This window comes from Crinia signifera, chromosome 2 (assembly GCF_055691185.1).
Source record: "Crinia signifera chromosome 2, ASM5569118v1, whole genome shotgun sequence".
In the NCBI taxonomy this organism is placed as follows: Eukaryota; Metazoa; Chordata; class Amphibia; order Anura; family Myobatrachidae; genus Crinia; species Crinia signifera.
The window spans coordinates 144,599,420-144,743,598 of record NC_139218.1 but is presented as its reverse complement, the minus strand read 5'-3'; the positions used below and the strand labels follow the sequence as shown (position 1 = coordinate 144,743,598).

Below are 144,179 nucleotides of genomic sequence, written 5' to 3'. Positions count from 1 at the left end.
TGTTTTATGGGAAGAGATACGGGGCTATGTAGTACAGAGGAAGTGGTCTTATACAGGCTGCATTAGTAGCACCGTGTTAGGGGAAGAGATACAGGGCTATACGGTACAGAGAAAGTGGTTTTATCCAGGCTGCATTAGTAGCACCATGTTATGGGAAGGGATATGGGGTAGGTGGTACAGAGGAATTTGTCTTATACAGGCTGCATTAATAGTACCGTGTTATGGGAAGGGATATGGGGCTATGCGGTACAGAGGAAGTGGTCTTATACAGGCTGCATTAGTAGTACCTTGTTATGGGAAGGGATATGGGGCTAGGCAGTACAAAGGAAATGGTCTTATACAGGCTGCATTAGTAGCACCATGATATGGGACTAGGCGTTACAGAGGAAGTGGCCTTTATACAGGCTGCATTAGTAGTACCATGTCATTGGAAGGGATACGGGGTAGATGGTACAGAGGAGGTGGCCTTATACAGGCTGCATTAGTAGTACTGTGTTATGGGAAGAGATACGGGGCTATGCGGTACAGAGGAAGTGGTCTTATACAGGCTGCATTAGTAGTACCGTGTTATAGGAAGGGATAAGGGGCTAAGCAGTACAGAGGAAGTGGTCTTATACAGGCTGCATTAGTAGCACCGTATTATGGGAAGAGATACGGGGCTATGCGGTACAGAGGAAGTGGTCTAATACAGGCTGCATTAGTAGTACCATGTTATGGGAAGGGATAGAGGGCTAGGCGGTACAGAGGAAGTGGTCTTACATAGGCAGGATTAGTAGCACCATGATATGGGGCTAGCTGTTACAGAGGAAGTGGCCTTTATACAGGCTGCATTAGTAGTACCATGTTATGGGAAGGGATATGGGGTTATGTGGTACAGAGGAAGTGGTCTTATACAGGCTGCATTAGTAGTACCATGTTATGGGAAGGGATACGGGGCAGGTGGTACAGAGGAGGTGGCCTTATACAGGCTGCATTAGTAGCACAGTGTTATGGGAAGGAATACAGGGCTATGCGGTACAGAGGAAGTGGTCTTATACAGGCTGCATTAGTAGCACCATGTTATGGGAAGGGATATGAGGCTAGGCGGTACAGAGAAAGTGGTCGTATACAGGCTGCATTAGTAACACCATGTCATGGAAAGGGATATGGGGTTGGGTGGTACAGAGGAAGTGGCCTTATACAGACTGCATTAGTAGAGCCATGTTATGGAAAGGGATATGGGGCTGTGCGGAACAGAAAAAGTGGTCTTATACAGGCTGCATTAGTAGCACCGTGTTATGGGAAGAGATATGGGGCTATGCGGTGCAGAGGAAGTGGTCTAATACAGGCTGCATTAGTAGTACCATGTTATGGGAAGGGATAGAGGGCTAGGCGGTACAGAGGAAGTGGAAAGAGAACTGATAACAAGAAGATATCAGGTAGGGGGACAATTACTAGACCTGGTTTGCAAAAGAGAAGCTGCAGTACAAAAAAGGGGGTTGTCACTCCCCTACAAGAAGATACAAAAGAGAAATACAGTAGACTGCGCTAGCTTTAAATTGATGGTATTAAAGAAATGCAAGTAACCTAAAAGTGGAACATGATTTAATGTAAATATAGAACAAGTATAGCAGCTCAGGTTAAAAACAACGTTCTTACATATATTATGCACATATAGAAATAAAAAATAAATAAAAAATGAAATAATGGGGGGATTTAAGATTCCTAAAGTGACTGAGAATAGCAAGAATTTATGTCCATACGGTACCGTATATTTGCAAAGAGTCCAGCTGGATGGGGGGGAAATAATGCGCCCGCTTGGATCCGTTCCTATTTTGCCTCAAGTGAAGAGGGACCTGGATGGCTGGGGGAGGGATTAGCAGCTTGACTTTATGGATTAAATGAACCTCCTGCTGTTCCTTAGATGCCAGGGAAGTGACCTGGTTGTAGGTAATCTCCCAGAATAAATGCCAAAACAAGGTCTGGAGGCTGGTCCGGTCTCTTGGGGTTGGTATAGGCTGTTATGGTCGTGTAGCAAAAAGTCAGTCACTTTAGTAGAATACCAACGCGTTTCGCTCTATGGTAGAGCTTTTTCAAGGTACAGAGGAAGTGGTCTTATATAGACTGCAATAGTAGCACCATGTTATGGGAAGAGATATGGGGCTATGCGGTGAAGAGGAAGTGGTCTTATACAGGCTGCATTAGTAGTACCATGTTATGGGAAGGGATACAGGGCTAGGTGGTACAGAGGAAGTGGTGTTATACAGGCTGCATTAGTAGTACCATGTTATGGGAAGGGATACAGGGCTAGGCGGTACAGAGGAAGTGGTGTTATACAGGCTGCATTAGTAGCACCGTGTTATGGGGAGAGATATGTGGCTATGCGGTACAGAGGAAGTGGTCTTATACAGGCTGCATTAGTAGTACCTTGTTATGGGAAGGGATAGGGGGCTATGCAGTACAGAGGAAGGGGTCTTATACAGGCTGCATTAGTAGCACCATGATATGGGGCTAGGCGTTACACCAGGGTTGCCTACCCTCCCGCATTTAGCGGGAGGCTCCCTATTTTTACCGGAGCCTCCCGCTGCCTAGCAAAGCTCCCTTAGCCTCCCGGTTTTTGCTGACGCCGCACCCAAAAATGCTAACTGCGCATGTGATAATTAAAAGCCGGCCACCGCGGGGTTATAATGGGTAGCGTAGAGGTGGCCATTCTCACTAAACAGTAAACACCTGCTAGGATTTGATAGGACGGAGAGCGGAGGTTTGGGCAGCTGGTGTGCTGGGCAAGGTCAGCAGACACCAGCAGAGGCACTTCAAAGCTGCTCTTCCGTTCTGCGGCACCACCTGTCACACTGACGGGCAGCAGCAGAACATCAGTGTGAACGCGCCTCTCCCCCCTGCCCATCCCCAGTGCTGCTACTGCCAGTACTGCTGTGTAGACAAAGCAGAAGCACATCTACATACAGCAGACATCGTTCAGCCTAGGCTCCGCCCCCTCAGCGGGCCCCGCCCCTCTTGCAGTCCGTGGCTCCTACTGCACGAAGTGGGTAAGTTACTGAAAGTTTTCTAATCAAACTTATACAGTAGCTTATTTTACTTATCTCCTCCTTCTAAAATCTCTGCACCCTTCTGTGCCTGTCTCTTTCTTTTTCCTACTGTGGGCATTATGTGTCTAAGGGGCAGTATGTATATATTTTTATTATTGTATGTGGGCATTGTGGGTGTAAGTTAAACTACTACTGTGGGCATGGTGGGCGTAAGCGACACTAATACTATGGGTATGGTGGGCGTAAGTGACACTACTACTGTGGGCATGGTGGGCGTAAGTGACACTTCTACTATGGGTATGGTGGGCGTAAGTGACACTACTGCGGGCATGGTGGGTGTAAGTGAAACTACTACTGTGGGCATGGTGGGCGTAAGCGACACTACAACTATGGGTATGATGGGCGTAAGTGACACTACTACTGCAGGCATGGTGGGCGTAAGCGACACTACTACTGAGGGCATGGTGGGTGTAACACAGTGGGAATTGTGGGTGTAAGCGAAAACCAATACTGCAGGCATTGTGTGGGTGTAAGCGACACGAGTACTGCTGGCATTGTGGGTGTAAGCGACACTAGTAATGCGGGCATTGTGGGTGTAAGCGACACTTGTACTGCCAGCATTGTGTAGGTAAGCAAACATTCTAATGCGGGCATTGTGTGGGTAAGCGTCACTAGCACTGCAGGTATTGTGGGCCTAAGTGACCTAAGTACTGCCGGCATTGTGTGGGTAAGCGACCATACTACTGCCGGCATTGTGTGGGTAAGCGACCATACTACTGCCGGCATTGTGTGGGTAAGCGACCATACTGCTGCCGGCATTGTGTGGGTAAACGATACTACTGCTACAGGTATTGTGTGTGTAAGCAACATTAATACTGGGGGCATTGTGTGGGTAAGAGGCACTAGTACTGTGTGCATAAGCAACCGGATTACTGCGAGAATTGTGTGCATAAGCGACCCTTGTACTTTGTGGGCATAATAATACTGCAGGCATTGTGGGCACAGGCATTACTAGTACTGCAGTCACACTCTTTAGGCCCCCATACATTGAGGCCATTCGGTCCAATCGGCCCATTAAATCGGACCAAATCGCTTCTCCCTGACATGCCGTTGGGTCCGATGCACGGTCCTGTGCGCATTGGACCTGACCTCAATTGGACGCTGAGCAGTACATTAGAATGTGAGCTATAATCTCCCTGAAACTACTTTTCAAAAGTAGGCAAGTATGCGTTACACAGGAAGTGACCTTTATACAGGCTGCATTAGTAGTACCATGTTATGGGAAGGGATATGGGGTAGGTGGTACAGAGAAATTGGCCTTATACCAGCTGCATTAGTAGCACCATGTTATGAAGATTGATACAGGGAAGGTGGAACAGAGGAGGTGGCCTTATACAGGCTGCATTAGTAGCACCATGTTATGGGAAGAGATACAGGGCTAGGCGGTACAGAGGCGGTGGCCTTATACAGGCTGCATTAGTAACACCATGTTATGAGAAGGGATACAGGGCTAGACGGTACAGAGAAAGTGGTCTTAGACAGGCTGCATTAGTAGCACAGTGTTATGGGAAGGGATACGGGCATATGTGGTACAGACAGGGCCGGTGCAAGGCACCGGAGCGCCCCAGGCGAGTCGGGGTGGGGGCGCCCCGGTGCCGGGGGGAGGGGGGGGTGGTACCTGTGTAAAAAACTTGCGGCCCCGGCGTCCCTGCAGTGCTGGGGCGGTCAGGGGTGTCCGTGCCGTAGGGGTACCTGCGGCGCCGTCATGTGTATAAAGCTGGCTGCGGCCGGCGGGGTCCCTGTAGTGAATAGAAAATAACTAGCGCTTCCCGCGCCGCCGCGCGCATAGCGCTAGTTATTTTCTATTCACTACAGGGACCCCGCCGGCCGCAGCCAGCTTTACACACATGACGGCGCCGCAGGTACCCCTACGGCACGGACACCCCTGACCGCCCCAGCACTGCAGGGATGCCGGGGCCGCAAGTTTTTTACACAGTTCGCTGGGGGTGAGGGGCGAACTGCCTCCCTCCAGGTGCCGGCGCCCTAGGCAAATGCCTAGAGCTGCCTAGTGGTGGCGCCGGCCCTGGGTACAGAGGAAGTCATCTTATACAGGCTTCATTAGTAGTACCGTGTTATGGGAAGGGATACAGCGATAGGCAGTACAGAGGAAGTGGTCTTATACAGGCTGCATTAGTAGCACCATGATCTGAGGCTAGGCGTTACAGAGGAAGTGGCCTTTATACAGGCTGCATTAGCAGTACTGTGGTATGAGAAGGGATACAGGGCTATGCGGTACAGATGAAGTGGTCTTATACAGGCTGCATTAGTAGTACCGTGTTATGGGAAGGGATATGGGGTTATGTGGTACAGAGGAAGTGGTCTTATACAGGCTGCATTAGTAGTACCATGTTATGGGAAGGGATATGGGGTAGGTGGTACAGAGGAGGTGGCCTTATAGAGGCTGCATTAGTAGTACCGTGTTATGGGAAGGGATACGGGGTAGGCGGTGCAGAGGAAGAGGTCTTATACAGGCTGCATTAGTAGCACCGTGTTATGGGACGGGATACGGGGTAGGTGGTACAGAGGAGGTGGCCTTATAGAGGCTGCATTAGTAGTACCGTGTTATGGGAAGGGATATGGGGCTATGTGGTACAGAGGAAGTGGTCTTATGCAGGCTGCATTGTTTATGGTATTTTAGATCTACAGGGGGACATTTACCAAAATGGATTCGTAGAAAAAAGGTGTATTCGTAGGCAGAAATACACCTTTTTTTTACGAATTTGTATTTTTGGGATTTACAATCCCAAAAATACAACAATTCGTAGTCCTAAAGATGAAACATTCGTATTTGTATTTACAAATACGAATGTCTACACCATCGATAGGATACGACAGAAATCACCATTCAAAAGAATGGTGGTTTCTAAATTTACTAAGCAGCCGTACTGACAATACGGCTGCTTAGTGGTGTAAAACACCCACGCAAATACGACAGGAAAATAGAACACCATTTTCCTGTTCTATTTGCGTTTTAGCCTGCACGGATCAGTCAGATCCGTGCAGGCTTCAGTGTAAAAAAATAGAAAAATAAATAAATAAAAAAAAAAACGGCGTGGGGTCCCCCCCACAGCTATAACCAGCACCAGGCTGAAGGAGCCGGGGCCGGTAATTAAAAATCAGGGAGCCCGACAAATAGGGGTTCCCCGATTTTTAACAACCAGCCCCAGGCTCCAGGTCCGGGGCTGGTTCCCAAAATACGGGGGACAAAATGAGTAGGGGTCCCCCGTATTTTAAGAACCAGCCCCAGGCACAACCAGCCGGCAGGGTAATGTCACAGCCGGGGGACACTTATAATATAAGGTCCCGCGGCCAAAACATTCTCCCTACCGACCAGTCAGCCTGGCCAGGGGCCCTGGGGGAGTGGGGACCCCCCCAATGAAGGGGTCCCCCCCCTCCAGGACTTACCTGGCCAGGCTGACTGGTCGGTAGGGAGAATGTTTTGGCCGCGGGACCTTATATTATAAGTGTCCCCCGGCTGTGACATTACCCTGCCGGCTGGTTGTGCCTGGGGCTGGTTCTTAAAATACGGGGGACCCCTACTCATTTTGTCCCCCGTATTTTGGGAACCAGCCCCGGACCTGGAGCCTGGGGCTGGTTGTTAAAAATCGGGGAACCCCTATTTGTCGGGCTCCCTGATTTTTAATTACCGGCCCCGGCTCCTTCAGCCTGGTGCTGGTTTCGGCTGTGGGGGGGACCCCACGCCGTTTTTTTTATTATTTATTTATTTTTTCTATTTTTTTTTACACCTTGCAGCCTGCACGGATCTGACTGATCCGTGCAGACTGCTAGAAATAATTCGTATTAGCAGCCGTATATACGGCCGCTAATACGAATCATTACACCATCGGAGGGTTACAAAGCAGTCGTATATGACTGCTTTGTAACTGATCCTCCGGAACACGACTTTGCATACGACTTAAACAGTCGTATGCAGTCGTAGGGAAAATACCAATACGAAAAACTAGGTTTTTCATATTGGTAAATTTCCCCCACAATGTCTAGTTCTACAGTCATAAGTTCGACCACTATAGGTCGACAGTCAAAAGGTCGACAGGGTGAAAAGGTGGACATGAGTTTTTCAAGGTTTCTTTGGTGTCTATATCGACATAGGTTGGTATGGACACCATCTAAGTGTACCACATCCGCTCGCCATGCTTCGGGCATGAGGCCTCGCTGTGCTCGGCCCACTATTATATTCTACCTTCAAGTCGTAGTGGTAGGTAGGGCACGAAATACTGCCTGTCGGCACATGTTTTAAAAACTCATGTCGACCTTTTTGATCCTGTTGACCTTTTGACCCTGTCAACCTTTTGACCCTGTCAACCTTTTTACCGTGTTGACCTTTTGACTGTCGACCAGAGTCAGTTCATCACGAGTCCAGACACCGGCTGCATTATGCTTTGTAGTGTTGTTATTTCTGATATTTTATATTTCGTTTTTAAGATATTCAAAAGCTCCAGCTTCAGAAATTCAAAAGCAGCTACAGATCATGCATTAGGCTCATACGGTCATAAAAATGGTTCACACATGCTTAAAGTTCCTAAAACAGAACTGTCCCCACCCGTAGCCTTGCACATGTGCAGACCCCGGGAGCGGACGACATCGGCGATTTTCACATTCGCTGAACGTTTGCTCTGGAAAGGATGGCCAGGATTGGTAGAAGAGGATGCCCAGTGTTTTATGGCAAAGGCGTAACTCTGGGAGGCAATGGAGTCATCTGCTGCCGGGCTCCTGCTCCTAAGGGGGCACCTCTCCTCCCCTGTATGTTTGAAGCAGATAACTGAAAGCCGTCAATATCGCTTCTGTGGCTGACTCCTCTTCCTAGCAGGACCATAGATCACTTCTACTGAATGTTTTACACATCACCAACACACAACTACAAGAAATTTTCTCAGATACTTTTGTATATTGGTTTCTTAAGTAATTTTGTCCTTAATAACATATCATTATTGTCTGTGCTGATCCTTCTATATTCACCACGCACCTACATCCTGGTAAACTAATAATTCAGGTAGGACTGTACATGTATAGGCCAGGTTTTTGTTTGTCATTTTGCCAGGATATTGTGGGTGTAATATATATATATACATATTTATGCTTTCCATTGCGTTGTTTGTGTGGGGTGTGGTATAGGGTTCCGACAGTCGGGATCCCAACAGTTATTAGCCCGATGTTGGGATCCCCACTGGCCGGACTCAGACAGCATGGCAAGCGCAACAAAGCCCCTTGCGGGCTCGGTGGCTTGCTACGCTCGCCACCTATTCTATTCTCCCTCTATGGGGGTTGTGGACCCCCACGAGGGAGAATAGCCGGTGGCCGTCGGGAACCCGTCTGTCGGTGTTTTAACAGTCGGGATCCCGACGTCGGGTAAATGACTGTCGGGACCCCGTCCGGCATCCGTTTGTGTGCTTGTGTGCGCTGATAAAAAGCATGTTGTATGCAGTTATTAATAGCAGATACACAAGAAAGTTATGGCTTCTATCCCCCGTGCCATTCCCCACAGTTTCCACATATATATATATATTTGGCTTTTAAGTGGTTGCTGGGGAAATTGCCGTTTTTGTTAATAGCAAAATAATAAGATTTCATAAAATATTAATGCTTGGTTGAGTGCACTGCATTACATTTTGTGTGCAGTCCAATATGACAATAAATATTAGTGAAAAAGATTATCAATCAGTAAGTCTAAAGACCATTTTACATTCATTAGAAATTCAACTCATAAGTGCTCCCAGCACTACACACAGTATGGATACAGAAGGATTCGAGCATTTGCTGGGATTTAGTGTCGCTGTTGCTTGTTACATCACAAAACAGTTTATGGTGCCATTAACAAATGCACATATTGGATAAAGTGCTCCCTATTACAAATTTAAATGACCTAATGGGTCGAAGAAGCTACTTACTGTAGTTTGTAAAAGCTTAATACAATGAGGTTAAAATCTGTGTAGATAAATGGCATTCAGTACTTGCCTATTTATATTTTCTTCCATCCAGGATTTCCAACATTCAAATCAAAATTGCAGGAAATCTTGTTGCGCAATTCATGAAATTCACTACTCATACCGGGGAATCGCAGAGTGGGTGCCAAAGCTATAGATTATTACTCTATGCTAAAAAAGATTAAAGTTTTGCAGGGGTACACATGTGTACACACGTACCTTGCTAAATACTGATAAGGGGCACAAATATTTCCACTTTTTCAGGTAGGAGGTTGTTTTGCAGTATAGGATTATAGGAGAAATATTAGGAGGCATTCACAAGAGGGTGCACAGAATCTATCTCCCTGATCAATGGTGGTGTTAAGGTGCCCATACACGGTATAATTATTATATGCAAATTGGACTAGATTGTAGTGCATCGCATATGTTTTGCTATGCGATGCGATCTAGTCCGCATTACATGCAATAATTGTATTGTGTATGGGCACCTTAAACCAGACCTCATCATATCATATACTGAGACACATTTACATTTGCAAGTCTATCAATGTACTGAAACATTCAAATGTGGAAATAATAGACCGGGTACTCAATGTACAGTTGGAGTACAGTGCGGTGTGTAGCTCATAGGCTACAATGGTCTACTGACATCTCAGAATGTCGGTAACCCACCCAGAGATGCAAAGCAATGCTGCGCGATCTTGATACATTGGGTAGTTTTGCATCCCCCCATAGTAACCTATGGGGGATGAGGCCGGCGGTGGTGCAGGAGGGATCAGAGATCCAGCCCTTTCACCAGATCGGGTCTGAGCATGTTGATGTGCGCATATGTGTATGCGCAGACCCCGGGAGCGAACGGCTTCAGCGAGTATCACTCTCCCCAAGCTGTTTGCTCCATAGTGGTAGAAGGGAAAGCCTAGCATTTTATGGGCATCCCTATAAAAACACTGGCCATTCCCCTTGGAACGTAAGCATGTTGATGCCTGTGTGGGGCAGGCGCTGACATCACATGATGTCTGCGTCCACCATGAATTTGGCAATCTGTGGTCATCTGAAGTATTGACTGACATTTACCTGTTCGCTGGGCTGCGAACATATGCAGTCTAGCAAACAGGTCTGAATTAGGAGAGAGGAGTGCAGAGAAAGAGAGAGGAGAGCAGAGAGAGAGAAGGAAAGCAGAGAGAGAAGGAGAGCAGAGAGAGAAGGAGAGCAGAGAGAGATATGGAGAGCAGAGAGATAGAGAGGAGAGCAGAGAGAGAGCAAACAGAGAGAGAAGGAGAGCAGAGAGTGAAGGAGAGAGAAAGAGAGAGAGAGAAGGAGAGCAGAGGGGGAGAGAAGGAGAGCAGGGAGAGAGGAGAGCAGAGAGAGAGGAGAGCAGAAAGAGAGGAGAGCAGAGAGAGAGAAGGAGAGCAGAGATAGAGAGAGGAGAACAGAGAGAGAAGAAGAGAAGAGAGAGAGAAGGAGAGAAAAGAGAGAGAGAGAGAAGGAGAGCAGAGAGAGAGAGAAGGAGAGCAGAGAGAGGGCAGAGGGAGAGTGGAGCGAGAGAAGTGAGTGGAGAGAGTGAGTAGAAGAGTAGAGAGAGGGAGAGAAGAATGGAGAGAGAGAGGATGGGAGGGAGGGTGTGTGAAGGTGTGCAGAGGGGGAGAAAACAGAGAGAGAGAGAGAGGGGGGGCTGCAACAGGCATCACTGTGTATCTCTCCCTAACCCCCAGCAGAGGTATTCATGTGCTGTACCAAACCTTTCTACCCCCTCACAATACAGGTGGTGTACCCTTGTCACTAATGCCTTCAACTGTGGGGGTACCTGTAATTAGCATCGACAGCCGTGGCTACCATCATCAGCGCAGCAACAGCAGAGGGTCCCTTTTATTAGCACCGGCGGTAGGAGAGGTTCATTAATAAGCACTGGTGGCAGGGAGTACCTGTCACAAGCTCAACCAGCAGCGGGTCCCATTATTAATGCTGGCAGCAGTGGGTCCTATCATTAGCGCTGCAGCATCGGGTCATTAGCGGCAGCGGGGTTGCCTGTCATTAGTGCTAGTGGCAGTAGGATCCTTCCATCAGCGCCAGCGGAAGTGTCAGAAATGACATGGGGAGTACGTGCCCCCCCCCCCCTCCCCCCAAATCCGCCACTGGCAACAATTACAGGAATCAACTAGAGCTGAAACAGAAGCTAGTCTGCTAGCGAGGTTGCTCAAGGCAATCTCAGATTCCTTGAGAAGAGAATTCGGTACTTGTGTAGTTTCACGGCGCCGCCGCGCGCACACTCTGTCTCTGAAACTTGGCAGCCTGCCAGAGGCTCTGTTTACCTGTGCGCGTGGCGCTCTAGCTCTGTCTGACTGTGCGCGTGCCGCTCTAGCTGTAAGCTACGTATTGTCAGCTTACATTATCAGCGTAGCGCCGGGCTGCAGCAGCATTGTGCTGCCCAGGCGCTGACAGGTCACTGTGGTACTTGTTGTTCCACAGTGAAATAGGCAGCCCTGTGCACCGCTGACAATTGGGCATGTAAAAGTGGACACCCCGGGCACACCCCGGCACACCGCTATCAAAGGGATAGTCCCCCATGCAGACGCTAAATTTAGACGCAAAAGCATCTAAAACCCGGACTATCTGCAAGCCGCTAAGAAGTGGGAGTCAGGATTCAGACGATAAAGCGTCTGAAACCCGACTACCTGCTAGCCGCTACGAAGGGGTCGTGTCCCCCATGCAGACGCTAAAACTTAGACGCTTTAGCGTCTGAAAACCGGACTACCTGCTATCCGCTAACAAGCCGGGGTTTCTGGACTTAGGCGCTAAAGCGCCTGAAACCCGACTACCTGCTAGCCTCTAAGAAGCCGGGGTTGCAGGACTTAGACGCTAAAGCCTCTGAATTTAGTTGGGTCTAGGGGTACATCTAAATTTAGCCGCTAAAGCATCTAAATTTAGTTGGGTCTAGGGGTACACTATTGAAACCTGTCCACAGTGGCACTAGTCGATGCAACAGCTGTCAACCTTGTAAATGCCACTATCCACGCAAACCCAAAGCGTGGCGAGCGCAGCGAGCCCCGCGAGGGGTGGCGTTATGCGTCCTACGACCTTTTCATACCCCCACTATCCACGTCGGCGGGGAGTTGATTTTATAAAGTGTGGCGAGCGCAGCGAGCCACCGAGCCCGAAGTGTGGCAAGCGGACGCGGACACCTTCACAGCTATCCGCATCCCCTCGCGGGCTTCACAGGTGTCCGCGTCCCCTCGCGGAGCACGCTGCGCTTGCCACGCTTCAGGCTTGGTGGCTCGCTGCGCTCGCCACACTTTATAAAGTCAACTCCACGCCGACGTGGATAGTGGGGGTATGAAAAGGTCGTAGGACGCGTACCCCGCCGCTCGCCACGCTTCGGGTTGGCGTGGATAGTGGTGCTGTTTCAGGAACACATTCACACCTGCACACTCATACACCTGAGACATTAATGACGAAATTTTTGGTAACTGTTAACTGGTTTTTAGTTAAAATTTAACTTGTGAGAACTGAGGATAAAAATGATTCAAAGAACATGTAGGTAATCAACGTAAAGAACAGTCCAATATTAGGTAAAAAGTCATGATTGGTGAGAGGAACAGGAAGGAGCTTGTGCGTCGTCACCGCCACCACTTGCAGAGGAGTCGGCCGGCTCGGCGCTGTCATCATCCTTCTCGATCAGGGGGAGCAGGGTCAGAGCATGAAGGATGCGTTTGAAGGGGTCCTGGGCGCCTAAACTCTGCCTCCACATGAACTCCTGGAGGTACGAGTCCAGGTGATGGCGCGCGGTCCCCCTTTGGCACTTATTGCGCCACTTACAGCTGCCCCACAGGCGCTCTATGTTTTGGGTGTGCCCCCCAGTGTCCGGGTCAACAAAATTGTACTTGTGGTTGACCTTGCCATGCAGGTAACCGGCCTGCTCGAGCTGCTGGGTGTTGTACGCCCTCCAACAGTCTGTGTAGACGGTGGTGCCCGGTTCAACATGGGCCTCAATGGCAGCCATCAGGGTGGCCGCATCCTGCCGCTCCACCACTTTCATGAATCACTGCCCGGTCTCCCTGGAGATGCCCCCAAACACCCACTGCTGGGGCAGGAGCCGTCCCACGTTACTCTTCCTCTTCACATAGAGGCTCTCGTCCACCTCCACGATGTGACCCGGGCCTCCGATCCGCTGCTGAGGCTGCGCCAGCAGGTCCACTGTGCATGCGTCCCTCATGAGGTTGTCGTACTGGACGGCAGTTTTTTGGGAAATGTTGAGCTGGCGATCACAAAATTTGATGCTGGTCAGCTCTTCTGCCCAGCAATAGAGGAACCACATCAGGGTCACGAAGCTGAGGTGAGACCCCCGGAACCACTGCGCGGACCTCATGCTCACCTTCTTGCGGCAGCTGCAAAGGTGGCAGCGCCACATGCGCTCTTTGACGCTCAGCCTCATGGGGTGGCCATTGGGGCAGGTCTGGGTCTGCGGCAGGAACTGGCGGGCTTGCAGGAAAGCAACCGCCTCCTCTTCCGTCTGCGGCAGACTAAACAGCGTCAGATGCTCCATCGCCATAGTCAGGTTCGCCACTGCCATCATACACCTCCGTCTCTCACACAGTACTACTACTGACTGACTGACTGACTACGCTAACTGCGTAGCGTTCTGACAGACTACGTTACGCTGTCCGCGCGGGGCTAAGTAGCAGACTGTGCGCGTGAAGTGCCGGGAGTGTGAATTCAGATGCTAAAAGCGTCTAAAAGAGCCTAAAATGTTAGCGTCTACATTGGGGACACCTCCTTTGGTAGCGGTGTGATGGGGTGTGTAGTTTAGAAGCCCCGTTTGTGTCCTGTTTACACGCTACATTTCATTACATTACAGCTAGAGTGGCACGCGCAGCGCTATGTTACATTACATTATAGCTAGAGTGGCACGCGAGCCTCTGGCAGGCTGCCAAGTTTCAGAGACAGAAAGTGCGCGCGGCGGCGCCGTGAAACTACGCAAGTACCGAGAATTCAAATTCCCTGTCTTGTACAGATAATGGTGGGCAATGATGGGTAATAGCAAACCAGGAATGGATTCAAGAGGCTTCAATCAGTGCTCAACAGGAGAACAGGCAACTGAGGAATTACAGTCTGTAGTCTTGCAGTGGACTAGATCTTTCAGGTGTGCAATCAGAGCAGCAGTAGACTCACACTGAAGATATAGCAAAGCAGGCTGTCAAAATATCCCGAGTAGAGACTGGCATACTTGTCTACTTTATGAGTCTCCTCTCTGGGAAAAGCTTGGAGAGGAGACTCTCTGCAGCTTTTCTGGGTGGTTGGGGCGGAGCTTACTGTCATTAAGCCCCACCCCCATTCCTGTAAATGCCGCTATCCACGGCTCTTCAGGGAGGGGGTGGTACTAAATTACTTTGCCAGGGGCAGAGCCGCTGGCCATGCCCCCACAGCAGCAAAAATGGGGAATAACCTTGCAGGAGCCTCGTAAGTATAGGCCACACCCCTTATCACTAGGCCATTCCCTGCAACATTTTGGGAGAGCATACTTGGGAGAAGTCCCTCTTCTGAAAATCCTGATGTTGAGAGGTATGATAACTTCAAACTGGTTTGAGGGAGTCAGAATCAAGTGAGGGTTTATTAGAGTTGGGTGTAGCAAGTTTTTGAGGCAGGAAAGACCATTAATGTTTACTTTTCTTTACAGTGTTGATCCTATTTACTCTTACCTCCCAACATTCAATCTTTTACAATAATGTGCAAAATGGGACACAAATCCCAACCATCGGAAATACTGTGCGTTGAATCAGTTCTTGTGTCTCAAGCAGTGAAGTCTCCCTGTCTTGTGCAGATGCTCTCTTATTTATTTCTGTTAATATTCCATGTTATGACAATGTTCAAAGTAAAGTTTATGCCATGGTTTTTCTTCAGGTGTTATGTTTGAATGGTGAAGCATATTCTACAACTCTAATGCGGAATTGCAAAATATCAATAAAATAAAGATGTACAGTATAACAAAAATAAAAAATGTAGACAAACTACTTAGACTAAATATTTAGCTGGTAAATAAAAAATGTTCATAAACCGTGGGGTGGAATAAATGGACTGTATAAGTTTCATATGAATACAATTCTGATACATATATTTCCGGTACTCAATGACTCATTTTTCTAAATCAGTTAATCTGCACTTACCTACTCTCCTGGATCTTGCGGGGGACTCCCATTTACCGGGATAGTCCCCTGCACCCCCAAAAGAGTGGTCATCCTTCTTGCATTCTGCCTACTTCCATGCTAGCCTGTGATCTGATAGAGGGGGGGTGGAGCCTATAGACGCAATTCTATGCCAATTGCATAATTTATCCTTGCCTCTATGCAAATTTGCCCCAGGACAGCATCTAACGATGCAATTAGCCTAACTCTGTACCTATTGTCTCCCACCTGTTCCTCCTATCCATTCATCTCTCGGTAAGGGAATGCTTGAAATGTATAAATATGAGTTAATCCCATATTTGATTACTCTATTATTGCTGCACAACCAAAAGGTCGGCATGAAAATGTAAACACAGTTTTTCAAGTTTTTAAGGCGAGCTCAGTGATGAAAGAAACCCGAGCTTCGCCTACCATGCTTTGGTCCAGTTGCCACGTTCCACTACCTCTACGCTTGCCACACTTTACCATTCCCAATTGGAGTAAACCTTGTGGTGTTGATCAATTGATGGTTGACCAATTATCCAGATTGCACCCTATTTGATCCTTAGTTGTTTCTAAGGACATTTATATGCCTGGAAATTGTCTTGGTTGTAAAGAGGGGTAAATCCAGTCATTAAATAGATCTGTATCTTCTTACAATATTCTCAGGATTGTACAGTACTAGGTTCAGCTAATCCTCTGTTAGAATAAGCTTTATTTTAAACTGCAACATGACTACATGCTGGAAATGATGATGTCCTTAACAGTTTGAGAAATACTGCCCTCTTGTGTCTACTGGTATTTTTTAAACAGTTGAGTATGAAAAATTAATAAACTCCTTAACAATTGATGTCCATGTGTATACCACAAGACTATTTAATGAAAAACATTAATATAATTAAAACCGGCATTATATGTTTGTATAAAGATTGTAAAATTTTAATAATTAATCTAAATTGACTTATATACTTTTGAACGCAGGAGAAGCCTAAAACATGATTCAACAACCAAAAACACCAAAAAAAGGAGCTGTAACACTGCAACTTGGTCTGAAATGGAGGAACTCAACCCACAAACTACTTTTGACTCTCAAAAATAAATTCCCTTGAGGGTGGCATCCATTACCTCAATTTGGTTGATATGAGTATTGCTGCATTGTAAATGAACCTAACAAACTCTTGTTTACAGCTCTGGTGAGCTTTACTGATTCAACTAGTATGCTGAAAGTGACAACCAGAAAAATATAAACAGCCAATTAAGCAAGAAAACAAATGTGGGAGATCCAAAAGGACCACAAAAAAAGACACCAGTACAGATAGTAACCAATATCTCTGAATTCTATTATCATGTAGTGTTCAAGATTGGTTACTAATACTATTCAGTGTGCTGGGGGAACCAATGTCTTGTTACTTATTCAGTATTAACCCCTCCCTTGCATGCACCTGAAAAGTATTACTGAACTAATTTTGAGCATCTACCACTATCTGTATGTATACCAGTACAGATAGTCCCTTTGTTAAGAAAACTGTCTTTAGGGGGGATACGGTCATTTGGTCTACAGCATGATGGTTGACAAGCATTGGGTCGATACCATTAGGTCGACATGGGGATAGGTTCACATGGTTCTAGGTTAACATGGGTCAAGGTCAACATGGGTCTAGGTCGACATGGGTTTAGGTCGACACAAGCATTGAGTCGACAGTCAAAAGGACGACATGGGGATTTTCACTTTTTTTAGCGGACATGTTCCGACGGGTGGTAATTCATGCCCTACCATCTGCTAGGGCATGGTGGGAGAATAAAATAGTGTGTCGAGCGCAGCGAGGCACCGTGACCGAAGCAATATGAGCGATGCGAGTGGATGCGGTGCACTTGAAACTGTGTCCATGCCGACTGTGTCGACAGTCGGGTAATAAAACAGTGAAAAAACCCATGTCGACCTTTTGACTGTCGACCTAGACACTGTCGACCTAATGCTTGTGTCGACCTAATGACCTGTTGACCTAAACCCATGTCGACATAGAACTATGCCGACCTTGTCCCATGTCGACCTAAAACCATGTTGACCTAGTGGTGTCGACCTAGTGCTTGTCGACCAACGTGCTGTAGACAAAACGATCCCAACCCCTTTAGGAAATAACTTCCCTCCCTCACACTAAATTAACTCCTAAATCCCCACAGAGGTCAGCTCCAAACTTCCATTCCTCCATCACCTATGCCAAACAAATGGACATGGTTTGGGGATTAAATCCCTCTTATTCTATTGCTGTCACTGTCATTACCAAAAAGTTTCTGGCATTTTTGTTAATTAATGCTTATACATCTGTGTGTCCTAAACTACTCTTCAAAGAAATTGGTAAATTTGCTTGTCTTGCTATATAAAAGTTATCCTTCCTGTCGATCAAAGGCCCACCATCGGCCACGTTCGCACGGGGACTGATTGTGGCGCTGTGCGCATTTCTGTGCATGTGCATATGCTGGGTGCGTTCACCCAGGCCATGGTGAACACTTTCTGCATTGGCAAAGAGGTGAAGGTAACAACAGACACAATAACAACAGGGTTCTTCAATATTCTTAGTTTCTTTAACAGCTACTTGTGGTCCTTGGAGGATTAAATGATCCAAGGTTGTTTGATGCCTCCAAATGTAGCAAGGTAAGTAAGACAACTCTACTAATTACCATAAGATTTTCAGCATAAATGTCAACATATTCTACTATGCCCTTATATATAGTGGGTTTTAGCTACTACGGTATGTTCTTTTAATTAATACTTCTGTAGTAGCAATGTAATGTATTATTAAAACCTATAGAGGGGAATTTCCTGAGATGAGAGATCTATTTCATATGGGATTTTGCTATGAGCAACCAATCAGAATATACTTCTTATTGATTTAGTACCTCCTAGAAGATAATAGATAGTATATGATTGGTTGCCCAAAGCAACATCCCATGGGAAAAAGAACTCCCATCTTGCAATCTGGTTGCCAATCAACCTGATATGCAAACAATTCAAAATAATACATAACTTCAAATGTGAGGCACTAACGCTGCCTACACACTATCCGCCTCCCCACCGTACACGATATTGGTGGTGGCAGGGACCTGACAGAGTGCCAGTATCGACAAGTGCATATGCATTTTGTGATGCTGGCGGCAATGATAGCGACAGTGGGGGGAGTAATGGACCTCTCTCATCTGAACATGCAGGAAGAGGAAGTGGGGTCATTAACGATGCAAAGGAGCATGCATCGTTAACGATATTGAGTGTACACACTTGAACCCTTCCTGAATGATATTTTTCACAATATCGCCTAGTGTGTATGGGACTGTACTCTAGTCCCTTTTTGATTTATACATTATCTCTTGCTGTACAATATACAGTTGTGCTTATAAGGTCACATACCCTAGCAGAATATGTGATTCTCTGGCCATTTGTCAGAGAATATGAATGATAACTCACAAACTTTTCTTTCACTCATGGTTAGTTGTTGTGTGAAACCAATTATTGTCATTCAACTGTGTTTACGCTTTTTAAATCATAATGACAACAGAAACTACCCAACTCTTTTTGAAAATATAGTCTTCACAGTTAATGTACAAACTTGAAACAGGCTGATTTGATGTATTTATATACAGCAAGCTTAGCCGAATTCTGGTTTATGAATGAATACACCATCGAAAGAACAGGGTCATATATGGCCATGATTTCCATGGTGTTGTGCTAATTTACTATCTTTCGTAAGGCAGAATTTGGTCAGTAATTCAGCCAAAAATACGACTGAAAAATACTCTTTTTCCAGGCGTATCTGGCTGAAGTCTGCACGGATCCTAATGATGGCTTCTCTGTGTAAAAAAAAGTAGAAAAATAAATAATTGAAAAAAACAACCTGGGTTTTCCCCACCCAGGCTAATTGAGCCAGTCCTGGTTGCAGAAATAAAGGGGGAAAAAGCTGGGGTCCCCCTGTATTTCTTAACATCAATAGTTTTTATTTTTTACAGAAATAAAGAGGGAGGGGAGACAAGGAGCCATCGAATAAATGCATATAAAAAAAAAAGAACATACAGTATGTGCATACAGTAGTTATCGCAAAAACTAGGTATCATTGGTAAACAGAAGTAACAGGCTGAATTAAGTAGAGGTTGACAGACAGCTAGGAATTCTCCAATAAAAGAAAAACAAAATTCAGTGCTCCGTATCAAGCAGGATATCAGCTGTTTCATGAGAGGGGAAATAGGTATGCCAGCTATACCACTTGACTAACTGGGATTTTGCAGCAAATTAATAGGGTAAACCTTGAGTCTCCATAACAAAAGCTAGGTGAGTTTTGCATATAACTTTAAACAATGGAGAAGAGTCCTTCCAATGCTGAGCTATTGTAGCCCTAGTGGCTATGCAAATATGTCCCAATACATAGCAATCTGCTTGTGACATACTTGGGGGGGATATGTGAAGAAGAGCCACAAAGGAGACTCTTGGAGAGTAGTTTTGAGCACTGTAGAGGCAAATGCAGACAGCATTCCAAAGGGGGTGTATCCTGGGACACAACCAAAATATGGACAATATCATCCACCCAGGGACGGTGCTAGGGTGTCTGGCGCCTCCCTGCAATCTGAAATTTTGCACCTTCCCTTCCATAGCCCATAAAGTGATAGCTTATGCTACAAAAAAGGTATCTTTAGCGTACCTTTTGCCTGTTTGCTGGCAGAGTAGCGTAGCGCTGTGAAGTAGCGCTGTGAAGTAGCGGTAGCGGGTGTCGGGGGTCAGGACAGCAGCAGAATTTGAATTTATTTTTTTTTAAACACTGGCCTGCCCTCTGATTGACTGGCTGAGAGAGCTCAGCCAATCACAGGGCCACCCAGTGTTTTAAAACAGTTTTTTTTTTAAATTTGCTGCTGCTGACCCCCACCGCCTGCTAGTGCTACTTAACAGCCCAACACCACTCTAGTGCTCCCTCTTGCCCCCTCTCCCCAAACCGATGCCGCCGAAAGAGCTCCCTCCATCCCCGATTGCATTCTGGTGTTCGCATGTGGATAAAAACCACATGTGATCGCTCATGCAATTCAGTATTATGTGCAGCACATATCTATCAACACGACATACAACCGGCGGGCCCAAGTATCGTGTCAGGGGACCTATTCAATGTGCATACAATCCTTGGATTTTCCGTACAGATGAGGTCGAAATCAAAGGACGGTATGCAATATCGACCTAGTGTATGGGCAGCATAAGCACTGTGGCTTTGCCTGGCTCGTCTGTAGTCCACTGTTATGACTGCAGCAATTTTCATGCAGCGATGGTGACACTGGCAGAGAGACTGTCCCTTGACCTGACTTTTTCTTCCCTGAGCACATCACATGGCCAGCAGCTGTTACTGACAGCAGCCTATTCATTTCCTTTAGACCAACCCTTTTAAGCCCAGAGTGAGCCTTATGTCCCCAGCACTGATTGTGAATAGCCCACTGACCTCTTAGAACCCCATATCTGGCACAGGTGAGTTTACATAGTGTGAAGTGTTGCGGAAGATTGTGTTCGCACCATTACCCGTGACATCTGTTTAACCTGTCTAATGGTCCAGCCAGCCCCGGGCATCAGCCAACGACCGCAGACCGCCCCCTCAGGTCCGGTGCCCATAGGCAGCTGCCTAAACCTGCCTAATGGAAGCACCGGCCCTGGAGGCAGCGCAGAGAACCAGGCAGGAGAATACACTGCCGGGCAGCGGCGCAGCGCCAGCGGCTGGAGCAGAGCACTTAAAAAAAAGCCCATACAAATGAATAGTAAGCCATTCAGCGATTGGCTCAATAAAGGGGTTCCCCCTCCAGGAGAACCCTGGCCCGGGCTTCAGACCGGGGCTGTCCCCGCCATCTCTGGCTGTTGGTGGCTGATCCATAAAAGTGTAAAAAATAGAATAAAAGTATTGCGTTCTGTTGTGGAACAAAAAGTCCCAGCAAGACTTGGAGAACCACAAGTCTCAGCATGCAGGGCATTAATGGGCCCGTTGGTTCTTGTAGTTCCACAACAGAACCAATAGGTAAATAAAACACACATACAACATAATAAAGTATACAGTAAGTTTAATACATACTACATATATTCTTACCTACAGGGTCTACTGTAGGCCTGTCCTCTTCTCCAGTACAAGGGTACCTGTGAAAAAAAAATCATACTCACCATCCCATCTGGCATAGATCACGTCCTCTCCGTTCATTGTAGCATCCAGGATTTTACAAAATAAACCATTGTCATTTATTTTTTTAAATCCTGGATGCTACATGGAAGAAGAGGACATAGGTATGTATGTATGTATGTATATATATAAGAAAAATTATTTAGGTTGGACTACTAGTATAAAAATGAGATTTAGAGAACATAGATTAAATATCCTAAAAAGATATAAAAAGCACTTTGCTATATCACATAATGGGGGTCGAACTTACCACGAACATCAGAAGAGGAGGTGACAGATTCAGTTGCCTCTGCCTGAATGAATCAGCGTGGAAGTTATCTCCATGTGGTCTAAACAAAGCTCTAGACTATATATGTTTAGATTAACTATATATATTTCAGATATGTCCAATTTTAGGATAAATACCTATGGACAACCAGTGGCATCACTAGGGGGTGTGGCCAGCACCGGGTGTCACCAAAAATAGCCACACCTCACTGATGCTGACTGCATCCAGTCACCCCTACTAGCGGCATCTGCTCACGCCCTCTGGCCACATCCGCCACACCTCTCACACGCTGAAGCCACTCCAAACCCCCGGAAGTCAGTAGCCCTGCATGGAATCCTAACAGCGCGACTTCAGGCATGATGGGGTGGTGGAGCTTGATAGCGGGCAACGAACAACAGCTCCACAGCACAGCAGAGGCCGCAATCACTGAGGTCCTGCTACCAGTGCAGGAGACCACATGGTAGCGACAGCAGCAGCAGATCCCTCCTCTGCCCTAACCTCAGCACATTGAAAGCTGGGTGAAGTAGTCCCTGGTGTTGAAGACATTGGTCCTTGACCTGGTGATGTGCAGGTGTATGTTGAAGCCCTTCTTGAGCTCAGACACGGTCTCCACCCTGACTGTGGCCCTTCTGCAGCCACATCTGCAGCTGCTGGGATGGGAGAGGGAACACAAGAGTTGCGCAGGGCTGGAGGGCTGTACTATATAACTATCCCAATGCATATAAATAGGGATCTAGGGCTGGGAATCAGGCTGGTCAATGGTATAGGTGGCCCCACAGGAGTCATTATGAGTATAAGCAGCACTACAGGGAGCATTTTGAGTATAGGCAGCACCACTGGGGGCATTATATGTATAAGCGGTACCACAGGGGGCATTAAATGTATAAGTGGCGCCACAGAGTGCAATATACATATAAGTGGACCTAACTCTCTTTCTAACTACCGTCCTATCTCTCAGCTGCCATGTCTCTCCAAGCTACTTGAGAGACTTGTCTGCTCTCGCCTCACACACTTTCTGAACTCTAACACCCTATTAGACCCACTTCAGTCAGGCTTTCGTTCCCAACACTCCACTGAGACACACTGACTTAACTGATGAATGATCTGGTAACTACCAAGTCTAAATGCCATTACTCACTACTTATTATTCTAGATTTTTCTGCTGCATTTGCCACTGTAGATCACACTCTTCTCATACAAACACTGCACTCTCTAGGTCTTAATGATACAGCCCTTTCATCTGTTCTCATCTTACCTATCTGATTGCTCTTTCAGTGTTTGCTTCTCTGACTCTACCTCCTCTTCACTACCTCTGTCAGTCGGAGTTCCGTAAGGCTCAGTTTTAGGTCATCTGCTTTTCTCAATCTATACCTCATCTCTTGGCAAACTAATCAGCTCTTTCGGATTTCAGTATCACTTGCATGTGGACGATACTCAAATCTATCTATCAACTCCAGAGTTGTCACCAGTGGTCTTGGACCAAGTCTCTGAATGTCTCTCTGCCATCTCATCCTGGATGTCTTCTTGCCACCTCAAACTCAATATTTCCAAAACAGAATTACTTATATTCCCACCAGCCAAGAACAATTACCATCCTGATATCTCCATAACTGTTGACAACTCGACAATCTACCCTACCCCACAAGCTTGTTGCCCACGGGTCATCCTCGACTCTGAACTGTCCTTTGTACAGCACATTTAATCTGTCTCCAAATCATGTTACATGTATCTAAAAAACACATCCAAGATACATCACCCATCTTGATCACTAGGCTCTGCACAAGATCTGCGTCTCTCTTCTGAACGGATCACTAGCTCCCATTCACTATTACAGGACTTTCATTGGGCTGCTCCCAACCTTTGAAATGCCCTCCCATGCACAATAAGACTTTCTACTAGCCTCTAAACTTTCAAGCGTTCCCTGCAAACTCACCTCTTCAGGAAAGCCTATCATATTTAAGTACCACGCTCATAACCATCTGAGGCGCTTATGTATTATATAGCTTCCCTTCTGGACTTGCATCTTGGTGGGACTGTTATGCTATTACTGGTGCCTGTCCTTGTGTTTCCCTCCTATGTCCCTATAGATTGTAAGCTTGCAGCAGGGCCCTCTTACCTCCAAGTCTGTCTGTTGTTACCCAGTTTGTTTTATCACTGTCTACAATTGTAAAGTACAACGGAATCTGCTGCGCTATATAAAAAACTGTGAATAAATAATAAATAAATAAGTAACACCACAGGGGGTAACAAGCAAGTAATTTAAAAGTAATATGAAGCTTTACGGTAGGGCATAAATTGAAGGGGGCATTTTTGTTTGTAGGACATAAAATGGTGTCAGTGGCATAATATGTAAAATGCTTTACTGTGTTTGGCATAATATGTAAGGGGCATTACAGTGTGTGGGGTATACGGCCGTTAGTTTGACACACAGAATGTCAACATTTATTGGGTCGACCACTGAAGGTCGACATGGGCTTAGGTCGACGTCTGAAAATGTCGACATGGGATTAGATCAACATTGTCATTAGGCTGACATGGGCATGGTTGACATGAGGGTTTTCACATTTTTTTGGAGCCGACATGTGCCGATAGGCAGTATTTCATTCCCTTCCATCCACTAGGGCGTGAAGAGAAAATAAAATAGCATGGCGAGCGTAGCTGTTGATCGTGTCGACATTCAGGACAAAAAAATGTGAAAACCCATGTTGAACTTTTGACCTAAGCCCATGTCGGTCTTCAGTGGTGTGTCGACCTTAGGACCCATACCCGGGAGAGGCATAATGGGCAATGGACAATATGGTGTGCATAATGTGTAATAGTCATTATGGTGTGTAGCATAATGTGTACGGGACATTACAGTGTGTGGCATAATGTGGTTTGTTGCATAATGTGTAAAGAAGGTAAAACGTCAATTAATGTATGCGGTTTAGACTGCAGAAGGCTGTGCATCATACTTGCCTACCTGACCCTCTCCATGAGGGAGAAAATGCTCTGTTCCTGGACTCCCAACAATTGCATTTGTCTGGGATTTATGTGTACTGCTAATATTCTTAGATGAAGCAAACAAGCGTGCTTGTAGATATAATTGCAACATTATACCAATTAATTGCTAGTTGGAAGAATAGTTCAACAATAATCAGCAAGAAAATGAACAAATACTCACAAATGTTTAGAGTACATTGGGCCTTATTCTAGTTCACTCTTTCTGACAATCCTTCTTAGATGGACAAAACCATGTGCACTGCAGGGGGGGAGCTGTAAAATGTGCAGAGAGAATTAGATTTGGGCGAGTTATTTTGTTTCTGTGCAGGGTAAATTCTGGCTGCTTTATTTTTACACTGCAATATAGATCTCACTTTGAAGTAAAACCCCAACCCAGGGGGCGTGGCTTCACGCGGCATGGAGTAGATCACTTAGCCGAGCTCTCCGTCCCTGATATCCTAATATAATATCCTGCCTGCACATATCTAAAATCGAGACCCACCAGCAATTGTGGGAACATACCCTGACTTGCGGGAGGGGTGAAATGCTGGAGCCAGACTGCCTCGGCTGCTGCGGTGACCCGAGACGCCGGTGAGGCCCACGCAGGAGACTGCCGGCGCCATTTTGGGAGCCGGAGAGAGCGCGCCCGGCATTAGACCAGAGGACAACGAGGTCACACAGAGCCGCGGGAAGACGGGCTGCGGTGGCGGGCTGAGTGAGAACATCCCTGCTGCCCCAACGCGCCGTCCGGTAGACACGGTCAGATCGGGGACGCAGCGGGACCTGTGACGCGGGTTGCAGGCGCCATCTTCCCCCTGCCCGGCACCGCCGCGTGCTAGCAGGGACTGGAGACGCTGTGACGGGCGTGCAGGCTGACGGTGAGCCAAAGCGTCCAACATCGCTCCCGCAGCTAGCCGCCCAGCATCCTCCGCCGGCAGAAGACACCGGGATCCGGAGACCGGGTGAAGTGGGAGCTTCTCTCCCGCCCTGCGTGCCTGCCGGGGCCCTCCTGTCGCCCTGAGATCCCCTGATTGCTACAGTGCAACGTCCTCTCCCATTCTGTCGGCTGACAGCGGACGGCTGGTAAGGACATATACCTACCCGGATCCTACATAGGGGCCCCCATACCGCCCAGCTAACGTACATATTCTGCTGGACTGCTCTTACAAATTAGCCTTGGGAGGCACAGCTGGCTGGGGGGAGGCTGTGGTGTGACACCTGGGGAGAGCTGCCCGCTGGGGAACCCTGCAGCAGCACTGCAGATTACTGTGCAGCTGTGGCACTGTGCCCCTTCATACTCTGCTTGAGCCCACACATCTGGAGGCTAACAAAAAATAAAAATAAAATAATAATTAAAAAAAAAAATAACTTTTCTTCATATTCCGGTGCCTCGGCTGATCTGCAGACCTGTGAACCCCATCTTCTACTACTGCATCCCACCTCTAACAGTGCCAGCCCTGCAGTTGACCCGCAGCTCCTCCCTTGGTCTCATAGTTGAATAAATAGCTGGAGGTAGTGGAGGGACGGTGAGACACAGCTGCTGTTACATTTGGCCTGCTGATCCCCTACATATAATCACTGAGGGTGTCGCGGACTCCTCTGTGGTCTGACTTTCGCCTGCTGGTGTGCATCAGAACATCTTAACTCCCCCTGCTTAAAACCAGTGACCGCACCTTTGCTATACTATTGACACAGGTACTCAGCATGGGTAAAACTCAGAATGCAAATGCTGCCGCCAAACATGAACGATATGCCAGATCATCTACCCCCAGAGGCCGGTCCCCAGAACGCGACTCAGACTCTAATGCCTCCTCATCGCAGGAACCTCCTTCCGCCGACACCCACACTGATGACGCTTTACAAAGGGTGCTTGAGGCTGTCGTCGCATGTGAGACCAGGCTGACGGAGAGGATAGGACATGTCCAGTCTGACCTTTCCATTATTCATCAGGACCTGCAAAAGGTTAGAGAACGAGTTGGCGAGGTGGAGACGCGAACCTCCACCCTAGAGGACAAACTCGATCCTCTCAGTAACAAAGTACAGACCATGGCCACCCAGCTGTCTGCTGTTCAAGATAAGATACTCGACATGGAGAAGCGCCTGAGGCGCTGCAACATACGTCTTGTGGGACTGCCTGAGAAGGAGGAGGGGCAAAACCCTGAGAAGTTCCTGGAAAAACTCCTGCTGGACACCTATGGAGCCAACTCCTTCTCTCCGTTCTTTGCCGTAGAACGAGCCCATCGTGTGCCAACTAGACCCCTACCTCCTGGCGCTCCACCACGCACGTTCATCGCTAAAATCCTCAATTACAGAGACAGAGACGCCATCCTTAGATTGAACCGCACCCAGGGCCCATTGTCATGGAATGGCACCAGACTATCCTTGTTCCCTGACTTCGCCGTGGAGGTACAAAAACATCGGGCAGAGTTCCTTCCGGTGAAGAGAAGACTGCGCGAGCTGAACATCACCTACGCCATGCTGTTTCCATCTCGCCTCAAGGTCATTGTAGATGGGGACACAAAATTCTTCTCCACTCCTAAGGAAGCGGCCTGCTGGCTGGACACTAATAGGCCTGCTCGGAGACCACTGGCTGCGGATCCGTAATGTATACTGTGATATCTGCTGAGTTTGTTTACATTTCTACTCCTATTTACATCTTTTAATTTCTCTATCCAGATTGTGCGGACTACCCCATTGAATATATGCCAGACATAATTATTATTGAAAATATGTCTTAAGATATATCTGCTATATTCTTAACTTTACCTAATATACCTGTCATAACCCCCAAGATAATATAAACTGTACCATGTCATATATTTGGGGATGTATATGTGTGGCTGTGATCAATGGCATATGTGGGGGGCACGTGGGTGGGGTCCTGGGCGGTTGGGGGTGACTGCGGTGGGGCTGCGCACTACCACCTTAATGCTAATGGTGGAATTCCGCCACCTCCCAACCTAAGCAATTGCGGGGGGGTTGGTCCCGCTGGGCAGCCCCCAGGATTCTAAACCATACTTTAATATCTGTAATAGCTACAGTCACATATGATATCAAACCAACACATAGAATGTAGAATGGGTCTATAACATCAGTTGAAACGCATAACAGATCCTAAATATGTGCAAAAACAGAGGACGGATGGCTTGGTTCCGTGCACATGCACAGAAGCCATTCAATCTTTTGCCTCACATAGATATTAACCACTAGGGTTAATTTTTCTTTTGGTTCTGTTCTTGGTTCTGGTTTTAGGGACGAGGTGTACTTAGTTAAGGAAGTATACAGGGAGGGGGGTATGGGTTTTTCTAAACGGTTAGTGTTAGATAGTTGGCTACTTATGGCCACGTTTAAATATTGCTGAAAATGTTGTACATGCATGCTATGTGTCCTATAGATACTGTCCTACTGTCTCGCTTGCACTCCTATGGCCCTGTGCTCACATCACACTACACAATAGCTAATGGCCTCGAATAAAATTAAGCTTCTCTCATGGAATGTTAGGGGCCTTAATGATAGAATAAAGCGGGCACTAGTATTACGACAACTAAAATTATATGACCCAGACATTGTCTGTTTACAGGAAACTCACCTGGAGGGTGCCAAAATATTGGCCCTCAAAAAACCTTGGGTGGGCTGGTCCTATCACTCCACTCACACATCCGCGTCAAGGGGAGTGTCCATACTCATACGTAAAACTATCCCATTTCAGCTAGAACAGGTACAAATTGACCCATGGGGTAGATCGGTTTTTCTGAAATGTAGAGTGCAATCCATGTCGATGCTGCTGATGGCGGTATATATCCCACCCCCATATTCACATGACGTGCTTAAAAAGGCAGCGGAACTAATGGCTATCTATCCCGACGCCCCCGCTATCATTATGGGAGATTTTAATAACATAATGGACTGTGCACTGGACAGACGCACGACCTCTGGGGACACGCATAGAAGGGGAAACGGACAATTCCGTGCCCTGGTGGAGGGAATGGGACTGGATGATGCGTGGAGACGTAAACACCTGAGCGTGGTCCAGTTCTCGTGCTTCTCAGCGACCCATACTGCCTTCTCAAGGATAGACCTGGCCCTGGTCACGCCCGATCTCTTGCCCAGGATCCAATCAATAAAATACGAAACCAGAGGCATTTCGGATCACTCCCCTCTGTCTCTCACGCTGGACGTGGGCGGCCTGAGGGGACAGGTTCATTGGAAGCTCAATCCGTTCTGGCTTACCAGATTGGGAACCGGGCTGGACCTGGAGGGGGTCTGGAGGGAATTCTTCGAAATTAATATAGGTTCAGCATCGCCCCCGGTGGTGTGGGACGCGTTTAAATCATTCCTGAGGGGAACCATGATAAAGTCCATATCCACCCTTAAGAAGTCATATAAACAGCAAGAACTGGCCCTAGAAGCCTCCTGCAGATCACTTGAACTTGCCTATCTAGATGATGGCCTTGACATGTCCAGGGAAAATTGGATGGGGGCCCAAAGAGAATGGACAGCGTGCCTAAAAGATAAAACCTGCATTAGATTGATGTTCAACAAAAATAATCAATATCTTACGGGGGATAGACCTGGAAGCTATATGGCGAGATTGGCTAGGGCTGACAACCTGAATAATACTATATCTGAACTGATAGATAATAGTGGAATTAAATACGACAATACACCGGATATAGCACACCAATTCCAGATATACTATAAACAACTATACAACACTAAATTACAACACACAGATAGGGAAATTGAGGAATACCTGGCCAACATACCTATGCCCACACTGTCACCTGAGGCGAGGGACGCCCTTGACTCACCCCTCCGAGCGGAGGAAATAGAAGCGGCGGTAAAGTCATTCCCGAACAATAAGGCCCCGGGCTTGGATGGCATCCCCTTGGAGCTATACAAAAAATATATCACTTTTTATACACCCAAGCTGCTAGAAACTTTTAATGGAATGTTTGATTTGGGTTCCCTTCCGGGCTCTATTTCAGAGGCACTCATTATAGTACTATTGAAGCCTGATAAAGACCCACGGAAAGTTGAGTCGTACAGGCCCATTTCCCTTCTCACCACAGACATTAAGATATTGGCTAAAGTCCTTGCTATGAGGCTCAATGCGGTCATAAGCCAGCTTGTACACAGCGACCAAACCGGATTCATGCCGGGCAAATCTACACTCATAAATCTGCGTAGGCTATACACCCTCCTGCAACTTCCCCGTGGGGACGCCCCGACATCCATTGTAGTATCTCTTGATGCTGCAAAAGCATTCGACTCGGTGGAGTGGGCGTTCCTATGGGGAACTATGTCTAGACTTGGCATTGGGCCGGGGTTCATCAAATGGGTACAACTACTATACTCCTCACCAAGCGCTAGGGTATCGGCCAATGGGTATATATCCCCATCATTCCCCCTATATAGAGGCACCAGGCAGGGATGCCCCCTCTCCCCTGCACTGTTCGCTCTGGCGGTGGAGCCATTGGCCTGCCTCCTGAGGCACAACCAGGCGGTGAGGGGTTTTGAAACGGGCTCCCGGACAGATAAAATAGCGCTGTACGCGGACGACATACTTTTATTCATCTCGGACTATACAAATACTATGCCCATAGTACTTGACATTGTGGACACATTCGGTAATTATTCAGGCCTACTAATAAACTGGGACAAATCGTGCATCATGCCCCATACTGGCACATGCCCGGTGGACACGCTCATCCCCCTCCCGCTCAGGTGGGTGGATAAATTTAAATACCTGGGGATATGGATATCCAACAATCCCTCAAACTACATACCATATAATATTCAGCCCCAGGTAGATTATTTGCAATCTAGGATAGCCGTGTGGGGAAAACTACCCCTTACGGTTACGGGCAGGATCGGTCTCATCAAAATGGTCGCACAGCCTAAAATACTATATACCCTACAGCACTCCCCAATATATATCCCTCAGCATATTTTTAAAAAAATTGACGGAATCCTATCATCCATAATATGGTCCGCAAAGAGGGTTAGGATCAGTCTCAACACACTTACCCGCACAAGAGACATGGGGGGTATGGCGGTGCCAAACTTTCGGTTCTATTACCTGGCATCTCAGCTCTCCCACATACACTCTTGGGTGGGGGAGGCGGCGGCGGAGTCCCTGCCCACACAAATAATATCCACCATAGTTCCAGGACTCACTCCGTTACAACTCCTTCTATCAAACAATAGTGCACTGGTTAAGTTGCCTCTGGTTAAACAAGCAATATTGGTCTGGAAAAGGGCGAATAGTGTTATGGGAGCAGCAGGTTGGGACCCTGACACCCCATTGGATGGCACAAAGGGCTTCAAAGAATTAAACGGAAAACAATTTGGGAAGGTCTGGGGGCGCTACAACATAACATCCATAGGGCAATTGTATACTAACGACATATTTAATTCCTTCCAGCAGCTACAAATAGCCAATGAAATACCCCACACATACTTCTTCCGGTATCTACAATTGAGGCACGCCTGCAACGCGCAGTTCCCTCAGGGCCAACCCAATATTCGCATGGCCCCTATCAAGTCCCTACTACAAACCTTAGGAGACTCACGATTAATATCCAATATGTATTCCTCACTACTTACCGCATACCACAATACTGAGCTCCCGACACTTCGGGCGAGATGGGAAGAGGATTTGGGTCCTTTATCCATGGAGACCTGGGGACGTGCTCTGGCCAGCCCACGAGCTGCGACCTCATGTGCAAGATACCAACAAATTCAATTGTACATCCTACATAGAGTGTACCTTACCCCGACGCGCCTCTTCAAGATGGGAGGGAGGACTGACACCAGATGCCCCAAGTGTGAACAGCTGGAGGCCAATTATTGGCATTTAATATGGACCTGTCCGGTGGTAGAGGCCTTCTGGCAACAGGTTATTCATGCTATAGCATCCACTGGGGTACCCTTGGATGCATTCACGCCGGGGGCGTGCCTTCTGGCCATAATTGGGGATGACACACTTGATAAAGATACCCTGGGTTACATAAACACCCTATGTACACTGGCCAAGGTCTGCATAGCGCGGGCATGGCTGGCACCCAGCGGGCCCTTCTTGGAGTCGTGGGTAACGCTCACTAATGAGACGGCATGCCATGAGAAATTTGTATACATGTCTAGACACTCTGAATCCAAATATATGAGACTATGGGAGAGATGGCTGTCTTCCCCCCGCTATGTTAGACCATAGATGGACCAGGTCCTAATCTCTTTCCGTCGCTTGAGTGGGCGGGAGGGGCAGATGGGCGTGGCCTCGTGGTGTGATACAGGCATAAGATGGACTACACTCAGTGTACAAATCCACCAAGTGCTCAGGGATATATCTGATTGTGCCCCTGGCCCGGCAGGGCACGAGGGGAATTAAACTTAAAACAGTAGGACAGTACAAAATGTGTTCACGTTGACTAGCGTAGCATCTTTATTACATATATACAATTACTGACGAGTTTTATTATAATGCATGTTGAATATATTGAAAATTCATTGTAACAGAAACAGCAATAATGTTATAGCAGGAATGTTGACTGCTTGTTAGAACGCGAGTCCACATGAACTCGCCAATGTCTTTATTTGCTCTCAATTTTCTTGTTTTTATTTTCTGTTTTTTCTTTTCTTGTCTTGCTTGTATGTAAAACAAAAATTGTCAATAAAAAAACTATTGAATTTAAAAAAAAAAACCCAACCCAAATCTAATTCTATCTGCACAAGTTACATCTGCCACACCTGCAGTGCACATGGTGTTGTCCATCTAAGAAGGAATTTGTCAGAAAGAGTGAACATAAGGCCCATTGTTATATCAAACAGGATAATGGTAACAGGCCAGCAATGAGGATGGTTAGATATGGTCAGTCTTTCACAAGTTAGAAAATACCAGCAATGGTTTGCTAATAAGGGTGAAATTTACTAAGATGTGAAATACACTTCACATGTCATGTTGCTATGGGCAACCAATCAGAAGCTACTTCTTATTTATTTACCACCCTGAGTCTAGAAGATAGTAGACAGGATGGGATTGGTTGCCAATAGCAACATGCCCTGTGAAGTGTATTTCATATCTTAGTAAATTTCACCCTAAATGACTTCTTTTATGTGCACCCTGCCAGGGCAGAACTTGGCTACACCAGGTACATAAGCAAAATTTGGAGGGCAGGTTCCAGCAATTACAACCCTGCTTCCCAATGTCCCATATGTGGTCATTTGAAAAAGGTCATAGGAAAATGTAATAACTAATACTTTACTTTAGTTTGATAGGGCCAAAGTGTGTAGGTCGACACCTTATTTTTGACATGTATAAAGTCAACACAGACAAAAAATCGACGCAAGCAGAAGGTCAATACGGCAATGTTTGACACATGAAAATAGTGACATTAGTGTTTGGGAATTGTTTTCATTTTTTTGGACTGAACGGGAACGGTAAAGTGTGCCAAGTACAGCTATAATGGAGTGAGGCACCTGGCTCAAAGAACGTGAGTCAAGCGTGGCCAGGCAGTAATTGTGGGTCCACGTGATGAAATCTACAAATTGACACATCCCCCAAAAAATCTGAAAAACTCCGACCTTTTTCATGTCAACCGTTTACATAGACCTTTTACTTGTGTCAACCTATTGTCTATGTCGAACATTTGGTGTTGACCTATTGACTGTTGACCTAGACACTGTCGACTCTTTATACCAACAATGACCAAACCACCAGCTTTTACTCAAGATAGTGGAACAGCCACCAATTTAATATATGAATAAACACAATTTCTCTCCACATTTTAACTTAGTAATGTTGTTATATAGTGATATGGTCACTAGATCTACAAGCATTAGGTGGACAAGCATTAGGTCGACGTGCATGAATGTTGACATGACTGAATGTCGACATGGGGTTAGGTTGACAGGGTCATTAGGTTGACAAAAGCATTAGGTCGACATGGGGAAGGTGGAAAGTCAAAAGGTTGACATGGGGTTTTTCACTTTTTTGAGCCAACAGGTGGTATTTCATGCCCTACCATCCATTAGGGTGTGAGGAGAATTGTGTATTCAGCATAGCGAGGCACCATGCCTGAAGCATGGCGAGTGCAGTAAGCCATGCGAGCGTACTCCGTGCACTTTTTAAGTGTCCATGTCAACATGCGGGTCAAAAAAATAATGACTGTCGACCTCCCCCATGTCAACCGAAACACATGTCGAACTTGTCATGTCAATATTCATGCATGTTGACCTAGTGGTGTCAACCTAATGCTTGTTGTCGTCTATCCAATGATCCATACCCGTTATATATATCAAAACATTTTTGTGATGACTAAACTCTTTCGGAAAGCTGCACTATAGACGGTCCTTAGAAAAACCCCAGCATTGATAAAACAGATACATCGATTATTACATAAGCTTTCTGAACATTTTCATGAATATGTCATTTTAGATTACAAATAAACAAAATCATAAAATAAATACAATGAAATTCATTCTTGTAAGAACTGAGTTTATTCATGTACATTGTACACATGTACTATCTGATCAGTTACACACCTTATGTTATATACAGTACCAAACAGAGCACTGGAGAGAATACTTATGGAAGTAGAAGATAGTTATTACACACAAAGAGATGAGCACAATTTCAAAAGTGTCCTGTAGAATATTTATTCCGCATATGGGAGCAGAATTTCACACATTTCTTCAGCAGAATTGAACCTTAAGTGTTCTGCAAGAAATTCTTTGCTCTACATGAACCGCACCACAGAACAGAATGAGGTGAAACTATTGTTGTCCCACTTATATCTATAGACTATACATTTCTCATAATGCGGAATTTACAAAAACATTTTGGCATTTTCCATAATGGCAAACCAAAAGATGTAAGTGAAGATTGCCCCGTCATAACTCAGCTCTGCTGTGAAATACGATTTGTGCGAAATTCCCCTGCAACTCCGCTCATCTCTTTGGGCAGTATTCAATGAAAAAGTTCTCCGTGCATGGAGAGCGTTTTATTTAGCTCTCCATGCACTCTCCGTGTTCCGGAGGGCTCGCTGCCACTCCTGCTCCCTCTATTCAATGTGGTTAAGACTCGCCGCCACTCGCGGCGAGTCTTAACCCCTGCAGGGAGCAGGGAGCTTTCAGGGAGCCGGAAGCAGCCAGAGAGATTAAAGTCTCCCTGGCTGCTCCAGAGGACTGTGGAGGGGAGGGGGGCTCTCCAGGACCCAGGCTGCACCCCTCTATAGCCAGCGGGGGACCCAGTATTCACTGCACCGTTCGTGCATAGTTACGTTCGGGTGCAGTGAATATATGAATATCTAATGAGCGGCTCGAGCGCTCGGGCCCCCTGCTGGCTGCACTGTGTAAAAAAAAAAAAAAAAAAATTTAAAAAAATATTTTTTTTAAAATTAAATATATATTCATGTGCTATAAGCACATGAATAAAAATAACATGCCCCTTCACAGGAAAAAAAACCTGATTTTTTTACACCAAAATTTAAAAAAAAAACCTTTACGTTCAAAAGTTCACATTCCAGCTCTCCATCAAAAGATGGAGAATTGCTACACGGAGAGAGACGGAGAAAATCACTTAAAAAGACGGAGAATATTTCACATTGAATAGGGTTGCTCGCTTTTGGAGAGCAAAATGCTCCATCCAAGGCGAACAAAGCACAAATTCTCCACAAAACACGGAGAACTTTTCTCATTGAATACTGCCCTCTGACAATAAGCAGAAATTGTATAGGACAACATATACATGGAGAGTGCTGCATAAGGAAGTGACACTCAGAACACTGCTCAACAATGGCCTTACTGTATGTCACGACCACAAGCTGGAGCTGTTTATCAGTGTAAGAGATATGGTACTATACACTCAGCACACACCAGATGTCCAATATCAACATGATTTACACTAATTAATTACTTTCTGTCTCTGGGATTTTGTAATATTGACAACAGTGGCATATTTTCCCATGTCACATTTATTATATTAACATTTTGTATTCTGTTATTACCATCTACTACCATAAGTCCTGTTACAAGAAGATTCTCAAACTTGTTTTAATGTTGGGATCTGGAAATTGCAAAGTTACAGTAGTTACAGTACAGTAAAACTCCCATTAATAGTGGTAGGTAGCCAGTGAACAAGACAATGAACATACAGTAGCTAGAGTTCCCCTTAGTATATTTTCACACAGTAATTTATATTTTTACATCTATAAGTGCTTTTTTCTACTTAATTTAAGTAACAAAATTGGCCCCTAATTTTGCTAAGTATTAAATTGTTTTGACATTTTCTTTAGAATACGTACAGTAATTATTTGCTTGTGTGTTACCTGCTCTCTATAAGAACACTAAAATTATTGCTAAAGTTCCACTTCAGTCTAAACAGTCTAAAGTTACCATTTTGCATCAATTGTTTCACTATGGCTGGATGTACAGTCAGGTAGGGAGATTTGGTTGTGCCTTAAATCCATATTGCAGATCCTGCAGCACAAGGATGGTTAGAATCATTCCTTTTTACCCTCCTCTGAAAGTTTTCTGGCACTTGAAATGACAGTACAGACATCCCCACACTGTAAGACAGAAATGTCAACTACGGAACTACAGAATGCTTAACAAATTGTAGGATGATGCTCCGGTAAAGTACCCGAGAGGCGGTATATTTGGGGGGCAGACCCAGATTTGTAGAAAATACACACTATGCTGGGTACCACAGTCTATCAAATTTTTCACTTTTTGTATTTATTTTTTTAGGTTTGGGGACCCAAAGTGCCTTGCCTGAGAATAGTAAATATTAGTGTATTCAAATTCAAGTTTGTTGCAGATAATTTACACACTTATTTATACAATGGAAATAAGACAACAGTTCAGGTGCATCTAATAGCTAATGCTGGCCATACACTAATCCAACTTTCATCCAACCATCTAACTAAATTGAATTTGCTCCCAAAATCTGGAACTGGCAAACACTGTAGCTCAGACAAGGTTCTGTAGTTGATTCTATTTAATTTAAACAATTTGACTGAATGTTTTTGTTCATTTTCCTGGGTTTGAGAACAAATTGCTGATTGTCCATTTCTCCCATACAGTACCAGATTTTCAGTCCAACCAACTAGTTGGATGGTTGAATGAAAGTTGGTCTAGTATATAGCCAGCATTACTGTAGCTGTAGGGTATGGAACAGCCTTATCAAGGTCCAGAGCAGTATTCCTGAGGACTGCAGGAGTTTCATATATAGATGTTGTAAAGTCTCTAAGGCACCATGCATGGAACCACATAAATGATTGGGCTACTATGCCAGATCATGCCAGCAGATGAGGCAACAAAGGCAGACAGGCAGACAGGAGAAAGACATGGAGTACAAAATGAAACATTTACTAGACAATTTGGATATATAGGAGATGTATGTAGCAGAAAGCTAGTAAAGAAATGAGGATAAATGGACAGATGTGAGACGAGTAGACAAGAGTGTCCATAATAGAGAAAACATCATGTATCTGAAAGGAGAGCAATGGAAGAGAGGTGCCACATTGGGGACAACTGCCACATTCAGGCTCATGAAGTAATGCAACAGAGAACATAGAGCAATGTCTTTTCACTACGGTCAGCCAACTACATTAGTGTGTTAGGAGTATACAAATGAATGGCAGCAACATGAAGAATGTAAAGGGATTGGAACTGCTCTAAATTGCATACTGTACAGTCTCAATTTCACTGCAGTATCAGGAAAACTCTGTAACATTTGTTACTGATACTTGCGATACTTTTTACTAATATACTATATTTATGCACCCATTTGAAACTCTGCCTATAGTGCTGGTGAATATATATATATATATATATATATATATATATATATATATATAAAAATATATGTTTTTACTACATAATTACTACCACCACTCACACACAGTACAGCTACTCTGAATACACCCATTTTGCTTATTGCTGGGTTTCCTTGTGCTCTTTTCTTATTACTATTCTTATTTTTTTAGCCCACTATTTCATCTCCTGTTCCCTATTACAATGCTGTGCTATATATCTGATATATCACATATATCACTTATCATCTGTTGATCAGCAATGTGCTTTTATACCACGAGAGAGCTTGGCTCATTCTGTGTCCTTTGTGCTTCTCACTTTTATTGTGTGCTATTTTAAACCTCTGTATTTTTAGGGCAGACTAAATATCATCAGGCGCTGCCCTCAGAGACTGATGAGGCAATACATTGTGCTCTGGAAATGTGTTAAATTGGTCCATTACATAGCATTGGCTCCCTCTCAGGCCATTAATTGCATTTGTGTGCAGAGGATCAGGTGGCAAAAGCAGTATCCCGTTATAAGGTATAGAGCAGGGGAAATGTAATAGGGTGTGAGCATCACATTTTTTTAAAGTGGCAATTAATCACATGGCAAAATCAAGCTGGTTTTGCAGTGCAAATAATTGACGCTTTAAAAAAACCACAAACCTCTCACAAAATCTCAATTTTTTTTGACTCTCACACCCTATTACATTCCACCCTGTTTGTGCACACTGCTTCTCTTCTGCTTCCACAGAGGAGTACATTCTATATGGCTCTAAAGTATATGGCCAACACACAGATTATTCTAACATAACACACAGTGTTAACTAGCCCTAGTGTTAACTTAGAACTGTTAGCACACAAGAAAATGACACAAAGCACCTAGCTACAGTATACTCAAATACAAGAAACCTGAAAAAGAAAGTTATTTTACAGTATGCAGCAATATATACAAAATGAAACATCAAGTAGTTCACGTTCTCAGAGGGACATAATTTACACGGACATATACAATTGAATATACAATATAACAATATATAATTATACATAGAATTCAGTGTATATAGCTCTACTATTGTGTTCTAATGGCTTAATTGTATCAATTCTAATAGGAAAATAATCTGTTTAAACATATTAACATTTTGGTACCAATCTCAAGTGGTTGAAGATGAGATGCCTGACAGTGAAATAACAAAAAAAGACATTGAGTGCACACTTTGTAAACTGACAGTAAATACAGACACTAGGTGAGCTTCACAAAACACTCTTGTCAGGGTATATAAACCTGAACCGGTGATGCATGCAAATATCACAAGGTCGAGCTTCACCACAAAACAGCAACACAAAATTAATGTCACAAATGTCTACATTGCTTTGCAAAAAGACTTGAAAGAATAACAAAAGCACTGCAAATACTGATTTTGCACAGTGTGTACATTATATGGGCTACCACGAAATATAGAGACCCTGAGTAGTCAATTTTAAAACTCCTTTAAAGTGCATACATAATAAAATAGGAGAAAGGAAACTGGGAATTGAGCTTCATTAAAAAGCTTATTAGAACACAGCAAACTGTCAATCAATGTTATTTTCTGTCGTGTGCAACTGTTGCTTTATAATTCCAATTAATCTGAGTAATTAGCAGTCTATTATCACAGCACAACAATCAACTTCACGATAACCTGGTATTTTGATCTGGCCCTGTAGTGGTCAGCAAAACAGTAACATTTTATCATGTGTTTCAGTAAACTGGAAGCAAAGAATTGTATATATGCAATATAATTGTCAGAACTACTAGATTATGCAATTTTGCCAATCCAGGGAAGGGATGTATCAAGCAATACATTTTGAATGTACCTGCCACATATGCATTAAGACGTGCACATAAAACTGCAAAGATCAGCTCTGAATCAGATATGAGCTGTAATTTGCAATGTGAGTACTTGTCCTACTGAGCATGAGCGGCCATTAGCCAGCACATGTGCAAGCCACTGGGAAGTATCCAATTGAATCTCTCTTTGGGAATTATGCAGAAATTAAAGATACCTATACATTTCTATGGCAATGTCATCTATAGATGATGTTGCCTATTGGGTACAAGCTCTGAAAGTTTTACATTTTCACTTTCCAGAGCTTGATACAAATGGGGACTGTGGCCAAACTTCCACCATTGATACATTCCACCCAGGCATGTTCAAATTGAATTGCTGGTTAAAACAGAACAGTGTTCTGTGCTCATATCCTTCCATAGTGTAGTTTTAAGAAACATTTCTTTATTATCTACAAATGAGAGGACTGCAAGAACCAAAATACGTCCACAACTCTGCACAGGATAATATCAGTGTAACAGAAATCCTTGTTTCATATTTTGTAAGTAAAAATATTAAATAAGAAAATTACTATGTCAAAGATCATTTGATAGTATTAGAATTTATTTTGATTTGTCATAAGCCTTTAAGTGCTGTAAGCATCTTGCCACTTTAGATATGGTGATGCAAGTAGAATTTGTAATTTTCCATGTATAAATGGTGTCAATTTTGGAGAAATGCAGACTGCACTGTTCCTATGACAACAGTGAAGCAAGAAATTGACTGTCAATTCATGAGCAGGACATGGAAAAATGAACTACATAATATATACTTTAAGTTAACATAACCTAAAATATAAATTGTGCATCTGAGAAAAAATATTCTTCAAATGTTCACCAATTGTAAAATAGAAGTTGAAATATACAAAGCAGTTACTAATAACAGTCACAGATCACCTTTTACAACATACTGTACTACAGATAATGATCTTGATATACTTGTTAATGATCAAATCGGTGGCTCTCAACTGCATTATTATTATTTTTAGAAATCACATTAATTTTTGGAGCATCACAGCAGCGGCGTAACCTTGTACCAACCGTAAGTCAGCTGTGCTTAGACATATATATGTTATAGTTGTATCAACTATAATAATAGCACCACATGATACTTGTTCTATGCTCGTACTAGCTAGCTTAGCCCCTCCCACACACATCCTAGCACTGGCCACATTACAGTTCCCCCCGTTCATATTGTGCCACAACACAGTCGCCCAGTTCATATCAGGTAACATTCTGATGCCCATTTTAACACATTATGGAGGTCATTCTGATTGATTTGGTCCCCTGTGTGTTTGCACATGGGACCGATGTTTCTGTTGTGTGCATGCGCATAATGTTTTATGTGCAGGGTCCCTGGGCAAACGGCTTCGGTGACTTGCATAGTCGCTGAGCTGCTCGCACGGAGCGATGCGGGCCGGGGGCTTGGGGCAGCAGAGTCGCCCATGGGAACACCAAACGTTTCATGGCATCTCCATGAAAACACTGGGTGTTCCCATGGATTGCGGATGGGACGAGGTGTGCCTGGGGAGGGTGGCTGACGTCACATGGCGTCAGCCAACTGCCCTGTCTTCGGCCAGAAGCCCGCAAATATAAGTCACTCTACACTGACTAATATTTGCAAGCCCTGGAGAAACATTCGATGGTCACAGACCATCGAATGATTTCTCTAGCTGTGGGCACATGCGAGGGGATGTGTCTGCGTGACACATCTCCTTGCATGGTTGTGAAGGTGGCAGGGGGGGGGGGGGGGGGGAATTAGCCGGGGCTACATTACAAGGACTTGGTAAGCTTCGAGCTTCGCAGCTTACTGAGTCAGTTAGAATCAGGGCCTATATTCAGATCCTGTTGTAGAAGCAGTGAATGCCACAAAGTACAGATGCTTGTGTTTGTGCATGAGCCAGACCACTGCAGGTCTGTCATATCAATCGCACATTAGACTGTCAGTAATTGATAGTCTGATGCTATTTTTGTGCTGCAACGTCCTCCTTTTCCCAAAACAGAGGCTTGTCACCACAGTTGCACGGTAGGACAATGTCAATGTCAGGATCTTTTCCGAAGCTTGAGATTTCCTAAACTCTATGTTGTTGCTGTGGCATTTTTGTGCTATAACTGCTACTTGCATGTAAGCAGCAGCTATAGAAACTCCAACCACATCTCAATCAAGCCCAATAAGCAGGTTCAGGGATGTAGTTAAACATATTGAAGGCCAAAAGGCAAAAGTTTGTAAGGACCACTGGCAGTTTTTACCTATGGGCTGCAGGACTGCAGCCTCCAGGTAAAATCCGAAACTGTGCTCAGCCCAAGTGGAGCCAGATGCAGTCTGTGAGACTGCATTTGCTTCACTGTAACTGGCAGTGACTGCCTATTGGAAGTCCGACCTGTCAGTCACACAAGGCAGTCCCATTGGGAGGTATTCCTCCTTTAAGGGGCTGCCTCTTTGGCTGCAGCTAAAACGGCCCATAGAACCAGGGGCATGCGCAGTGTATAGCTCGGTACTACGCATGCGCAGATCATGGTGCCTGTTATCTGCATTGTACAGGCGCAGTTACCATGATTTATCTTCTATGGGTTACTGCCGAACAGCCCATAGAAGCTGATGGCATGAGCAGTACCAGTATTTCAGTGCCTGTCATCACTGTACAGGTGCCGGGACCTCAGACGAAGCAGTGAGGGGGGGAGGGGTGAATCGCAACCTGCGGCAGCCCCCCTCCTACTATGAGGTAGGAGCCGCCACTGGTTAGGTCTTTACCCAATGGTGACACATTTGTTAGGGATGATGGGCCCCTCTGACCTCTGGACCCCATAGTAAATGCACTTCAAGAACATATGATACGTAAACCTTTACATCAGTGGCTGGGTGTTATGGAGGATGACCCTGCTTAGAGCATCCCCTGGATCTGCCACTGCTTCCCAGTACATTATACAGTATATTACTACTTTTTGCAGAAATTGTCTGAAGACAGACATCAATAATTGCATTGCGCAACAATTCTAAACACAATGGGGTGTATTGAATCCCAGACAATATTTACGACAAATATCGGCGGTTTCTGACAATAATAGTTCAAATTGACAATCGGCCGATTCAATGTCAGGTTCATTTTTCTAACTGTCAGAATAGATTGACAGTCGTAAAGTCCGTGGATCGTCAAAAACACATGTGGATTGGACAAATTAGCATCTGTTTTCGACAATGCAAACAAAGTTGAATCTGCACAGGTGAGTCCTGACCAATAACAACTGAGATTGAATACTGATGGCCGATATTTCCACATGTCATGCATCTCTAAGTCTTGGAATTAGAACACACACACACACACACACACACACAGACACACACACACACACACACACACAGAATGTTATTAGTAACTGTTTTTTCTGAGGCAATATGTGATTTAGAACTAGTGTCCCTTTACAATGGGACAGTGCATTAAAAAAATATATGATTTGTATATGTGAACAAATATATATATTTTTTTAATCTAAACACATTTAAAGCTAAATTAGGACAGGACTATTTTGATGCATAAGGTCAAAGTGTGTAGACACAAAATAGATTTGTGCATGCTGCAGCCTGCTCTACATCGCATAATACAACAGTTACTTACAGCATAGGAAACAATTGCGATAACTTCTCCTATTTTTAAAAGCACACAAACACTTTTTACCAGGCAGATTCAGTTAGCTGCAGGGTTTACCCTGCGGTTAAATCTCAGCCCTGAGCTATTCAAGTGTTGCTCCAATGCATGGCAAGCCTCGAAGGGTGCGCATAATGCAGATTTTGTTTGTGCAGTCACAGGGGCTTTAAGAAAAAAAAGATGCATTGAATCAGGGCTTAGCATGTGGGGTAACCCAGAAGCTTGCCCTTTACTTCATGGGAAACTTGCAGATTAAACACAGTAGCTCTGGGTGTTAATCTCTGAGGTTTTGGGGCACGGTAAGCACAGCAGCTAATATCCATTATATCATATATTATTTCTTGTGCTAAAAAGGTTTCTTAAATATGTTTCTTTCGAACTAAATACATTTTCTATCCTTGATTTTTGCTCATGTTCCAAGAAAACCTGAAAAAACAAATTATAGGCTCTCAACTGCAGCTTTTCAACAAAAATAAAAGAACCAACAGAGGAAAAACGGATTAGAAAATGTCCATGTGCTTTAACAACCCATAGGCGTACTTTTACAGTATGCAGTCTTGTTGTATCTACTATACATTTACTTTCCTCTGCTTTCCGCCAGCAGTGTCCCGCGTGGGGGTGTGTGTGTGTGTGTTGTTCAGTTGGGCGTCCCCGCTGCCACACACTGGGCAGCAGTGAATAGACGCGTGTATTCCCCGCAGACAAAGGGGCAGCAGCGGAAAAGCGGAGGCGTGGCCTGTGGCACACGCAAATGTCCCTCTTCCTCAATGTTGAATTTAGGGAGGTATGTAGACACAGAAAGGACATCTATGTGCAGTACACAGGCCCGTAGCCGTACTATTTTCTCACTGCTATGATTGCTTAGCATGACAATTTCTACAATGCTGCAGACATTATATATTACATGTTAATATGTTTATCATTAATTTAGTTAAGGTCTCATAGATTTTGCCTTGGGTGTGATGTTACTACTCTTGTTTATGTGCTAATATTTAAAATATTTCAATAAAAGAAAAGCATAAAATATAAAATATCATACATGTTGTAAACCATATATGCAATGCTATATAGCAGCAAGCTTTTCAATTCTAAGCATGAACATACATAGAGGGGGATGAATAACCTTACAAAGCAGAAGAAGCACGCCAACTGATGCCCATGATTGGAGGAACACTGTGGCAGGATGACCTTTCCGATGTGCCAAAGACCAGTTGTGCTATGTTGGAACATTGGTTTCTTCTTGTACACATAAACCTTCCATTGTTTTTATCATAAGCTGCAAGGTTTTGGAAAGGGCTTTTAGTTGTAAAACATAAAGTTAATTGCATTTGACAGTGTTATGAGATAAACCATAGGGCGAGATCAAAGTTCTGACTCAGGAGTGATTGCCATTACATATCCACTCCCGTACTGCCCATTTGCTGATCCACCTAAATCCAAAGGAGAGGCATTTTCAGGACCGAGATATTGACGATGAGATGGCATTGGAGATGGGGTCTCACTAGGCACTTTACTCAAGATAAAGCGTGTCTCATCATTATCTTCCAAGTTGGAAATATCCTTCATCATACGGCCTTTCTTGTATGACACAGACAGTCTATTGGAGCCATCCGGCAATAATTGCAATTGAGCAAGAATCAAGATCACTGGCACGGGAAGGATTGCTAATACTATCAGGCAAATAAGTAATGACAGAGCCCACGTAGGATACAGCAGAAATTGTTCTGTAGCCTGAAACAGAATAAAGGTTGTAGTGATTAAAGAAAAGGACTGAATCAATTGAATGTACTGTATAGGAAACCAGATAATGATCAGAAAAACTAGAGAAATGACAATTCATACAATACGTAATTCATACAAAGTTATGTAATCATGGCAGGGTATGGAGACTTATTCAACCTGTGCACTTCTTGCAGGAGGTATAGTAAGGAATGAAAGAAATAAACAAAAGGGAAGACAAACTCACCAGGGCTGCGAAATCACAGCGAAGGCAACTATCGGAAGATGTGCATCTGCATGGTCTGCAGTGCGCGGCGAGCCATTCAGTAGTTGTGTGACAGGAGTCAGGCATTTGGGGGTGGCACGTTGGAATTTTGGGAGTGCCTTGGAAAGTGCAGGCATTGCCTGGTCATTGGGAGGGAGGGCTGCTGGCATCAGCAGTGGCCTCCTCCCCACAGCCATCGCAGTGCTGAATAAGTCTAGACTTACTCTGCAGCTGTAAACAGGGGGAAAACTATCTGATGGTGAGTGGTTGTGAATGGGTTTCCCCATGTGCACGGCTGCAAATGTAATTGCAGACGTGTACAGGGGCTGAGAGCCACTCTAGCGGGCGGCCTTTACCTGATCGCTGGGCTTCAAAGATTCACAGCCCAGCAATCAGGTCCTAAGTCTTGATTACAGGAGCAGATTGTTTGGTAGTTTATCTATCTTCACTTTATCTCTCCACTAAATCTGCACAAAATTTTCAATCATGCAGTTCCTAACTGCCATTTTAAACACAATCTGTGAAATAACAGATCATGATTGGTTGATTGGTACTTTTCTCTCTCTCCACTTTATCTCTATCTCCAAGCTTTGATAAATCTCCCGCTTAGACTGTAAGCTCTAGTTGAGAAGATGATATAAATGATGGAACATTATCTGTAAAGAGCTGTGTAATATGCTGCCCCGTTATACACAGGGTAAAAATAATAAAACCACTAGTAAGGTCCAAGTAACAGAGTATACAGTAAGCAGAACTGCAAAGTATGTCCTCCTGTAAATCAAGGGAGGGAGAGAGAAAGGGGGGAGAGAGAGAAAGGGAGGGAAAGCGAGAGAAAGGGAGGGAGAGAAAGAAAGAGAGAGAGAGAGAAAGAAAGGGAGGGAGAGAAAAGGAGAGCAGAGACAGAGGGTGCACATAGAGAGAGGGACTGCAGAGAGGAAGGGAGTGCTCCCTCTCCTGTGATTCAAGGTCAGGGTTGAAGCAAATACACACTAATTATCATAATAAAGGTCGCTGGCACTAGCTGGTCACTTCTGACTGCTTATTAACCTTTATCATTGATTCTGTCTATAGTGTATCACTATGTGGGTATATTTATTAAATACATTTTTGCTACTTTCATTCATAAACGAGAAGGAAGAGGATCCCTTATAAAGGGGGCATTTTTATTTAAATGCCACCTAATAGTGAAATAATGATTTACTAATAAAAATAAGTAAATATGAAAAAGTGTTTCTTGTGCTAGTTGGCTATATGTTTTTCTTGATGTAAGAATGATGTAAGCCTGGCACACCAGCTACTGGTGCAGAGCTTTCGTAGCTGCAGATGCCTCCTGCTCATCATATGAACCTAAATATGATTTTCGTAGCATGCCTTCATGCATTCTGTATATAATGTGACAACTTTGGTAAGGTTTAGGTGATAAAGAGCCAAGGTACATATTTGCTACCTGCAGTAAGACTGATGGAATGATTCATTTGTAGATCCTATAGGCCCACCCAATAGGGGGTTTCCAGTTGCTGTGAAAATTACCTTCCCCACATCCTGGCCAGCACCCACAACATGGAGTACAAATGGCTAAATGGAGCTGCTGTACAAGCCCAGTGTCAGATTTTCCTACCAAGGTGTGTCTGTGCTTCTGAGTGTTCAATCATCAGAGATTATGAGGTATAGTATATTTGATAAAGTGCAGGCCCCAGTAGTGAAGATGTTACCCACAGCAACCAAGAAGAGCCTACTCATCACCCATCTAGAAGATAAAGGAAATAATATTTCCCTCAGGATTTTTAGAACCATATCCAGCTTCAAGAAGCCCAGTGCTGTTATCCTTTGGGGGTGGGGGGAGAGATGGGGGAACCTTGCAGTTTCACATGTACCAATAAGGATTCTTAGACATGGGGTAAAATATAATAGGGTGAGGCAGGGGCATAAGCACATCATTATTATTATACTTTATTTATATGGTGCCACAAGGGTTCCGCAGTGTGCCCACGGACGGGAGGTACACAGGACCTCGATGACAAGATGTGAAAGAGGATAATGCCACAGGCTTAAAGATCATTAGATCCACCTCGGGGGTCCCCCATTTTTGCCCCTGTTATATGAGGATATTTCAGTCAGCAGCACCCCTTCCCCTTAAATTAATTTACCTGGTGGGTGTCCGTGTCGCTCCTCCGCTTCTCCTTGTGCTCAGCCTCGGAGCAGACAGGAATCACTTCCTGTCTGACTCCAAGTCTCAGAGCTGCAACAGGCAGCCTTGTTATTGGCTGCCTGTTGCTATAGCTACTGGAGGAGACCAATCCCCAGGTGGAATGGATGCTGACGCAGCATGTCTGCATCCTTTCCATGTTCGACGCACACGATGCCTGGCCCGGCCACCGGCTTACCCCCGCTGCCCACATAGGCCCCACCGCGCGCATCCGCACCTGAACAGGGCCCATATGCCATATAAGGAGACACATGATAATCGCCAATAGAGCGGCCCGGGGGGGGGGGCACATGGCACCCCGCCATCTGGCCCAGCCCGCCACTGGGGTGAGGGAATCAGAAAGTGAGAGATTTGGTAAGAGATCTCCAGTTTTTTTTAAAGCGGCAATCATTTAGTAAGTAAGTATGTAAGTTTAATTTATACTTTCTCCAACAGGACTCAAGGCGCTTTACAGACATTATAACAATGCACACAATACAGAGGATGTAGGTAGTACAGTCACAGAAAAGAAACCCTTGAGCACACAGTAAGCATAATGCAGGAGTGGTGCAGTATTTTGGATAATAATGGGTTGTGTACTCTACCATGACAAGGTACCAGGTGCGGCAGCCATTTTAGGCCAACTGCGTTGGATTACCCTGGGTGGAATAGATTACCGCTAAAAGAAATTACCCAAAATGGATGATTTCAGTGTATATTCAGGTCAATGTATTTTTCATCCTATCCACAAGTGCAGCAGACGAGGCAGCCATGGTGGGCGCACTACCAAGGTAACACTGTAGGAGGCGAGCCATACAAGGACACAATGCATATATTGGAAAGCAAATACTTGTTTAGTAATATGATAAACCCTGCACAGAAACATCCGCGTGATCCACATCCTGCCCGCAGAGATACCATCTGAGGTAACCATCTGGGTGCACTGCATAGGTCAGCGCTGGCAGGGTGTGCAATCTGTGGAGGAACACATTACAGGAAAAGCACACTACAAAATCAAACTGGTTTTGCAGTGTAAATGATTGGCGATTTAAAAATACTCAAGATTTCTTACCAAATCTCTCATTTTCTGATTCTCTCTCCCTATTACATGTAACCCACGATCTTAAATTTCACAAAGCTACTGAATTTCTACCACTTAAACTAAAAAAAACAATGAAATTACAATCATTAATGCTAATAACTTAATGTGTTCCTTGCACAATACAGATATGATGGGGTAGAAGAGAAGAAATCGGTTGCGGAGTTGGAGCACACCTATTATTTCTTTAATCAATATTGAACAATAAATCTTTATTTTAAAAATGACCCTTGTGTTTTACTTTTATTGTGATGAAACTCAAGGCCACACAACAAGGGTTAGACACGGTGGAAATAAGGGGTTAAAAACACATATACTTTTGACAGAACAACATATAGGCCCTTATTCTGGTTGGTGCGGCCAGAGCCGCACACGGGGCTCCGGCCGCACAAACCAATCCCCGCCCACCCTACGGATCGCCATGGCCGTCCGTACACGGACGGCTGGCGATCCGCATAAAAATGGTGGAGGCGTACGCCTCCACCATGGTGGGAGCTGCCCCCTGCATTCGATGGTCGTCGACCATCGAAGGCAGGTCCGCACGCCCCGGCAGCTCCCGCAAGCTGAGACCACACGGACAATCGTCCGTGTGGTAGCTTGTATGGGGGCTGAAAGCTGACATCCGGCGACGTCAGCTTTCCGCCCCCATGAGTTGCGTCATGCCCTCATTACCATGCATACGCCCCGCGTTTGCATGGGAACGCCCATGAAACGCGGGGCGTACACATAGGGAAATGAGGGCATGAAGCCTCTCACGCCCCTATACGCCCCCTTTGCGGCGGACGAAATACGTCTGCGGCGAAGGGGGCTGCACATGCGCAGATTGACCTCTGCGCATGTGCAGAGTAAAAACATCGGCGGTACGGCCGCACGCGGGCCGTACCGCACGAAGCAGAATAAGGGCCATAGTGTGTGTAGGAATAAAGGGGTTTATTCTGTTTGGTACGGTGGGACCGTATACGGGCGGATCGGGTTTTTTTTTCATCTGCGCATGCATAGCTTTCCCAATGCGCTTGTGCGGCGACCTCACCCCGCTCACGGACGGGTCTCTCCGTGCGAAAAAACCTGTCCGCAAGAGCACGGTCATTGTGGGCGGCATGTGGGCATTTTTACGGGAGTGGCCGGAATAATGAGGTAAACTGGGCGTAAACATGGGCGTACACTGGGGTGTGCACACAAAATGCACGGTGCCACAACTGCCTCGATCAACGAAAGCACCGTGCATTTTGGACAAAAAACAGGCGGACACCAAAGATAGCTCCAGACCACCCCTAGAGATACCGTATGAGAGTGGACGCCTGGGTCTGCTAATTAACGCTGATTACTACTCAAACACATACACCTGAATGTAATAAGCAATGCTGCAGCCTATTAAGTGAAAACCATTATTTCACTACCTGCCAGTCACACACAGCCCTCAAACACATTGGAACCTTATCTTTCTACACTTCTCAACATGTAAAGGTTGGTTTAATTTTAGGTAATATTCATTCTAAGACCTGCTTATATATGTCAAGGTAGTTATTTTATAACCACCTACACCCAATCAGAAAGTGTTTTTGTATACTTTAAAAAACAGGACACTCAATTCACAGAAGTCACTGTAACAAACATACAAGTTTTTTATTATGAAAAAGACACATAAACCACGTCTAAGAGCAACAATGATGTTTTTGGACTCAATTTCTACCTGCAATGTGGCGTACGCTCAGATATACGGAAGGTGTCGGTGGGAAAACGGACAAGATCCGTCCGTGCACTTTGGCGTACGCTCTGGTGTATGCCAGGTATCGGTGGCTAAGAGGGAGATCTGTCCGTACACGGTGGCGTACGCTAAAGTGTACACCACTCCCCATTGTCGGTGTTTGTGACCGTCCGTGTGCGGCTGTTCTGTGGGTGGACTTACGCTCACCGTGAGTGTATGGAAAACGTACGGTGTGACGGACCGTACGTACGTTTCACCGTACCAAACAGAATAACCCCCAAAGTTAGGAAAATGGTACACAGAATAGCATTTAAAAGTACAGAGCTATTCATTGTAGCTCCTTGATAAAGCCTGCTTAGACAGGAGGAAACACGTGTCGGCCTGTTCAGAGCTAGCGTTAATTCCGCCAGATGCAAAATTTTGCCTAAATTTTTCCCCCCCATAATTCACACATGTAATAGGGTGCGAATTTTTAAACAAAGTCAGAAATTACATTCAATTTCTTGCGATTTTTTGTCACAAAAATGTGCCCTTTTTTTTTAGACCTGTGCTGTTTTTAGTAACGAGAATTTTTTAGACATGGGAGTGTGTGGATTTGTGTAAATTTAAAAGAAAATACAGCATAGAGTCCCCCCTGAGCATAACCAGCCCCAGGCTCATTAAGCCAGTCCTGGTTTCCCAAATATGGCAGAAAAAAAACATGGGGATCCCCTCGTATTTAAGAAACCAGCACCGGGCTCTTGGACCCTGGTTCAAAAATATGGGGACAAATAAACTGGGGGTCCCTTGTATTTTTGCAACCAGCCAGAAATGTCATGCCACAGCCGGGGGACACTTTTTATGCAAGGTCCCATGATCACCATGGCTGGTCAGTCCTGGATGGGATACATGGGGGAGTCCCCCTCCAGGCTTTACCATGCCGAGGGGCTTTTGTGTGTAAGAAAAAAAGTGTAAAAATACATTGGTTGTGACAGTCCCCCAAATTTTTGGAACCAGGATCAGTCCAAGAGCCCGGGGATGGATTATTAAATACGGGGGGAATCCAACAATTTTTCCTACTGCATTTGGGGAAACAGGACCAGCTCAATGAGTTAATTTTAACTTTAGAACACTTTTTTGGACAGAACCATGCACAGATCTCACTGACCTGTGCATGGTTCTGCCAAACTCACCAGCCTGGACCTGGTCTATTTGTTTTGTAATTTTTGGTCACTTTAAGGGTGCGAATTTTACTGCAATTCGCACGGTACTACATGTGCGATTTTTGGAAAAAGTGCAATTTCAACCATTTTTTTTTAACCAAAAATCGCACCCTATTACATCTCGCCCTTGGTATGCCATCACACCCTGTGATTAACTACAGATCCAGCACAATGGTGGAGCTGCTTATTCACAGAATTGTGAGCTGATTGGAATACACACATACAGTAGATCCTCTCCTGTCATACTCCAGTATACAGATGGAGCAGCTCTCATTTGATGGCGCAGCTCTCATTTGAGCTGCTCCATTTGCTGCCATTCGCCATCCGTCAGAAGATGGAGCAGCTCTCATTTGAGCTGCTCCATTTGCCGCCATTCGCCATCCGTCAGAAGGGGGCACGCGCACAAGATGCTCGCACTCCCCATTCTGTCAGAGCCAGGGCAGCCAAGAGGGGGGGGGGGAGCGGGTACAGTTTACCAAGGCCCAGGCCTGTCAGGGGGGCAAGGTCCGGGGACACACAGTTTTCTTTTATTTGGTGGCGAGTGGGCCGGATTTGAGTGCGCCGGAGCTGTGTAATCACGAACTTGGGCAGGCCAGGGGAACGGCAGCATCACAGAGGTCTTCTGAGCGCCGTTCTGTTCTCTGGCTCCAGGGCCTGCTGAGATCCCGCCATGCGCCCAAGCGTTTACCATGGCTTGGCGACAGGAGGATACTTGAATACTTTGGGTATGTAATATGTAGTCCCCGGGTGCCGGGAGGAGCTGGGACAGAGAGAGGCCACCTCCCATGGGAGTTCCGCCCACTCCATAACATCCGGCCTGCCCCGCCCCGGTCCCCTCATTCCCATCCCAGCTGCAGCCATTTACATCAGGTGCTGGTGCCATGTCTCCAGCACAGCAGTCCCAGATCTAGTTACCCACCCATGTCCAGGTCACTGTGTTCCAAGGTGGTCTGTGTCTGCTGCCTCCCTGCATGTTTACCTGGGCCCAGGATTTCTCTTGGTGGCCCTGGTCGGAGCTCGCCACCGCCCTACGCAGGCTCCCCGCTGCTCCCCAGTCGCCGCCCGCAGCACCAATGGCAGTCCCATCTCTGAATAGCATACAATATCAGTATTGCGCAAGGAACACATCCATTAAGGTGTCAGCCATAATAATCGTCATTTTACTGTTTTGTTTTTTTCTAGTTTGAGCGGTAGATATTCAGTACTTTTTTTCTGCATAGAACAGTGTAATTTACTCACCAGTTCTCTGATCCATGCATTGTATCCTGGTGGACTGATAACTAGTTGGATTACACTAGCTGACAGCAGAATTGCCATGATGATTGGTGACACATACTTCCACGTGTAGAAGTAATAGACATACGGGCGGAATCCCAGCATCTCTGTGAGCTCCTGCATGAATCTGAAAACACAGAGACAGAACTATTGTTAATAAATGTCCACAAAAACACACTAATAAGACGAATATCCCTAACTGCTCATTTGCAGAATGGGGTGAAGTGTTAGAGATTATCTTCATGGTAATGAATGGGATTCTTTGTAATAATTAGTATAAAAAGTTTATGAATAAATAGGCATTTGTGCTTTTTTGATTGTAATTAAGTCAGTAAATATTATGTATAATATATGTTTGCACTTAGGCTAATTGTACAGCAGATGGCCATTTGTAACTTATCATTGCAAAAATCGCACAAAAGCAATACATCCCCAATTCTAAAGATATAGGGGCATTCAATGTGTACCAATATTTCCGACAACAGCCCATGCAGATTCCACTTTGTTTGTTGCATTGTCATAAATGGTAACAAAATTGTCGAATCTGCGGACGTTTTCCATCAAGTAGTTTTTTGCTGATCCAGATGTTTTCCGACTGTCAGAGAATTTCCAACAGTTGTGCAGATTGAATAGGTCCAATTGCCGGCACACATTGAATACCCCCCCCCCTCCCCCATAGGGGTCAATTTACTAAGATGGGAGTTCTATTGAAGATGGGATGTTGCCCATAGCAACCAAAGAGATTCTACTTATTTATTTAGCACATTCTAGAATATAATAGATAGAATCTGATTGGTTGCTATGACCAACATTCAATCTCCAATATAACTACCACCTTAGTAAATTTACCCCATACGTTTTATATAGTATATAATGGGTGACATTTAATAGGATGAGAGTTTCAGAAAGTGAGAGATTTGGTAAGAAATCACCAGTTTTTTTTTAAAGCGGCAATCATTTACACTGCAAAACCAGTTTCATTTTTTAAATGATTGCCGCTTTAACAAAACTGGAGATTTCTTACCAAGTCTCTCATTTTCTGAATCTCTCATCCTATTAAATTTCACCCAATATGTACAAGGTTTGGTAGGATGACTTGGGTGAGTTATCAAATCTTGGAAAGATTTAGTGACAAACCAATAGGCCCTGTCATTTTAGCATAGACTATTAATTAGTTAGAAGCTGATTGGACAGATACAAATATTATGCACCCAAAAAGCCCGTTCTGTTTAGATAAAGAGCAAAATTCAAATAAATCCTTAAGAACAAATAAAAAAAAAATTATAGTTACATCTTTAAATTTATAACATGGGCAGAGGGCTTTATTTATGCTTATGACATCATTTTTATTTTGCTGCTTTTTATATGTAGTCTGTAAATGAAACACAAGACAGAAAGACAACACTGGAAGGGAGGACGTTCAGAGAGAAGGCGTTGACAGACACGGAGCTGAAGAGTTCTTACTTCTTTGTGCCATACACCCAAGCTACTGCAATGTTTTCCAGGATGACCACAATGGTGAGTGGTAGTGTGGCTGAGTAATCATCAAACATGGTGACGAAATAATTCCCAGAACGCTGAACAAAGATCAAGCCCAGCAGGAAGGCAAGGATGCAACAGCTGACTACAATTATTAGCAGAAAGAAAAAATATAGAGTGAAATGATGTGCATGGAACATGAATGTAACAGTATTAACATGCGAGTTACACATGCAATCCAGAATGGATCGGGACAGTTCAGCTACCAGCAGAACTTCCTCATTCAGGATCCACTTGAATTTGCTATTACAGTGAAATTAGTTAAGTCATCATATCCATAAACATGCTGAGCCAAAGTTCTCCAAAGTGATGCATACACATAAAACTGTATATAGCAGATATAGCAGGGCAGCTAGTTATTATGACGGTGCAGATGCATTTCAGTTCTGGATCATAAGCTGCAAATATCCTTTATCAATATGAAAAAAAAAACATCAGTCTTTCAGTTAAAATAGTTTTTGTCAGCAGTCATAAATCTGTCATGAGACGGTACATACTGTACATACTGTATATGGGATGTTAGGGGAACAACTATCACACATACAGTTATACTGTAGCTCGAAGAGGGAAATATGGTTACACATCGGGTTTTCTATAAGATTCAGTTGTTGATATCATGCTCCCATTACTACTGGCGGTACTTGTTTCCTAGCATGGCGGCCATCGTGGGTCATCGCATACCTTAAGGTAAGGTATGCGATGGACGCGACCGACGTGATTTCAGGGATATTTTTAGCCTTTTCCCCGACAATTAAAAAATCGCGTCCATCACGCCACCGAGCCCGAAGCGTGGCGAGCACAGCGAGCCCCGCGAGGGGCTGCGTAATACCTGTGAAGTAATGCGCGTTTTCGCACATTTCGGACGCGATTTCGGGGGGTCCCGATGGACACAATCTTTATCGCTGGCGCCATGCTAGGAAACAAGTACCCTACTGGCTAATCTATATTGCCTGATTTGTGGCAAAGCCATTACAGAACATTAGTCAGAATTTGTTGTACAGGAATTAACATAATTGTCAAAAAAATAGAGCTAATTTCTCAATACTGTATTATAAGTTAGACTAAGTGTAATTTAATTGAAAATCATCACGTAAATATATGATTGTATGGGTTTTAGTGTTCATTTTTTTTTTGGGGGGGGGGATTTTGTATTTAATATTCTTGGATTTTTTCAGTTTAATATACAGTACTGCCAAAAAAAGAGCAGCCTGCTCCCAGTTTAAAGTGTCCAGAACTATTCAATTAGAGGCCTGTAATCAGCACACAACCAGCCAGTGATTAGCCCTGAAGCAGAACTTATCACAGATTCTTGCTTGAATCTTGGTAAGCTGCATTAAGTTCTACAAATAATCATACAGAAAAGAGAGCGCAATTGCCACAATTTAGATTTATTTATTAATATCACACTAAAAATGGTAAATATTATAAAAATAAAACATTAATATTGACACACGTGGGACAGAGATTTCAAACAAACATATATGAAAACATTGTTTCAAATTGTGCTTCTTATTAGAATATTAAATGCCACTAGTATAGACAGTTCTCACCAAGAGTGATCACTCCAATAGTCTATGTACCTCTGTTGCTACAGATCTTTTGTATGCAATTTCAATTTATTACGGATAACAACACTGATCCTCCAGATGAAAAAGGGTTAACTCCAGAAGGTACTTGTTTAGTTTCACGGCGGCAGCATAGCCACCGTGAACTTCTGGGTACGGCACTCACCAAACTATCTAAAATAAACTAAATTAACTCTATGCCAACGTAGATAGTTCATACCCCTACTATCCACGTTGGCATACAGTTGATTTTAGATAGCGTGGCGAGCGCAGCGAGCCACCGAGCCCGTAGCATGGGCGAGCGAAGCGAGCCCCGCAAGGGGACTCAGACGCATGGCCGCGGTGAAACTAAACAAGTACCCTCCAAAATTGTGTGTATACACATGGGGCAATCTACTAAGTTTTGTTGTTTGTCCGTAGCAATTGAATATTCTTGTGTATCAGACACAGATAGCTACCATTTCGTAGTTCCCAGTTACATCAACAAGATCGGTTACCTGTGGGTAGTGTAGTACTCCGTTAATTGGAGCTGTAGCACCAGAGCTCTTACCGTATCTATCGGTACCGGCGGCAAGGGAAACCGCACTGCAAGGGACCAGCGGTTGTGAGTGACAGAGATGACAGAATCGCTGGCCCCCACACACACAGCGATGTAGGGTCATTTTTTAAGCAATCTGGTCAGATCGCTTAGAAAATGGAAAATGGCAAAAAAAAAATCACCACAGTATGTGTGAGGGCCCCATAAGGTAGTTGGCAAAATCTCTATGTAGAATCTATCGGAAGTATAGGTGCACTTACACAAAATAAGGTGGACTGCATTGCTAAATGTGATTTGGTCGAGAATCTTGGATGTTTAGACTTATGTACAAATTGAACACCTAAGCAGTGCATTTTGTAAATGTCTGCTACTGCATTTAGAACTGCGATCCTGTATGCCGATAAAGGGGGTTATTATGGTTGACATGCAGTGCTGTGAAGTTTGTATTGCAGCGTGTCAATTTTCGCCCCCCCGCTGCTCGCAAATGCTAGGCCGAATTCGGTTGCATGGCTGCAAATGGATGTTTTACATTAACATCCATTCGCAGCTTATGGGGAAATACCCACATCATTCGATGGTCGCCGACCATCGAATGATGTGGAGGGTACACGCAAAACGAAGAAATGGGAACACCTATGAAACACTGGGCATTCCCATTGGCGCGACAACTCCCCACCGCCCCACGTACTCCGGCCACAATGGTGAGTGTGTGCGCCCGTCTCACTCTGTTTGTTGTAGCTGCTCGCACCCTGCACAAGCACATGTGCAGGGTGATAAACATTGCTCAGATAATAAACATAGTGCTTGCATGCGAATTCGAATGCGAGCGAACAAACCAGAATAACCCCCAAAGTGTGAAAATATGCTATGCTGTAGTCACCGGCAATGAAATGAGTCACCCACAGAAAGTCTTGCAGGTATCAGCATCCTCCAATAATCAACCCTCTAAATGACTCTATGGTCACGCAGAATGGCCCCAGGAATGGTGGAGCTTAGCCATGTTTTCTGCATATGAGAATCAGAAAACATGGCTAAAGAAGACTAAGACACTCCCCAAAAATCGTTGCAACATGCAATTGTGTTTTTGTGGCCACTCCTTGAACCGCCCCCAAATGTCAATCACTGTGGGTGGTATTAAGGTATCCGTGCGTGTGAATGCAATCGTGACACATGTGCAGTGCAGTCAGATAAGAATTTTTGGAATGAGGTCTAATGTTGCAAAAGGAATTGGCTGAGGAATGTCCTCTGTGCACACCTGAGCTGCAGAATAAGTTCCATTTGTGCCTTCATCATTCACGCGATACCTGTCCCATTTTTTCTCACCTAGTTCTGAAATTAATTAGTGCAAATTTTTATTAATGTACCAAAATCTTTTTAGCGGCAATGGAGAATTAAGACATTCTGCAGGCTGTATGTGTTCGCCGTCGTGCCTATGTGACACACCAATTAGCGAACATCAATGAATAATGAAATTAATCATGTCAAAAATCAGCAACTCCACAATGCCTTGATGAAGGCTAGCTGTATAGGACCTTTAACAGTTATCAGTATTAATACATTTTAAAATATCCATAAAATAAGATAAGCAATTTTACATCCAAATGGTATTCTGTCAATAGGTCAGTACCATATAGTAGACATGCACATTGTAAATACTGTCAGTCAACATGTTAACTGGTCGATGGGACAATGGTCAACATGAAAAGGTCGAAAAAAATGTTTTTATTTAAAAAAAAATGAATTTGCATACTTCACCATCGATGTGACTGGAAACATAAATCTGAAGCATGGCGAGTAAGTGAGTAAATGTGGGGTCCATGTATGGAAGTCTCCATATTGACATAAAAAAACATAAAAAAAAATCATGTTGACCTTTTTCATGTTTTGACCATTTCCACGTCAACCTTTTTGCATGTTTCAACCATTTTTCTATGTCATCTTTTGCCTCTAGACATTATGGGTTCGACATAGACACTCTTCATCTTTTACAAAAACGTAAACATAAAACACAAGGACTGGTAAACCACTGTAGGTTAAGAACGTAGCATTAAAGATCTGAAAAGATGATTAAAAACAACAACAACAATAAACACATCCAGAAAGCAAGGCGCTAAACATGTAAAATTTCCGTCTGGATATAATTTAGATCCATTTAAATACAATTAAATTTCTGTACACCATTTGTAAGAGATACTTACCAGTCAAGACTTCCTTTCGTACTTTAAATGTGTCAATGAGAGGAGTAATAATACCAGACATGGTGCCAATCATACTTCCTAGCCCAAGATTAATCAGCATGAAGAAAAACATAACGGACCAAAAGGGAGAGGCTGGGAAGTGAGTCAGGGCCTCAGTAAATGCAATAAATGCCAATCCTGTTCCTTGTACTGCCTGTGATACATGAAATCAGAATTAACATTTACTAAGTGCATATTCTGGTCTATACTAACACTGCACATAAATGAGTAATCACTTTCCTGCCAGAACAAAAGGAATGTACATTTGAAATATTCACAGGAGAACAATTTTCAGGGGGATAAATGCACCAGCACCAGCAGCAGGCCTCCACATATCATTTAAGCACTAATCTGGCACTAGATGTCTCAAAAAGAGAAAAGCAATATAATTATTTTGTCATATATGATTGACAATGCAAGGCCATGAGAAAGTGGATATATACTGTATGTACAGTATAACTCACGAAGCACCCCTGTGTTACAGGTACCTAAATAACCTTTAATGTAGAAATTGGCATTTTAAAGAGCAGATCAGAAAATCTGCATTATGAATCACGGTCATATCAATATGTAAGCTTTTTATTTAGTGATTAAAGCCCCCTCATTTAGCGCAGTTAAATGCAGTAAATGCTTTTATGAACATTTTGTAACGTTATTAAAACATATGATTCAAATACCCCCACAACCACGAGAGAGAGAGAGAGAGAGAGAGAGAGAGAGAGAGAGGGAGAGAGAGTGAGAGATTCTAAAAGCATTGGACGTATATGTTTAGTCATTTGATTGAGATGGTGGTCACAGTCTGAGAGTGCTGATGTGCACCTACAGTACAGCGTGTCCAAAAAATTGATTTGGACTTCTCAGTGTTGTCTTGTCATGTAAAATTAGCTGGTCGCTGGAAAAAAACATGGCTCTGTGTTATATGGTCACTGAGCGATAATAAGCCAAAATTGCTCAGCAACTGAATCACACAAGGTGTACACACCTTAAGCTGCAGTGCATGAGCCAAAACAAGTACCTAAGGGAGGAGGGAGAGGACTTCCTTGTTCCGCTCTTTCTACCTGATCTCATTGGACCATCTTTTTTGATGATCTACGACTCTGCTAGCCATTTGGGTATGTCAAATCTACTGATGAGTCCATTTCCATCTCTTCTCCTATGTAAAAATTGTGTATTTTTTCCTCCCTTCCCCTGTCACCTGCTCCTCTTTATGATTTGCTCCTCGTATAAATATGTTTTTAAGATTGTAAATATTTACAGATATGTATTATTATTTTCAGTGTAAATCTCTCAATCAAACTGATTTATTTCTGCCCCTGATGAAGTCACGCTATTGACGAAACGTGTCGGGATGCCTACACCAACTTGATGATCACCACTGTCAATATACTGAAAGGATCCCTTGTACCTTTTGATTTTATTGAAAATTGTATACACAATTTGTTATTAAATTCTTTTTACTACAGTTGTTTTTTCAACTACTTCATAGCGCCCTCTGAACCTTTCTTTCAGTCATTTCTATTGTTGGATTCCGCCTAACAGGGGATCCTCAGAGGTGCTGGTTAATTTGTATAGAGTGCGGATTGGGGTCTCTTCTCTTTCTCTCTCTCTCTCTCTCTCTCTCTCTCTCTCTATATATATATTACTACCAAAGAAAACTCACCTCATGATAAATAGACCCCTGTATATTTTAAGCTCTACTGAGTCTGGGTCAGATGTATATTTATAAATATTTTGTGAAAAAAAACTTTATTTTTTGTAGGTGCTATTTATAGAACTGTTGTTATATAAATAAATATGTATTTTAAAAATGTAATTATCATGTGGAGGTTCCAAAAGTACAGTTCATAAACTGTCTAATGAGCAAGTCAGTGGTCTATTAAATAGTTATGCCCCTGGATTAAGAAGTGCATACAATGAAGGTTCCAAATCAGAATACAGTACATCAGTTGTCTTTTCAGAGCCAGTAATACCCCTTTCACACCAGCCAAAATTCCCGGGTTGGTTCCAAAAACAACCCGCGACTAGCGCTGGTGTGCAAGGTTCCTGGGCCAAATTCCTGGGAAAATTTGTCCGGATTTCAACCCTGCTACCTAGCAGGGTTGCTCCCGTGACCAGCCGGGGTTACTGGCTGGTTTGAAGGGTACTTTCCCGGGTCCGGGCAGCGGGCGGAGATCCGAGCAGCGGCGCCTGGGCGCTTGTAGCACTATTTGCCGGGCAGCGGGCTGAAAAGTGCTGGATTTGAAAACATTTTGAATAGACTGGCCGGATGCTCTCAGCCAATCAGCGTCCAGCCAGCCTTTTTAATATGTTTTCAAATCCAGCATTTCCCGTCCCGATGCCCAACAAATAGCACTACAAGAGCCCAGCCGCCGCTGCCTGGATCCCCGCTGTCTGGACCCTGCTGCCCGCCACCAGCTGCCCGGACCCTGGACACCACTGCCCCCTTCACACCAGAAAATGCAGGGACAAGGGTGGTGTGAAAGGGGAATGTCCCTGCTTGATCCAAGGGCCATTTTCCTGGATTTTCTGGTGTGGAAGGGGGTATAAGTGGTCTACTATTTGTGCCTGCAAATAGGATCTAGGCAGTATTGAATGGAACAATCATGATCTTTAGATATGTAATGATCAGCAAGGTCAATGTAGAAATAATGAATTGGTGGTTCTGGTTCCTCCAAAACCACTGCCCAATCTCCCTGTTGTTATAGTCTCTCTGAATATAACAAGCCCTGCTTACTGCTCAGTTTTGCTTGTTTCATTTTGTTATGAGTTATCTGCAGAGGGAAAAGTGATAAATATAGCAATTCCACAAGGCTAATCAATAAAATGTAATGTATAAGATTTAAACACCTTATCCAATTCATCCGATAGCAGACAGGCATCGAGATGGAGATCTTGAAATTGATTTTCTTTCACAGTTTTAATGACTTCATACATTTCCGCATAATCCGCTGTTGTTAAGTGAGAAAAGTTTACATGTGGTGGGATAAGATCGAAGCTCAGAACATGGGAGTTCAAATAGCCAAGGATTTTCTCTGCATTTCTATAAAGAGGGGAAAAAAAGCAAACCTTACAACAAGGAACTGAACACAAAATCACATCATTTATCACAGTACTATACAACTGTGGGAACCCCCCCCCCCCCCCCTCCTCCACCTGCTTATGTTACCACTCTTCCATGAACTGGCATCAGATGATATTGGAGGCTGGGTAGTGTTATGGAAAAAAAAAACTTAGGGGGGGTATTCAATGTCGGCCGCTATTTCTGACGACATTGAAAGCGGATTACTACAAAACAGATCTGACTTTAAAACAAGTTGCATCTATTGTGTCGGAAACGGATGCAGATTGTCAAATTCACGTCTGTTCTTCGCCGATCTGCGGCTATTTTTGCTTACAAGCCCACTTTCCGACACTCGACAGCCGGAACATAGAATTCTGGCTGACGAGTTTCAGTTAAGCTGGGCGAAAACGGCCCGGGGTTTCAACTACAGGTCGAGTATCCCGTATCCGAATATCCGTTATCCGAATTATTCCGAAATACGGACATTCCAGAAAGTGAAATTTTTTTTTTTTTTTTGCTAAAAACTCACTGGGGACATATGTAACAGCATCACTGGGGACATGATATGTAACTGGCACTATATATGTGCAAGACAATGATTGCTTGGCATTCAAATTCAGTGCTGAGATAGTACACACATTTTGTTTCACGTTTTGAAACCTTGTTTTTTTGAACAATTAAAATATGTTTGTGTGTATTTTATGTGGTAATAAAATATATTTGTGTGTATATTATGTGTTTATACAGCATAAATGCAAGATACTTCAAAATACATCATTGAAATATTAAAATATTCCGAAATACGGAATAATCCGTTATCCAAAATTCTCCTGGTCCCGAGCATTTTGGATACGGGATACTCAACCTGTATAAGAATATCCTCCCAATAGAATGACCTCTATCCTTTATATCTCCCCAGTACAGGAGACAGGCATGGAGAACTCCTCATATGATTATAATGTGGATCTTCTACTGCCAGTCAGGCGGAAAGAGAAAAAGTTAATCAAGCAGACCATGAAGTATGTTTTAAAAACCACTTTCAGATTCAGCAGTATAACCAGGAATGGCCATGAACAAAAGCTAGCACTTTTCTATTTTACATTTATCCCAGGAAATCTTAGTATTACCTTATCCACAATATTTTCTATTCTTATCTTCTTTAGACAATGGAGGCCTATACAGAAGTTTCTTTAAGTAATCAAATATAGTTAATATAAAGTGTACCTGACTCCCTAATTGAATAAAGAATTAGAAAACTGCTCTGATACTATTAATTAATTACTTTTTATCGGTGAAGTTTAATGAACCAATGGCCTTCATAGATGTAACCTAGGTCATACAGTACATCATGAACCGCAAGAGGCATGTACACACACACACACACACACACACACACAAATCATATCAGTTGCATTTGCTGGTTGGTATGGCATTAAACAGGGATATAGTAATTTTTTGACCTAGAGCTTGAACCTTTATTTTCCAGAGAAATTATTTTAATATTATCAAGGAAGCTATTTGTTTTTATATATTTGTTATCAGCAGAAAAATGAACACGACTTTCTGTATAACTATGACATTAATCTCACATGTTTTAGCTTAGCAATTTACTTTTCTTACACTGATTCTGCACCATACAACACACTATTGTTTTTATTTTATATACATATAGCAGTGGCTTGCAGTCCGCGAGTACAGTGGGGCTGCATGCAGGTTGTGGAGGTGCGGCCCCCATTCATAGTTTGCCATGGCACGCGACTCTGCGAGCGGTGCAGTCCCATGGTACAATGGGGCTGATGCGCTACAGGTTGTGCATCTCAGTCATGTGCCAAGTGTAAGCCAGTCAGCTGCCTGTCATAACAGCGACAGAAGGGTCATGCTTGTAAATATAAGGATGGTGGTCTGTGCTCACATGGCAGTGACCGGGTGCGAAGGTGCATTTTGTTGGGGCACTGTGTATATACAGTATAGTGGTAACACAGATGGAAACCTGTTCTCTGAGTAGCTTTATCATATTTAGGATAAAGCTACTTATAAGCAGTAGCGAAACGCGTTGGTGTCTACTTGGGACAATTTATTGTTTGGATACTCACCTGCTCATTGATCTGGACTCAGTCACAATCCCTAATTCGGAAGATTCCACCTGGATAAAAGCCATACTTCTAGAGAGGAACTTTCCATATCAAACAAGCACTTATTGGATTACAAAACCTCCAGCGGCACCCAGCATCTCCATTGTTTGGACTCCATCTTGTGGGAACTCTGACATGCTGTTCCAGTGCAGGTTTAACCATACCGATATTTTATGATGGTCCCAATTTATTTTATGATTTATGTATAACTCATTTTTTATATAATTTTTATTGGTATTTATTTGTTATTAGATTTGTCACATTTTATTCCATTTGCTTGTTGATGAAGTTTTTATAGAGAGCTGCTAATTGTGTATCTACTTTTCCCTATATTACAGGTCTCTGCCAGGCAGCACTTGTCTCATATTGGTTGGTCAGTCACCTGGACATTAGAACAGGGTGCTCCCATGTAACACCATAGTAATCACAAGGTCCTCCATGTGTGATCCCTGCTTGCCCTACGGTCTAAAGCCTCCCCATCCTGTCAGTCATGTCCCTCATCCATACATATTATACATGTTACCTGCAGGTACGCTCAGCCCCTATAGTGACAACACTTCTGAATGTCATACTAGAGGACAAGCATCCTGAAATGGTCCTTGAGGACTTGAGGAGAGGAGTTGTTTGTGCCATGAGCAAGAAACTAATGGTTGCCATTACAGTTTCCTGCACATGGCACAAGCAAATCCTCTCTTCAACTCCTCAGGGACCATGGGTAAAATGTAATAAGAAGAAAGTGAGAGATTTGGTAAGAAATCTCCAGTTTTTTTAAAGCGGCAATCATTTACACTGCAAAACCTGTTTGATTTTGCAGTGTAAATGATTGGCACTTTAAAAAAAACTAGAGATTTCTTACTAAATCTCTCGTCCTATAAAATCTCACCCCATGTTAGGATGCTTGTTTAAGACTTTAGGAGGAGAGTGACATAGTACAAATACAGTGGCGTAACAATAGCTCCGCAGCCCCCGCAGTAGCGGGGATGCTCTGAATAATTGCGGGCGCCGGGGGGCTGCGGGGCTATTGTAATGCCGCCACCACCACAGACCTGCAGATTTCATTGTATTTGCTAAGGTCTTAGCTCCCCTCCTGGCTTGTTCTGATGCTATGGAGATGGACCATCATAAAATGTCCGCCCCCGTATAGCAGACTGTTCTCTGAAACTGTCTGCTGTATGGGGGCGGACATTTTGTGATGGTCAATTTTTCATTGGGGAGCCCGGACTGCACCGATGAAAAGTTCTGCGGGTCAATGCTGCACGGAGAGGTAAGGCACAGGGAGGCATGGGGGGCACGGGGAGGCATTGGCGGCCGGTGGGCATGGACGGATGGGGGGGGGGCTGCCAAAATATCAGCGGGGGGGGGGGGCGCAAAGAATATAGTTACGTCACTGCACAAATAGGAACAGTGAGGTTGTGGGCTGACAATGGGGGTTAAGGGATGTACACATTGGCTGCAGTTGGGTGACTTTGATTTGCTTAGTCAAAATCTCCCAGTTGCTGCCAGAGATAAGCTCCCATCATATTAAATTCCCCCCTCTAAATTCATGTCTTGTTATATTGTCCAAACATTTATGTGGATTAATTTCTAAAGTACAACATATTTTTTTAATGTTTAAACACTGATTTTGCTGCAGGTTCCTATAATTATAAGCTGATTTACATTTTTCAAAGTTGTTGTATAGGTTGGGGCCCCACTGCACTGCTTTGCCCGGGGGCCCATAATGCTGTTAAGATGGCCATGGCTAAATGTTTCTCCGTCCATAAAAACCCGGTTCTGAGCCGATTGAACCATCAAAACTGGAGAAATTAAGCTTTAATCCCATTTTAATTTATCCATAGGGTTAAACTATAGCAATTCTATAGCAGCATACTTTCACACCTACGCTGCTGACACTGTAACACATGCTGTACTATATAATTAGAGAAGGGCAGATTATTGCTCACAAAACTTTCTTATTGTCCGTGTTTTAGCTAGTGTAATGAGACGCTGATTAATGCTGGCTGGTCACCATCACCTCTCCCCTCCCACTTCCCCCTCCCCTGGGAGACTGCTCTTTTTCCAGTCAAGGAAGCCAAAGCTGTTCACGCTACTTAGTAAGCAAATAGGAAATACTGTACAGAGATGCTAAGCACAGTGTTATGGCCATGAACTTAGGGAGGAGCTTTTATCGCTGCATATATTATAAAGATATCACTTATAGCTGTGAACCGGAGCTGCGGGTTGATCATTGCAACGTCTGTGCCTTTGTCAGCAGCCCCTGTGTGTTTTAACTAACATAATGAAACGCACCTTCAGCATTCCCCCTAGACATGTAACAGCTATGCAATGGGAACCCCATCGTCTCACAAGCAAGCGAGTACCATTCTCTGCAAATGGCGTGGCACCATCTGTATATCCATCTGCTGCTGGATTAGTGCAGCATTATCCACACAGTGGTGATGTGTATTGCATGCATATGTATGTCATGCCTCAATGCAGTGACCCGCCAAAACCCTCGTCTCAGTACGCTGTCAGTATGAATAAGTGTGGCTTCATCTGTATAATATAGGAAGTAAAATACATTTATTACAGTACAATTAATATATTATTTAGTTTTACTTTGTTAAATATCCTTGTTAGGATACAATAGGATTCTCCCAAATTATTGACGTCACTTGTTTTCGTGCATGCAAAACTGCAATAAAATAATCTATGGCTGCACAGCCTACAGCCCCTAGGAGCACATTATAGGCAGAGATTAACACAGCAGAGGCTTCTTCCTGGAGGCTCTTACTGCTGATCACACTCCAAACTGGCAGTTCAACAATTTCATACAGAAATGAACATGCAGAGCAGTACAGCTTGCTCCTCCTCACACATGGCAGGCCTACACGGCATAGATCAAATCTGATATTTGATTGTATAAGCACTCCTGTGCACTTTATATGGACATCGCATCGCACGCATCGAATGCTACTATAACGCGGCATGCAATGCGATTTCACTACGGAGAATAGCCCGGTACGCTAAATGTGTACTGGGCACCCCGCTAGGTAACAAGTACCAACATTTTCAATAGAAAACTATTGATGGGAAAAAAAATACTGTAGCCCAATTTATAAAAAATCTGTTTACCACAACTTTCTGTTCCCTAGCCAGTTTATCAACTGTGTACACATTTTAGTTCCAAGACCCAACTCCCCCATTTTGTGGATCAAACTCTTGTAAGGCACTGTATAAAAGGCCTTAGCAAAGTCTAAGTAAACCATGCAGGCTTCACTCAAATACGAATGAAAAAGATGTTCTATTTGACCTTCGTATTTACTGATGAATTCGTAATCACCAGTATGATTGATAGTAAATTTGTTAAAATTAATGAGGACTTACGGCCGTAATATATCGCTGGTGTATTTATTCATATTTTTCAGAATTTTTTTAATTTCTAAAAAATACGAATCGTTTACATTTCTTGTTCAGTAAATTATTCAATGTGTTAAATACGTAGTATTTTACATCATATGGGTATGAATAAGACCATTCGTACCCATTCGATCTTAGTAAATGTCCCTCTAAGTAATCCTGAATGCAAGTCCCTAATATACCCTTCAGTAGATTCCCCATTATTGATATAAGGCTTACTGGTATAGTATAGTATTTCCCAATCTGCTTTATTTCCTTTTAAAATATTGGTACTACTTCTACTATTTGCCAATTCCTTGGTACTAAGCCAGATTAAACTAAATTTACAAAAGTATAGTTGCCTAGCTATTTCTGAGCTCAGTTCCATTAGAATCCTTGGGTGAATTCCATCCGGTTCTGATTTACTCACTTTAATTTTGTCACTTACGGGTATCTTCCACCTTAAAGGCTGACGTGGGTTTTTTCACTTTTTTTTGCTGAAATGCTCCTACAGGCGGTATTTAATGCCCTACCATCCACTAGGGCATGGTGGAAGAATAAAAGTGTGCCAAGCGTAGCGAGGCACCGTGTCTGAAGCATGGCGAGTGCAGCAACCATGTACTTTTTTAGTGTCTAATTCGACTGTTTCGACATTAGGGCAAAAAAAAAGTGAAAAACCCCATGTCAACCTTTTGACTGTAGACCTAGCCAATGTCGACCTAATGACCCTGTCGACCCAACCCCATGTCGACATTCAGACATGTCCACCTTGATGCATGTTGACCTATAGTGGTCGACCCAATGTATGTCGACCTGTGTGCTGTCGACCCTATGACCCATACCCAGTGGAATGACTCCTCCATTAGATTTAAAAAGTTTAAAAGCACACCTCTTTCTTTCCATCACTTACCTTACCTTCTTATTTAACCCCATTGGTTTTAACTTTATACTCTTTTCCTTTTTATCCATGGGAATAAACTTGTGTAAATGTTCCCAGGGTGAAAAAGATTGATGTCCAGCCAATCAGCCAATCAGACACCAACTGTCATTTTAGGAGCTGATTGGCTGGATGTTTATCACTCTTCATCACCCTTGCATTTATTTCTTGTGAAAGTGTAATACCTGTACATTTACCCTTATGCCCTTTGGAGACTGCCTGAGCAACATAAAGGTAATGTAAGGGTACTCTGACTTCTAGGAAATGGCCAGATCTGCATCAGTTATAGGGCTAGATTCTCTAAACTTCAAAAGTGATAAAATGGAGAGTGATAAAAAGCCAGCCAATCAGCTCCTACTTGCCATGTCACAGACTGTGTTTGAAAAGTGTCAGGCAGGAGCTGATTTTCTGGCTGTTTATCAATCTCCATTTTATCACTTTTGAAGCTTAGGGAATCTGGCCCATAATCTGATTTTGTGAGTCACTGTGAACTAGGTTAGACTTCTCGTGGCAAGGCAACGTGATGAAAGGGGCATGAAAGTGAGAGGCCGACAGATGGAACATTGCATTTCCAAAGCTGTGTGGACATTCAACATTCCTCAATCTTCAGTGTAACATGTGTACCGGAAATACCTCATGGAAGCCATTCCCACCTTCCATGGGGTGCTCAATGATTGTGACAAGCGGCATATGGACCGATTTGTATGTGGTAAAAGACAAGCAATACTGGCTTGACTGCTACGAGGAGCATTCTGGAGAGGTCGGATGAATGCAGTGGACACCACGTTTGCTCAATAAGAAATCAAATCAAGTATTTCTGAGACATTGTGGAGAGTTCCATTCACATCCAAGATCCTGCACCTACAAATGGCAGGGAGCTGTGGAAAGACAGCATGGGTCATCATTTCTCCAGATGTTTCCGTTCACTTGGAATGAATTCCACATTGAGTTGTGGCTCTTGGCTAGGCTAGAGTGGGTCCTACACTATACTAAGCACCCATCCCATGACTTTAGGCACTTCAGTGTATGATTGCTATTACAAACGGCTGCATTTATAAGTACAGGCAGTCTGCAGCCCATGTGACACGAGATCTGAATTTGTGCTTGGCACAGATACAAACAGATTAGCAAGCATTGCAGGGGAAATACTATTCCAAATCTATTTCATCATAACTCTCTTAAACAAATCAGATGTACATTTAAAATGCATTATTAAGTGACTAGTTTCTCTTAAAAAAAAAAACACAAACTAAAGACAGTGAAGAATGAATGAAGCAGAGTATACACAACAGTACTAGATAACACAGGGAGGCCTTAACAAACAGGTATGGGGTATCGAGTGAAGATGTGTCATTTCTTGTGACTGAAGTGCTTACATGGGTTTCTGGGGATGAAACAGATATTTTCTGTGTTTTATTAATTTCATAATGTAAGAATCACAGATAAAAGTTTCTAGAAAAGTTAGTTTGTGTCTTATTTCGAGTATGTAAGAAAATACATGCAATATACCACTTTTAGCATAATAAAATGGGTTTACTTACTGTACTACACATTTCTCATTCATCATATTGGCTTTGAATCCAAGTACAGCAAATACCACCAGAGTGGCCAGCACGGAGGTGAAGAAGTTGATAAAAGAGACAAGAGCTGCATCAAACTGGCAGTTATTATCCTGCTTGTTATAGCTGGAAAAGGCAATGACACCACCAAAGCCCAGTCCCAAAGCAAAAAACACTTGTGTTGCTGCCTCCCTCCACACCTGTGGGTCCATCATCTTCTCCATCTAAAACAGACATTGAACAAATTAAACACTTTGTCATCATAGGAAGAGTGACAAAAGTGATCAACTCAAATGCATTACCTTTGGAGTTAACATATGAAGAATTCCATCAACAGATCCTCTTAGCAGTAATCCACGGACAAGAAAGCATATCAGTACCACATATGGGAAGAGGGAGCTGAAGTACATGACCTGCAATATGGAAGCACTGTATTCAGTTACATTTGCATAAATTATACTATATCTAGCTGTTATTTTAAGATGTACCAGAAGTTTATAAACAGGCGCATGATCAGATAGTGACTCAGTTAAACACTTTTTCCTTTATTCCTTGCTGCAGTTTTTAGGGGATGCTCAACTCCATAAAAAAGAAGAAAAAGACCCAATGCAATAAACAAAAACAAAAAAACTGCGGAAGGAATTGAGAACTTATTAATACTGCTAGTATCCGATATTTATACTGCTGCTGATCAGCAGGATATCAGATACTAGAAGTGTATGCAGATTTTTCTGAGGAAGCCACTGACATGGAGACCAAGTGGAGAAACACGTAAACAATATATATGAAAAAACGGAATACCAGGATTGCATTTGGACTGGACGAATCATCTGCAGCTAAAAGTGGACTCTGGACATATCTGCATTAGAGGACAAGCATCAGCAGCAGGGAGGCACAAGTGGTGGTACTGTATATCTGGCGGTGTATCTGGTGTTAAATATATTCTGACAAAAACTGATATTTACTGCTTTACTAATCCTGAGCTACATACTGTTTTACTCCGACAGAGACTGTTGCCTATCAACTGCATGCTAATAGTGCAAAAATAATAATATGATTAACACAATGACACAACATCCGCAATTGAAAAAAAATTGGAGTTTACTAATAACAGTTATTACATTAATTAATTACACAATTCCTTTGCAGTTTCTTTTTGCATTGTTTTTTTTTTTTTTTTTAATCAAAGTATGAAACGTTTTTAAAGGACATACATTCCTCCTTCTGTAATTGCCACAAAATAGCATCACATGGAGTACATCCTATTCCAAAATGCAGGATTAGAGGAGTTTCTAAAGAATAGATTTCAAATAGATCAGTATTTTGTTTGTTGCAAATGTTTCCAAAATCACAAAAACATCTAGAAAAACACCTCTCATGGTGATCCGAGTGAGAATTGTGTATCTACAGGGCTGTCATAGTATTTCTACTTGGAGCACCCTGTAGAAGACTCATGGGACAGATGCACTAAGCATGGAATGGAGATAGATAAACTTCCAACCTATAAGTTCCTTTTATTTTTAAAACACAGCCTGTAACACAGCATTTAGAAGCTGATTTGCTGGCACTTTATCTCTCCCTCTTTATTACTCTACAAAGCTTAGTACATGTCCCTAACAATTAGAAGAGACATTTTGACAACAAGTTTTTTTTTTATCAGGTGGTGCAATTGCAATACAAATCACTTGAATGGCATTACAAATGTCCAATATATCCTCCATTGTGTTCAGTGTCCTTCATTGTGTTCAGTATCCTCCACTATGCTCAATAACAGTTTCCATTAAAAAAAACAGCATTTGCTATTGCAGAACGTAATATGTCAAGTGGAAGAGCCAGATTATGAAGACTAATGATGTTTTTCTTGTATGACACCTGGTTCATCCAAAAAAACCTCACAACTAAAATTTGCATTGGCTGATGACCAATGATCAGGGTCTGAAAGTGGATCACCAGTCATTACATTCAGACATCTTAGCCACCCCAATCACTGGTCCTCACCATAGCCAACTTGTGATTCTGAGAGTTTTTAATTTTTATGTGTTTAATAACCAAGTGGCAGATTTGAAAGACAGCATTAGTTGTCATGTGCTGGCTTTTCAATCTGCCAAGCTACATATGCGACAGAGAATGCTGTTCTTTGAATGGAAACTGTTGTTGACCACAATGGTGGACACCATATAAAATTATAATGGTGTTTAAGTGATTTGTATTGCAACAGTGCCACATGTGTGTGCCAATATTATTTCAATAAATGGCTAGTGAATCATGTGAAGCACTTGTTTTCCAATTTACTCTTCATGATGCACTTCTTAGCTGCAGAGTGCCCTAAGTAAGGATACGTCAACCTTCTGCATGTAACTATGTTTAGAAAAAGTAACCACTTGTACTAAGCTGAAAATGTAAAATAACAATACAGTGCTAATCAAATACCATTTTTTTCTTTTAATAGCATTACCGCTTAAAATTTGCTGCTTAACTATGCAGAAAATTGTAATTTACCCCCAGAATCCTTTGTGGCCATCGTTTAGCAGAAAATTGGTATTTATATTTCCACTTAATGTGTTACAGCTGTTACCTTGCCTGATGACTGGATGCCTTTAATCATGGCCAATCCCACAATACTCCATGCAAATAGTAAGCACAATGTCATTTTCCAGTTGAGACCTCCACCATCTGATATGGTATCGGAAATATCTAGAGCTTCCCGGTACCAGAAGTACGTTGTAGCTGAGCTTTTGTCACATTCAGCCTCCACCACTGAAAAACAACGATTACATATGTTTAAGCAGTTCTGTTTCTATCATTCACTCCATTAACCAAATCAACCATAAAACATGTGTTTTTTTCCATATATCACTGGTATATATGTTGACACAGACAAAGGGTTGACATGCCTAAGGTGGTCAGGGTCAAAAGGTCGACTCACGCATTGAGTCGGCTTTGGGAAGGCCGACAGTCAAAAGGTTGACTTGACTTTTTCATGTTTTTTTGAGCCGACATGTGCCGACAGGTGGTATTTCATGCCCTACCATCCACTAGGGCATGGAGGGAGAATAGAATAGTGTGCTGAGCATAGCATGGCAAGCGTAGCAAGGGGACATGGTGCACCGATACGACAAAAAGGTGAAAACCCATGTCAACCCTTTTTCTGTGGACCTTCCGATTGTCGACATAATGCTTGTGTCGACCTTTTGACCCAGCTGACCTTAGACATGTCGACATTTTGTCTGTGTCAACTTAAGGCCTGTCGACCGTTAGTGGTTGACCCAATGTATGTTGACCTTAATTTGGTTGACCCAATGACCCATACCACTTTTTATTTTCTGGGCACTTTCCATCTATATTAATAATTGAGTACTAATGTATAGTTGATATTGTGAGTACTGCAATAAGTACCTGGAAGCGATCACCCTAATGTGCAACAGTTTTTACATACTCCGAATCACTAAGCATGCTGTCACTAGGCTTGTTCTTTAGCTAGTTTCTGCCTGGTCACAGGTGCTTCACTTTCACTAGTTACTCACTGTGGTGAGTTACTGGGTTCTTTGGGTTACCTTGTTGTTATGGACTCATCTTCTGTAACCTCACAATAAAGCTGGTGGTGCCATTATCGGGCATCAGTACAAGCTCCTAGTTGCAACTCTTTATAGTATTAGCAGCTGTTTCATGATTTATTTCCCTGAAGACAGTTTAACAAAACTGTGACATTGGAATAACTTTGTTGATTGATGTCTTTTCATATCGGAAGTACAAGGGGTAGATTTACTATGGCTTCTAAAAATGAAAAGTGGTGGCATTGCCCATAGCAACCAATCAAAATGTATCTATCATTTCTATATTGGATCCTAGAAAATGTTAGACATAACTTATTGTCTGGAATTGTCTGGAACAACACTTGCTGTGTGTACGAATGGACGCGGTGACTTGCATAGTTGCTGGCCCGTTCGCACAGGGCAGTGCAGGCATGGGGTGCAAAATTATGCAAATGATGGGCGTTCCTATGCAAATAGCGGTGTGATACGGGTTCCGGGGACAGGCTGCTGACATCACCGGATGTCAACTACCCGCCCTGTTCACGTAGCTGCGCGCCACAAATCTGAGTCAGTAGAGAGTGACTTAGATTTGCGAGCGCTTAAGTAATTATTCGATGTTCGGGCACCATTACATGATTTTGGCCCTGCACGCAAGGCTGTAAATGGATGTTTATGTAAAATTGGCATGCGAGCATGGGGCGGCTGTTTGAGCGGGTGGTGGGTGGCATTTAGTTGGCACGCAAAGCTGTGTAATTTGCAGCTTTTGTGAGTCAACCAGAATGACCTCCTATGTATAACTTGGGGAGAGATAAAATAGGGAAAGGTAAAGTGTCAACCAATCAGTTCCTTTCATTTCTCAAACAGAGCTGTCCTAAAATTACTTTCTTGTGTAATAAATCTACCTGGTCAGTTGAAACATTTAGTGGTGTCATTTACTAACATCTATCTACCCCAGGATTCACCAACCAACTGCAACCTGTTCCTATGACAATATATATATATATATATATATATATATATATATATATATATAACACACACACACATACAGGAGGCTCATATTGAATGACTTACTCATAACAGTTACATTTTTCACAGCTGGACATTCACTCCAAGGCAGAGGATACTGGAAGGACTGAAATAAGTAGAATATGCTCCATCCAATGATAACATTATAGTAGAGCCCAACAAAGAAGCAGACCTAAGGAAAATGAGGAGAGAATTACAATGATACCAAGATCACTGAAAAGTCCATGTCATACCAAATGTAATTACATGAACTCCTAATTTGATAATGCCTCTCAATTTGATAAATGCCATTAATAATGCCTAGTAAACTTTGTCAGTGTGGACAAGAGATAAAAGAAGGCTCATGCAGCCAGTACTGCATCCCTCTGCAAAAGCTTCACACATTCTTCGGTTCTTTCTAAGTATTTCATTAAATGCTATCACATCTATTTAAATTGTCCTTTAAAAGGGTTCATACAAATATAAAAAGCAGCTGTTTAGAAAGAGCTATGAACACTTCATATATTCAGGGCAACAGCTCAGCTCTTGATCTAAAAATGTTCTAAAGCTGTATCATTATTATTAGTGGATCTGAAAATATTCACTTAAACTACATGGAAATTCTAATTTGTATCAATTTAAAAAAGAAGCGCTGAAGTGTACTTAGTGAAGCCAGAATATATGTTGAGACAGAGATGTTATAAGAACTGGTGGGGCCAGTTGAGAAAGCTTTGCAGGCTGATGTGCTAGACCAGAGCTGTGGTCAGGATTATCAAATGTGAACATGATGGTTTCATGTGAGGATTTGTTAAGGCCCATAGACACTGGCCGACTTTGAGCTGGATGCAGCTCAGTTTTCCTGTCTGAGCTGCTTTCAACTCGAAAGCCGCCCAGTGTGTACGGGGGAGCGGTGAACGCGAATGAGCGTTCCCGCATCATCGCTGGCCTGGCCGCTCAACTGCTGGTATTAGCGTCCTGCTATGGAAAGTCGTCCACCCTGGGGAAAATCGCTAAAGCAGGCGAAAAACATTCAGCGTGTTTGCACTGAGCGTTTATCAGCTGGGCAAAAACACCCATTGCGTATGGACCTATACAAACAGACCTGGGGTCTAATTCAGGTTAGATCGCGCAAACCGATCTGCAACTGCAAGCCTGACTAAGGTTAACCTTACTTAGGCTGCAGTCGCAGAGTACCATTGCAACTGATGGTCGTGATAGTCCTCTAAAATGTGATGCTAAGTTTTTAGCAAGGGCAAGCAGGGGGTGGTATACAGAAAAAAGAAAGGAAATGACTGTGCTAGTATACTATAAAATAAATGAATATTGCCAGTACCTATTAAGGATAATTTGAATATTGATACTTAATATATATTAAAAGAAAACACATATAAACTCCACATTAATATGAGGCCATATATTAATATTAATTCATATATTAATTCATTAATATTAATGATATATTAATTATCAATATTAAAATGATCCTTAATAGGTACTGGCAATGTTCATTTATACCAGCGCAGTCATTTTCTCTTTTTTTTCTGTATATTTTGGGGAGTGACACCCCCAGTTATTGTACTGCAGCTTCACACAGCAACTCTAACCTCTGCCCTCCATTAGATAACTCGGTTATCTATTACTTCTCTCAGGGGGTGGTATACAGCCTTAATGATCGCATATGGCTATGCTACTGTGAGCAGCTTAACATGTGCGATCCGAGCTGAATCAGGCAGTTGATATGGGACACTAGCCTGGGAAAGGAAAGGTGGAAGATTCGTGAGCTATGGACCCAAGGAGCCCAGATGAAGAACTGAGAGGGTGGGTGTGCAGAAGAAATCAAAAAACTTTTCTGTTTTAAATTCTGTTGTTACAATCCTATATAATAAAAGGCTACACTGCTAAACACTAAAGTGTTGTGCATGCCAGCGGCCACTAGATGGCACCTGACAGAGCAATTCAAGATTTGCTCTGTTTGGGTGCTGACATTACTGTTATGTTCTGTCATTTTGACATGCTGGTAACTGGTCATTAGGTCATTAGGTTGACAGGCCTTAGGTCGACACCTGAAAAAGGTCAACATGCAAAAGGTCAATGAAATCAAAAGGTAGTCATAAGCATTAGGCTGACATTGTGAAGGTCAACAGTCAAAAGGTCGACATGGGGTTTTACACTTTTTTTTTGAGCCGACATGTGCCAACAAGCGGTATTTCATGCATGACGGGAGAATATAATATAATAGTGTGCCAAGCATAGCGAGGTGCACTTTTTCAGTGTCCCTGTTGACATTCAGGACAAAAAAAGTGAAAAACCCATGTCAACCATTTGACTGTAGACCTCCCCAATGTTGACCTAATGCTTGTGTCAACATTTTGACCCTGTCGACCTTAGGCATGTTGATCTTCAGTGGTCGACCCAATGTATGTCAACCTTAATTTAGTCAACCCAATGACCCATTCTATGGTAACAAGCCTGAGATAACCGGTAGCCATTGGTTTAAGCACTCTCTCCTTTCTCAAACACCTCTTTTGTTTTGCAGGAATTAGTTACATTTTCAGATGGATTTGTCATGAGTAAATCTGTTCATTTTAAAAGTAACCAAAAATGATCAAAAAGCTTTGAAACCGCCCTTTAGTAGATTCCCCCCTTAATATTTGTCCAGAAATGACTCATTGCCCCACTTACTGTATGTGATTAATGACACAAAACTGAGCACCAGCAGATGGTTTGAAAGAAAAACGCAAAATATAGTAAAACGACACAAATAAAACTTTTTCCCGTTCACAGCAAACTAAACTTAAATCAATGCACAAGTAGAAAACACGGTGTGATTTTAGCAATAATCTCAGATTATGCGGTCGTTAAGCGACCATATCCCCATGTGTACGGGGCGCGCTCCCGCGACCAGTCCTTGGGTGGTCATTAGTTGGAGGAGCATGCTGTTTTTCTGCCTCTTCCCCTGGCAGTGTCTCATTTTCATCAGCGACCATCTCTGTTCCCTGATGAAAACAGGACTCCGAGCAATATATTGCTGCTCAGCAATAGACAGTATTGCTCCATGTGTATGGAGCTTTATTCAGCATAGTGTACAGTACAGTGAGCACCTCTACTACTGTACATCTCTTAATAGTAGATTCCCCACTTTTGGTGGATTTACACCAGGTATTTTAAAATCTTCCCTACTTGTGCAGAAATGACTTATGTATATAACGGTAAACACGCACTCATGTCAGCAGATGTCTAACACCCACATTGCTTTCTCGTGCGCTCATATGCTTTACAGAGCCCAGATAACTATTGAATTAACTTTTTTAATTTCACAAGAACTAAATAAACTAAATGCACCCTCTAATAGCTTTCAGATGTTATCCATTGAGAAGGGGATTTTTTGTGTCATATAAATGTGTCCACATACATCTAGCCTCCTAGTTAGTCATTCCCTGACAAGACCAGACTTGGTCGTTCTGAACAACTTTTTCTATCACAATGCTTTTTATTCACAGTGTTGATTATCAGGCATATTTTGCCTTTGGGATGTCTCTCTTCATGGTCCAGCAATAGTCAGCCAGCATTCTAGAACTTTATTTGCCTTGGTACCGCTTCCCATGGCTATCACTGACAGCCCCAAGATAGTTGTGTTGATAGTTACCTGTATATATTGATGTATATGTAATTCTAATCACTTTATGAATTCTAAAATGCAATAGAGTCACTATTCATAAAAATCCAGTTGACTGTATTATTGGATCACTGCTTTCAGAGCTTTAACTTAAGACCCTCCCTGGTCTCCAACTTCTCTAACGCTAAAGCTGTGGGCTATCGATTTTCACTATGTAGTGAAAAAAGCAAGCAAGTTAGTGCAAGTCGCATCTTGTTTGCCTACACCCTATCCTGATTGGATCCCGATGCGCAGACTCGCAGCATCTAAAGTAGAAATAGACCGTGCAGAACAGTCTATTTCTACTATCTTGGGACGAGGGCCATTCTGCTCAATGCTCAATTTTTGTGATGTTCCAACAATTGATGGTCATATGGTACTGTCATCTATACTTGTACCGATGTTTTTTGTAAAAAATTCCCTGTTTCTTTTTTTAAATAAAAAAAAACTATTTTGGATAAATAAACTAAAAATTGAACAATTTTCAGTGGTTTGGAGGAAAAATTGTCTGTTCAGTGGTTAGATTATAAAAAAAAAAAACCACGATTGACCAGCTAATAACAAATACAGGTTGAGTATCCCTTATCCGGATATCTTTATCCAAATTATTCCGAAAACCATAGTTTCTGAAATGTACTTTTTTTTTTTTTTTTTTGCTAAAAGCTCTACTGGGGACATCTGTAACTGCCACTTCTGGGGACATGATATGTAACTGTAAGAAAATGATTGCTTGGCATTTTAATTCAGTACACAAACTTTGGGGGTGATTCAACACAATAGTGGGGCGTCAGCACATGCGCAAGTGCATATTTTGCACATGTGAAGACCCGGCAACGAACGGCTTTGGATGGGGAACACAGCGGCTGGAATGGGGCTCGCCATTGGAAACACCCAGCATTTTATGGGCATCCCCATGAAAATGCTGGGCGTTCAATGGGAAGGCAGGAGGGCCGATGCCTGCTGGGGCAGCCAGCTGATGTCACAGGTCGTCAGCCGTCCGCCCCGTCTTCGGCATAGCGTTCATAAATAAAAGTCAGTTTAGACTGACTTTTATTTGCGATAGCAGGAGAAATCATTCAATGGTCGGCGACTATCGACTAGCAGCTACATGCGAGGGGATATGTGGGCAAACACATCCCCTCACATGGTACCAAGTGGATTTGGCGGGGGGGGGCCATCAGCGGGGCAGCTTTAAGCCGCTCGGTAGGCAGCGAACACCCGCTGCTTACCGAGCAGTGTTGAATCATTTATTTCATGTTTTGAAACATTGTTTCATGCACAAATAATATATATTTGTGTATATTTCATGTGTTTTTGTGTTCACACATGGGTTCCGTCCTCAAGATACCTCATTGAAATATAAAAATATTCAGAAATAGGGAATAATCCATTATCCAAAATGCTTCTGATCCTGAGCATTGTGGATAATTGAAACTCAATCTGTAACAGAATAAAGCTGTAGCTCCTTTAAAAAACAATAACAAAGCTTGAACCCAATGCTTACAACACAGCTAGCATAGCCAATTCCTCCAAGTCGAGGGCAAATGTAATTCCACACTCCGATGCTACCCCTGCGAATTCTCTGCCCCACGGCCAATTCAAGGAAGAAGAGAGGAATGCCAATTAAAATGAGCAAGATCAGGTAGGGGACCATGTAGGCTCCTAGGGAAATAAAAAGTAATTTCAGAATCCTACTATAAGTGAGAGCTTTAAAGTCCAAAGGAAGAAAAATAAAAATGTTACTAAAACAAAAATAAAAGGACAATAACAAATAGGCATTTAAGTATTTATTTAAGGCACTATTTTCCTTCATTCACAAAGACCTATACAGTTAATGTAATCATATTTTGTGTTTATATAATATCCATAATACAGGGTGATTCAAAAGTCGCAGTACACCCCGTTGTTTCAAAAACTGTGCAGGAAATGGGAAAACTGCATACGTAAGATATGGTAAAGTATATGGTATATACAGATGCAGCGCCTCTATTCTTGCCGGCGGCTGGCGATTCTATTCAGCCACCGCAAGAAGGGGATGCTCGACCCACCAACCTCTCCACTGCCTCCCCGCCGCTCCCCAGTCGCTGCTTACACACTGCCCCCACGCATCCCAGTCACTCGGATGTACTATGACTTTTGAATCACCCTGAATATAGTCATTATTGTATATTTTTCACTGTGCATGGTCTGAGCTGTAATTTGACATTCTCACACAGGTAAGGTTCAATGAGGGCATGTCAATGGGATGCGGTTAATTTCCCGGCGGTCGGGATCCCGGCGGTCGGAATCCCGACACTGGAATCCCGACCGCCGAAATCCCGAAACTTTCTCCCTCCGTGGGTGTCCACGACACCCATGGAGGGAGAATAAAATAGCGTGCCGAGCGTAGCGAGGCTCCGGGCCCGCTGCGTGGCGAGCGCAGCGAGCCCGCAAGGGGGGGCGATCCATGTCCCCCCCTTGTCGGGATTTCGGCGGTCGGGATTCCAGTGTCGGGATTCCGACCGCCGGGATCCCGACCGCCGGGAAATCATATCGGATCCATGTCAATGCAACTGCTAGGTATGCAGGGTAGAATGTAAGCCAATATGTGCTGGCTGTATTGCATATGGGAAAATTAACACTTAATACATGCACACTGTAGCTCCCATAATATTCATATAATATTCATATATTGATAGCCATCATGTTATTATGTAAAATCTAAATGATATTATAAAGGTAGCATATAATTTAATCTTATTTTATTCTTATTTAATTTAATTTGATGTTACAACAAAAAACTTCTCCCTTAGCAGTGTGGAAAGCAGTTATGTAAACAAAAGCTAATATATGTATGTATGTATGTAAGTATTTATGTATGTATGTATGTATGTATGTATGTGGTTGTGTATTGATAGATCTACCGTGTCTAGACAGACAGTCAGTAGGTCGACAGCAAAATCTTGATATGCAATAGATTGACAGGGTAAAAATGTTGACAATCAAAAGTTTGACATTCAAAAAGTCGACATGAGTTTTTCACATTTTTTGTTGGTGTCAATGTGGACCATCACTTAGTGTAACGATTACCCTCGCAGGGCTCACTTTGCTTGCCATGCTTCGGGGCACTATTATCATCAGCTGCTTTGCAGCATTGGGAGCAATGACCTACTGCCCTGGACACACATATAACAGGAAGCCACACATGCTGCTAATCAGCCAAACCCTGATCACATCAGTTTAGGAAATCTGGATTGGATATCATTTTCTTGCTGCTGCTGCTTTAAAACCTGGACTGGAACTTCCAAATTAATCTCATGTGGAAATATGCTGTCCCTGCTTACTATGTATGTATGTATGTATATGTACAGTATATATAGCCAGATTTTTTTGTGGCATGGATTAGGCAGGAAACAATCCTAAAAGATTCTAGTAAATAGACATAATAGATCCCACATCACCCAGCAAAGTGGTTTTGAGTGATATAACTGGACAGCGACATTCATGCTGCATCTGTCTTTCCTCCACATCCCAAAGGTGCTTTATATAGGATAAAGATCCACCGTCTTTATCCAATATAGGTGCACTCTACTTGATGTCATGTTTGTGAAACTAGCTAGAGCTAATGGGCCTTATTCTAGTTCACACGCAACAGTGCGAAATTCGCAGTTGTGTGTGGATGTCACACTGCCCACACAGCCGCCTGCACAGCCGCCTGCCCCCCCCCCCTTGCATAAACATCCATTTGCAGCCAAATCATTTGCCAACGATCTAATGATTTGAAAGGTGCACACAAAACTAAGACACTCTCTGGTTAAACCCCCATTGCCAACATATCGCTGGGTACACTGTGTAGTGTGTATCCGACTTTACTCCTAAGGCTGATTTCACACACTCCGGCTGCTGCCGGACGGTGAAATCCCGCACGGCCAGGGAGCCGTGCCGCACTCAGCAGATTACAATGGTGGGGATGGCTACAGCCCGGCAGCTGTCCCTTCTAGTGATGGGATCCGGCTGCAGCCGTGCAGCCGGGTCGTGGCCGTCCCGTGTGAATGGACACAATAGTGTCCATTCACAACTAATGTGTGCGGCACGGCTCCCTGGCCGTGCGGGATTTCACCGTCCGGCAGCAGCCGGAGTGTGTGAAACCAGCCTAAGAGAGAAAGCAAAGCTCCTGGAAAGGCACCAATTTGTGGGCAAAGCACATGATACAGTGAAGCAATTATGCCCGATCTACATGCTGACATGAATATCCCAGCCTGTCATTTCCTTTACTATATTTTTTTTCTCTTCCACTATTTCATTTGTTGCCAATTAGTACTTCTTCAGGGCTGTCTTACCACTCAGCAATACTCTGACATCCTGAGGTCAGTACAATGTGTTCAAAATTACACTTTGGTTCCACATTACTGCAATTACCATCACTGGATGATGTCCACACTGCCATGATAGCAATAATGTAGTCGCTGGCACTAGCTATGGAGACCCAGCCCCAAACAGTTAAGCTTTTAAAAATGTGGAAAATCCGGCTGTAGTCTGTAATTAGTTTGACTTATATCACATAGGGTGGTATCCAATTAGCCATGGGAAATGACTGCACCTAATGGAACCCCCTGTGGGATATCCAAATAGCCCCAATAGCCGACACTTATCACGAAGGCATAACCCAATAACCAGTCCTAGGAGATTTTTTTTTTGGTGCGGAAACTTCTTCTAGATCCCATGTGTTAGCTTCTGAAAATAGGAAATTTTTTGTCTGAAATAAATTGTCTATAATTGGATAGCCCAATAATATATACTCGTCTAAAATCACAATGTTAGACAAATCTTTTCGGCTGAACAACTAGCATGACTATTAGGATAATCCCCACCGTATGCAGGAGAATTGTGGTGAGTAATTCCAGATGCTCGGCCTATCCCAATCTCTCAGATTTTTTTTTTCATTTTTATCAGAGCAGCATAAATGAGAGCTGTGTGTGTTTTTTTTTACTTATTCATACTTTAATACCCCTTTCACACTGCACTTGTTAAATGGTATATTGCCATTTTTTTCCCATTTCAAAACGTTTAAGGTTGGAGTAGGAAAGCACCAGAGTTGATTTACCCGTTAAAGATAACCGGTATTTCAAAACGTTTAAAAAGCAGAGTCCTACACGTTTCAGAGCCGTTTTTTATGCAGTGAGGTTGACTGATGTGAATATACTTAAACGGTATTTAAAACGGTGATCTACTGCAATGTGAAGGCTCAGACCCATTTTAAATACCATTTAAAAATACTGGTTTGTAAAAAGTTTTGGCAGTGTGAAAGTATCAGTGGACTACAATTGGGAATGGAAAGTGTGCAGAGCACAGCAGTAGCAGAGTGAGGTACCTGCCTAAATGTACAGCAAATGAAGTGAGTCATACAAGGTTATGCGGTACACTTATATCATGTCAACCTTTTTAATGTGTTGACAATTTCCATGATGACCTTTTGCTTGTTGACTTTTCCTCATGTCGACATTGTGCATGTCAACCTTTTGGGGTTGACCTAGACACCATTGATTAAATTACTGGTGACTATATGATCCACACCCATTAGCTCAGAAAGTGCTCAGAAAGGAATTGTAAAAGGGTGTACACAAGGTGAGGCAGGAGATTTTGACTAAGTCAAAATCTCCTAGAATGTTAGTCAAAATCTCCCAGTTTTTCTCCTGCTTAGTCAATATTGTCTAGTATAGACTGCTTAGCATAGTTTGACTGTGCAGGCAAGGACAATTTTGACTAAGCAATTTTGAGAGAGATTTTGTCTAGATGCACTAGAGATTTTGACTAAGTGATTTTGTCTAAGTAATGATAGTCTATGATCTAGTCAATATTGCCTCACCTGCACAGTCAATCTATACTAAGCAATCTATGCTAGACAATTTTGACTAAGCAGGAGAAAAATACAGATGGAGCAGGCTCCATCTTTGCAGGGGCTGGCGATTCTATCACCAGCCCCGCCAGCGGCCAGCTCTCACCAGGGGCTCGCACGTAGGGGACGCTCACGTGCGCCCCGTGGCTACAGAGCTGGCTCCGGCACCCGCTGCCTCCCCCGGTGTCCCTCGTCACCCCACCATCCCCCCTATCCCTGCCCGTCTCCCTGAAAAGGAGATGGGCAGGTTGCCACCGCGGCGCCATCCTGAAACTGGGACGCGCATGCGTGTGAGACACACCCGCGTCCCAGTCAGATGGAGTGCCTCTGCACCGGTGATCGCCAGCGCAGGCATGCTGGCAATCCCCGGCCAAGGAACAGAGGCGCTCCATCTGTGGGGAGATTTTGGCTAACCTTCTAGCAGATTTTGACTATCTAGTCAAAATCTCCCTACAAAATCTCACCGTGTGTACACCCCTATAGACTATCATTGCTTAGCCAAAATCTCTTGTGCATCTTGTCAAAATTGCTTAGCCAAAATTGGCCATTAGGCAATATCTCAGTATGGTGGCCAGGTAAGTGAACATGGAGGGTAAGCATGTGGAAGATATTATAATAAATTTGAGTTAATTAAGTATTATGATAATTAGAGACTAAAAATGTATATAAAAAAAGTATGATTATAGATGAGGTGGTATGTAAGTAATTTGTCAATGCAGTCCTCCAAGGTGGAGCCTCCTTTAAACTGAATTTAATATTTTGTAGAATTTCATATAGTTTAGAATGAATATTTTGCTTTGGATGAGAAGCTTGACCTTTCCCACAGACTGCAAAAATGTGATTACAAACCAGCAGTATGATAAGCCTATTGATCCCTGCTATGTGATTTTTGCAGAGCTGAAAGTAATAGGAATGTAGCCTTTAGCTGGAGGATCATTTAAAACCATAACCAAAAAGTGGTGGTTATTCCATCAGAACCAGACCTCGTACAAGTTAAGACACTACATACCCAGGACTGTCTTAACATATGATTGAGAACAGACCCTTGTTTTGTGCTAATAGTTATTTAAATGACTACTAGAAAAGGCTGCCTTACTTACAAAATCCCCTGTTCGATGGGGGATGGGGAAAACTTGGAGAACACTTGCAAGATGGCGCCAGGAATACCCTGTTTGCTATTTTCAAGTGTCTTAAATACCAGAAAGAACATCAATGTTGTCTGGAATATTGCCACCATTGTTTGAAAAATAGACTTTTTAATAAATATTTGAAATATACGGACTTCTTGTATATGCTTTTGAGAAAAGTAAACTTTTAAGGCTTCATTGATCTAATTGCAAGATCAACACAGGGGACGCCATCTTTCTTACAATTGTACATACATACATACACACACACACACACACACACACACATAAATAACAATTAAAATAGAAGTTGCTTTATATAATATAGTTACTAAAAACATTCCAAAATAAATATGTCAGCTTTCTGCTATATGACAAATCCATGCACGCTGTAATGCAGCCTAATGTTACCGCTTGTTGGTGTTGTGTTTTCCTTGTTTTTATGACCTTATTCCACCGAGCTGTGAATTTATCAATAACTGTTTTTATCCGAGGACTCATCCACATACAATATACATGCATGACAACAAACATGCTGTGGAAGTATACTAGATATACATTTTTAACATATTTCCTTGTACTTTTATTCACTACACTTTTATAAATACAATGCACAGAATGAGAACTATATTTGCTTTGTTAATATCTTAGAAAACAATGGTGGAAACAAGTCCAGAAGGAACCATTCATTCAGTTTTTAATATTTTTCTCCAATGTTAATTAGTGGCTACAAAACACAATAAAATCAAATAAATGTGACTAATCCCTGATGGTTTCTAATAGTGTAGAGGTGCTGGCTGTTTCCATAGTGAATCAAGCTACAATCTGTGTGCACTGTGAATCTGTGTCCTTTCTTGTGGATTCAGCACAATATCTCATTCATTCTTTCAAATCTTTTTTTCGAATTACTGCTAAATTTCACAAAGCGTTCAGTTGCGAAGCAATATATATATATATATATATATATATATATAGATATATATATATATAGATATATATATATCTATATATATATATATATATATATATAGACTTGGGAGGTCCCGGCACTCACTATGAGTTGTACAGATACAGGTCCCGGTGCCTTCCGCTGACAGGCTTGTCCACAGACCCCGTCTGTCACAATATGTACGGTATTCGGCGGCACTCTGTAAAATGAATAAGACAGAACGCCAGATGACGCCAACGTTTCAATGCTTTATGGCATTCGTCGTCAGTGCCGCCGAATACCGTACATATATATATCCAGAGTCCAAATCAGGGGGGGAGCCAGACCTGTCTGAAGGTACTTTAGTGGTAAGTTTTCTGCATGTAGGGGGAGATTCTCTAAGGTAAAAATGCGGTAAAAACCCCGTTATCGGGCTTTTTACCGCATCTCGGGATGCTCTAAGTATCCCCCGCCGGGTTACCGCGGCGGGGGGGCATCGCCAGAAAAATCTGGCGATGCCCCATAGAAGCCAATGGGCTTCTAACGCGAACCCACTGCCGCCCGTACGGACCCCCGCCGCCCCGCATCGCCCCCTCACCTGTGTCCAGGCAGCACAGAGCTATGCTGCCCGGACCTGTGACCTCCTCCCTGCACTGATCCTCTTCCAGGTGCAGGGAGGAAGAGAGCCCGGCGCAGCAGCGCCGGGTGTGGGAGGGAGGAGCCGCCGGGACCTGCTGGGACCTTGCGACTCTCACCGCAAAGGACAGCTCTTAACGCAAGAGCTGTCCTTTGCTATAATTATCGCATATGTTAGAACATATGCGATAATTATGATTGCGATGGGCGGCGAAGGGGGGCGGAGCTGGGCGGCGAGTTTTAGAGAATCTCCCCCGTAGTTTGTTGTCTGTACCTGATGAAGGGGGTCATACCCCGAAAGCTCGTATTTTAATACAGACTTGTGTTTTTCATCATACTGCATCCTGAGTGCTGCTTCTTTGGATGTCTATATATATATATATATATATATATATATATATATATATATCATGCAAAATAGTAGGAGTATACCTTTATATTAGAAAATATCTAAAAAGCAGGCATGGTTAGGGGTGTGGTAACTCTACCCAAAGTGATTTCTGACATTCAACACAAATTATATAAAATACTCAATCTTAAATTTGCTGTGGTTTCCCGCTACCTATCACTCTGTGCTTCAAGCAGTGTAGTACAACATATATAGGACCACTACTTTCCAGTGTTTTAATTAATGACTAAAGGTGCCAGATCGATTTATTTACATTTAAAATGATCGGCCTATGGACTAAATTCAGGTTTGATGGACTGTCTTTTGCATGGGAATCCTACAATTCATGGGTTGCTGACCTGAATTTTAATGCAGATGAATAGCAAAAAGCAGGTTCTACAGCCAACAACAACGCTTTCTTTGAAGTATTTTCACTATAAGGCAAATAAATCACATGCCATAAGATAGGAATACACTGATTACCTGTCGGCCGCGTCATAGAGAAAAGTAACACAGGATAGTACTATCCGCCTACAACAGCAACCAACAGCCATTTATACCAACTATAACAATTGTGTAGAAGAAAGAGGTTGTACTGGATGAACGTACAGAAAGAAGTAGTTAAATCATCACCCGTGCACTTATCCAGTATAACCTTTGTTCTACACAATTGTTATATTCTCCTTGTTGTTTTGGGCAGCACCCAGATCAGGCTTGCCTACCCTCCCTGAATGGCCGGGAGCCTCCCGAAATCAGGTCCTTCTCCCAGCTCCCCGGGAAGGTGGGCAAGTCTCAAGCTTTCTGGTGATAGCTCCCGCTCCCCCCTTGCCCGCTGATTTAATTACCGTAAATCGTGGGTTCGCGGTGAGGGGGCAGGGCTTCAATGACGTGATTGCGGCATTTTGCGGCATTTAAGCCCTGTCCCCTCTCCGCGGCCCGCAAATCACTGCGTTTTCCGGCATGGGGGCAGGGCCAAGTGATGTCAGCCTTGACCCCGCCCCCCTGAAACTTAAAGATGGCAAGTATGACCCAGATTAATGAATACCTTTAACAATTAATATAGTGCCAATACCTGATTCAATAATATCAGAATATAAATTGCATGTATATACCCTCGTCTTTCCATTCTTACCAACTAACAAGACTTCCTACTATTGGTGCTGAAATGATAGGCGAGGGAACATATCATGATCAGATAGTGATCGGATCGTACATCTCGCTGAAGCGAAGATGGGCAGTGAAAGTGCTCCCCACTGCCGTGTTAATGGGGACACGCGTGTGTGTGAGATGCTTGCGTGTCCCCGTCAGATGGAGCGCCTCTCCGCCGGCTTTCGCCAGCACAGGGAATCTGGCGATTCCCAGTGCTGACTGAGAGGCACTTCATCTATATGCAGATTTTGTGCTTCAACAGATCCTGCGATCATCAAATGATTGTCTCACAATTTGCTTACGATCACAATTGTACTGGTGTGTGCCCTACATTAGGGACCAAGTTTACATTCACAGCAATTAGATATCCAGGGATTACTCACCTCCAGACATAAGATTACCAAACAATCCAGAGTAATAACAGAGGGGTGGTAACAAAGTGGACAATTTAGTGATGTATTTATCAATTTATGCAGAGAGAGAAATAGAACACTAACCAATCAGATCCTGTAATTTTTTAAATCACAGCCTGTAAAATGAGAGATAGAAGCGGATTGGTTAGAGCTCTATACATATCTACTTTAATCTTCTCCATGTCTTGAACTATACCCCTTAAATTTGTATCCTTGTCAAGATAATTTAGATACCAGGTACCACAAAATATTTTGTTCTTACCTCCACCATTTTTCTGGCACAGATATGGAAATCGCCAAACATTGCCCAGACCCACCGAATATCCGATTTGTGCAAGTATGTACTGTAGCTTGCTGTTCCATGCTGGTCTGTCCTCTACCTCTATACCTTCTTCCACCTGCTTTCCTTTAAATTCATCTCCCGCTACATTTAGGGCACTTGCTTTATGATCTACTGGCTCTTCGTGGGCCAACAGGTCAGCAACTGATTCTGTGACATTTTGGTTGTGCTCTCGCTGAGTCACTTTACTCTGTTTAGGCATTTGGAGAACAGTCGGTTGCTGGATATAGGAAGAGGCTGTAACAGAGATATCAATCCAGCACAAAGAAGCTATTTAATGCTGGCTCCCATGCAAAAGAGATCTGAAAAAAAAAATGCATTTAATGTCATTCAGCTGATCTATCACATTTTATGCAAATTAGGTTAAAGCAAATTGGGTGTGATACTGGTATTTTATAACTACAGTAGTGTGCTACAATAAAATGGAAGCATATTATAATCGGGATGGGGCAATATATATTGTATACAAGTGGAGTATGCCATGGGCACCTAGAAGAAAAGGGAATGGGATCATTTGTCAGACTGCATTTAGGTCTACAAGCATTAGGTCTACACCATTAGGTCGACTTGCATTTAGGTCGACCTGACTGAAGGTCGACAGGGTCATTAGGTCGACAAGGTCATTAGGTCGACAGGTATAAGGTCGACAAGGTCATTAGGTCGACAGTGAAAATGTCGACATGGGTTTGTTTTTTTTAACCCCTTCATGACAGAGCCAGTTTGTGCCTTCATGACAGAGCCCTTTTTTTCAAATCTGACATGTCTCACTTAAGTGGGGATAACTTTTTTTTGCTTTTACTTATCCCAGTGATTTTGAGATTGTTTTCTCGTGACACATTGTACTTCAAGTTAGTGGTAAATTTTGGTCGATACAGTCTGTGTTTTTTTGTGAAAAATACCAAAATATCGTGAAAAAATGGAAAATTTAGCAATATGCAAAATGTTAAATTTTCTGCTTGTGAGACAAATAATCATACCACTCAAAATAGTTAATAACTAACATAGACCATATGTCTACTTTATGTTGCCATCATTATTTCAACCCCCTTTTCATTTTTTTGGACACTAGGAGGCTTCAAATATGACTAGCAAATTCTCAAATTTTCAAGAAAATTTCAAACACTGATTTTTTTAGGGACCAGTTCAGTTCTGATGTGACTTTGAGGGACTTGTATGTGAGACACCCCCATAAATGATGCCATTTCAAAAACTGCACCCCTCACAGTATTCAAAACAGCATTTTGGAAGTTTGTTAACCCTTTAGGTGTTTCACAGGAATTAAAACAAAGTGTAGGTGAAATTTCAAAATTTCTTTTTTTTTGCAGAGTTTCAATTTTAATACATTTTTCTAACAAATACAGTAGATTTTACTAGAGAAATGTGACTAAAAAATGATTCCCCCAATTCTTGTGTTTTCAAAAATATCCTATATGTGGCCCTAGTGTGCACGTTGACCAAACCACAGGCTTCATAATAGAAGGAGCACCTACTTGATTTTGGAGCCTCCTTTTTATGAGATTTTTTTTTAGGCACCATGTAGGTTTCTAGGCACCATAAGTGCTAAAAGTTAGGAACCTTCCCCACAAGTCACCCCATTTTGCAATCTACACCCCTCAGGGAATTCATCTAGGGGTATAGTGTACATTTCAAACCCCCAGGGGTTTCACCAATTTTGGTACAACTGGGATGTGAAAATGGAAAATTACATTTTTTTACACAAACATGCAGTTCTGGCTCAAAATTTTTCATTTTCACAAGGAATGAAGGAGACAAAGCACCCCAAAATCTCTGCCCCAATTTCTCCCGAGTACGGCAATGCCTCACATGTGACCAAAAAATACCAGTGGGGCGCATGGCAGGACTCAGAAGGGAAGGAGTGATTTTTGGATTTGGCAGCACAGATTTTGGTGGAATGAATGGTGGGTGCCATGTTGCATTAGCAAGACTCCCAAAGCACCAATACAGTGGAACCCCCCCACAAGTCACCCCATTTTGCAAAGTACACCCCTCAGGGAATTCATCTAGGGGTATAGTGTACATTTCAAACCCCCAGGGGTTTCACCAATTTTGATACAACTGGGATGTGAAAATGGAAAATTACATTTTTTTACACAAACATGCAGTTATGGCTCAAAATTTTTCATTTTCACAAGGAATGAAGGAGACAAAGCACCCCAAAATCTGTGCCCCAATTTCTCCCGAGTACGGCAATGCCTCACATGTGACCAAAAAATACCAGTTGGGTGCATGGCAGGACTCAGAAGGGAAGGAGTGATTTTTGGATTTTGCAGCACAGATTTTGGTGGAATGAATGGTGGGTGCTATGTTGCACCAATACAGTGGAACCCCCCCACAAGTCACCCCATTTTGCAAAGTACACCCCTCAGGGAATTCATCTAGGGGTATAGTGTACATTTTAAACCCCCAGGGGTTTCACCAATTTTGGTACAACTGGGATGTGAAAATGGAAAATTAAATTTTTTTACACAAACATGCAGTTCTGGCTCAAAATTTTTCATTTTCACAAGGAATGAAGGAGACAAAGCACCCCAAAATCTGTGCCCCAATTTCTCCCGAGTACGGCAATGCCTCACATGTGACCAAAAAATACCAGTGGGGCGCATGGCAGGACTCAGAAGGGAAGGAGTGATTTTTGGATTTGGCAGCACAGATTTTGGTGGAATGAATGGTGGGTGCCATGTTGCATTAGCAAGACTCCCAAAGCACCAATACAGTGGAACCCCCCCACAAGTCACCCCATTTTGCAAAGTACACCCCTCAGGGAATTCATCTAGGGGTATAGTGTACATTTCAAACCCCCAGGGGTTTCACCAATTTTGATACAACTGGGCAGTGAAAATGAAAAATTACATTTTTTTACACAAAAATGCAGTTCTGGCTCAAAATTTTTCATTTTCACATGAAATGAAGGAGACAAAGCACCCCAAAATCTGTGCCCCAATTTCTCCCGAGTACGGCAATGCCTCACATGTGACCAAAAAATACCAGTGGGGCGCATGGCAGGACTCAGAAGGGAAGGAGTGATTTTTGGATTTGGCAGCACAGATTTTGGTGGAATGAATGGTGGGTGCCATGTTGCATTAGCAAGACTCCCAAAGCACCAATACAGTGGAACCCCCCCACAAGTCACCCCATTTTGCAAAGTACACCCCTCAGGGAATTCATCTAGGGGTATAATGTACATTTCAAACCCCCAGGGGTTTCACCAATTTTGATACAACTGGGCAGTGAAAATGAAAAATTACATTTTTTTACACAAAAATGCAGTTCTGGCTCAAAATTTTTCATTTTCACAAGGAATGAAGGAGACAAAGCACCCCAAAATCTGTGCCCCAATTTCTCCCGAGTACGGCAATGCCTCACATGTGACCAAAAAATACCAGTTGGGCGCATGGCAGGACTCAGAAGGGAAGGAGTGATTTTTGGATTTGGCAGCACAGATTTTGGTGGAATGAATGGTGGGTGCCATGTTGCATTAGCAAGACTCCCAAAGCACCAATAGAGTGGAACCCCCCCACAAGTCACCCCATTTTGCAAAGTACACCCCTCAGGGAATTCATCTAGGGGTATAGTGTACATTTCAAACCCCCAGGGGTTTCACCAATTTTGATACAACTGGGCAGTGAAAATGAAAAATTACATTTTTTTACACAAAAATGCAGTTCTGGCTCAAAATTTTTCATTTTCACAAGGAATGAAGGAGACAAAGCACCCCAAAATCTGTGCCCCAATTTCTCCCGAGTACGGCAATGCCTCACATGTGACCAAAAAATACCAGTTGGGCGCATGGCAGGACTCAGAAGGGAAGGAGTGATTTTTGGATTTGGCAGCACAGATTTTGGTGGAATGAATGGTGGGTGCCATGTTGCATTAGCAAGACTCCCAAAGCACCAATAGAGTGGAACCCCCCCACAAGTCACCCCATTTTGCAAAGTACACCCCTCAGGGAATTCATCTAGGGGTATAGTGTACATTTCAAACCCCCAGGGGTTTCACCAATTTTGATACAACTGGGCAGTGAAAATGAAAAATTACATTTTTTTACACAAAAATGCAGTTCTGGCTCAAAATTTTTCATTTTCACAAGGAATGAAGGAGACAAAGCACCCCAAAATCTGTGCCCCAATTTCTCCCGAGTACGGCAATGCCTCACATGTGACCAAAAAATACCAGTTGGGCGCATGGCAGGACTCAGAAGGGAAGGAGTGATTTTTGGATTTGGCAGCACATATTTTGGTGGAATGAATGGTGGGTGCTATGTTGCATTACCAATACAGTGGAACCCCCCCACAAGTGACCCCATTTTGCAAACTACACCCCTCAGGGAATTCATCTAGGGGTATAGTGTACATTTCAAACCCCCAGGGGTTTCACCAATTTTGGTACAACTGGGCTGTGAAAATGAAAAATTACATTTTTTTACACAAAAATGCAGTTCTGGCTCAAAATTTTTCATTTTCACAAGGAATGAAGGAGACAAAGCACCCCAAAATCTGTGCCCCAATTTCTCCCGAGTACGGCAATGCCTCACATGTGACCAAAAAATACCAGTTGGGCGCATGGCAGGACTCAGAAGGGAAGGAGTGATTTTTGGATTTTGCAGCACAGATTTTGGTGGAATGAATGGTGGGTGCTATGTTGCATTACCAATACAGTGGAACCCCCCCACAAGTGACCCCATTTTGCAAACTACACCCCTCAGGGAATTCATCTAGGGGTATAGTGTACATTTCAAACCCCCAGGGGTTTCACCAATTTTGGTACAACTGGGCTGTGAAAATGAAAAATTACATTTTTTTACACAAAAATGTACTTCTGGCTCAAAATTTTTCATTTTCACAAGGAATGAAGGAGACAAAGCACCCCAAAATCTGTGCCCCCATTTCTCCCGAGTACGGCAATGCCTCACATGTGACCAAAAAATACCAGTTGGGTGCATGGCAGGACTCAGAAGGGAAGGAGTGATTTTTGGATTTTGCAGCTCAGATTCTGGTGGAATGAATGGTGGGTGCTATGTGGCATTAGCAAGACCCCCGATGCACGGTGAAATGATGAACCTAATAATCCATCGATGTGTGGTATATTTTGAAACACTCCTTTATACATAGGCCGGGTTTGTCGGGGCAAGTTTCACAGTGGAAAATAGTTTCCTTTCTTATTCCCTTTTTATAGCAAACTTTGCACCTTTTTTGTGTCCTGCCCTTTCTTGCAGTGGAGGGGATTTCGTTGGGAAAATGCTGCCCTGGTACAATACGGGGGCCAGTACTAGAAGTACTGGGGCCCTCTGCCTGCTGGTTCCCAAATATTAGGCCCTTTATGACTTCCTCTTGAAAGTGCATAAATGTCCCCCTCTGGCCGGTAGAACGGAATAGCACGTAAGCGTTATACAGTGCCATCTGGATGATATACACGGCCAGCTTCTTGTACCAGATATTTGTTTTCCGCAGGGCACTGTACGGCTTCAGTACCTGATCTGAAAGATCCACTCCGCCCATGTACTTATTGTAATCTAGGATACAATTTGGTTTTGAGGTGTGGGTACTGGTACCTCGTACAGGGATGGAGGTGGTACTGTCTCCATGAATTGTTGTCAGTATAAGGACATCCCTCTTGTCCTTATATTTGACCAACAACATATTTTCGGTGCATATTCCCCTGCTTTCACCCCTTCTCATTACTTGGGCAATGTGCGTTTTGGGGAGGCCTCTTTGGTTCTTGCGCACAGTACCGCAAGCTGCTGTACCTCTTGAACCAAGGGCCTTAAACAGGGGGATGCTGGTGTAAAAGTTATCCACATAGAGGTGATAACCCTTATCCAGGAAGGGGTGCATTAAATCCCAGACAATTTTGCCACTAACACCTACGAGGGAGGGGGGGCATTCTGGCGGTTCAATTCTTGAATCCTTCCCTTCATATACCCTAAACTTGTGGGTGTACCCTGTGGTGCTTTCACACAGCTTATACATTTTTATGCCATACCTTGCCCTCTTACTGGGAAGGTACTGGCGGAATTTAACCCTTCCTTTAAAATGTATAAGGGACTCGTCAATACAAATACATTTTTCAGGGATGTATAGCTCTGCAAATTTGGCACTGAAATGATCAATGACCGGCCTGACTTTGAATAGCCGGTCAAAGGTGGGATCATCTCTGGGTGGGCACTGTGCATTATCGGTGTAATGTATAAATTTATGGATTGCCTCAAAACGAGTCCGAGTCATGGCCATACGGTAAAATGGGGTGCTGTACAGAACATCTGTACTCCAATATTGCCTAATTTGTGGCTTTTTTACTATGCCCATATGAAACACCAGACCCCAAAACGTCATCATCTCTACTGCATCTACAGGGGTCCACCTAGCAAATGATGACGTGGGGTTTTGAGCAATAAACTGCTGGGCATATAAATTAGTTTGGTCCACCATTAAATTTATAAAATCATCAGAGAAAAATAATTTGAAAAAGTCAATTTCTCTGAGACCTGTGGAATCAAATTGGATTCCTGGCATGGCCAAAAACTCAGGAACCTGGGGCTCAAAATTGTCTGGTGGTGGGGTCCATACGAGATCAATTATTGGGGGGGGGGGGTCTCAGCTGCTCTACGGGGGCGTCTTTGAGGGGGTCCCTCATCACCAGAGGAGGAAGAGGAGCTTAAGACGAATCCTTCAAATTCCCCGCTTGCCTCACTGGCTGTGTCAGAATCAGAGGCAAGCATGGCATATGCCTCCTCCACTGAATACATTCTTCTGGATGACTGGGATGACATTTGGGATGACATTTTTATTTTTGTGTTACTGGTAGTGAAATGTTTCAACACGTGTATAGTGTAGGGGGGGGTACAAACTTTATTTCAACCCGGGGGGTATGTAGTGTGTTGTGTGTATGTAGTGCAGAACAAAAAAAATACTTTATACAAAAAAAAAAAAATGAAGGGGTTAAAAAAAAAAAAATTGAAGGGGTTAAAAAAAAAAAATTGAAGGGGTTAAAAAAAAAAAAAAAAAAGGTCCTGCACCAAAAATTGAGCACAGATGTTGGTCAGTAACGTCTGTCACTGAACAGCGCTCAAAGGCAACAGGAATTTGATCAAAAAAAAAAAAAATAGATCAACCCTGTGCCGAAAAAGCTGATCAGTGATGTACGTCACTGATCAGCGCACAGTGGCCACAGGACACCCACAAAATCACAGTGTGTGTAAAAAAAAAATTAAAAAAAGACCACACAGCACCCACAAAAAAAAAAAAAAAGGTGATCAGTGATGCGACACTGATTACCAGTGAGGGGCAGCAGGTGCACAACCTTTGGTGCAACTGGCAGCAACTGACAGGTATATATAAAAAAAAAAAACCTCTGCACCCCCAAAAAGTTGCTGATCACCTCAGATATAGTGATCAGCACAAAAGGCGGGGGTAGCAGACACAAAATATACACTCTCTATCACTCTCTGTCACTATCTCTCTCTATCTATCACTATCTATCACTATCTATCACTATCTATCACACTGCAGCAGCAGCACTGACAGTTATATGTATAAAAAAAAACCTGCACCCCCAAAAAGGGGGGGTAGCAGACACAAAATATACACTCTCTATCACTCTCTGTCACTATCTCTCTCTATCTCTCTATCTCTCACTATCTATCACTATCTATCACTATGACACTGCAGCACTGACAGTTATATATATAAAAAAAAAACCTGCACCCCCAAAAAAGGGGGGGTAGCAGACACAAATCTCTCTATCTCTCACTATCTATTACTATCTATCACTATCTCTCACTATCTATCACTATCTATCACTATGACACTGCAGCAGCAGCGACAGTTATTTATATATAAAAAAACCCTGCACCCCCAAAAAGGGGGGGTAGCAGACACAAAATATAGCTCTCTCTGTCACTATCTCTCTATCTCTCTCTATCTCTCTCTCTCTATCTCTCTATCACACTGCAGCAGCAGCAGGAAGTCTCAGGAAGTCAGATCCAGGAAGCGTCCAGCACGCTACAAGCAGTGATCAAGTGATCAGGTAAGGTATTTGCAAGGATCAGGTAAGTATTAGCAAGGATCAGGTCAGTATCACGGCAGATAGGCACGGTGACCGCTCTGCACGCTACTCCAGACCGGAATGGCGTCTGCAGCGCAGTCACCGTTAGTTTAAATGTCGCGCCTTGGCTGTGATTGGTCCGTGGGTCCCACGGACCAATCACAGCCTTGGGGGCAGGTGGGGTGAGGGTGGGGTGAGGTGTCATCGTCACCGATGACCCCCTCATGCCCCCTGACGCCCGGCGGTGATTGACACCTGTGTTACCAAGCGTCTGATTCGCTGGTAACACAGGAAACCGCTGTGAATGGCTGTTCACACTGAACAGCCAATCACAGCGATCGCCGACGGGGGGGCGACATCGCAGCCCCCCCTGGGCATGCAGGGACATGTCTGCTGTCAGGGACAGCAGACATCGTCCCTCTGTCACTGCGTCTCGAGACGCAGTGACAGTTTAAAGACATGACGTATATATACGTCATGTGTCGGGAAGTACTTCCCGGCCATGACGTATATATACGTCAAATGTCGTGAAGGGGTTAAGTTTATTTTTTCCATTTTTTTTAAGCGTCGACACAGTCAACATAGCACCGCGTCCCCTGCTTCAGGCACACTATTTTATTCTCCCACCACGCCCTAGTGGATGGTAGGGCATGAAATACCGCCTGTCGGCACATGTCGACTCATAAAACAGTGAAATGACCCCATGTAGACCTTCCCCATGTCGACCTAATGACCATGTGGACCTTATAAAAGTCGACCTAATGACCCTGTCGACCTAATGACCATGTCGACCTAAGTCATGTCGACCTTTAGTCATGTCGACCTAAATGCATGTCTACCTAAATGCAGGTCGACCTTAATGCAGGTCGACCTAGTGGTGTAGACCTAAATGCTGTAGACAACATGACCATATCCCGAAGAAAAGAGTTCAGAGCAGAACACGCAAAGGGTTCAGCTTTTGAAGAATATCCACATAAGGAGACGGATTCTGTGTCACACTGCTGTGGCCACGTCAGCCATTCTGTGCAGTTGTTGCATGCTAGTATAAGCCCTCACCTTGGTGTATAAGTGTGCATCCAAATGCACAAGGGCTGGAAGCACTATGGGCCTGACTCAGCTAGTTTCGGATATGCAGGGGGCCCCCGGCCTCTCCTGTCAATCAGATAGAGGCATTCGCTGTTCGCAGGACCGGGGGTTGTATTGCTTCTGCGATCCAACCTGGATTTGCCCCATATGATGTGTGCTGTAGTGGGTTGTTAAAGGCCCCCGTCACCTACACATGCAGTTAAATTATTACTATATTGTTAATGACTGACGGGGAAATTTACTAAGATGGGAGTTCTATTTCACATGGGATGTTGCTATGGGCAACCAATCAGATACTATCTATTATCTTCTAGAAAGTGCTAAATAAATAAGTAGATTCTGATTGCAACCCATAGCAACATCCCATGTGAAATAGAACTCCCATCTTAGTAAATGTCCCCCTGAATGTTCAGTAGGCGCTGGGTGAAGTTGCTGAACAATATCCAGCCCATGAACTCACAATACATTTCAGAGTCAGTGCAGCTTAATGTGTCTTTTTAAGCACACATTGGGACACAAACAAAATCACCAATTTGTGTGACCATCTGCAATGCATCCGACTCAGCCCAAAGAGTGCAAAACTATGTTGCAAAGCAATGGGTGAAAATGCTATTTTTGATTTGCTGGCAGAGCTCAGCTAGGACACATCGCCATTTCAACTGTACAGTAAATCTATTCACACATTTAAAATTTGCTCCCTTGCAGCACAGATCACAACATGAAGGTTCAAAATTGTACCTTCTATCTTCATATATTGCTAAATTGATTCAGAGCTGTCAGCACATAAAAAAAAAGAATCTTATCACCGGGAACATCTATGGGCAGTATTCAATGTTCTGATGGCAAGCTATGACGGCGAGCGGTGCCGATAGGTCACTGTCAGAGTATTCAACTGCCTCCCCTTCACTAGCTGTTTCCACCTCACTGGTTCTTCTCAGAGAGGTGGAAATGCCGAGTGTGCCCATTAAAATGGTCGGGGCTTGCCACAAAATGAAGCTGACTCGCTGTTTAAGGGGATCCTTGCCGTCTTCTGACAGCGAGAATTCCGGGCAAACATTGAATACGACGAGGGGGTTGGACGGTAAGGATGGCTTCTCCTCTAATAAGCCATCATCGCAGTACAACCCCCCCTCACTGTGGCATTGAATACACCTCTATGTTGCAATGCAAGGGATGCAAACATATTTAAAATCAACAGGTGAAGCACCTGTTGATTTTAATCTGTTGGACTTCTTGAGGAGTTACCGGGTATCCTAAGCTCTTATCCAAGTTGGCTTTACACTTTGGTTCCTGGCTAATCCCCTGCCAAGATTTCATGCAATTGTTGCAATTGGGACACCACCTGCTCAACATTCAGGACATACGGATCGCATAATCATGAGGACGCCTCTTTGGTGAGGATTACATCTTTCCCTACAGCGGAACCTATTCCTGCAGGTTTTATGGACTCCCCTACAAAATTTCATCTACATTTGGGATCTACACCAGGGACTGTACCAATACAAAATCAGTAAGCCACCATCCTTCTATCAGTGGCACTCTGGTTAACAATATCACTACCTCACTAGTCCAACCATTAATATTGTGTATATTTATGTTTTTTTATTATATATATATATTTACTGTGACAGTCACTTATTGCTAATAATACATGTCTATATGTGTTTTAAATGTATGTGATTAATTAAAAATATTAATACTGTACTACCCAATTGATTCTATTTAGATTAAGTTAGCGCTCCACCACCCCTTCTTTTTTATATTTATTTTTACACTGCAATTTAGTTTTGCATTTGTACACAATCTAACTTACTTAAGCCACATACACACTAGCTTAGGGCTCGATACATTTCTTTAAAATCAAGGAGTTAGGATGAAAATTTAGGAGCCAGCTAACTTGGGATAGTGTGTGGTGAAGGTGCACCCTGAAAACGTACACACTTCATAATGCCCATTAAATATTCCACACACTGTAATGTCCATTACACATTATACCAAACATCGTAATGCTCATTACACATTATGCCACACACTGTAATGCCTATTATATACAATACCACATGCCATAATTACATATTATGCCACATACGTTCTGTTTTCCTACATACTTGTTGCTATGGGTTTCATGCTTAATGTCAGGGGTTAACATGCTCATTGCCAATAGGGTTAACATGCTCCGCCAGGTGGTTAACATGATCTGCTTGTTGCTATGGGGTTAACCTGCTTTACCAGGCAGTTAACCTGCTCTGCCAGGTGTTAACCTGCTCGGTGCCAAGGGTTACATGCTCTGTAAGTGATAAATGGCAGCCTCCACCCTGCTATTACCATCCGCAGTAACAGCAACAGTCGGGCAGATCGGTAGTCAACCCCCCCCCCCTATTTCAAAACTTGCACCAGATTGTGAGCCAATCGGAGTTCGGTTCGATGGTAAATCAGGAGCTACCACTGCCGCTCCTGATTGGCTCCTGAACAGCAAACTGCAATTGGCTTGCGATGCAGGCTCAAGTTTTGTTATAGCCGCACGATGGACCTGCTCTTGCCTCACACAGCCGGGGAGGTTGATGACCGCTTCGCCCGGCTGTTACTGCAAGCCCACCCAGCCACAACCATATTCTGCTTCCTCCCCAAAAAAATCTGGTCGCCAGGAAGCATCTATGGGCAGTATTCAATGTTCTGATGGCAAGCTATGACGGCGAGCGGTGCCGATAGGTCACTGTCAGAGTATTCAACTGCCTCCCCTTCACTAGCTGTTTCCACCTCACTGGTTCTTCTCAGAGAGGTGGAAATGCCGAGTGTGCCCATTAAAATGGTCGGGGCTTGCCACAAAATGAAGCTGACTCGCTGTTTAAGGGGATCCTTGCCGTCTTCTGACAGCGAGAATTCCGGGCAAACATTGAATACGACGAGGGGGTTGGACGGTAAGGATGGCTTCTCCTCTAATAAGCCATCATCGCAGTACAACCCCCCCTCACTGTGGCATTGAATACACCTCTATGTTGCAATGCAAGGGATGCAAACATATTTAAAATCAACAGGTGAAGCACCTGTTGATTTTAATCTGTTGGACTTCTTGAGGAGTTACCGGGTATCCTAAGCTCTTATCCAAGTTGGCTTTACACTTTGGTTCCTGGCTAATCCCCTGCCAAGATTTCATGCAATTGTTGCAATTGGGACACCACCTGCTCAACATTCAGGACATACGGATCGCATAATCATGAGGACGCCTCTTTGGTGAGGATTACATCTTTCCCTACAGCGGAACCTATTCCTGCAGGTTTTATGGACTCCCCTACAAAATTTCATCTACATTTGGGATCTACACCAGGGACTGTACCAATACAAAATCAGTAAGCCACCATCCTTCTATCAGTGGCACTCTGGTTAACAATATCACTACCTCACTAGTCCAACCATTAATATTGTGTATATTTATGTTTTTTTATTATATATATATTTTTACTGTGACAGTCACTTATTGCTAATAATACATGTCTATATGTGTTTTAAATGTATGTGATTAATTAAAAATATTAATACTGTACTACCCAATTGATTCTATTTAGATTAAGTTAGCGCTCCACCACCCCTTCTTTTTTATATTTATTTTTACACTGCAATTTAGTTTTGCATTTGTACACAATCTAACTTACTTAAGCCACATACACACTAGCTTAGGGCTCGATACATTTCTTTAAAATCAAGGAGTTAGGATGAAAATTTAGGAGCCAGCTAACTTGGGATAGTGTGTGGTGAAGGTGCACCCTGAAAACGTACACACTTCATAATGCCCATTAAATATTCCACACACTGTAATGTCCATTACACATTATACCAAACATCGTAATGCTCATTACACATTATGCCACACACTGTAATGCCTATTATATACAATACCACATGCCATAATTACATATTATGCCACATACGTTCTGTTTTCCTACATACTTGTTGCTATGGGTTTCATGCTTAATGTCAGGGGTTAACATGCTCATTGCCAATAGGGTTAACATGCTCCGCCAGGTGGTTAACATGCTCTGCTTGTTGCTATGGGGTTAACCTGCTTTACCAGGCAGTTAACCTGCTCTGCCAGGTGTTAACCTGCTCGGTGCCAAGGGTTACATGCTCTGTAAGTGATAAATGGCAGCCTCCACCCTGCTATTACCATCCGCAGTAACAGCAACAGTCGGGCAGATCGGTAGTCAACCCCCCCCCCCCTATTTCAAAACTTGCACCAGATTGTGAGCCAATCGGAGTTCGGTTCGATGGTAAATCAGGAGCTACCACTGCCGCTCCTGATTGGCTCCTGAACAGCAAACTGCAATTGGCTTGCGATGCAGGCTCAAGTTTTGTTATAGCCGCACGATGGACCTGCTCTTGCCTCACACAGCCGGGGAGGTTGATGACCGCTTCGCCCGGCTGTTACTGCAAGCCCACCCAGCCACAACCATATTCTGCTTCCTCCCCAAAAAAATCTGGTCGCCAGGAAGCAGAATGTGGACACCGTGGTGACCTGGCCACTGGGGTTTGTCAAGCCCTGCACTAGCTACTTAGCAGAACTGCCAATATAGTAACTACTGTATATCAAATTATATAACCCATACACACTGAATGATATTGTTTCATTATATAATTTAGTGACATTACCCGGTCCCCAGCCGTACATGAAGTCGCTGACAATATTGTCAGATTGAGCTGCCTGGAAGCATACAACGTTAATAATGTGATACACAATAAACAAGATTTTAAATGATATCACCCTGAAGGGCCAGAAGGATATTGAGTGTATACAGGCAGATTGCCCATGCCCACACCACGATGCGCCAATACTGTATATGTGTGTTGCACACCTGTCGCTATATGTCTGTGAACAACGATGTCAGTTGATTGTCAATTTGCAATCCATTCAATTATCTGCCAATCTGCGAATCTTTTCCTGTGATTGCGGCAATCAATCCCAGGAAAAGAGCCCAAATTGCAGGGGAATAACAGCACTTTTTGGGGTCGCATATAATACATCATATGCCTAGGACCATATACAATGTATTTTATGCATTCAAGCCGCCAGGGAGCTGCAGGCAGTTGCTGAGGTATTGCATGCAAGGCTGCATGCGATACCTCGAAGTAGTGTATGGGGGCCTTTAAACAGGGACGTGCAGTCAGGGGAGGCAGAGCCTCCCTCCTCCTCCTGCCGCTGCAGCCTGGGCCGGCTCTATCCCCTCCACCTGGTGGCATGGCTGACCTCCCTCCTCCCATTGCCAATGCTGCTGGATCCCAGGTAGACTTCTAAAGTAAGTAATGCTTCAGCCCTTTGTCACCACTGCCACTCTCTCCCATCCCCCACTGTCACTCTCCCCACTGTCATTCTACACCCATACCCCACTGTCAATCTCCCCATTATCACTCTCCCCCATCCCCCACTGTCACTCTACCCCCATCCCCCACTGTCACCCTCCCCCATCCTCCACTGTCACTCTCCCCGCTATCACTCTCCCCCATCCCCTGCTGTCACTCTCCCCCATCCCCCACTGTCACTCTCCCCACTGTCACTCTCCCCCATACCCTAACTGTCACTGTCCCAAATAACTCCTGCCTCACCTGACTCTAACCTCACCGCACTTCACTGCCTTTAACTCTCTTTTTGCATTTATGCACATAAATCATAAATGATTGTTACAGTAGATGTAGATGGTACTTTGGTGTATGTGGCCAGTACTACATAGATTGAATGGAATGCTGAGAGTCATAACATACTTATCATTAGCAAAACATCCAGATGTATTTCAAAAATATCATTTATTACTAAAGTAAAAGAATAAGATTTCAGTTATGTCCAAACAGGGTTGGGGAGAAAACAGTTAAAAAATAAAAAAAAAATATTTTTTTCTTTTTTAATAATTCTTTCATGGGAAAAAATAATTGAATTGTTTATGAGTAACTTGAGCAACCATGCTTTAATGATTTCGAACATTAGTAATGTTATTAGGCTTTAATTTATTTTACATCTTTCAATAAAAAATTCTGGAGACAAGTCATTCAACACAAGAAACAAATGTACCAATCATTCTTTCTTTTCAATTAATAATCATGAAATTATGTATGTAAATTAAGTATTGATGTTTTTGCCTTTTTATCTATTGTTTTAGATTATACAGTTCACTTTGCATCTACAGGCTTAGTTTAGGCATCATTTCAAGGAGTATTTGATGCAAAATAAAATTATTTGGTGGATGCGTAAGTGCACTTTACCATTGAATGTGGTGAATGCTTCCAATGGAGGTGGGATGATGCCACCCTCAAGAGGGTGCCAGAGTTAGTAATAATTTTTGTTAATTGTGAAACACCTGACGCAATTCGCTACCTGTTGTAGCTTTGAAAAAGCTACAACAGGTACAACAAGGTTTTGCTACCAGTTGTAGCTTTGAAAAAGCTACAACAGGTAGCAAAACATGTCAGTGTTTTTTTGGCCTCACCTTCAGGACCAGTCTTCTGCTATAAGGAGACGATTGTTTCTTCATCATTACTTTGGTGCAACACTTATTGGTGATATTCCCTTGCTCCCATGACCAATTGGTCAGTACTGCCTGGCATTTCCTTCCTTGGTCATTTCTTGGTGGCCAAAGCAGGTTGCCGCCATCCATATGAGAGAACGCCCTACAATTGATATCAAGGCATACCAGCACATTTCCTCCAGCGGTCTACCATCTAACGCCATAAAACTAGAGAGGACTCTGGTACCCAATCCTTGGGGGATCCATTCATCTCCATCCACATCCTCCAGCGGTTTATACCAACCAATACCGTATTACTAGAGAGGACTATGGCACCCCCTTGAGGGTGGTATCATCCCACCTCCATTGGAAGCATTCCCAAAATTCAATGGTAAAGTGCACTTACCCATCCAAATAATTTTATTTTGCATCAAATACTCCTTTAAATGGTACCTGACTGTAAGACTGTTTTTTTATGTTTTATTCATGTTATTATGTACTTAATGCTTTTAAGTGGTATATGTCTTTAAAGTAAATTTTTGCAATTATATAAACCCTGCTTTTTGTCCTTTCTTGTACTAGTACCACTGCTATATTTTCTGGGTTTTTTTGTGTTTATTTGCTTTGTAGGGATTGACTACCCCTACTCCCTAGCAGCAGCTCATTGACATCCTGCTCATATCATTGGTGCCAAAATGTATTCTTTATTGAATAAAAAATTGTGCCTTAGTTTAGGCCAGAGGTTCCCAAACGCGGTTCTCAAGGCATCCCAACGGTCCAGGTTTTAGGTATATCCATGGCTCAGCACAGATGGTTAAATCAGACTGACTGAGTTACTAATTAAGTCACCTGTGGCCAAGCATGGATATACTTAATACCTGGACCGTTGGGGTGCCTTGAGGACCGCGTTTGGGAACCTATGGTTTAGGCATCAACTACTATTCAGAGCATTTATCTTCCCACAAACCGCCAGGATTGTCAAAATGAACACACACTGAAAGATTTAATTGGTTGGGTGGTGTGAGGACAACATAAGACTATACAAAGCAATATACAAAGCAGGTATTGAACTATAAAATCTGTGGGTACTTGTGTAGTTTCACGGCGCGGGCTCGGTGGCTCGCTACGCTCGCCACGCTATTTAAAATCAACTCCATGCCAACATGGATAGTGGGGGTATGAACTATCCATGTTGGCATGGAGTTAAGTTACTTTTTTTTAACATAGTTCGTGGCGAGCGTAGAACACGGAAGTAGCACGGCACCATGCTGGCGCCGTGAAACTACACAAGTACCAATCTGTGTAATACTAGCTTACAGCCTACATTAATGAATATGGTTTGCAAACAGAACAAGATATTTACTTGTCCTTTGCCACAATCTAAAAATGGTTAACAACCATGGGTGGTTCACTACCATAGGTAAATGGTTTGGGCATCAATGGCAGAGATCCAATGGTTCTCCTCTATCAATAGCTGCCTAGCAGCAATGTTTTTTTTTATATAGGAGCCACAGAGTATAGCTATGTCCCTGAATCTGATTGGCCCACAGCACACCAAGGGGGAATTTGGCCCCATTCTGATGGTTTGAGGACTGCGCATCCGCATAGTATGTTATGTGAATATGCAGCTTTCTGGTGCTTGGTAAGCTGCAATATTCGCAACTTACCGAGCCAGCCAGAATCAGGCCCCAGGACAGAGATGGCTATCAATTCTGTTAACATTAATAGCTGATGGAACTACAGTATCATTCGTAACCATCGTAAACATTGTTGCGTAACTGGCCTCTGACAGCTACATCTCCACCGGATTCAGTATTGAATCCCGGCGGTCGGGATCCCGGCGTTCAGAATCCCGACGCCGGAATCCCGACAGCCGAAATGCCGACAAGGGGGGGACGTGGATCGCCCCCCCTTGCGGGCTCGCTGCGCTCGCCACGCAGCGGGCCCGGTGCCTCGCTACGCTCGGCACGCTATTTTGGACACCCCAGGAGGGAGAAAGTGTCGGCATTTCGGCGGTCGGGATTCCGGCGTCGGGATTCTGAACGCCGGGATCCCGACCGCCGGGATCTTAACTGCATCCCTCTCCACCATCCCCTCTTTATCCTGTAGCGCATATGACAGTTCCTTGTCCATCAGTCCCTCTTCCTCCAAAATTATACAGCATTTATGCCAAAAAAATTATACAAAATGTATTTGTAAGGTAATAATATATTTGTTTTCAAGAGACACATAAAACTGAAAAATCAGCAATCCCTAATTTCCTCATGGGTTTACCCCCTTTTCCTTTGCCCCTGGATTACTTCAACGATCCATTTTGCCCAAAGGGGATATTTCCAACCTTCAAATTTATGGCTTTTATTTCCCTTCTGCATAAATCTTACCTTGACCAAATGGTTCATCCTTTCTATGTCTTCATGATAAGCCTTGGAGGGAGATATAGTTGAGTGCATGTACTAAGCTCTGGAGAGATACATTGGAAGGAGATAAAATACCAACCGATAAGCTTGTAACTACCATACTGCAAGTTGTGTTTGAAAAATAACAGGAGCTGGTTGGTCGGTACTTTATCTCCTGTCTCCATCCAAGGCTAAGTACATAGACCCCATGGTCTGGTGCTTCCAAGTCACAAGGTCTTCAATCTTTTCTGGCATCTAAAATATTTATTTGCTGCTATTGTACATATAGTTGTACAGTACGCTAATGTATTCACTGCTGCGATCCTATACACACCTCTCATTCGCCAACAACAGCAGAGGAGAAAGGGAGGGGATCTGATCCAGCCTGCCCCCTTACCGCTACTACTTGCATTGGTAAATTACACAGCAGTGCAGAATCTTTATGAGTGACTCGCTCTATGGTTCTTTGGAAAGTAATGTATGACTCACGACTTAGCTAGCAGCTTGCGCTGTCCTAGGTGACAGTTATTAATTAGCAATTAACTTGGCCCACAGCCGTACCCCCATGGCTGTCTGGGCCCAGTTAGGTTGCTGGCTGCTAAGCAGAGACTAAAATAAGGCTGTAAACTCCTAAAAGTTGTGTACAAGCTGCCTGTGTCCAGTTCCTAAAATTAGGGCATTACCACTACCCTCAAAAAAACATTATCATGCCGAAAAAGTGAAAAATATACACCACTTAAAAATATAAAATTCACATATTAAACATTCCTTTTGAAAAGTGTAGATAATTTGATAGTAGACCATGCATAATAGATATACTTTGTCAAACTTCTCTGTTTGTATATGCCGTGTCCACCAAACATACAAATACAAGGGGCATAGCCGCATGTGATGCCCCCATCTCTTCTAGACTCGATTGGTGAATAGAGAGAGGTGCCGCACCCACCACGAGTCCAGCAGCTTTCTCGAATGGGAGGTGGTGCTTCCGCCCTGATGCTCACCTGGCTATCGGCCCCTCTGGCATTTGCCAGAAGAGCCAGACTGGTTACTCGATGGGTGCAACCTGAATGAAGACGCCAAGGGAAAAAGGGGGAAGGGACACGCATGACACTGCAAACAGACACAACATGAATTATCCTCACTGGATGTATGCTAGTTCGCTGAATGGTCAGGGGTCCTGGTACAGACACCTACTGTAGAACAAAACCCAAATAACCTCTGAGGGACCCACCTGCAGCCTAACTTTAATGGGGGCCTAGCTGAGGGGAGTCCGTTATCACCTGTAAAAAACCTGCCACCTAGTGAGGTCCAATGAGCATAGCATGTGTTATGATGTTTGGACATATTCGCATGGCCGTGAATGGATGTGTAGTGTGTACATTTATTCAGGAAAGTGCATGTGTAGGAAGGGAGATGCGGAGAGAAACAGAGAGAAGGTGAGTTTGCAGCTGTGAGGGGTGAGAGAGCATGAGAAAGCAAGCCACTAACTGACAGGGGACCAGCTTATAACATTGGCAGTAATATAGGTTATCTCAGACTCCCAAGCCTACCATGTTGGATAAAGGGACCGCTGTGACTCTGCTGCGTTTCACTGTTGTGCTGGCAGTGCTGAGAGGATGCCTGAAGAAGCTAGTACTTCAGGTCAGGTCAGAAGTACAGCACCTCAAAGCTGTAAGGCCTCAGTAGGTTCCCAGCTGGCTGTCTGAAAGCATGCTACTGGGAAAGGGGCCACAAGCAGCATTCTGGCCCAGATCCCAGTCCTACCAGCCATTACAAGCCCCATGCCTGTTACTTCCAGATGTGAATATACAGTCCATATTATCATGGGGTGAAGATGCAGTGTCAAACTGGGAGCTGCTGTTCAATTTGTGGGTCAGCAGGAGACTAAGCGTTGGTATCTCGTTAAATGCGAGAGGGTAGGTAAGTCTGGGAAAAATACTTATTACACAAAATAAGTATGTATAGTTTACAGATTATCAAAAAATAAAACAAAAAGCCTTCAAACTATAAAAATGCAGCCTCACTGCAGATATGAATGTTGCTGAGTTTCCCAGGAGGGTGTACGGGGGAATAATAAATGTAATGTTTACAACAGTAAATGTAAAAGTGTCAGTTTGTGCAGACTAAGCATTCACAATTGCACAAATCTAGCATAATATAATTGCAATGTAATTTGCTAGGCATACATATTTGCAGGATTTCCCTTTACTAGGGAATGAATCTGTAAACAAAGAAAATTCCACACATTTCTAGAATGACTCTACCCCAGGCATGTCCAAACTATGGCCCTCCAGCTGTTGTGAAACTACAAATCACCAAACAACTACCCCATGGGCCAGTGCTCGAAGTGGAAATTTGAAAGTGGGGGTATGGAAAATTAAAAGAAGTAGTTATGCGCTCTGGAAAAGGGGGCGTGGTCACTCAAAAGGGGGGTTGTCTACGTGTAGTGTACCACACCACATACCCCACACCCACACACTACTAATGCCCATTTTTCCCACATGCACCCCATACCCCTCTACCCCCAACACACCCTACCTCCTACAGACACTCTATATACTGCTACCCCCAACCCATACTGCACTTCAGCTCCTGTCCCCAATATAGACCCAATAATAACCACCTATCCTGGCCACAGATACCTTCCTCTGGCTATCCCCAACATACACATGCTATAACCCGCACCCCCCATCCTATATGACCATCTGGTAGCCACTGACAGTCCCTGACATTCCTGTAAACATCCCTCCTTGCCCCCTTTCTTCATATCTCACATTACCTCCTTTATTTTTGATGGTTGTGGTCCCTTCTAGTAGCCACATCATGGGAGCTGGGCAGGAGGATGTTAGCTGCAGGCCCAGCGCAGGCTGCACAATCACAGATAACTCGGAAGTCAGCCATCACAGCCCGCACAGCGATGGTGGCTGTGACAGCTGTCAGTGGGCTGAGGGAGCAGCAACAGAACGTCCCCAACGTCTGTGGCAGGCGGGCGGGTGGTGTAGGGGTGGCGTCAAACTGAGCGGAACATAGTATAATGGAGCTCTGGCACTGAGTGGGTGAGGGTAGACAGCTCCCCCTAGTGTGAGCAGGGGAGCCAGGTTCTGCGCGCTGCAAAAAAAAAAATCAGTGCTCGAAGAAAGTGCCGGTATGTCATACCGCTGTATACCGGCCCACTTCGAGCACTGCCATGGGCTCAATCAGCTAATATGACCATAATCATATAATGCACTGATACTGGCTGTACAATGGAAGTAGACTGATGAACCTGTCTGACAATTATTCACTTACTACTTAATGATTAATTGCACCAACATATTGAAGGCCATTCAGGTGTGTTTGCACCTGTGATATTATGTGCAAAGTACAGAGGTTTCTGTACTGATCCTGCGTCATTCAAGGCAGGAAGGCAGCAGACTGTTAGTGATTGAGGAGGCAGCAACAGCCTCCATTTGTGAAAATGGAGACTTGTCGCCACCATTTACTGGATTTAGGGATTTCCTGGCCTCTGCAATGAGTGACTAGTAGTAGTAGTGACTAGTTACCCTTCGCCGTAAGGACCTGGGAAGGAGAGGGGGCGGGGATAGGAGGAGCAAGGTCGGAACAAGGGACCCAAATGGACCCTCGCGGCCTCGCTTTGCTCACCACGCTTCAGACAAGGTTGGCTCGCTTTGCTTGCCACCTGGATAGTGAAGGAACCAAGCCCTCCGTGCCCAAAGGTTCCTTTTGGGTCCTTTGTTCCAATCTGTCTCCTCCTCTCCCCGCCCCCTTTCCTCCCCAGGTCCTTATGGTGCAGGGGGACTAGCCGCAACAGTGTCGTAAGCTGCCAATGGTGGGAGAGAGATCAAATGCTGCATCTGGATGGGTCTGTGTGTAAAAGATGTGCAGCAGCACGCATAGTGATATAGTGGGTACTCACTGGACAATATACACTACGATGTTGTTAATGATCAGAGAAACCTGCTGCGGTCTCTCCTTCATATAGTAAGATTTTTTTCTGGGAAATAGCTGCAAGTGTGTAAAATGGAACTCTTAATGGTACTTGTGTATTATAGCAGCGCCCCCGATTTCCATCGTGCAATGTTTTAATCGAATCGCATCGCATGCCATGCACCCGATGGCATGCGATGCAACCTATACGATGAAAGATTGTATAAGCACCCTAAAGGGTGCTTTTAAGCACCCTAATGGGTGCTTACAATGTTAAATGCACCCCCACGCCACCCCCCCACTATAAACGTGAACCCGAAGCGTGGCGAGCGCAGCGAGCCCGCGAGGGGCGGCGGTACGCGTCCTCCGACCTTTTCATACCCCCAATATCCACGTCGGCGTGGAGTTGAGAATAGAAAGTGTGGCGAGTGTAGTGAGCCACCGAGCCCGAAGCGTGGCGAGCGCAGCGAGCCCCGCGCGGGGACGCGGATACCTTCACAGGTATCGGAGTCCCCTCGCGGGCTTCACAGGTATCCGCGTGCGCTCACCACGCTTCGGGCTCGGTGGCTCGCTGCGCTCGCCACACTTTTTATTCTCAACTCCACACCGACGTGGATAGTGGGGGTATGAAAAGGTCGGATAGTGGGGGTATAATAGCCCATATGTCACCATAGATACACTTGGGTTGATAAGTTGCCGCTACAATAGTACATCAGTCTGTTAAAATAAACTCAAATGATTGTTAATATAATCACTACAGGGTAAATCATATGTACACGTAACACCACCTGTTATGGTGCCACCTCCGTCCCTGCACAGTAATTCTAACATAAAAGTATAAAAGAAATACATTACCACTGACCCTGACTCTGCCTAATGGGCGGAGGGGAGTGATGGTAATTAAGTTACAGAGGCAAATGAGTTCTCCCACTTCTCTGGGAACACTTTAAGCAAGTGGTTTTGAAAACTTGATTTAATCTAAAAAAAAATTCACAGAATCAAAAGTTTCTGATTGAGGAATTTACAAAGAAATATTAAATTATGTACATTGTGTACATATGTCATCTGTTGGGTTAAGTTATGTGGGGAGGTGCAGGATTTACTTCTGTTTGTCCACATAGTTTATGATTGGCAGTTACCAGCACCAGTTTTGCCTATAACGCTGACTATGAAAAATTTGCATTGGTCCTGGACCACCAACACAAGACACCAACACTGCAAGGGTCCCGAGACACCCCAGTCGGGAGCCAATAATTTAAGCACTGATTTGATGACGTTAAGAATATTTTGGAGCAAAATAAAATTTAGTTTCAATTTATAAAATAATTGAATAATTTCGATCAAAGACTAAAGATAAAAAAAAGAAAAGGTACTTGTTTCCTAGCACGGCCACAATCGTAACTAATCGTGTCCCTTAATTAAGGGACACGATTAGCCCGATGGACCCGATTTCCTTTGAAATCAGGTCCATTTTGCCGGCTAGGAAACAAAAATCGGGGGCATCGCGTCGGTCGGGACCATTAACATTGGTCCCGACGCGACCGACGCGATGCCCCCGATATTTGCATTGACTTCAATGTTAAAAAAATTTTTAACATTGAAATCTTGTCGGGAACTGTAAAATATCGGGGGCATCGCGTCGGTCGGGACCATTAACATTGGTCCCGACGCGATGCGACGCGATGCACCCGATTTTTACATAGGATTCAATGTTAAAAAAAATTTTAACATTGAAATGGTGTAAAAATGTTAAAAAATGTGAAATGGGTCAATATGACCCATTTCACATTAAAAATGTCCCCGTCGTCGCCCCACGATAGACGGCAACCCGAAGCGTGGCGAGCGCAGCGAGCCCGCGAGGGGCGGCGGTACGCGTCCTCCGACCTTTTCATGCCCTACTATCCACTAGGGCGTGGAGTGAGAATAGAATAGTGTGGCGAGCGCAGCGAGCCACCGAGCCCGAAGCGTGGCGAGCGCAGCGAGCCCCGCGAGGGGACGCGGATACCTTCACAGGTAAACGCGTCCCTTCGCGGGCTTCACAGGTGTCCGTGGCGACGCCGACAACTGTGAAGCCCGCGAAGGGACGCGATTACCTGTGAAGGTATCCGCGTCCCCTCGCGGGGCTCGCTGCGCTCGCCACGCTTCGGGCTCGGTGGCTCGCTGCGCTCGCCACACTATTCTATTCTCACTCCACGCCCTAGTGGATAGTAGGGCATGAAAAGGTCGTAGGACGCGTACCGCCGCCCCTCGCGGGCTCGCTGCGCTCGCCACGCTTCGGGTTGCCGTCTATCGTGGGGCGCTGTGTACACGCTTCAATTTGGGGGGGTTTGGAATTTTTTTCATTCAATCCAATGTAAAATTGGGTCCCAGGGACCCAATTTACATTGGATTTAATGAAAAAATCGGGTCAAAAATCGGTCGGATCGGTCGATCGCATCGCATGCGACCAAATCGCATGCGATGCGACCGACCGATTTTTTTCAGCACGACCACCCCGATCTTAATCGGTGTGGCCGTGCTAGGAAACAAGTACCAAAGAAAATGAAGAAAAAGAAATAGTTCTGTAGTAAAGTTTGCATTAGACAGGTAGTTATAAAAAAAAATGTAATCAAGGCACCCTACAGTATCAGAATATTATCCATGGCACCCCTAGGCCAAAAGTTTCTTATACCAAGTTAAGCAAGTTGACCCGGTAATTTGTCTTTGAACCTCATGGGTGACATTCTATGTGTAGCGGTAAAAACCGCATGATTTTTACCGCACCTAATCGCACTTTTGAAAATCGCAATATTGGGCCGTTTTTCGCATATTTAATGAGATGCGAAAAACGGCCCAAATAGTGCGAATAGGTGCGATTTGATGCAATTTGTTTAGTCCTGAAAATTTGCGATTTTCAGGTCTGAAAATCGCACATTTGCAGGAAATCGCAATTTAAAAAAAAAAAAACAACTGCGCGGGGTCCCCCGCCAGAGCATAACCAGCCCCGGGATCATTGAGCCGGTGCTGGTGACATAAAATCATGGTCCCCGACAAATAGGGATCCCCTTGATTTAATGAAACCAGCATTAGGCTCAAGGTCCGGCGCTGGTTCCCAAAATACGGGGGACAAAATGACCAGGGGTCCCCCGCATTTCAAGAACCAGCACCAGACCCAACCAGCCAGCAGGGTCGGGGGACACTTATTATATAAGGTCCCGCGGCCTAAGCATTATCCCCCTGGCTGGTCAGCATGGGCAGGGGTCCTGGGGAAGTGGGGACCCCCCCCCCCCAAAGAAGGGGTCCCCCCCCTCCAGGACTTACCAGCCCATGCTGAAAGTCCGGGGCTGTCCCGATGCCGCCGGGCGGTGGGCATCGGGCTGATGAAAAGTGTAAAAAAAGAATAAAAACTATTGTCTTATACTGTAGAACTATATGTCCCAGCAAGCCTACCCCGCATGCTGGGACTTGGAGAACCACAAGTCCCAGCATGCGGGGCATTAAAGGGCCCGCTGGCACTTGTAGTTCCACAGTACAAGAAATAGTTAAATAAAACACACACTGACACCCAAATAAATATACGTTTAATACATCCACAGCCCACACATACTGATACTTACCTACCTTGAGCCCGTGGGTCGGTCCCTGGATCCGGGGTCCTGGCTCCAGGGCTGAAGAGTCCGGTTCCGGGGCCTTGGTCCTGGTTCCGGGGCTGGTCCGGGGTCCAGAGCTCCTGGGCTGAAGAGTCCGGTTCCAGGGCCTTGGTCCTGGTTCCGGGGCTGGTCCGGGGTCTGGCTAATTCGCCCATCAGAACCTGGTCTGATTTTTGGGCGAATTTTAGACACATTTATACAAATCGCATACCATTAAATATGCGATTTGTATACTTTTCAATGTGAAAACATCTGGATGCGATGTGCTGCGAGAAACAGCCATCGCATTTCCAGAATGTCCAATTTGTTGGCCAAAATCGCACTTTTTTCACATTTTCGCAGCTCATTAAAAATCGCAAAAAAAAAAAAAAAATCTTATTCCATAGAATGTCACCCCATGTTTCTTTATTGTAAACGGGAGAATTCGGTTCGATATTCCCAAACTTGTATTGAAAGGCAAATTTAACCAGGTAATTTGCTGGGCAGTGAGAACAAGGGGGCAGACTAGACTCAGCAAATTTACCCCATGTATCCAGGTAGTTCAGACTCCGCAGTAAATACTTAACTTTTGTTCATATGTCGTTTTTTTGGTTTCATTATGTAATGAGGGTCAAGATTTGCTCCTGTTTGTCTACATATGTTATGATTGGAAGCACTGGTTTTGCTAATTACATTGACCATAATTAACTTAATTGGTACTGGACCATCAACCTGAAGGTGCCCACAGACGCATCAATTATCGAATGCGTTTTGTCCTTTTTAAGCACAAAACGCATCTTATGTACAATTATTGGATGGTGTTTATGGGCTTGTGCGATGCGATGCGCGTTCCCGGGGGCCCGATATTGTATGTCTAAAAAAGTACGTGCTGCACGTACTTTTTAGACTACATCTGAAATTTAACATTACAAACATGGGTTCATCACATTGCATCGCATGCATCCAAGTGCACATTGCATCGCAAGCTGGAAGAAAAATTGTATAGAACCATTGTACAGACAAAAACGCATAGCACAGTACAATTGTAGCGTCTGTGGGCACCTTAAGGCACCCCTACAAGGGTCCCAAGGCACCCTAGGGTGCCACAGCAAATAGTTTGGGAACCACTGCATTAGAAAGTACAGATTAAAATGTAATGGGAACAACACAACCCTCCTTTCTGTCTATCTGGTGAAAATAATTTTCATAGAAATTCTAATGGTTCTACATACCAATGTTAAACCAGCAGGGTTTTATCAGTGAATTTTACACATCAAGCTGAGTTGATTAATTATGATATGTCAACAACAGTGAGAAAACAAGATACATAGATGTATACATCTGTACATGCACTTAATAGAACTTCATCATTTTAGGGTTATAGAAGTAACTTGGTATGCTATTTAAAAGTAAAATGCAGTCACACTGGTGAATATGTGTGTGGTATGACATCTAAATGATAGGAAACAGCATGAGCTAGTAAGAAACAGAATTGCTTAGAGGGACTCGGCAACACAGATCTGGAGCTGGCATCTGGCAGCTACATAAGTCATGCTAACAAATATTTATTGCAAAACGCAGCTTAAAGCGACACAGGGAGATAATGACAGTTGCCATAACAGTATAAAGACAATTACCCATAATAAATAAGTAATAGCTTGAGTTAACTGTATTTATTAACAATCACTTACAGTCACCCTTTCATTTCCATCTATCTACAGCTGGTAGGGAAAACCTTTGCCCAGAGACCTGCCCATATGCCCAGCCTCCCATTACTGGAATACTACTATGACCACACACATGAAGGGCACTTGGCTGCTGCAGACTTTCCATAAGGGTTAATCAAAAATACATAATTTCCTTGCTCTGTTAGGTAAAGTCACTACACGACAGTCATGTAGTCATATTTCAGCATCATGATGTTCTGCAGCAGCAATGCACTTACTGAATAAATGACAAATGGCTCGAGATTTGGTCAGTGCCCCCCCCCCCCCCCCCCCCTACCCCCGTCCCCCCAGATGAACAAATGCACTCCTAAACCAAAAGGAGATAAGTCAGGGTGCTAATAGCATTGTGCTAGAAATGTCAGTATACAATGTCATGGCCGGGGGGAATTAAATATGCACATCATCTCAGAATGGAAGTCAAGGTCACAGAATGAGCAGCTCAGGAGACGGAGGCTGGGAGGGAGATGCCAACAGGAGAGGCAGCCTGTGCCCTATGTCACCGCCTCACCGTGGGCTCAGGTGTGTCCGGGCCTCCAGGTGACAGTACTATGAGGGTCTATAACCACGTCCTGTGCCCTCAGACAGTCACTACCCAGCTGCCTGCCCTGGTGTGTGCCAGGACACCAGCAGATGGGTGGCATGACCTCCCGGCAGGTGAGAACACACACCCTCCAATGTCACCCTGCACACACCGCACGACGCCCCCTATCTGGTGCAGCCTATAGGGGAGAAAGGACCCAGCTAGCGGGAGAGCACATCTCCGGCAGTCTTACCTTGCATGTGATGCTGCGGGCACGGCGGCGGCGCTGCTGGTACTGATGCAGGAGGAGGCGGAGTGGGGACTGTGCGCTCGGATCAGGGCGACCTGGTGTCCATTGCCAGGGTGCCAAGTGGAGCTGCGCACGCAGGCGTGACGTCAAGACCCAGGGGGGCACCGCACAGACCCCCCCAACCCAATACAGCAGCCAGTACCCGCAGAGACCACTCCCCGAGTCACACGGTGACTAATGGTGTGTACACAGCATAATTCTCCGGGGAAGATCGTCTTACCTGCTGCCTGGGGAAAGGAGCTGCTCTCCCGGCTCTTCCCCACGCACCCGCCGCTGCTGACGCAAAGCTTGAGTCACTCTGAGATGCTGCTGCTGTTCCGTCACTTGTGAATGGGAAAATGTGACAGAAGCTGGTGGGGGAGGAAAGTCACGGGGCTGTGAGATACCCATCTCTCTCGCTGTATGACTGTATCTCTATCTAGCACACACACACTCACACACTACACACAACTATATATGACACACACACACAAATACTACTACACACACAGCTTCATGTGATACACACACTATTAATACTACACACAGCTACATGTGACACACATTAATAATACTACACACAGCTACATGTGACACACTAATAATACTACACACAGCTACATGTGACACACACTAATAATAATACACACAGCTGCATGTGAGACACACACACACTAATAATAATAATACACACAGCTGCAGGTGACATACACTAATAATACTACACACAGCTACATGTGACACACAAACAATAATAATAGTAATACACACAGCTGCAGGTGACGCACAATACTACACACAGCTACATGTGACACACTAATAAAAATAATATACACAGCTGCATAAGACACACACACACACACACACACACTGATGCTGCTTTGCTTTCCCACTGCTGAAACGGGTCATTACCCGTTTTTTTTTTTAAACGGGTTTTTAAACGGCACGAGCCATAAAGACCCTTTCCCACTGCAGCTTTTAAACGGTAAATTACCGTTTAAAAGCCGTTTTTGGCACATTCACACTGCCATTTAAAAACCCGTTTAACCCATAAAAAATATGAGGGGGGGGATAAAAAAAAAACAGCGTGGGGTCCCCCCCACAGCTGTAACCAGCACCAGGCTGAAAGAGCCGGGGCCGGTAATTAAAAATCAGGGAACCAGACAAATAGGGGTTCCCCGATTTGTAACAAAAAGGCTCCAGGTCCGGGGCTGGTTCCAAAAATACGGGGGACAAAATTAGTAGGGGTCCCCCGTATTTTAAGATCCAGCCCCAGGCACAACCAGCCAGCAGGGTAATGCCACAGCCGGGGGGAGACTTTTTATACAAGTCCCCCCAGCCAAAGCATTCATCCCTACCGACCAGTCAGCCTGGCCAGGGGCCCTGGGGGAGTGGGGACCCCCCCCCAATAAAGGGGTCCCCCCCTCCAGGACTTACCTGACCAGGCTGAAGCCTGGTGCTGTCCCCGGTGGCCCTGTGCGGTGGCCACCGGGCTGATCATTGTGTAAAAAAATAGATGAAAAACTTATTGTTTTAAACTGTGGAACTATGAGTCCCAGCAAGCCTCCGGGAGCAGCGCGTCTTGAAGTGAAGATGCCGGGGTGGACGGCAGAGGACAGGTGAGTAGGATTTCTTTCCCCAGGTACCCCTTTGAAATACTACGGATCCAGGACCCCGGACTCTTCAGCCCTGGAGCCCCAGACCCGGACCAGCCCCGGAACCAAGCCACCGGACCGGACCCTGGGACCTACCTACGGGATCAAGATAGGTAAGTATCAGTGTGTTTGTGTAATGTATGTATTAAACTTTTATTTTTATAATGTGTCAGTGTGTATTTATTTATCTTGTGGAACTACAAGACCCAGTGGGCCCTTTAATGCCCCGCAGGCTGGGACTTGTGGTTCTCCAAGTCCCAGCTTGCGGGGGAGGCTTGCTGGGACTCATAGTTCCACAGTTTAAAACAATAGGTTTTTCATCTATTTTTTTCACAATGATCAGCCCGGTGGCCACCGCACAGGGCCCTCGGGGACAGCACCAGGCTTCAGCCTGGTCAGGTAAGTCCTGGAGGGGGGAACCCCTTTATTGGGGGGGGGTCCCCACTCCCCCAGGACCCCTGGCCAGGCTGACTGGTCAGTAGGGTTAATGCTTTGGCCGCGGGACCTTATATAATAAGTGTCCCCCGGCTGTGGCATTACCCTGCTGGCTGGTTGTGCCTGGGGCTGGTTCTTAAAATACGGGGGACCCCCTACTCATTTTGTCCCCCGTATTTTGGGAACCAGCCCCGGCCCTTGAGCCTGGGGCTGGTTTTAAAAAATCAGCGAAGCCCTATTTGTCGGGTTTCCTGATTTTTTAATGCCAGCCCCGGCTCTTTCAGCCTGGTGCTGGTTACGGCAGTGGGGGGGACCCTACGCCGACTTTTTTTTTTTAACTAAATACTGTTTCAGAGGCATTCCCACTGCCTCAAAAACGGTATTTAACCGTGTAGGACTCTGCTTTTAAAACGGGTTGAAATACCGGTTATCTTTAACCGGTATTTCAACTCTGGCACTTTCCCACTGCAGCCTTAAACGGTAAATTGCGCTGAAAAATCGGCAATTTACCGTTTTAGACCTGCAGTGGGAAAGGGGCATGATAATAATAACAACAATAATAATAATAGAGCTGCAGGTGACACACACACACTAATAATAATAACTAGGTGATTCATCGCACCCTACGGGCGCTCTTCACACGGTCGTAAGGGGTTGCGCCCCCTTAATTTGTGAATGTTTGTATTGTGAGAAATATGGTTAGAATTGTATGAAAGATGCCCTGTATTGCAACTTGAGTTATAGGTGAAATGTGTTAAATAGAGAGCATATGATTTGGAAGGGGGCAGAGGCGTAACTAGAACTTTGTGGGCCCCATAGCAAAATTTATAATGCCCCCCCCCGGCAATGCCCATTACACAATGTGCGACAAACCAAACGGCCAGATAAACATTATGCGACACACCGCAATGCCCCTTACACATTATGCGACACACCATAATACCCTAACACAATATGCGACACACCATAATGCCCTAACACAATATGCGACACACCATAATACCCTAACACAATATGTGACACACCGCAAGGCCCCATACACATTATGCGACACACAATAATACCCTAACACAATATGTGACACACCGCAAGGCCCCATACACATTATGCGACACACCATAATACCCTAACACAATATGCGACACACCATAATACCCTATCACAATATGTGACACACCGCAAGGCCCCATACACATTATGCGACACACCATAATACCCTAACACAATATGTGACACACCGCAAGGCCCCATACACATTATGCAACACACCGCAATGCCCCTTACACATTATGCGACACATTGTAATGCCCCTTACACAATATGCAACACACCGTAATACCCTTACACATAATGTAAGCCCTGCACACTGCAAGCCCAAAAACACATTATGCAGCCCACCGTAATGCCCATTACAATCTATGCCAAATATCGTAATACCCTTCACATTATGCAATACACCACAATGCCCATTACTCAAACTGCAACACACCGCAATGCCCCTTACACAATATGTGACACACTGTAATTCCCTTCCACATTATGCGACACACCGCAAGGCCCCATACACATTACGTAGCACACCGTAATGCCCATTATAAACTATGTTAATCGTCACAGCCTGGTCAACACATACAAAAAAAAAAATGCAGATAAACACATAAAAAAAAAGTAAATAAAGCATTTTAAACGTAAGCAGGGGAACGGCTGCTGCAACATGTTGTGCAGTAGCCAATCTCACCAGCAGCAGCATCGACCAGTAGGTATTCTCCTGTACTTTCCCATTCACACTGAGCTGTCAGCGTGGGTGGATGGCCAGTCTATCAAGCAGGATGTGGGGCGGGCACCAGCAGGCTCCGTGCGCAACACTCCTTCTCTCGCTGCTTTTGATCGTCAGCGGCCGCTGCGACAGGGGAGCTCCGCTGAAGACCGCTGGAGCGGAGGGGCTGGGGGGGGGGGGGGGTCACAGGAGGGGAGGGGAGCGCTTAGACCAGGGCCGGATTGGGACCAGAAACCGGCCCTGGAGTAAACTTTTTATGGATACCAAGGCTGATGAACTGACCTGACACCTTCCTGCACATGCACACTGCGTTACACAGTGTTCAAACACCCACTGTCACACACAGCACCCACCCACTGTCACACACAGCACGCACCCACTGTCACACACAGCACGCACCCACTATCACACACAGCACGCACCCACTGTCACACAGCACGCACCCACTGTCACACACAGCACGCACCCACTGTCACACATAGCACGCACCCACTGTCACACACAGCACCCACCCACTGTCACACACAGCACCCACCCACTGTCACACAGCACCCACCCACTGTCACACACAGCACGCACCCACTGTCACACACAGCACGCACCCACTGTCACACACAGCACGCACCCACTGTCACAGACAGCACGCACCCACTGTCACACACAGCACGCACCCACTGTCACACACAGCACGCACCCACTGTCACACACAGCACGCACCCACTGTCACACACAGCACGCAAACACTGTCACACACAGCACGCAAACACTGTCACACACAGCACGCACCCACTGTCACACACAGCACGCACCCACTGTCACAGACAGCACCCACCCACTGTCACACACAGCACGCACCCACTGTCACACACAGCACGCACCCACTGTCACACACAGCAGGCAAACACTGTCACACACAGCACGCAAACACTGTCACACACAGCACGCACCCACTGTCACACACAGCACCCACCCACTGTCACACACAGCATGCACCCACTGTGACCCACACAATGCTCTCACTGCGGATCCCGGCGTTCCCCTGTCTGACCTGCAGCTGTAAACCGTCGGGGGCCAGTGGACTCTGACTGCGGCTCTTCTCCTCCATGTGAGCAGTTCCCGGTGACTGTCAGACGCAGAGCCGTCAGTGCAACAGGGGGGTGAGTTGTTGGGGGATGTCGCACGGCCAGATCATAGTGCTCCGGCGGCATCATACAACTGAAGCGGGGGGTGGGGCAGCACGGCGCGGCACAGTCACACTGTGAAGCCCAGGACAGGGTTCAGCAGCAGCGCTAATGCAGAAAGTTCTTACTTTCTGCTCCGCTCCTTATGCAGGGCACAGTGCCAACTCCTTCCGCACGCACGCTAATGTACATTGCCTGGCTCAGTGGTTCCTATTGCACGGCGCTGCTGCATGGCGCTTCCCTCCACCCTGCTCCTTCCCCACAGCTGAGGCACACTGAAGCAGACAGCCGCGGCGGCTCTTTAATACCATAATGAAACTACCGAGGGTGCAGGGGACTGCTTGCTGTTCACGGGCCCCCCCAGCCGCCGGGCCCCATAGCAGCTGCACCCCCTGCACCCTCGGTAGTTCCGACACTGGAAGGGGGTGTGTATTGTTTTGTTTAATTAAAAAGCGGTTACAGAGTAAGATGTACATTGATAGTGTGGAGGGTACAGTGACATTTGTGGATGTGGGGGGTATGTGCGTGTTGTTTAGGTGTGTGTGTGTGTGTGCAATAGTATAGTAAGGTGTTTTTGAGTCAGCGGCTCCCCACTGGCGGAGGTCACGACGAAGGAAAACAGGAGGCTGGGTAGAGATAGGGGTGTGTGGGCATAAGGGGGACTAAAGGGTGGGGGACACTGTGCAGCTTCTGCCAGTGGGTGAGAGTCCAGCGTGGCAGTACAGGATGGTGGCCCTGAGTCAGTGTCTCCTCCTACTGGGTGGGAGTTAGGGTGCATGAGAGCAGGAGGCTGGGCTATGAGTCATGATAGGGGTATGTGGGCAACACAGCGTCAGCGACTCCCTAGTGTTGGAAGTTACGGTTCAGGAGAGCAGGAAGCCGGGTAGTGATAGGGGTGTGTGGGCATACGGGGAACTAAAAAGGAGGGTGGGGGACACTGTGCAGCTTCTGCCAGTGGTTGAAGGTCCAGCGTGGCAGCACAGGAGTACAGGATGGTGGCCCTGAGTCAGTGTCTCCTCCTACTGGGTGGGAGTTAGGGTGTATGATAGCAGGAGGCTGGGTGGTAAAGCATGATAGGGGAATGTGGGCAACACAGGGTGAGCGGGTCCTCACTGGCGGAAGTTACGGGGCAGGAGAACAGGAGGCAGGGCAGTGATAGAGGTATGTGGGCATGAGGGGTAGTAAAGGTTTTTGCCTGTTGCAGAGTAGGGATGGGCATTGGTGCAGATGCCATCGATGGTTGGCATTGATGGCGATTTTGCACCCTGCCATCGATAATAGTAAAATCTTACTTGGACAACCATCGATTGTTGTAGCTATCGATGGTCATCCATTATATCTGACTGAATAGGCCGTGGGACAATCAGAACTCGGTGGCGGGACTGTCTGGTGTGGGGGGGGGGGGGCGGCACCATAAAAAAATGTGAAACTTGATCGGTTCTCCTTTGCCATCGATGTAGGGAAACCATCTGGTCCTCCCACATCAATGGCAAAAGTATTCAACATCGGCCATAAACCATCGATGATTTGAAATCATTGATGGTCGATGGGCATCCCTAGAACTGGAGGAGGGTGGGGGACAGTATGCAGCTCCTGGCAGTGGGTGAGCGTCTCCTCCCATTGGGAGGGAGTAAGGGGGTGCATGAGAGCAGGAGGCTGTATAATAGTGGTATGTGTGGCAGTTGCGTATGCAGCATACTGGCATTGAATTCCAATGTTACAGAGATTAATTTAATAAACTGGACTAGAAAATTGAGACACAGGGTTGAAGTCATTATGGATCTCTTATTTGATCCGTAGCACAGTTTCCTGATGGTCAGGAAACTGCATGCACAGGACCCATCCTGCACATCTGCATCATGGGTCCAGCAATCGCATAGCAAAAAAATGCAATTTCCTCTACCTGATTGACAGGCAGGGGCATTTGCAGGGAGGGGTGAGGATAGCTGGCCTTTTCTGAAAAGGGAGTGTGTTGCCCATTTTCCAAGAGAGGCCAGGCCGAGGACCATTTTGCAAGGCACAGTTTCCTTGGCCTCGCAAGCCGCTGTGCGATAGGCAGCATGAGTAAGGTTACACTTACTTAGGATGCAATCGCAGAGGGGCATCGGGACTGATGGTTGCAATGTTGCACCTAAACTGAGATTGCATCCCAGTTTAATGCGATTAGAAATGCAGGCAGGAGGTGGTATGCATCTCCTCCTGCATTTTCATTGCTAAGTATCTTATATAGGGCCAGGGGTGTGGTATAGTAGCCCGACAGTCGGGATTCCGACAGTCATTAGTCAGACGTCGGAATCCCTGCTGCACAGTGTGGGGAGCGCAATGAAGCCCCTTGCAGTGCGTTTGCCACCTATTTTATTCTCCCTCTATGGGGGTCGTGGACCCCCACGAGGGAGCAGTCGGGATTCCGACGTCGGAGGAATGACTGTCGGGGAGCCGTCCGGCACCCAGGGCCAGATGTATCAAAAAGTGACAGTGTAGAGTGATAAACAACCAGCTTATCAGCTCCTACCTGTCATTTTTCAAACCCAGCCTGTAACATGGCAGTTGGGAGCTGATTGGCTGGTTGTATCACACTCCACAAAGGCCCTTATTCAGATCTGATTGAAGTACTAATTTGTTCTCAAAATGGGCAAAACCATGTGCATGCAGGTAGGGCAAGTGTAACATGTATAGAGAGAGTTACATTTAGGTGGGGTGTGTTCAAACTGAAATCTAAATTGCAGTGTAAAAATGATGCAGCCAGTATTTACCCTGCACAGAAACAAAATAACTCATACAAATCTAGCTCTGTCTATACATGTTACATCTAACCTGCACATGGTTTTGCCCATTTTGAGAACAAATTTGTATTGTGATCAGATCTGAATAAGGGCCTTTATCACTTTTTGAAGCTTGGTACAGCTGGCCCTTACTAAGCTGTTGCAAGCAGCTTATCATATGCGTTTCTTACTGAATCAGGCCATCAATGAGTAAGTTAAGAAATCATTTGGTTTGGTCATCACAAGCTGTGGGGCAGATGTGTTATCAGGTATATAATATTTGGAAGAAAAAAACGGGTCCCGCTTCTCCTGCCCATTACAGCCTATTGTATTAACCCCCCTTGCACCAATAAGGAGAGTCGTTATGTCCTATGTCCATAGCTCTCCTTATCGGCACCCCTGGCAGTATTATACATGTGCACTTTAAAAATAAAATACTCTCTCCCCCGGCCGGCTGTAATGGTCATGCGCAAGATCACGCTATTATCGCATGATCTCATGCGCAGCCCGGAGCCAGCAGCAGGGCTAGCGTTGTACCTTCAGTGGGAATAGGACAACGCTAACCCAGGGCTGCAAAGCAGCCAGGGCGGCTCATTGAGTGATGAATGCTTGAAAGGAAGTCATACATCGCCCAAGTTGCGTTGAGTATTAATCAGCGGCCTGTCCCTACCACAATTTAGGTGCACTGATAGCACATTTAAAAAGACGTTAACCAGTGGCAAGTGCCGCCTTTAACGCTGATTAATAGATCATTGTGTCTGTATAAATGTAGTCATAAGGGGCATGTAGATAATCTTGGAGAGAGAGAGAGAGAGAGAGAGATAAAGAGGAGACATTGAGCAAAGCAACCATCAGCATCTGTCTTTTATTTAGCACATAGCTGTATTAAGCCCTGGAGAATGATAATGCGCAGAGAAATAAAGTACCAACCAATCTGCTCCTAACTGTCATTTTACAGGCTGTTTCAAAATTGACAGGAGCTGATTTACAGTATGATTGCTTTTGGGCAACTACTGTACTTTATCTCTCTCCAAGGTTTGATACATCTCCCCTAAAGTATTGAGCCAAATGTAGGTTATTTTTACAGGTGTTCACATGCAGTGGGGGTTTTATTTGTACATGTTCAATAGTACAAAAATAAATATTAATATTCTTTAAAGGTATTTGTTTTACAAGTTGTCTTTCCCAGGTGAGAGCCCAGGTGACATGTTGTGGCTATTATGTTCTATGATGAGATGAGCAGGCCCTTCCGCACGTGCCCTCTGCAGCCCTATTTCCATAAGTGCTCTGATAGCAGGCTATAAATAGCTCTGTGAATTCAACCCTTCTGACTCTCAGCATCCAGAGCTGAGGATCTGTCACCATGGAAACCTGATCAGCATCTTTTCAGATGCTCCTGCGTGTGTCTGAGAAACACCAGCTGGTCAATAAGTGAGCTAACAGAGAGTTTCCTTAACACATCAAACCTTAGAAAATAACAGCTACAAAAGCAGACACTATCGGCTCTGCAGATTATCCTCAGAAAAAGCTACATAGAGCTTTCTGCATATGGAAGATTAAAGAGATTACAATATGAATATTAAGCACAATGTTTCATTGTACAGTTGCAAAAAAAAAAAAAGCACAGTGTTAGCATTCCAGATTATGAAGCTCTAGTTCATTTTAATGTTACACAAGTAATAGAAGTATACATCTAGCACAAACCACAGCAGATTATGGTTGTGCAATATTTATATATTTATTACGTCAAATTAAATATAGTAAACTGACAAATACATGGAAAGCCCTTAAATTTACAATTTTATACCCAGGAAAAAGTAATAATACTAATTATGTAGCAATAATCCTGGTGAGAGACGTAAGATTTTTAACCCTTTGAGTGCCAGCATTGCTGTGAGAGATGTTCAAAATATCTAAAAACGCCAGCGGCACTCACAGCAGGTCTTTTTTTTTTTTAACAATATTTAACAAAACTTCAGTTAATTGATTTGAAATCATTTCCGGCAATAATTAAAGTGATTCATATTCCTCGACTACAGCTCTGGCATTTTTAGCGGCTATTTTCCATATCTCTGTGCACATACAGTAGGTGCACTTTTCTTTACAAAAGAAAGATGCCCTGCCCTTATTATTGCAAACCACCCCCCATTCCTTGTGGCAGAATGTGAATTTCGGGCGTATTCCATGTGGCATACTGTAGTTTGAATTTTGGCTCATTCTGTGTGGCACAATGTGTAAGGGCGAATTCCATTTTTGAGGGAAATAATCAAAGGGGAAGATGCTGGTAGATCCCTGGTAAATAATAGTAGAAAAGGTTTATTCCGGGTTACAAAAGTCCAGTCACCCCTGCTTTACATAGACTGCACCTATGAGACCCCTTTTCCCTTTAGGTTGGTAAATAGGGAGAGCACTTTTAAAAATTATATTTCAGATGTTACAGTAGGAGCCTTTTTAAATGAATCTCGGATTCATTGGGAGGTGGTTACCTAATATATTATCTCTATTGAGGATGTTCCAATTCTTTATAAATTAAAGTTCTATTGCTTTTTGTTGGGTATTATGCAGGTAGGTGGTAATAAAAGCAAAGTTGAAACTCTTTTTAGGTTTTTGACTATGTCATTTATTCATCAGTAGTTCTATCCTCTCTGGATTGTACCCACTATTAATAAACTTGTCTGACATATTATTTGCTTATTCCTGATATAGTTGTCTGTGCAGTTCTGTCTCAGATGTTTGAGTTGGCCACCTGGAATGGTGGCAACTGAACCTCTGAATGTAGGTTTCAGATAGGTGAGTTTCAAAAAAGTCTTGGTCTTAATGTCCCCCCCTTCCTTGTAGATCATAATGTTAAATATTAAAGGTAAAGTCTATGTTATAACTATTACTGTTTAAGTAAATCCAGAACTCATTGAGGTCTCGTTCATCTCCATTCCAGAAAAGTAAAACATTGCCGATATATCTTATACAGGATACCAGACTCGCTCCGAACGGGATGTTATTCCAAACAAAATCATGTTCCCACTGGCCCATGAAGATGTTGGCATACCTCAGAGCGAATCTGGTGCCCATGGCGGTGCTGACTTTTTGAATAAATATGAAATCCACACTCTCCAACAAAAATTCCTGTTAGCCTTGTCCTAGATTACTTTTTTTAATATAATTCTTTATTGCCGCTTTTCCCAATTGGTGATTGATAATGCGGTATAGCGATTTTACATAAGCTGTCACCATGAACATATTATCTTGCCACAGGACCGCGGGTAAAAGTAAATTCTTTGTATCCTTTTAATGTGATTGATTGGTTAAGACTAATGCTTGTAGGTAATAATAAATATACTCAGACAAATTTGCTGTGATGGAGTTTGTCCCGGAGACAATTGGCCTTCCTGGGGGGTGGGTGTACTCTCCTAAATCTTCGGTAGATGATATATTACTGGGACTGTGGGTTCTTCATTAACCTTCTAGATATAGAGGATAATATAAACAATAAAATAAATTCCTCTTGGAATGAAGAACAGAGGTATGATCACAAAGGAAACATATTTTAACGAGATCATGAGTACATTTTTTAGGAGACAGAGATCGCAGTCCCTTTACTCTGCACACTATTGTATTCCCACTCTATGCCCACTTGGATAGTAAAGTATAAAAAACAACCTTTTTGGGGAACAAAACTCACAAAATACTCATGTCCACCTTTTTTCATGTTGACCATAAGTTTGTGTTGACTTTTTGTCAATGATGACCTTGGGTATGTAGACAATTTCAAGGTATCGACCTAGTCGGTGTCAACCATTAATGGTCAACCTAGTGACTGTCGACCTAGACATTATCTACCCAGTGACTGCATACCATCAACATGTCAACCTATTGCATGTTGACGTTTTGGGGTACACATTTTGACTGTCTTTCTATAGAGCCAAGTCATCCTAAAATAACTTAACTCATCCTTGTATACTGGATACTTAACAGTCCTCTCAGTTTGACAGCTTGGCAGAAGTGAAAACCGGTGGTGCCATAGTGCCATTGCACTGGAGGTACTTAGGTAAAAATAGTTTTGTGTTAATAAAGTGATTTCTTTTTTTTATGTTTATTTGGGAAAAGTAATATTACTTAGCATCAACCTTTATCTATAGCAGAGAAAACAAGTGATCATACAGTATCATTATATATTAAATTATCTGTGCCATTTTGACTGACTCCCACACCCTGCTGTCATTCCCCCTAATTAAATCATTAAAACACTAAATGAAACTGAACTGTATATAGTCAGCATTCCAATGATGTAATTAAAGACCCCCATGCACTTGGGGGATATACATGAAATTTGGGCACGTGTCATGCGATTTCAGCAATATATTGCATGTACAGTACCCAGATTGTATGTATTTGACAAGAGGTGCGATACAATGCACGTTCCTGTGTGCACTGCATCGCACCTACTAGGTTGCCCCTGCTGTGGGAGAAGTCTGTCGCCAGGTACTCTGATGCACATAACGCTGTGTTCTATTACCATGCGAGACATCGCAGGGCTAGCCTGCTCTCTCTCTGCTCCCTTCTGACACCTGGCCCCAGCAGCACCGCTCTTTACCCGCTCATACTTGTTTCTGTCACAGGCTCCCTTCCACCGATAAAACTTGGCACTCCACCTACTCCTCTTTACCTGGCTCCCGTCTCCTCTTGGCCCCAGCTCAGCTCCCCCATCAGCCTCCTTCAGTGTCCTGTCCCAACTTTCTAGACTTCTGTATATATATATATATATATATATATATATATATATATATATATATATATATATATATATATATATAAACACAGGGGGCCCAGCACTCACTACAACAAACTAACTCACCTTAACATTCAAATAATCAATTAAATAAATAATGGGGTTTTAGCTAAATGGGGTTTAGAAAAGGGGGGAGGATAAGAAGGAGAATTCCATGTAAAATGGAGAGCACTAGCAAAATGTGTAACAAGGGATGCTAATGGGGTGTGGGAACATGAAGGGCAAATTACTAGCATAATAAATGTAAAATATTGGGTCTGATCAAAGCCCAAAATGGGGGTAGCACCATGAAAGGATGATTATATGTACAATTTATTAATTTATAGATGGACAATTCCTTAAATGTTAACCAATCATAACAAACAGCTGAAGTTTATCTAAAGCAGCAAACATAAGGTCTTACATACAGGTCTATCCTCTAAAACAGGGGTGGGGAACCTCAGGCCCGGGGGCCGTATGTGGGTCTGAGTTGCCCTCCTACCCGCCCAGAGGCTTTGCCATGAGTCAAGTACAGGGCATAGTGTTCCCGCTAGGCTGTTTTAGCGGGCGCTGCACCCTGCCCGATTTTTAAAGGGCAAAATGCGCCCTGCCCGTCTCGCAGCGCCCTGCTAAAACAGCCTCACGGGGAAGCCCAGCGTCGCCGTTGACGGCGATGCCTGGCGCTTCCCCGGCAGCACAGTGTATTCGGAGGGGCCGGGCCCGCCCCCTTTGATGACTGTGGCGGCCGGGCCCGCCCCCTTTAATGACAATGGCGGCCCAAGCACGCCTCTTTCATTACGGCGGCGGCCCGGGCACGCCCCCTCCATGACGTCGGTGGCACGGGCACGCCCCTTTCATGACGTCGCGGCCCGGGCACGCCCCCAGCTGTGACGTCGGTGTGCCCGGTCCGCCCCCCAGCGCCCTGCCCGGTGTCACTCCTAGAGTGAACACTAGGGCAATTCTCGCGATAGGTCCGTAGTTCTTGCAAGATTCCTCTTAATCAACAGCAGCCGGAGACAGTCAGTCCTATTCAGTGGCAGCCGGAGTGTTGGATGGCTACAGCAGGACAATTTGTACATATGGCCCCCAAAGAATTTTTTCCCCATACAAACGGCCCTTGGCACAAAAAAGGTTCCCCACCCCTGCTCTAAAACCACCAAGAGAAAGAGGGAGGATTCGATGACCTCCAAAGGCATAGGAAGACAGCTCTGGCTGCAAAATCCTGACAGAGAGGCACAGCACCATCAGATATGAATAAGGCAGCCTACGTATAACACCCAGAGATAATTTTCTATTGTTATATTACAAGTTGTACAGAGGTGGAACTGGCATGGGTAAATTGAAATGTTCGATGCCATTAACATCATCTATATCAACTTTCAGTTCTTTGCACCATGCTGTGGCAAAGCCTGGTAAGGAGATGGAGGATAACCCAATACTATCTGTATCAATCCTATGGGGCCCACAATTTCTAGAAAGTGAATCCAGAAAGGCACGTAGTTGAAAATAAAACCAGAATGTGTGGCATGGTAGAAGATGGGCATGCTGAATCTCAGAGAAGGATTTCAGTCTCCTAGAGAGTCATTAGCTGGACAAGTCGAAGCAACCCACTTGGCAACCAGTCCACTATTTGTTTTGGCAAGAGTTCTAGGGTGAAATCTGGTTTGGAAACCAAGGCAGGCAGGAGAAAATGAGGGAAGGTGACAGGGTTTGTTACCAACACCGAAGAGTGATTTGAGGGCGATTCATCGGTTATGGAAGTGCATGTACTGGTACCAGTGTGGAGGAGTCTCGTTAAGAGCCCACTGTTTTGGGTCAAGATATCTCCACTATTCATTTTAAGAGAAAACAATGATAATACAGTAGCAGATAATAGCTGATAGGAGCTTTGTCTTGCCCAAACAAATCCCAAAGCTACTTTAAAGTCTAATTTTAATCAGGCTTGTAAAGGTAGCATATTCAGATTTTTAACAAGGTAGCATTATCTTTAGTTAAGGTGACTTCCAAGCAACTGATGTAAGAGGGGTGCCATATAATGGAAAAGCATGTTGGAGACAAGCTACTGTACAATATTCCACAGATTGGTAATATGCAAAGCTACTACTTTTAACAAGTTCATCTTAAAATGAGACAAATAACCAAATCCACAGAATTCAGACATCAATACTGGCATTAAAGTCACTGGGTGAGCAATGATGGTCAGGAAATTAAGAGAATTTATAGATCAAATTAATATCAACATTTCCTCAAATGGCTATTTGTTAGGCCCTCCATGCAAAAGTCAAAGATTGGTGGAGAACGCAGACACCCATCTCATATTGTTATGGATTAAAGAGCATTTTGAAAGGTACTGTTATTTGAATTTTGGCTGAGAAAGTAGCATACAGGACCAATAAGCTGTGACAGCAATGGGGTAAAAGTCCCAGCTGCTCAAGTACACATTGAAACACCAATCCACCCTTCCGAATGTCTTCTCCGCATCTGTTGAGAGAGAACCATTTGGGACCACCTATCTATATCTTGGTGTATCAAGTTGATCACGTTAGTGGTGTTATTATTTTCTTCACTGCCTAAAATGAACCCCACCTGATGCTCATGAATCAAATCCACTAAAATAACTCTAAGACAATTAGGACAGATTCTCTACACTTCAAAAGTGATCAAATGGAGAGTGATAAACAGCCAGCCAATCAGCTCCTGGCTGACATTTTTCAAACACAGTCTGTGACATGGCAGGTAGGAGCTGATTGGCTGGCTGTTTATCACTCTTCATTTTATCACTTTTGAAGCTTAGAGAATCTGGCCAGTAACTGTGTATATAAATTGAGATTATTATTAATGTTATTATTGCACAAGTGCTCTGGTGACACAAGTGCTCTGACGACTAACTGAAAATATAAATGAGCAAACACAAGAAAACAAGTTACAGTACAAGAAAATGTAGGACAAATATAGTACATGGTATATAAATATTGTTGCATCAGCAAACAGGGCACTTAAGTAATTATTTGGGTTGGCATAGACCTCCAGTTAGGTGAAGTTCAACGGAGTAAAAAATAGTCTTAACCTGTGTACGTATATTGCCAGCGATTGGAGTGTGATTATCGCCGGGTGCGCACTCCCGTTTTCAGCCCCCTAATGGTCGCCAGCGACTTCCCCTGCCTCTTCTCCCTGCAGAGTGTCATTTAAATCAGCGACCATCTCTGGTCGCTGATGAAAACGAGACACTGAGCAATATATTGCTAGCAATATATTGCTCGGCAATCATATTGCTCCATGTGTACGCACCTTCAAGCTGGTGCGATTTGGTCGCTGAACAATTTTGGCTTAAAATCGCTCAGCAATATATTGCTCAGTGTACCGTTTTCATCAGCGACTAGCGATTTTGGCAGAAAATTGCTAAATATTCCGTCTCATTCTGTCTCTACCTCATTTTGACTAGAAATCACTTGTGCACAGTGCATTGTGCACCAGCGACCAGCAATTTTTAATCAGAGGAGCATGCTCCTGAAACCAGTGACCAGTACCGTATTGCCAGCGATATGTGCTGAAATTGCCCTCATGTGTACACAGCTTTAGAGAGGAAAAAGCACATGAGGGGAGAGGGCCCTTCTCAGGGCTGGATGAAAGGTTACAGGTGCCCTAGGCTAATACACATGTAGCTCCTGCTGCTAAATACCTGTACATGTGTAAAGGCCCCCATACACTAGCCGATTTTGGTCAGATTTCAGCCAGATCAGTCGGATCTGGCCGAAATCGGACCAAAATCGGCTAGTTTTGATGTCCCCTCAGATCCGATGCGCGGTCCCGTGCGCATCGGATCTGCATCGGGTGGTCGGACCTGCTGCACGTCCGACCACCCGACTTGGGACCTAGTGGGGCGGCGGTAGAGGGAGCAGGGGGGGGCTGGGGACGCTGCGGGGGACACAGGCGGCATAGAGCCGGGCAGGGGGAGCCGGCGGGAGCTGTCAGTATTGAATAAAAAAAAAAAGCCTATACAATGCATGGGCGGCCTGTGATTGGCTGAGCGCTCTCTCAGCCAGTCAGCAATTGGCTGAGAGAGCGCTCAGCCAATCACAGGCTGCCCATTCATTGTATAGGCTTTTTTTTCTAGCACTGACAGCTCCCGCCGGCTCCCCCTGCCCGGCTCTATGCCGCCTGTGTCCCCCGCAGCGTCCCCAGCCCCCCCTGCTCCCTCTACCGCCTCGCCGCACAGACGCTGTCCCCCGCAGCGTCCCCAGCCCCCCTGCTCCCACCAGCTCCCACCTCTGTAGCCCCCCCCCTGCTCCCCGGGTTTTTTACATATGATAAATCGAGACGATTTATCACATGTAAAAAATGGCACATCAAGTGCCAATCTAATCAAGCTCCCCCGGGGAGCAGCCGGGGAAGCTCAGGGGGAAGTCGGGGGCGACTTGTCCTAAGGACAAGTCGCCCTAGTGTATGGGGGCCTTAAGAGTGCACAGAAATTTGCCATTTATACTGCCCATACGCATGTAACAAAGGTTATACAACTGGCAGGTATGATCTAATGCTTGTGGCATGTGAAGGAGACTTTGGCTTTATACTGCCTGGCTGGCATTGTAGTGCAATGTACATAAAGTAATGGTTCCATGAGCAAGTTACATTGGCACAGCCATCTAGTACTGTAGTCACCTTAAGAACTTTACACCCCAAAGTATATCGGGATGGGTGATAGCTAACAAGCATGGAATAAATTAGGCCTTAACTTATTTTATTCCTCTGGTGTCACCTGCAATGCACCCCCCCCAGTCCTGGTGCCCTAGGCTGCAGGCAAATCAACCTATTGATTAACCCCTTGAGTGGTGGGTTTTCATGGGGCGGGACAAACTTAACAGGGTAGGTTTGTCCTGCCCCAAGAAAACCCACCACTCAACTGTAGTGCGCTGCATCTAGAAGCAGCAGCAGTAGCAGCGGCCCCGAGCGGCCACTCAGAAAACTTTGGGGCCGCTCAGGGAGGGGGAGGAGTGTCCGGCATCAGCAGGGAGTGTGCTCCGGTGTTTGGCTCGAGTGCACGGCGATGATGGATGGGGGCGGAGGGGAGTGACCTGCAGCAGCGGCAGTGAGGAGTGCCCGGGGGATGGACGGATGGACAAGTGAGGGGAGGGGAGTAATCTGTGGCGGCGCGGAGGGGAGTGACCTGCGGTGGCGTGAAGTGACCTGCAGCAGCGGCGGTGAGGAGTGCCCGGGGGACGGACGGATGGACAGTATGTAGGCGCATAGTGCACCAGTGCTGGAGGCAGCACTGGCACACATCTACATACTGGTATGCCCAGAAATTTTCCGGGACAGCCCGCTGTGACAGCACAGCTGAGCCCAGAAAATTTCCGGGTATACCACCGAAGCGGTTAATCAGGCACTGGCCCTGCTCGTGAGAGTGTACATTCTATGGAGGGGCATACAGACAGGAGTGTGCCAGAAGGGGAAAAAGTGAGCATAAACAGAAGATTAGTTTTAGAGAGGACTGGATTTAATGAAGAAGTGGGTCTTTGGAGCACGTTTAAAGAGGTGAAGAGTTTAATAGGAGAGGTTGAGAATTCCAGAGATAGGTAGCACTATAGCCAACAATGTGGAGGCAGGAGTGGATGAAGTAAATAGTTTGCAAAAGAGGTGGCATTCATTTGGGAAGTGAAGAAGGTAAGTAAGAGTGTAAAGAGAGATAATGTCAGATATGTAAATGGAAGAGGAATGGGTAACAGCACCATTGAAGATAGGTTAAAGTTGAGAAAAGCATATGCCGTAGAGGCCAGATAGGAGGAGATTATAGTAGTCCAATCTGAAGGTAAGCAGGGAGAGGATGAGGGTCTTGGTAGAAACCTGGGTGAGAAAGGGTCCGTTCCTGGAAATATTTTTGAGATGGAAACGTTTGGTTTAAAGGAGAGGGAATAATCAAGAATAAATCCAAGGCAGCGTACTTGGTGAATAGAGGTGTTATCTTCAATAGATAGTGAAATTGTGGCAGATGAGTTTATGCAGGAGGATGGGAAGATGATCAGCTCAGTCTTAAGGCCCCCATACATTAATCCTAAGGACAAGTCAGACCAATATGCCCTTGAGCTCCACCGGTAGCTCCCCAGGAGGCTCATATACAATTTGGCACTTAATGTGCCATTTTTACATGCAATAAATCGCATGCGATTAATTGCATGTAAAAACTGTTGGGGAGCTGGCAGCAGTGGGGGGCAGCGTGGGCAGTGGGGACCCTGCGGTGGCTGGGAACTAGTAGTGGCATTTGCCGGAAGGCGGGGCGAGAAGTCGTTTCAAAATATTTTTGAAAACTCAGCAGCCGCTTCCTGCCCCACCTCCCGGCAAATGCCGCTACAAGCTCCACGCCGCCGCTCCGACCACGCTGCCCGCTGCATACCCCTGCCGCCGCTCCACATAGGTGTGTGCCAGCGGTGCTTCAACACAAGTAAAAAGTACCCGTGATGTGACACTGATGGGTCTGATCCACTAAATTGAATGTGCAGCCCATCCGACCTCCCCTCTCTGATCCGATGCACACGGGACCGCACATCGGGTCAGAGGGGATGGCAAACAGATCCAATTTGGGCCAATTACTCGGCCCCATTCATCGGAATTGGGTGAAATCGGCGCAAATCGGATAAGTGTATGGGCATCTTTAGACTTGTTAAGGTTAACAAAGAGCTGGGACATCCAAGTAGCAGAGAGACAGTTGGAAATACGAATGAGAAGAGAGATCAGGAGAGAAGAGAATATTATTAGCATACAGATGTAGCCACTCTTTTCTATTCCTATAATAGGATTAAGTAATTGGATTACTATGCTAATCCCCTACTGTATGTTCTATGTATTGTATTGCAGCTGAGAACAATAGGATAGCCATGGTGAGCCATGTTAAGTTTTAAATAGAGTACCATAAATCCAGCTGGCCAGGCTCTTCCTGGTAAGAGAAGACATGAGCCCTGCATACAATTCCTCTCTTGTGAATGACTTTGGAGAGCACAAGACTTATCAGATACATGGGGGCACTGTACAGATTGCACTGTAAGTAATCTTGAATTTGGTTTCTAAAAGTGAAAACCAGTGAGTTAATTTATTTACAGTTTATAAATGATTGAATAGTAATAGTAATTGTGCAATATTGCTGGACGGAATGTAGTTTTGGGCTCATTGGGCCCCATGTTCCCCCTGCAAGAACTCTCCTGATTTTGGGCCTTATTCTAGTTCACTCTTTCTGACAAAATCCTTCTTAGATGGACAAAACCATGTGCACTGCAGGGGGGCAGATGTAAAATGTGCAGAGAGATTTAGATTTGGGTGAGTTATTTTATTTCTCTGCAGGGTAAATACTGGCTGCTTTATTTTACACTGCAAAATAGATCTCACTTTGAAGTAAAAACCCCACCCAAATCTAATTCTCTCTGCACAAGTTACACCTGCCCCACCTGCAGTGCACATGGTTTTGTCCATCTAAGAAGTAAACTAGAGTGAACTAGAATAAGGCCCTTTGTCACAGAGGAAAAATCTGTGTCTACAATAACACAGGGCCAACAATGATAACAAAGGAACTTTTCAGGAGCCACCGTAGCCGAGGAAAGTTCTATATAGGTGTCACAAGAGAGGTTTTGTAAGTTTAAGCTTGGTACTGAGAGCTTATTCTGATTTTTTTGTACTAATTTGAAAGCATGTACCTTGATAAGACACTTGTGGGAATCCTAAATCAAGATCGTAGATGTGTCAGGGACATCCTTCAGGACTGGATCAGGCAAAATTAGCTTTTAATGCACCAAGTCCAATTTTTTAGGGAGATAGAACGGTACTTATATGTTAGTTGGGCGGCCACTATAGTTAGTACGCTCATACCCCCACTATCCATGTTGGCATGGAGCTGATTTTATATAGTGTGGCGAGCGCAGCGAGCCACTGAGCCCGAAGTGTGGCGAGCGCAGCGAGGGTACACGGAAAACTAAGCAAATAGCTTAGTGGGCGCCCAACTAACATAAGTACTGACAGAACTAATGTCAAGGAGGACCTGGACAGGAGAATGGTTGTACCAGATGATCTGGCCAATGTCACATGGGGAACATAATTGGAGGTGTCTGTGGTCTACCAAGAAGTACAGGTAGTCTAATCTGGAGTAAATTGAATATGGTGGAGAGTAGGAGTAGTCTCTTACCTGGGGGTAATAGAGGCTCCAGACATCTGGTGTTCATGCAGGAGGCAACAGAATTGTTGGTGAAAGCATAAAGGTGATAGTGTAGATGTGGAAGAGTCTAGCATGAAGTTAAGTCTCCCATCCAACCACTAAAAAAAAACACTCAACAGTTTTAGAGGCTCCAACTTTCTGGAAAGTAATTTTGGTTGATTTTCACAGAATAAAGATTTATAAACATTTAGTACTACACCTTCTTTTAGAATATGGTGGGAAAGATCAGTAAGGTAAGGGTGATGTAAGACTAAAATAGCAACTTCTTATATTTGAATACTGAGTAATTGCTTGAGAAAGCATCTGAAACATAACAGTTACTCGTTTTCAGGAAGGAGTTAAATTTGAAGTGAGTTTCTTGGTGAAAATCACTGGTCCAAATGACCAATGCAAAGTTCTCTCAAAAGTTGTGAAAGTTTTCTGGGATATTCAGCACCTTAACATACAGGAAAAGCCGTTTTAAATGGCTGTCAGGCAAAACCATTATGGTGGTGGTGGGGGGGGGGGGGGGGGGGGGCATAATTCCAAGATAGACCCAATTTGTATGCTATAGAATGTGGCAAAAAAGGAATAAAGGAAATCTCCTTTGAAAGAAAGGAGACCAGAGAAAGTCAAAGAAGGGATACAGGATAAAACAAGAAAAAGGAAATAAATGGCAGTAAGGAGGAAAGGTGAGAAAGCGAGAGATGGAAGTAAACAAACAATGAATAATAATAATGGCAGACCAGTGTAGAAGCTGGGGGGAGGTGAGTATGTACGTTTGCGTGTGTGAATGGGTGTATGCATGTATATTAATAAAGCTCTACTTTTCTGGGTTCCAGTGTATAATTAAAGTAATATTGGTCATGCAGTGGGACTACAAGTCCCAGCAGGCCCTTTAATGCCCCAAATCCCTGCATGCGGTGGAGGCTTGCTGGGACTTGTAGTTCCACAGCACAACCCAATATTATTATTTTTTCAATTTTTAACACCTAACAATTAGCCTGACACCCACAGTTCACTGGTGGTGGGGACTGCCCCGGGCTTCAACCCTGAATGGGTGAAGCCTACAGGTGACCCTGTAATCGGGGCATCCCCACACTCCCAGGTATCCCGGCCTGGGCTGATCCTTGCTCTGGGTCATAGAGTGCTCACCTGGGTCGGCCAGGTGAATAGTATATATCTTGGAGGGGGAGTCTTCTAAAATATTTTTGGGAATGATACAGTATATGAAAATACATGATCTTCTGTTTTCTCATATTTATTGCTGTAATTTACCCTTGTGACAAATGAGAAACTTTTCACATTTTAATGGTGGTATAAAAAGTATTGAAAAATAAATAATTGTTGTTGCCCATAGCAACCGATCTGATATTTAAGTTTAATCTCTAAACTGTTCAAGAATAAAAAACATTTTGTTCTTTGTATTAGTTGTCATAAATGTCCCTTTTGTTAAATGATAGCAGGAGATGATGTTTTGAACATATCAACCAGAGAAACCATGGAAACAGGCAAAAAGAAGAAATAAGTTCTAAAACATGTGTCATAGCTAATAATGAGACCTGGCGTTAAAGCAAAAACAAGCTCAGTACAGCATATAAAATATAAAGACAGACAGACAGAGCCAGCAGTCACTGATCTCATATAAAAGTATTCACAGCTTAGGCATTGTGATCAATTCAAATTTCCAAGAAAATATCAAAGTCTTTAGACTGTAGTGTTGAACTGATCACAGTCAGTGCTTGAATACTTCTATATGAGACCCCTGAGTAGTACCTGTACCTACATATATTTGGGCTTTACATGAACAAGGACAACATCAAAACTAGAGACAGGGGAAACAACAGTATGGGTGGGGGGGATACTGTATATATATATATATAAAATCAGGACGCTAAGAAATGAAGCAGCTGTATTCAAAAGATATTTAATACATCACCAAAATTCCTCCTGTTAGTGAGAACAAAAGACAAATGCAACAGAAAGAGTGATTGGGGTGCGCAACCTCATGTATAAAATGTACCTCCCAGTTAGTACTTAAGTTAAAATCAGAAATACATTCTGGAGATCATTTCCATGTGTCCAATGTTGGATGTATTCTCAATAATTCTGCACAGTCCGTTTTAGGATGAATAGACTTTTATTGCAAGAAAGACCTGACGCGTTTCATTACTATGACTTCATCAGGGGTAAAACCGATGTAAACAGTGATCCTAACAAGAATCCTTGCTGGCCAGTATGATTTATAGTTCCACAATTTAAACCATCAATATGGTATAGTAGATTTGGTCAGCCAGTTTGGGATGATTCTGGTTGTTATAGGTAATCTTCTGAGGTAAATTACCAAATTTTGGTCAGGACACTCTCAAAGTAGCAACCTCCTCATCCAACATGCCCATTCCTGCATGTTGGATGAGGAGGTTGCTACTTTGAGAGTGTCCTGACCAAAATCACCATGACAGACATTGAAACACAAATATTGGCCAAAGGCCTGACAATCGTTCCGACCACACAACATGACCCCTTCCAATGGAATCCAAATTGGATGTGTTTAAGTTCACTCGGTCTTTGAAACTTAAAGAACATTTCGGAAATGCCCCAGTGTTGGAAACACCCACTCCATCTATACCTCCCCAGTTGAGAAAAATACAAAAAAGATCTACAATTGACCCACATACAAACAGTCCGTCAATTAAGACTTTTTCTCGTCTAAAGGAACATCAAGGATCTTTGAATGCAGCCAAACCATCTTATGGATCAAATTTATCTAGGACAGAATGGCAGGCCTTAAATAACATTCAAGAAAGGACTGATATTATTGTGAGGTATGCAGACAAGGGGGGAGCAGTGGTCATGCAAAACACAGAGGCATATATTAATGAATGTTACAGGCAACTTAATGACGTCTCTGTATATGAATTGTTATCCAATGACCCTACTCATGTTTAAGAATGCCATTGATTTTACCTTGAAGCAGGCAGTCGATGATGGTGAGATTACTGGGGAATTGTATAAGGCACTGTCTGTTCAGTTTCCAATTACACCATTATTCTATACATTACCCAAGGTGCACAAAGGGTTGGAGAATCCCCACTGGCAGACCAATTATATCTGCCAGGGGGTCATTACTCCAGCCAATTTCAGTGTACCTAGACCCTTTGTTGAATCCTTGTATTCAGGCTATCCCCTCATATATCAAGGATACTACGGACCTTCTTGTGAGCCTTCAGAGGTTGGGCACTTTATCATCTGAGACCTTGTTGTGCACTGCTGATGTGGTGAGCCTCTACACCTGCATCCCACATGATGAGGGTGTAGAGGCCACCAGATGGCTGCTAACAAATAATCCACTCTACACGGGCCCATCGGTATCATTGTTTATCAAATTATTGGAGCATGTGTTAACGCAGAATTACTTTTATTTTGATGGGAATTACTTTCTCCAAAAAGGGGGCATGGCTATGGGATCTAATGTGGACCTATCCTACGCCAACGCCTTTATGTATTTTCAGGAAAAGGCCTTATTCTATACACAGCCATCTAATCAGGTATTATTGTATGATGTACGGTTTATTGACGATTTGCTAATTCTATGGAATGGAGAAGAGTCCCCTTTAAGAGATTTACTGGAACAACATAATTTATCGTCAAGTGCGGCCAAACTTACCTTTAAGATTAACCACCATGATATAGACTTTTTAGATGTTCACATCAATGTACAGAATGGAGCCATAAAAACTTCCTCGTTTGTCAAGGAAACTGATAGGAATTCTGTTTCGACACATGACAGCTTTCATCCTATTGCCACTAGAAAAGGTCTACCGTACTCACAAATGCTGCAAGCTAGACGCAAAGTGATTGACCCAATAGAACTTGAGCAAACCCTTGATAGCATGATTACAAAATTTCAGGAGAGAGGCTACAAACTTAGAGAGGTAATAAAAAACAAGGATAGAGTATTAAAATCACTAGAGAAGACAGCCTACGTCCAAAAGTTAAAAAAAGAAAATTTCCAAGAGATCATACCTTGGGTGAACAGGTACACTACAATCAGTCAGCAGACTAATCAAGAAATTAAAAAACTTTGGCCAATTGTGAACACTGACAAGGATCTACCAGCCTTGTTAGGGACAAAACGTATGCCTGCATATTCTAGGGAGAAAAATCTTAAACAGAAATTAGTAAAAATAGATGTCACAGGACTTACCTCCAGCAGCAGCACAGGACACTTTTTGAGAAGAAAAATGGGGTGCTACCATTGTACTGGATGTAAAACATGTAGCACCTTATTGGTTGGGAATACTTTCTCACACCCCCATTCAGGTAGACAATACAAGATCCAACATGTATTAACCTGTACCTCAAAATATGTCATATATTCTTTGACATGTCCATGTTCCCTTAGGTATATTGGCAAAACCGAGATATCCTTCAGGGAACGGATGGCCAATCGATTGCTAGCCCCCTGGGAACCGGAGATACCCCCAGGCAAACCTGGAACGATTTCTCCATAGGATAACATGGGACCCGCTAATTCCGACCTCCACTCGATTCCAACGGCTGCCAGTTCCCCCTCCGGCATCACAGAAGCTCAAGGTTGATCTCAGTCAAACTCAAATTCAAATCGCTGGGCCTTCAATCTGATACCTGGTCCATATGGGTTCATTGGTTCTAGAGATATGGCGGGTAAACCAATTTTTTTTTTCATTTCTAAAATGTAATTTCATGGCTGTTCATGTTGTTTGAGGACAGATTTCTCTGGAACCAAATGGCCCAGTTTCACTGGACAGAAATCATTCGAAGCCTACATGTAAATGTGTCAGTTGGTTCCGAAGATATAGCTGGTTGTTTAAAGGGGGGCGGGGGTTGTTTTCTCTCCCCTTCACACCAGAAAATGCAGGGACTAGGCTGGTGTAAAAGGGGCCAGTCCGGGAATGTCCCTGCATGATCCTGGGACCATTTTCCCGGGTAAATCCCTGCATTTTCTGGCGTGAAAGGAGTATTATTTCAAATAGCGGTGCTCTGAATAAAGCCAGGCAACCTCCTGCTCTCTGCCCGGACGTCAATGGCTGTCATTTCTGCCCGGCGGTAGCTGTCCCCCAGTTACCACAAGCATGTATTCCCCCTTGGCAATGAGCATGTAATCCCACATGGCAATGAGCATGGAACCCCTGGCAATGAGCATGGAATCCCTGGCAATGAACATGTAGGTAAGCAACACTTAAGTAGCATAAATTTTAATAGGCATTATGGTATTTGGCATAATACGTAATGGAGATTATGGTGTTTGTTTTAACATGTAATGGGCATTATGGTGTAAATTTTTAATGCATGCCAATGCCCCTATTTATGAAGCATATTGTGCATTATTGCTCAATCTGTTTGGTATAGTGCAGGCATGTCCAAACTATGGCCCCCCAGCTATTGTGAAACTACAAGTCCCATCATGCATTGCCACATTTTTGCTATTAGGGAATGCTAAAACTATGTCAAGGCATGCTGGGTTTCACAACAGCTGGAGGGCCACTGTTTGGATATGCCTGGTGTAGTGTGTATTTTGGCTCAATCCATGTGGCACAATGTGAATTTTGGCTTAATCTTAGTGGCATAACGTGAATTGTTGTCACACGTAGCCGCGACGGAGCGCGGTGGGTACAGTACTCACCCGTCCGCGCCCGCCGCCGGCTAGCGTGTGCAGGCTCCGGTCTGCGGTGTGCGGGTAGCGGCAGCTCTGGGTAGGGATGGCAGCAGTAGTGGTGCCGGGAGGCCGGCGTCGCCATCTTGGTTGAGGGCAGGAGACAGATTGGCCCAGAGTGGAGGTTCCCTCCTCATCCTGTGCTGACAGCCAATGGCAGCCATCCCCTGGGGATATAGGGGATCTGCCTAGGCTGTTCAGTGTCAGTGCAATGAGTCTTTGGAGTCATTCACAACTCCTAGCTGATTCCCGGATCCTGGCTCTTTCTCTCCTGACTCTGGTGCCTTGCTCCCTGCATCTTGCTACAAGGAAGTTTTCTCCTGACACCAATGCTGCAAGTCCTACCTAGTGCTTGTTCCTGCTTGTGTCCCAGAATTACCCTGCACAGCTTTCCGCTGTCCTCCTTCATACAACTCATTTATTCCATCATCTTTCAGTCATCCGGATCCATTTCTTCTGTCATCAAATCAACCTCCTTCCGGATCCTCATCTATGTACTCTGGCTCACCAAGTATACGTTTCCAGATTTCCCTGCCCGTTATTAGTATTGTGCTGGACTCTATTTAATTTATTCCAACTGTCACTTAAAGAAGTATTTGAGTGAAGTTTATCATTTATGAAATCAGTTATTAAACCTGCACGTTTCAATCCTACTCCTCCTGGTCCGTCTCCGGTTCCTGTGCACCGCACGACTCCATCCAGCCCTTTAGCCGTGACAGTTTGCACTGACCCGATGGAATCGGGTGAAGCACAGGCCTCCATGACGGATGTTCTTCAAGGCATCATGGCTCGATTGGAACAAGTAGAGACTACCCAGCGTCAAGTGGCTCAATTTCTCCAGACCTTGTCATCACCTCAGGTGGCTCCCTCAGTTTCAGCAGCACCAACCTCTGGAGCTTCGGCCTCTGCTGCTCCCCCTGGGCCAGCTGCTCCTCACCATCTACACCTGTCAACCCCCAGTAAATATGACGGGTCCCCGAGGGGGTGTCGAGGATTCCTGAATCAATGTGACGTCCATTTTACCCTCCAGCCTTCCAATTTCCCCTCTCCCAAGACTCGGGTGGCTTACATCGTGTCCCTACTGGCGGGTCCAGCCCTGGAGTGGGTGTCCCCCCTTTGGGAGCGTGCGGATCCCATCCTCAATAACTATGAAGAGTTTGTGGCCTCCTTCCGTCGCATCTTCGACGAGCCTGGCAGAGTGTCCTCCGCAGCCACAGAGATCCTAAGGATTCGTCAGGGCAGTCGCCCAGTGGGACAATATGT

General features: G+C 44.2%; 1 protein-coding gene and 1 pseudogene across 2 annotated transcripts; both read right to left on the bottom strand.

Moving 5' to 3' along the window:
- LOC146058448 (G2/mitotic-specific cyclin-B1-like) overlaps positions 1–13,061 on the bottom strand; it is a 17,757-nt pseudogene extending 4,696 nt beyond the window's left edge.
- Positions 13,062–34,097: 21,036 nt separating this feature from the next.
- Positions 34,098–116,873, bottom strand: SLC6A17 (solute carrier family 6 member 17). 2 transcript variants are annotated; one of them, XM_083173074.1, is made up of 12 exons: positions 116,718–116,873; positions 88,297–88,676; positions 79,023–79,180; positions 73,930–74,056; positions 71,898–72,079; positions 69,625–69,735; positions 69,305–69,546; positions 61,103–61,295; positions 58,217–58,409; positions 53,841–54,000; positions 52,341–52,503; positions 34,098–44,657 (listed from the first exon to the last, which is right to left on the bottom strand). In XM_083173074.1, exons 2-12 carry the CDS (start codon positions 88,574–88,576, stop codon positions 44,289–44,291), a joined length of 2,178 nt encoding a protein of 725 aa, XP_083029200.1. In that variant the 5' UTR covers positions 88,577–88,676; positions 116,718–116,873; the 3' UTR covers positions 34,098–44,288. The 2 variants fall into 2 exon arrangements, with proteins under 2 accessions (XP_083029200.1, XP_083029199.1); XM_083173073.1 differs by lacking the exon at positions 116,718–116,873 and adding an exon at positions 116,441–116,596.
- Between the last annotated feature and the right edge of the window lie 27,306 nt (positions 116,874–144,179).

Coding starts and splice junctions, on each gene's coding strand:
- SLC6A17 (XM_083173074.1), bottom strand. CDS start 88,576: ATGCCTAAACAGAGTAAAGTGACTCAGCGAGAGCACAACCAAAATGTC. Junction 69,547..69,624: donor TTCATATGTTAACTCCAAAG/GTAATGCATTTG, acceptor TGTCTGTTTTAG/ATGGAGAAGATGATGGACCC. Junction 61,296..69,304: donor AATGAGAAATGTGTAGTACA/GTAAGTAAACCC, acceptor CCCTCTTTATAG/AAATGCAGAGAAAATCCTTG.